Genomic DNA, 143870 nt, shown 5'->3' on the forward strand with positions numbered 1-143870 from the left:
AGTTCGATTAAAGCTTTAGTTAATATCCCCGTGGCAAAACTTGACGCATAACAAAGACTAAATTTCTTTAAAAAATTATGTTTCGGTAACGTCATTAGAATATCCTTAAAATTTGTCTTTGGTAAAATTATCTTAGTTTCTAAGGAGAAATGTAATTAATAACAAAAATAACAAATGTTATTTCATTTCATGCCAAAAGGCCTTGTTTAATACTTGCAATGCTTTAGGCCTACGTGTTCAAGAATTTGAGAAAGGTTATATATACCTATTTAAAAATGTTTTCCACATATGGCTTAAAATGAGTAATAGATATATAAACTGTTGCTACCAGGCATGGTAATATAAATCAAAGAACAGCTCTCTGGTAAGTGTAATTGTTAACCAACGTTTTCTGCTTTTTTCCTTTTTTTCCTTTCCATTTATTGTACGAGCGTTCAGTGTCAATCACCCTGACGAAGGCGGCTTGTATAGGTTGCCGAAACGTTGGTTAACAATTACACTTACCAGAGGAGCTGTTTTTTGATTTATATGAGTAATAGATGATGAGTTTTAAGTACATATCACGTTGTTCAAACTTACATTTATAACCAGTTAACAAACCAGCGCGACACCAACTGGTTAAGAACTTTAGGTAACCATGAGCAATCAAACGTAATATTTTATATTTTAGAAAACGAAAAAGAGTCATAAACAATCTAAAAACCTCTACAAATTTGTTATCTTCATAATTCGTAACATAAATAGTATACTTTTTTTAAGCAGTGGTATCTAACCTTTTTGTTCTCGCGACCCCTTTTAATTTTTGATAGCTTGCGCGACCCTCCTAATTAATGTGTATGATACATAAACCAGAGTCAATAAAAAAAACATTTCAAAATTGGCCAATTTCAAATAGGGAAAAAATCTAGGCGGATTGCAAGAAAATTTGGCTGGAAATACGCACATCAAGCTAAAGTTAAGGTTTGAGGGATTATTCATTTTTATTATACATATATTTGCGGTTGCTTAGATCAGGTGTTCACTGGGGTCCACGAACCTTGGGGGTCCGTGAAAGCCTAATTGAAAATTAGTGTATATTTAAAAAGTAATAATTTTATTAAGGAAAACAGTTTAATTAAAAATAAAACGGCTTTGCACTGAATGCATTTAGACTCCATTTCACTTTCACATTTTTGGACCGAAACAGAAAATTTATGAAGTCAATTCGTTTTGTGAAGGCAATTTATGACTTCATTTTAGGAATGTCGAACAAGTGCGAGCCGCGGTAAAAATGTTAAATAACCCCTGTTAGCTCCTTCTATGCTGCTTACTTTAAGTTCATATTGCTTATTTCTAACGAGGTTTCCTTTATCAAATACTACACGGCGACCCACCAGACAACCCCTTGCGACCCCTGGGTCGCAACCCCCGGTTGGGAACCACTGTTTTAAAGCGAGAGTTACTAAAATCATAGGACTGATCGCTAACAACGCCCACTTAGGCGTTGAATTCCAGCAAAAATGACTTTCTTGCCAAAATTTTGAAGCTCGACCGTATGCGGGCACTGTTCAACTTGGCCTGACACTGATCACTTTATCGCTCTGAGTTTATTAAATCGATAACTCTCGCCGCTCACCCAACCACTTTTGACCGCCATCGTATCGCTTTTTCCGTTACAGTTGTTGTTGCTAGTGCTTGATTGTTCCCGCGCAGTAAGCATGTCACACGTCGCGATGCCGACTGTCTCTGCGCCGAACAAAAAAGCATGTTTTCGAGATTAATCCGATGCTAAAATTCTGGCACCGGGGAATATGTTTTTAAGTTGCCTGAATAGGCTTAAATTTAACAACAATCAACTCGCAAAGCTGCTAGTACTTATATAAAAGTCTTATCTTACCCTAAATAAGCTTGGTATTCAACAAAAGCGTGCCTTCAGGTGCAGAAATTTGTCCCGTTTTGATCCTTTAAATTAAAGACAATTCTGGCAGCAACAAAATATCTTTGAGTTACAATGTTTGTAGTTAAATTTGTGCGAATATATCCGCTGACGTCTGTAAACAAAACGGCTATAACAATGACTCTTACTAAAGTATAGTTCTCAACTGTGGTCTTGTTTTTCAAAAGTAAAACAAGCTATTTACGCACATTTTAATACTGTCTTTACAGCGATACCTTATTAAATTTTGACGCTCAGAAAAAGCTAACGCTTGGGATTTGCGAGGTGCCCCCTAGTGTTGTAATTAAGTCATTTCAAAATGACTTAGGTCCAAGTCTAAGTCATCGGTTGCCCAAGTCAAGTCCCAGTCAAGTCATTATGGGAGCAAGTCAATTTCAAGTCACTTTATTGACATAAAAGTAAACTGTTAATCGATTAAAATTACTAAACACGTCTGAATGTAAGCAACAATTTAACTAACAAAATAACACAAACGCAATATACAGCAATAAAAGTGTTTAAAGTGCAAAATTTTAATGAAAAACACTTAATTTAATCCCAAGTAATTTGATAAAATAAGTTAAGTCCAAGTCAAGTCATTTGTCCAAAAGACTTGAGTCAAGTCAAGTCATTTAGGTTGAAGGACTTAAGTCAAATCAAGTCATTCGAAAACAGTGACTTAAGTGCGCTCAAGTCAAGGTATTACTTGAGTCATTACAACACCGGCGCCTACACACTGAAAACATTATAGTTTTGTTGTTCGATGGAAATATTCTAGCCCAGCACATTTTTCTTCATCGTCGGGTTTTGGCGGTTCACGTACACGTAGCAATCTCACTGCCACAGAAACTTTAAACAGTCCGTTTCGAGCCCTTGTAAACAACACAGGAAACGACAAAAATGCAAGAAGCAGCAGCGCGCGAAAACACAACGCTTAAACCAGTCGGTGAATTATCACGCGCCCGTCGCCCTCCCGTCTCAAAGCATCGCAGATCGGCGGGCCGTTGTGTTGACGGAAGGCCTGTTATAGTGCACCTGGAGCGCACACCATATCGATCGCGACCGCTAATTGTGAAACGAAAACACTCTCGCCGACTGCGCCCAAAGCCGGCCGTCGGATTTCACCACCCGCGACGCCGCCGATGCAATGCAGCGCTGTAGAGCTCCTCCCATGTCGGTGTGTGTCTTTCCGTGCGTCACCTTGGTTGTGTGAAAACAAAGTGACGGTTTCTTTTTCCTCTCTATATCATCGAGTTGGCATCGCCGTGAAAGAATGTTGAGGGGGGGCTTTGCACATTGTCTGGTACGCGTTGTTATAAGTTCAGGTTATATTGTTTCGCGGGAAAAGGCAATTCCTTGAATATGTTGACTAATCCCGTTAATTTGTGCACCACTCCATTTAAGCCCTCAACTATAATATTTCCAAACAAAGTTCTAGTAGTTATGTTTATTTGTAGCACAACATTTGTCACAACAAAGCCAAGTTTTATTACTGAATTTGCAAAGAAACACACAACGGATATTTTCACTGTTCTAATATTTTCTTAATGGTCACCACTCAACCGTTTTGTTAGACCATTATTTCTACCAGAGATCAACTGTGCTTTGGCAAATTCTGCGAAAAATATATGCATTTCGACACTTGCGTTCAAAAAAAATTGGATAAAAATAAGCCTCCCCTTGGTTATATAGGCATCGTAAAAGCATAATCAGTGCTTACTTAATCGTTTTTGACGCTTGTTCCTGCAATGTAATGGGAATGGACTATCACTGCAACTGAGTTTAAGTAGACCCTGGCACTAATATTTCGATCTAAGAAACTTGACCCTGACTAAGTGTTTTTCACAAATTAACTCAAAATAAACTATACGCCTTCGTCTGTCATTGCACACTACTACAGGGTCCACACATTAGCCTTTTCAATTGAATATATGCCATAAGAAAACTGTGATTTAGTTTAACTCAAACGAAGTCATTTCACAACTTTCATAAAATATGTTTAGGATACAGTGGCATACTTAGCACAACGCCGTTCTGGAAAAAAGTGTCGCTATATAGTCACTCCTTGCATAGAGCTTGCAAAATATAACCGCTGCCGGCAATTTTAGACTAATCGACTAGATTGTAACCAGATTCCTGGGCTAAGTTATCGTCTCTGTGCATCTTTTCTTTCCTTTCCCTATTTAAAAGAGTTCAATTTTGGATCAAGAACTTACCAGGACGAAGAAAAGGGTAAACATATTTTACCCTGATGAAGCTCGGCTGTGCGAAAGCTTGTCGAGAATCCAATACAATTATTTTTTATACGGTGTCACCTGATTCCAATATTTTATAAGTATATGCTCTGAATGCCGAACTCTATCGATGATATCACGTATATGAGGGACTAAAAATAATTAATATTTATAAGGTATAGGCAATTAGGCATTTGGGCTTTGTCCCGACCATGTATGTCTTTAACGTTTTTTTTTTACTTTTCACTTGTTAAGTATCTCAAAAAATGCTTTACAAAACGTGGCGAAAGGTATAGAACACGTTAACAACATAGTGCAATAGCGTAAGCGCGTATTTACAAGTATTACTTTAATCTACTGTGTTGCTGAAATGTGGCTTCAAAAACGTTGTATTTTTTTTTAGATTTCTGGCGTTATTAGAAAAATGATCTTAGCTAAGAAATAATTTTGAAAAATTGATTACCTTAATAAAATATGGTGTCCTAAATGTATCGACCGAATGTTCCCATAAAGCGCTTATCAGACCCATTGTTGTTCGCCGCTAATTTCGTCAAGCTAATTGATGAAATCGTCCCAGCAAAATATTGTGTGACCTCACTGAGATTTAGTTGATTCAAAGGGTGATGCTTCAACAGGGAACTGTATTTTCCCCCTAGTTTTACGACACGCCTTTATTGGGTTGTTGGACCAGCGATACTTCGTCGAATGTCGAATGTGAAGCATATAACTATTGTTGCCAGTCCTTTCGGGTGTTCTACTTCGCCGAAGCCTTTGATTACTAGAACTAGGACTGTGCCTTAACCTTTTTCAGTTATAAATGATTTACAGTGAGTTTCTTGAGTTCGATCTACACCCTTTTTTTACAATGACATGTTTACAACTCAGCTATGGCCCAACATTATGTAACTTGTATACTCTTCTATTATGATTTTAACAGATGATAAACTATAATGTAACAAAAGCCTGGCTTTTTATTTATCAAAAGCCTGGCTTTTATTTATCCCCGATTAAACACGGAGCATCCCTATACATTATCCCGCTTGTGTAGAGGTGTCGAAAGGGCACTTCCACCCGGATTCGAAATCGATTTGCGTTCCAATTGCTATTGATTACCGCAACACTCGTTCAGTAGTCCGATCACTTTTAACCCTATTAACTCTGACGTAATCAGGTGTATTACACTCACCTGCCCGATGACGTTTGCTTTAACTAAATATTTTGGTCTGTATATAGGATTCACCCATTGATCCATTGGAGAGTCTAATTTCCTTGTGTGTTCACTTGCCTGTCATGTAACCTTTGGTGAAGCATATATAATCTTGGCGCTGGTCTATAATAACCCGAAGAAACAAAACAAAAATATTTATACATACAGAAAATAGTATAATTTGCTTCTAGTGACACCCAAGAGAACGCTCAAAAGGTGTCTCTATAAAGCAGGTGTGGCCAACTTAAGCTTAATGGCGATCGACTGAAATTTTGTTTAAAGCATGGGTGTCCAACAAGCGACACGCGTGCCAAATGTGGCACGCGACCTAATAAAAAATGGCACGCAAGCCCTCCCCAAAAAATACTAAAATTGTTAGTTAGCCAATTGCCAAAAAAGCTCAATTTGTCATTCAGCCAATTGTCAGAAAATACTAAGTTTGTTATACAGCTAATTGCCATTGTTTGTTCACAATATAAAACAATCGCAGCAATCACGACAACCAACAATTACTTTTGATGTAGTGACATTATACTGCGTGGAGGCTAACATTCACATAATATTATATAGCTTGGTGTGAAGAAACAAAAGTCAGCTCACCGACAGACACTTTGATGTAGTAATGCGCATTTCTACTAGACAATAAACGTTCTTATTTTTGGTAAAAAAACGCTTTTATGGTTAAAAAGAATTGGTTCGGTTACGAAACTTTGGCACGGGAAGAAGTTATAAGATAAAAATTGGCACGCCGGCATGTTTGAGTTGGACACTCCTGGTTTAAAGACTTACGATCGACCAGTTTGATAATAAAGTCGCAGGAAAATACGTCACAATGCCCTGTTATCCGTGACTCTTGATGAGCAGTAAGACAATTTATATTTCCACTTATTAAACATTGTGAAAGGTAATTTCAAGGATTGAAGTAAAAACAATATTAACGTCGGAATAAAACTCAGTTCGGAAAAAGACCAAATTAGGACTATAATATACCTAATTGTCGTAATAACGTCTAAATCGGAATAAGTGCTAAAGCTAAATCCATCAAAGTAAGACCTAAAAGTCCTATATGCAACCCTTTACTTAACCCTAAATGCCACCGTCCCCTAAGTATACATCATTAACTCCCCCAATAATTTTAACCTTTGACAATTTTCTAACCCAGCCCATTACCCAACAATAACCCCAAACAGGGGCAAAAATCCGGTGCCAAAACAGCGGCGCCATTCAAACTAGGGGGCCCAAACGTCGAAACCAAAGCGGCCGATGCCAGACCCATGGCCCCGATCGTCTCATACCCTCTCCCTAAAGTTTCAGGCGTTATTTTGACAGTTTGGGGTTTAGGCCTTTTTTCGACTGATGTATGTCTTATTTAGATGGTTGAGTTATTATTCTGTCGTGGATATTACTGCACATTTGGCTTGATTATGTCGTTGGTCTTAATATGGTTTTATAGATTTTTCTGCTTTAGGTATTGTGGCTTTTCAGGGGTTCTTGTGTTAATCCAATTTCAAGTAGAGTTAATTTTAAACCTTAAAAAATATCAAAAAGGAATGTTCTATCATTTACTTATTATTTCGTAAAACGACAAACTTCTGTTGCATATGGCTATCCAAGCTGCGTCATAATGAATAAGAACTACAACCCAATAATATATGTAAAGCAGGATAATAAATATTATTACGAACAACGACATAATAAATCCAAATTCAAATAGTAATATTCATGACAAAACGAGTTCTAAATCGTCTTAATAGGGCTTGAATCGTTACCTAAAACTGTAGGGAACGGGTATAGGACGATTGGAGCCCTTCGAATTGTTTGCCTCTGTTGAGGATAGTGGTGGGTAATGGGTGGGGCTAGGGTGAATATAATTAGGGGAGTTAGTGACTTCAGAGTGGGGTTGGGGTTAGGTAAAATGTTGTAGAAGCATGATTCTGACTCTTTAGGATTTATTCCGATTTAGACGTTATTACCACCAATAGGTGTAGTTAAGTATTATTTTGGTCTTATTCTGAACTATGTTCTATTTTGACGTTGACTAAAATAACAGACCTTGAAAATAACCCAGCAGCCACAGTAACTTACGCTTTTATTACAAGTACACATAAATTTATAATTAAATCATAACTTTAACGAGTGTCCTTATACTGAAATTTTTGAGCCCAAGGTACAAAAAAGTTGTGTCACTATTATCAAAGTCTTCTCATACACGAAGTCAATATAGGCGAAGTCATTTCTATTCAAACACGTGTAATCAAACAGGACTATGCAACAGATGTCACTTGTATAATTATGAAATGTCACAACAGCCAAAGTAACTGTAGGCAAATTCTACTGAATTTTTTTGGTAAAAGTTACAGTAACAAGAGGGCAACAGATTTTAAGAATTGTCCCGTGTCCTCAGTCCTCACATTTTGCTAAAATCGCGGTGTTTTACTAATTTCCCAATATATAGACCTATTATTTTGACCTATTTGTCTTTGGTTAACGACACATTGTGTTAATTTATTGTATACCGGTGCTCTCAATTAGAGATGTCAGCCGCGTAACCACGCAGCGTTTGCGGCCGCTTGCGCGGTTTGGCCAAATAACCGCGCAGCGCCGCGTAAAAAAATCTGAATATTTTGCCGCGCCATGCCGCATACCGCTCGTGTGTGAGAAATGACGGAATTTGTGAACATTTCCGTAAACAGTAGGCCTACCATATGTCCTCTTTTCTCAAGAAAAGTGAATGGTCCTCCGAAGACGCTCAAAAATGCCCAAATGTCCTCTTTTTTCGAGTGAGTTGCTAATACTTTTAACAAGACTTTTAGGCGAAACGTTTATTTCTAAAAATTACAGTAGCCATGAAACATGCTAAATTGCTGGTTTAGAAAAGGTTTTCCAACAAATTGCCCTGCCAGACCTGGGAAACATACGGCCTGCCAAGCAATTTAATCCGGCCCGTGGCTTGTTTCCTTAAAATACATAGGCTAAGCGAAAACAAGGACAAGTTTCTACACATTTGGTTGTATCGTAAACACTTTTTTTTCAGAAACAAATCTAGTCATGACCCCGCCAACCTCTATTGTAAACCTGTTTTAAATACTTAAACGGAAACTGTTTACGCCATTTGCGGAAGCTCTTCTGTCTTTGATGTATGTTCCACGCGATTTTTCGGCATCTTTACAGACAAATTCAGTGTGGCACTATTTACAACAAAAGTTTAACAAACTTAGTCCAATATTTATATATCTTTTGCGCTTCTGTCGAAAGTATTTCCATCTTTAAAATATGAACGAAATACCGAATGTTTTCCAAACTCTGAAATACTATACCGATTCACATTTTTTCGACCTAATTTAGTTAATACCGTACCATGTTGTGTGTTTATCCCCATATTTTCTCCCCCGTTGTAGCCTACCATAAGTAACACATCGGTAACTTAAAGCCTTAAAAAGCTCAAAAAAAACATTTTATTTTTTAATCTATTTTAATCTTAAATTTTGTGTCAAGGCGCCCCACAACTTGATAAACACCAATATAGCCTATTAAACAATGTTTATTTTTTATCTGTGCTCAATGCGTCATGCCCCCTCTAATTCTAAATTAAACTTTACATTTACAAACCAATATAGTCGCAATTTTTTCGCGATTTGCGCGACGCATTGTGACTTTCTTTAATTTTGACTTAAATTGCACATTTTCGCACAAGTTATTTTTTTATAGCGTCAGAGCATGAAGTCATATTGCGTGTATTTGAGATCATATTTTTGACCTGGCCCACCACAACATTTTAAGTTTCTCGTGCGGCCCGCGGTTAAAAATAATTGCCCATCCCTGTTCTTGATTTTTATTGCAAACATTACGGTAGAAATTTTCCAACCGAACCTCTCATGTAAAGAGGCCCATTAAAAAGGCAAAGGTGTGTGATTATTCACTTTAAAACGCAGGATTTTAAATCGTCATTTATAACTCTCTTCGTAGCCGCCAACAGCCAAATTCGCAAAAAATATATGAATATTTGCGCTGGAGTCGGCCAGTAGGCCTAGCACCAAATTTCCTATCGAAAACTAACCCGAGAATCCCAAAACAACCAAACATCCCTAAAATCAGAATAAAACATCATTAAACTCAAAAGTAACAATTCTACTTTCGTTTTACTTGCCGGCAAAAAAATGTCCTCTTTTTGGGTACTGAAAATATGGTAGCTCTAGTCCTAGACCCTCTAGTCCTAGAAGAAAAGTAAAGTTGCAGATTTAACAAGGATTGGATGCCCAAGAAGCCTACTTTTTCACTCAAGTCGGAAAGAAAGCAATATGTTTGCTGTGAAATGAAAGTGTTGCCGTGTTTAAAGAGTACAACATTAGCCGCAATTATGCGAAAAAACATATAGGCTATGGCAGTACAATTAATATATCGATCAGGAATCCGTCCCGCCTAGTACTTCATTTCCCATATTAGGCCCGCCGACTGGAGAAGTTGCCCGCCGCTTCTATAGGCCTACGTAGGATTTATCAATAAACTAGTTCTATAGAATCGTAGCAAAAACAACCTGGTTTAAAACTTTAACAACTAATACCTACATAAATTTGCGACTATGAGCTATATAAGTTCCGATGTTACTTTGGATATAACCTAAATTTAAAATGTATTTTTCTAATAAAATTGCTGAGTTGTGTTATTTTCTGTACATACTTCATACTCTCTGTTTCGATTTTATAGTATACAAGTGTAGTGACGTGTCTAAACCGCTACACAAGTTCGGTTAATTGTTTTTTTTGCTTATGTTTCCAGATGCTTGAAATTTTGCTCCAATTCCAACTGTAAATCAAATACAATGCTATATACTCGTCACGGTTCATACTTTTTGGAAAAACATTGTCACGCTCAAGTAACCAAGTTACGTCATTGCCTCTTCAGTTAATATTTTGCTGCAATTGCAAGAAGGATTAATTAAGGACTGCGTAGACCAGGGGTGTCCAACTCAAACATGCCGGCGTGTCAATTTTTATCCTATAACTCCTTCCCGTGCCAAAGTTTAGTAACTAATTCTTTCTAATAACAAAAGCGCATTTTTAAAAACAATAAAAACGTATAGCAGTGCGCATTACTGCACCTAACTGTCCGGACCGTCGGTGAGCTGAATTTTGCTTCTTGTTTTCTCACACCAAACTTTATAGTTATGTGAATGCTAGCCTCCACTACAATATAATGTTATAGTATTAGAAGTATTTTACTGTATAAAAATTAGCAATTTACTGTAAAAAATAAAGTATTTTTTGACAATTGGGTGAAAAATTAAGTAGCCTATTTTAGGAGGGCTTGCATGCCATTTATTATTAGGTCGCATGCCACATTTGGCATGCGTGCCGCTTGTTGGACACCCCTGGCGTAGACGCATAGTCTGTATATGTGTAGTGTAATTGAATTCTAAAAGTTCTTTAACAACATTATTTTGCGTATAGTTAAATATTTAAAGTCGGCGCTGGTCTAGAATCCTACCATAATTATTAAATCAACGCACAATATTTGGGTTAGGGTGCGGGTTAATGTTTGGGTAAAGGTGGGTCAACCCAAAACGCTAACCCTAACCCAAATAATGTGCGTTGTGGTAGGCATAGGCGCCGAACATGGGTGTGCAGAGCGTTTTTAGACGCCCTATATTTCTCGTAGGGCGTCAAAACGCTTTGGAATTGACCAAGTTTTCAATAAATGTGCAAATGAATTTCTTTTGAACAGTCTTAGTTAACCAAAAGTTATTCAAATTTTCCTGAATTACCACAAATAGACACGAGGCCATAGAATCCCCCAAACTATGTTTTTTATGTTTTATGCAACTTTTTTTACAAATTATTGTTACGATTTGCCCATTTCAAAGAAAAATTTGCAGTGTCTAGAAAATAACGCCCTGAAATTTCAAAAGTTCGGCGCCTATGGTGGTAGGATTCTAGACCAGCGCCTTAAATTCGAAAATCTAGGAATTACTCTGAAAATATAGGACCACGACAACAACAAGTATATAAAAAAATAACCTTTAAGGTAATTCCTGCGAAATTATATTAAGTTAAGGTTAACTCAAGTAATTTATTTTGATTCACCTTAAATTGTAATAATAATATCTTTGTAGCACAGGCAGAGGCGTAGCCGCGTGGCCAGGGTATTTTGCGCCCGGGGGTAAATTATAAAATTGACGCCCCTCCTCCATGTTTAATCACATTTTCTATTACAATAACATAATATACCTTACTTTATACAAAAAAAAAAACGATTCAAATTTGAATACAACATTGTATTTTAAGAAGAATCAGCCTCATTTTGGCTTTCGAAAGCCTCATTTTGGCCCCCCTGTACTTTGGCGTTGGGGATATATGTATACCCCACCGCACCCCCCTAGCTACGCCTCTGAGCACAGGTAGTCCTGTCTGCACACTATGTATATGGCACTGGCCGATAAACAGCATAGATTTTTTTTAGACAATTAGTGTACTCAACTAGAACTTAGTAATTTAAATTTGGAAAAAAAGTTGAGTTATTGTTGAATTGTGAACATCAAGTGCCCATAAAACATAGGGCGCACATAAACATGGATTATTGCACACCTAGAAATTTTATTTTTGTGCTGTACACCAAATCACTGCTAAATGTGCCATAATATGCAAACTGGCATGCAGCCATAGCCAAGGCTGCAAAATATGGCAGATCTAGTCAAGATCTCAGGGGTGCCTGGCCGAAAAAACGGCATGACTGGGTGCAACAAAGGCCAAAAAATTGCACCTCAGATGCACTTTCAAATATGATTTTCTGATGAACTTAGTATTTCATGTATTGCACTGTAAACATATGCCACACAAGCGTTTTACATATTTGGGGTGCAATTTTGAAAGGTTGAAAAAAATTGTGGGTGCACTTGCCCTACTTTCCACAGTGGCCCATAGCCTAGATTCTTGATTCTAAATTTTAGATTTTGTGCCAGATAGGTGTCAATTGCTAAAATTTGCAGAGGTTGACACAGGTTATTTTAAAATGTTCTGCAGCAGCAAATAATCCTGAAAAGTGAAAGTGACTGCTAGAGTTGTGAGCCAGCAGTACAGTAATTTCATTCATTAATATGTACAAATGGCAACTTTGGCTTCAGATAAAACCCTAAAAACAAGTTGGCCTAGATCAAAATTAATATTTATTTGGCAGCTAAAGACTTTGAGGTAAAAAGCAAATTTTTGGCATTTAGTTATCACATAAATCATATATATGTCTTTTTTGAAGATTCGGGTGAGCAATTACTATTTTATTTTGGGTGCGCATACAAGTTTCTTTAACATTTGGCCCATATTAGTGAATTAGTTAAACATTGTTGTCATGATTCAACAAAGCTGATGTAGTATGAAAAAATGCTTTATAAACGGATTTAATTGGGCAAGAATCGAAAAATGAGTTTGCCACCTTTTTCCATCCCCAATGCAACAATTGAAACAACAACAGGTAATTTATACTTTGTGGTTATTGCCAAGACCATAGATAAATGTTTGTATGTTTGTTTTTCTACTAGGTTGGTACTGTACCTTAATCAGTATAGTGGTTAATGGTAATAATTCAACAGTTTGTAAGTGTTTGTCATGCTTTAAATGTTAAGACTTTTCAAAGTTAAAACTTGGTTAACTGCAAAATTGTCGTATATATATACCAAAAGTGCCCTTAATTGCTGTACCATGCTCATATTTATTTTTTGTGGCTTGATCCCAACTGAATGACAGACAAATCTTGTCATATTAAGATTAATATAATTGGTTCCAATATCCAGTAGTAATATTTTACTGGAGTATTTTACTAGACAAACCTTCGATTTCTTTTCATAAGAAAGCATTTGCTAATGTAGCGAAGAGATGGTGCTTAGCTAGGAGTAAGTAGACGCTGTCCCTAAAGACGAGGGCCGACGGCTGCCTATGGTCTCTTACACATCCTTAATCTGACTTTAAAGGAACAGGCCGCTAAAATACCTGTCCTTAACTTCTTGAACTCTAGGCAAAGTCAATCCACTCAGTAGATAATTGCCCGTTGAGTATATTCACAAATCTCAGAAACACAGCGATGTAACAAACAGTGATTCAAGCCGCAATTAGTAAGACGTATAAAATAGAATGAATGCAAAATGTTGAAAGCGCGCAATTCGACGTTAGGTCACGCGTCAGTGAGCAACAGCCACGTGTATAGTGACATCGAATTAGGCAATATCGAGTAATATGGCAGTTAAATGCTACAGCTAACAATTGTGTTTTAGTTTTTATTTTCTTGTTATACAGGTTTGTCCCCTTTAGTATGCAGAATATATGTGTGAAAAAATTTGTGGTTCATTATGCAAATATTTATTATTTTTCCCATATGGCAAGTAATTACATAGTTTAACAGTAGATTACTGACTTATGTTTTGCTTTTTCTAGCTTTTGGTGATGGTCTCACGCCATCTGAGCATTACAAAATTGGAATAAGCTTGGCAGTAATCGGAAATTTTCTTATTGCAGTATCACTTAACGTACAGGTATTATGTTTTATAAATCATTCTGTACCTAATCTAATTTTCTTTGCTAACAATATAACAGAATGTATGTTTTGTTCAAGTTGATTTAATTTTAACTTTCATCAGATTTATATTGCATATAAGACCAGGGGTATTGTATTAAACACATGAAAGATACAAATAGCATTTTTGTTTGACATCTGACCTCCCATAAAATACAAATGTACAAGTAGTGTTTGGTATTTGTTTGCAGAAATATGCGCATAGGAAGAGATACCAACACTTGCAAATCCAGTTAGAAGAAGAGAGCAGAAACGATTCCTTGTGTGCTCCTGGCAGTTACATGCGTTCCTGTACTTGGTGGGTTGGAATCATTTTGATGGTTTTTGGCGAAGTAGGAAACTTTATTGCCTATGGTTTTGCCCCTGCCTCTGTGGTAGCTCCTTTAGGTAAGAAAATATTTCTTGTTTTACAGACTTTTTTTGTTGGCCTGGTTCTTTTAAAAACTAATAATGTGTGATGATGAACCTAATTGTTTTAATAAAATGGTTATGCTTGTAAATGTCAAAACCTAAGTAGATAACATTGTTTGACTGGTAGATAGTGGTGTGTTGCATTTGAATGGTTTATTATGTCACAGAGAAATATTTTGGTTAAATGTTTTTTTTTTCAAATAAACAATAATAATTCGCATTAACTTTTTGAGATCTCTTATGTCTAGTTTAGCCCTAAAAAACAGAATAAGGAGTCCTAAAGTGGTGTGTTGCATTTGTATGGTTTATTATGTCACAGAGGAATATTTTGTGACATTTTGGTTAAATGTTTTTTTTTTAAATAAACAATAATAATTCGCATTAACTTTTTGAGATCTCTTATGTCTAGTTTAGCCCTAAAAAACAGAATAATGAGTCCTAATGACATTTATAGTTTGCACATGAAATGGTAAAATTTGCTTAACTTCTCACATTTTTATTTTGTAGGTTGTGTGGCTGTGATAGCTAATGGCATCATTGCTGTTTTGTTTAACAATGAGTCTCTGCGACTGCAAGACATAGTTGGTGCTAGTTTTGCCCTAGTCGGAAGTTTTCTTATAGTAGAATTTTCTGTGCATAGCAATTCCATTTTAAGTGCCCCACAAATTACATCAAATTTAGGCAACTGGCAGTTTGTCATTTACGTGCTGATTGAGGTAATTATTTAAAAAATAGTATTTAAGAATTAATATTAAATAAGATTAATTCATCTGTGCTGGATAATATTAGTTGTAATTAAAATAGAATGTAAAAAAACACTGTTGTTAGGTTATTAATTGTATAAAACAGAATCTCTCCTATTGGAGCAATTAACACATATTTTATTTTTAAACACACGTTTGTTTGTTTTGCTACATTTAGCTCATAATCCTTGGAATTGTTATGGTGATTCGCTCCAGGAAAAGTCGAGCTAAGCCAAGCGTTATGCTGCACCTTGTCGTGGTTGCTATACTCGGATCTTTTACTGTTATATCTGCAAAAGCTGTTTCTGGAATGTTAAATTTAACAATAGAAGGTTTTAGCTGATTTTTTAATTGCATTTGTTAGTGTGGACCACCACATTATAAACAATATAATTTTTTTTCTCTTTTTTTAACATTAACAATAAGAATTTTATGTATATTTTCTTCTAATGTAAAATTCATTGGTAAACAGTTGTGTGCGTACTAAAATAAAAAAAATCTGTAATATGTTCATTCCTAAATCTTATAAATGTTATGATAACAATATTTTTAGGTGAAACCCAGTTGGTATACTTCATTTTCTACTTTATGCTTTTTGTCATGGCAATTACCACCATCATACAAGTAAGTGATTAATCAAACTCCCTACAAGTTGCATTATATTGCCTTAGGCAATTTGTCTAACCATCTCTGATGCTACTTTTTAGAATTGCTGTACTACCAACACCTTTTAGGGATACACTTGCAACTATTTATATTAAGTGCCTTCTAGTGTTTACTTCGTACAAACATTATTGCCACTATTTAGTGCCTTAATAACCAGTTACTATATAAATCTTGAAATAAAATATATTGTTTTCTCGCTTTAAGCATTTATGTGTTTTTATCCTTAGAGTGTTTTTTTCTTTCTAAATTTGATGTATATTTAAGTTGTTTGTTTGTTAGTAAACCATTAGTTTTTAATTTTTCACGTTTTATTCTTAAAGTATAGTATATATTATATATATTTATGTATTACAGCAACTGTTTTTTTTTTTCAGGTGAAATACCTTAACGAAGCCATGGCAAATTACGATATTGCTGTTGTGGTCCCTATCAACTTTGTACTGTTCACTATCAGTGCAATTCTTGCAGGAGCTATATTTTATCAGGTTTAAGCTTAATCTTCTGTTTTTATTGGTTTCACTGCACCAGGCCTCCAAAACATACGCTGTTTTATAATTGGCGAAAACGGAAAAGCGCATAGTAGTCATGCATATAATAGTTAAAGTGCATGCCAGCGTATATTAATTTAGCGATGACCAATTCAGGGTTGAGCAACTATTCGTGCTCACATTTCAAATTCAGTAGTAATAAATCATACAGCGAAAATATTAACATTTGGAAAATTAGGAAGAACCAGATTTTTTGAAGTATTCTGTTGTGAGGGCTACAACACAGTGAGTTTGTAAGAACATGATGACAAACAGGGGCAGATCAAAATTTAAATAGCTGTCAGGTTTAACGAAATCTAGTCAGCCTAAAAGCGCTATACATTCTATGTCATATTGCATCGTTAGAATCATGAAGTCAACTAAGTATTATAAAGTAGTATATTTTATGGCTAACATCATTTGCGGAATCGCAAAACGTGTAGGAAAACGTGGCTGGCGGAGATTAGAATGTGTCCACATGCACAGCACTTTATGACGTTTTACAATGGCGTGAGAAATGGGCTATATTTTAACTGAATTCCATTTTACAATGTAGTGTTATTAATGCTGAAAAATATGCTACAATGGTATTACTACAAGTTTGTTTAAATACCAAATATTTGTGACCTGATAAGAAGCTTTTATTTGGTTGTCTTCTGTATCCATAACAATCAGTAAAAAAGCCTCTTATGTACTGACAGGAGTGTAAAGCCAATGTGCATTTTATTAATAAATACCTTAACAAAAGTCGTAGGATTAAATGATGAGATTTGGTTGTAAAATTTTCCGTGAAAGTTTAATATTTTAGTGCAGCTAATTATGTTTAGACTAAGTAATAATGTAATCTGACAGAACTTGAAGTTGTAGCCTAAACCAGGGGCGTATCCTGGAATCCAAAAGGGGGGTCCCGAATTTTCAAATTAGGAACCCCGTTTTTCCGTCTGACGTTAATGTGTCATAGAATGGTGACAGATATGACATGATAAAATAGAGATTGTATTGACGTTATAAATAATAACAAAATCATCACAAACAGCCAATTAACGTCCAGCAAAAGCAAATTTTTAGACGTAAAACGTACACGTGCGTCGCCAACACTCCTGCCAAGCGCCAGCTGCAAAACCGCTTGGTATGCAATTGTCAACTTCAGGAGAAAAACGAAAAAACAAGACCGTGAAATATATGTGATTGATTTTGGTAGATCCATGTACGGGACTATGCTAAATCCCCCCTGCCACTCGCCTCAACCATAAACTACAAGTTATCAACACCTTATTTGCTAAACATTGTATTTCCCTTGTTTTGTGTTGTTTCGGTAAATATAAGCTCCGGGAGACAATTCTGGGATTGTTAAAATCACAATTATTTTTTTATGCTTGACTATCAGAACACAATCTTGCTGGATTTATTTGAGATACCTAAAACTAATGCTTTTTTTCAGGAATTTTTCCACCAGACTGGTGTCTATATCCTAATGTTCCTCTTCGGTTGTATCCTCTCCTTCCTAGGAGTGCTTTTCATCACTGGAAGAAATGCCAATGGGGATGAGGTGGAAGAGGGGGCGCTCCATCTGGACATGATGCCAGCTTTTATCCGATCCCTGGCACTTTCTTTCAGAGTAAAAAACATACAACCAAAGACTAATGACAAGCAGGTGAGGACAGGAAACTCGAAGTAATAAAGTTTTGTGGTGAATAGTGGAGCCTATTTGGCTACATGTTTATGCCAGGGGTCGGGCATCTTGCAAGCCATGTATGGCTGGCTCTTTTGATAAAGGAATCTTGCTTGCAGATAAATCTAAGCTACCACTTAGCATAAATTGAACAAAACTGCATGCGGTCTTGACTCCTTTCCAAACTGTAATTTTCACTTGTTTAAAACACACATAGAAGTTTTTCCACACTTAGTGCTAATTCTATTTCTTTTTTGTGGCTGTTAGCTCGCTTGAGGGAATCACATTTTATCCTAACTACATGCCACTTCATAAAATATATATTCGACTTTCATGGCTCTCTTTTCCAAAAAGATTCTTACCCCTTAATGAGCCGTCGCCTTTAATTTATACTGAATATTCATCAAACTTTATCAGAGCCAGGGCCATTTAAAAAAGGCTATTTTAAATTTTTTTTAAAGCTGGAACTGGGGTCATTTTAAAAAATTGTAGATCTAAAGCTACAAAGCTTTAATCTGCCAATAACAAACTTTTATAACTTCCAGCCATGAAAAATCCTGTACAGCATTGTTTTATAGAAATGATTGTTATTAGTGATTTTACCGCAAAACACATTGAAGCCTACATTTTCAATTCTCAATAGATTTCTTTTTTGTGTACATTCTTGTTGGTATTTGTGCAGGTATAACAGTTCATAATTTCTTGGTTTTGTTCTTTGTTAGATTGTAAATAACAAAAAGACGACTGAATGACTTCTCTTGTTTTTTATTAGCGCGATGCAAAATAATTTTAACTGCCTCAATGAAAACTAAATTCTTTGGTCAACCATTATGCATATGGTGGCTCCGGAGCTGGAGCCGGACTCAGGGTATGCAACCTTTTTAGTGTGGCTTTGATTGAACAACATTTTTGGTTTATTACAGTTCTTTTAAGTGCGTTTTGTTTGCATATCATGCTATCACATAACAATTGCTGTAATGATTGTTGAAAATATTAGTTATGCATGTATTAGTCCAGCGTGGTCCAACTTCTTTTCATCACAGGCCAAAAACAATTTTGTTTTTATATTGCGGGCCAATGTTTTTAAATAGCGATTCTTAGGCTTATTGCTGCCAAATCTATTTGCTGGCAAATCTTAGCCAATGGCATATATACTCTACCTTTATGAAATGTTCACCTACGTTCAACTACAGTAGGTATGAAAATAATTTCAACACCAAAATTTTGCAAATTTGCCTCATAATTTATTGATCAATGGGTCGTCTGAGGTCGATGTTCTATTTTTGGACAAAGTTGTATTGTTATACATCTCAAATGATCATTCACAATTTTTTTGTCATTTAAAATAACAAAAAAAACAAAAATTAAAGTGAAATTGCTAGATTGAAACAAAGCTGACTATCAGTTCGCGGGCCAAATAAACGGAACTTGCGGGCCAACTTTGGCCTGCGGGCCTGCAGCTGGACCACACTGTATTAGTTGAAGTCACTTTAAGTCAGGGGTCGGCAACCTTTTTTTATTTGCGGGCCAAAACCAAATTTAGAAAGTTCTCTGGGCGCCGCACAAAGTAATAACTGTAAGAATTGTGTTATTTTCATGTTAGAACAAAAGTGAATCAGCCGGGCCTCGGATTGTTTTTGCACTTAAATATGTGTTTAATTACGTTTAAGGAGGCAGTAAGGTGTTTGTTTGGTGTAAAATTCGAGTTCACACGCCGTCACTAATGAAAAGTGTAATAAAACTACTTGAGGGACGTGATAACATTTAAAGATAATCTAGCTGAGTGTTTGTTAACCTTTAAAGTCAAGGCACACCTGGCAAGCAAAGGCATTTTTTTGAATTTTTTACAAGTTTTTATTACATTGCCAAAAAATATAAAAAAAATGTTAAAAAAATATACGTTCAATATTTTTAATACGTTTTCCGTTTGTCCGTGACGCACTTGGCTGCTCTGGCCTAAAGTCGAACCACACTATAATATTGCCGTGTTTTATTACGTATATTTTCACTTGCAAACTTCTTTTGTCTGGTATGGACTTTAGCTTAATTGAAAAAATCTGTTTTGTTTTAGTCAGCATGTTACCCAGATGAAGAAACTCATCTTGTAGGATCGAGTGCAAGCCCCTCTTGTTCGGGCACATCTTCTTACGTTTCTACAAATGCAGGCCCTATATATCTGCCATCAGAATCTCAAGAATCACAGATTTTATTTGATGAGCCATAGCATAATCAGATGTAACAAGGAAGGATGCCAAGTCCTCTTTAATATTCAATTTAGTTAAAGCAACCCCTTACTTTTTGTAATTACCGTTTAATATTGTCAAGTGTATAATAATGCTTACAAGGCAGTGGTATCACAAGTGTCTTTTTAAGTTAAGTTGCAAACATTACAACTGCCCTTTAGGCAGAAAAAAGGATTCTATTTTGCTGGTTATTTTACAAAATAAAGTTACTGTACATTTCGGTCAGGTTATCTCAAAAATTACTCATCATTTAAAAAACACAATTCTTGTGTAAAAGGTTTTAATTGTGGTAAAATTATTGCATAATCAATTTCAAGTTTAATCAATCAATTTTAATTGTTTATTTTGTTGTATTCTTGCATGAAAACTAGTGTATACAATTTTAAGTTAACCCAACTTCTGTTGCAATTCAGCCATTCGTTGCCCTCGATATTTTCATGTTTTTAGTGTATTATGTGCCTTTTGTACTGTTTGACCTAAGGTATTCACTATTTGGTACTACTTTTGTTGCATGATGAGATTTTGATGTATTTTTTCTGTAAGATTGCATTCTATATTGCTGTTTATAACAGCCAAGCATAAAAATAAGTTTACCTAAAATAGCGTTACTATGACTCAAACATTCATATACACAATGTGTATTCTGTAATCAAGCCCCTCTGGATTCATACCAGCCAAAGATAACATCACACATTATAAACTACTACCGCTGCCTTCAGACTGGCTAATCGGCATTTATTGAAATTATTGTAATTTTTGTTTTGTGTGAAAGGTATTTTTATTTTCTTTAGCACCGAGATTGTTGTTTATCAATTTTTTTTATAAATTGTGCAATTCACTGTTTAAATTCAATTGAAATGTATTTTTTTAATATTGTGACTATTTGATTTTTTCTTTATTGGGAAGTGCTTCTTAATTATGACAACAAATTACAATCAATGTCGCATGAAACTAGTGTATACTTATTCAAGTTAACTATACTGTTGCAATCCAGCCATTCGGTGCCCTTGATATTTCTCCTTTTTTAGTGTATTATGTGCCTTTTGTACTGTATGACCAAAGCTATTTACTATTTAGTACTACTTTTGTTGCATGATGAGATTTTTCTATTGCGAACTAATTTTGCATATTTAAGTAAGTCAATTTTAGCTTTAGGTTTAGCATTATTAAAAATAAATCCAGTAATATATATATTGTGTGTTTTAGTTGCCTCTATTCGTTTTGCCTTTGAACTATAGTGTAAAGTGCGTTTTTTGTCTAAATTAATCATACATATATTGCACTTTTATGTGGTTTGTGTTGGTGCCTTTACTAAAGTAATTAGTTGTCTTCTTGTCTTAATGCTTTGTTGAGTATTCCTTGAGATTTTCCTTTTACCTATATTGCCTTTTTGTTAATATTAATATGGTACTATAAGAGCCTCCTGTTTTGTATAATTTTTATTGAATGTTAACAAAAATTATAATCCATTTATATTTTAAACATTTTTTTAATAATAAATAAATACAATTGCCATAACCAACAGTAACAATTTTACTCTTTTTAGGATACATGATAATCAAACACAGAATTATATTGGTTTTAAAATGTCCAAGAACTTAATTAGTGTTATGTAACACTATGTTTTATTATTTCTATCATTTTTTCATTCTTGATCTTTCTCATTTGATAGTGTTATACTAATAAAATAAACCGGTGCTGCATTTTATGTTTGTTTTAGGTGTTAGCATGTTTTACTAAAAAAATTGAAATTATGCTCCATATGAAACTCATAAATAGAAGAACATAACAAAAAACTATTTAAAGGTAAGATCGATAAATTTATAAGCAAATTTAAATTCTAATTTTTTATTATTAATATACAGATAGCTAGCTAATGTTTGTTTCTATTTGGAAAATATAGTTTTTTAATAAAAAATTAAATAGTTTTTCTTAAAGGGCAGCACCAAAAATAAATTGTGGACTGTTTTTTTAAATGTATTTCCTAGGTGATAATGACAGATCTTGATGTCTCTGCGATAAATGTAACCGTTGCTGTAAAAACTTGTTCAGTTGAGCACATCATTCATCCACTACTAAAACGATACGTTGCTGCAGAGTACACAGACCTAATTGTAGTCCGAGACGTTGCTGGAATTGTAACTGAAGGTGCAGTGTTCAAACCTTTATGTATTAAATTGTAATTGATAGATTATAATTTAGTGTCGTGTTTTTCTAAATGCCCATGCCCTGGAAGGATTTGGTACACATTAAGATCAACTAAAAATAAGTCTAGTCTAGGGCTGTGGTTGGCTAACTGCCAGCATTAATATTTTGGTAATGATCTGTATAACTTTAATTAAAACTTATTCACTCCCTTGTTGTCTCCATCTAGTTATTTTAAACTTTCTGTAAAATTTGTCAACTGCTACCCTAAATATATGTTTTAAAGAAATCTATACCACAAATAAGTGTTTGATTATGATATGTAGTTGTTTTTGTTAGTTGGATCAGATGTGAAAAGATTCAAGCCTGGTGATGAAGTCATAGGTTTGCTTCCTGTCAGTCAATATTATGATGTTACACATTCTGAATGTACTCTGCTGGAATATTATCTGGGTATGTATATTTAAATGTACCCTGTAATATATGTAGTTAGATTTTTGCATCAACTCACAAAAGATTCTTCAATATGTTTATATCGTGTTGTCATGGCTAGTAATAGGGTAGGTAAAGCACCCTTAAGAAACGAGATAGATTTCCCCAGGGCTGCGGAGTTGGATAAAATGAACCTGAGTCCGACTCCTGCAAAAAAATGAACCCAAGTCTACCCCCTGTCAAATGTGCGATTTCATCGAGTCCAGAATCCGGCTCCGACTCCCCAACATGTATTTTACCCATTTATGTAACTAAATTAAGGTATCTATTCATAGTGGTGTCATATAGGCATAATTCGTTAGTGGTTTGAATAATATTCCACCATGTTCTATTTCACTTTACAGTTTACAGTTTGTAGCGATATCAGTTTCGAAATTTGGTATTGCACATGCGCACGTCCAAACCGGACTCCCAACACAACAAACTGTATCCATGGAGTCTCGAGTACGACTCTTGACTCTGCAGTGTGACTCTGACTCCCTTGCAGATTATTTTCTTCTTTAAGGTGTATTATCTGTCTACAATCGAATACAGCATTTAAGTATTTTATTCCACATGTTTGTGGACCTGTCTAAAAATATTTTTTATTAAACAAGATATTAATCCTTGTTGATTTCCTTTAACAATAAATAAAATAAAAAATTTACATTTATTTTTTTCTCTTTCGGTTTGTAGTAAAGAAGCCCGCTTCACTTGCATGGGAAGTAGCATCATGCTGTTTAATGGATGGGATTCGGGCTTACAATGCACTACATTACCTCGGAAGACTTATACCCCAAGAGACACTTCTAATATGCAATGCTGCATCGGTAAGTCACACTAGGTTCAACTTTTTTATAATATGATGCATTTTTTTATAATTTGTTTTGGTGTATGGATTTAAGTGGTTTCCTTTAGGAATCAGTTTTGCTGCAGTTTTGCACCAAACCATACTTAAATGTTTAACAAATTTGAGTGAACAGGAATTCTTGATTTACCACCGAAGACCTCCAGACCTGGATTTACTATGACGCAAAAAAATGTGCCCAAGTCAAATGTCCAACCTGCGGCCCGCGTAATACTTTATGTGCGGCACCACTTAATGTAGTCTTTTTTAGAAAATTTGTTACATTTTTATCAAAACGTATGGAAAGCGCAATATGTCTCTATCTCATAATAATTTTCTGAGATTAATCAAATCTAATGCCGCATCTCAACCGCCATCGTACACTGTAAGTGTATATGCACTACTGAATGGAGAGTTGTTAATGCTTGGGTTTTGGAGCTCTGTGATTTGTTAACTCTCTCACATTTTAGTTTACTAATACACACTTATGAATTTCATTGTGGAACTATGTTTGTTGCTGAAACGAAGGGATAAGTGTTTTTTTTATAAAATCACTAAAATAAGATTTAAAACTGATTTGTTAAAGATTTATAACGTTTTTGTAATTTCACATTTTTAATCACAGTTAAATCCTGATTTCTTTCCTGCTTGTATGTTGGCATTCTTCATGAGTTTAATTTGATAGGTTCTGCGGCCTGTTGGATTTTTTTTTAATTTTGTTTTTCGGCACACTTCTTAAATAATCGTTATATAGGTTATTGACATTTTTAGGCGAAATGAATACAAAACTAAGCTGCATTTTGACAAAACGAGCTTAACGACAATTTTATAAAGCTCAGTGTGGAAAAATACCTTATTAAATAGTTTAAATAAATGATTTTAGCCATTTGGAGTGCTGACGATTCAGCTGGCCAGAAACTGGAACATCAAAGTTTTTATGACAACGGCCAATGAGGACGAGGCGCAATTGATGAGGACTCTTTCGCTGGATGTCGAGCGCATGTTTTCTGGGCACCAGTTCCTGAAAACCAGCATTCTGGACGAAAGTGGTGGACTTGGAATTGACTGCATTGTTGATAATGGAGGTTCGTCATACACGTGGTTACATATTAAAATATAAAGAAGTTTGGTACTTGTGAAGACCAAAGGTAAACCGCTTGTGAAGACCAAAGGTAAAAGTTTTTTTGGGTTAATTTCGATTTTCTATGGTCCACCGGTTCGCAAAATTTGTTTTGAAATTTTACCGGTCCGTAAGCTAAAAAGGTTTAGAACCGCTGTGTCTAAGGATTGAAGTAGAACAGCGAATTTGTAAAGGCACCGAGAAAATAATATTAGAAAAGCTACGTACAAATTTATTTGCATTTTTTTTATTAGTTCTGCTTAATCCCAAAACGCCTGAAGATTGTGATTGGACGAAGCCAACTAAACACGATATCATTTCTTGCCTGGCGATGTCTGGAAGATGGGTTACGCACCAGCAAGATTTACAGGTTTGCACATTACCGACTTTTATTACATTATTTTGGAGCTAGATTTGTCCTCGTATATCAAATATATATAAAACTATTAGCGCATAACACCTGGAAAAATGCGGAATTTCTTCTATTTAAAAACAAATTATTTCCGCATAGCTCCAGGAGTTTTTTTCTGGAATCTGATGATGCCTTATTTTGTGGCGAAATATATTTCTCTTTTAAATGACGACTCAGACAGGAAAGTCTAAAGCATATTTGCTGCAGGACTATTTAAAGTCAGTCATTATATTGGATATTTGGGAGAAATATAGTTCGCTAATGATTGCAACATCAGACTTTCCACCCGAAAAGTCCAGATCCTATTTGCTAAAACATTGACACATAATCAGGCCTGTTTCTTAATGCCCAGTTAGACAGGTTTCTCGTATTGCAGATTGATCCTCCTGATTCGGAAGTTCTTCACTATAAAAATGCGAGTCTAGCGCAAGCCTTTCCCGACGCTTACCTCTTATCGGCATACCGACAGAACAGGGTTCTTCATGTTTTGGACGATGTTCTTGCCAAGGCCGACGCGGGGATTTTAAAGTAAGTTCGTTTTGTAATATTTAAGTTGGGCAAAATACGTTGTCAAGTATGTTCGTTCTCCGCGAGGCTCCTTTTTTATCACAACCCAATGTTTTTTTCTATTTTCACGATCGAATAAATTGAGGTTTTCATTGCAAAGTAAAAATTTGTCATTCTTTCAATTAAATCGTCATCATAGAGCAATTTTAAAAAGTTCTGCAACTTGTCGATTGATATGTTGTTTTATGCTTTACCCGACATTTTTTATCAAATGTGTAGTGATGAATTATGTGATCTAAAACTTGTACCGAATACACAAATGTAACGTTTAACCTTCTGTTCAGGCCATGCTCCCTTTTTTGTTATACCAATACAAATATGTTTTAACAGAAAAATGTTTTTGTACCATTTAGACCACACCTCATGAGCGTTTTGCCTGCGAGTGAAAAGAGTTCAAGTCTCTTTCCAACAAACAAACGGATTGTTTTGAAGCTATAAAGATTAGCACTGGAACAGTTGAAGAATGTTGATTAGTCTTTTGCCAGAAAGATTACTTGTGATCATGTCATACTCACCAAGTTATTGCTCAGATGTAGGCGACCCAATCGTTTTCGCAACGAGCAAAGGAAAACATTGTAAATCTAGCATCTCTACTATCTATCTATCGTTATAAGTTCATAGTAGGCTACAATATATTTTCCTTTTAGCATTATCATTTCCCTAAAAACACCAAGGCCTTAAAAAAGTAAAGTATTTCGATCCGCATGTAAAACCACATCATTTGGTAATTGCGGTAGGTCTACTTAAATATTTATTCACGTAGCAAAATTATAACATCCTAATGTTTACTGATAGAAAAAGGGATCTGTAACAACCGTAAAGACAAAAACACCGCTGAGTTTGGTGGCTAGCTGGCTAAAAGGTTAAATTTATAAAAAATAAATATTTTTCTATACGATTTGTTGTGCAATATCTTACAATTTGTTGTCTGGTCTACATCTTGTGTGTGGGACACATAACTAAAACATTCAAGCCGTTTATTTACAGTTGTCAGCGAGACCGAAAACCCTTAAATCTGTCTTGCCTACAGCCGTATGGTTATGTGACAGTGATACATTAGTACTATTTAGGCAACTGGGGTATCAGCTTTTAGGTGAACAATACGTCAGCAGTCCAAAAACTTCACAGTAGCCTATTTGCAAATTTGAATTACCCTGTACAAGCGGCCCCCTCCCCACAGACCCCAGTTTAATCAACACTGTTTTTAATATATCACGTTTTTAGTTATTACCCCAACACCTATGAATTAACGGCAAAATAAAATCTTATTATGCTAGTAGAATAGATTAATGTATATTTTAGAAGTTTTATAATAATCGAAAGTGATTGTTGACTAATAGTAAATTGTTATATATATTTATTGTCTTGGTCTTCAATTGTACTGCTTTCATCGTATAATGCTCAATGACTAAAACATGAACACTATGCAATTATACCGAAATATTTCTTTGCTTAAAGCTGCTAATCAACATATGAAGTTTGCTAATACATAGTCGTTACTAATCAGCACACACAGTTGGCATTGTATTAGACAACTAAGATTCAATAACAATAAATAGAGCAAGATAGGAAAAAGGGCAGTTGTAGAAAGAGCTTGTGGTGTTAACTGATGTTTATGTCGAAGGCCAGATGCGATTTAATCTAATAATTCTTCCAAATCATAAAACTAAATAAAAGTTTATGCAAATAAAAACAAATGTTAAAAAAGGAACGCATTATTGTGTTATTTAACAATCTTCATTTGCTTTTGACCCCAAAAATCCTCCAAATCGAATGGTTGAAAGTCTGAAATAATAAATAAACATAAAACAACCATTTTTCAGCATATAAAATACTGTTACTTACTTTCCAATTTTCCATTGGGATTTCTCTCAACATATTGCATCACGCCACACATTTCATCTGAAAAAACATAAATAGCTGTTGTTTATTGTCTGGTGTAAGGAACCAATACAGCTAGTGTTTTAGAACTAAAACTACAGACAAATTTAGCCTGAAATACCCACTTCCCGCCAAGCTTAGCAAAGAAGGCAAAATATAATTTTTACACTTTTCAAACAACTATTTACCTGGACTTTGGCGTGCAAGCTCAATCCTTACTTTTTCCCACTCTATAAAAAGAACATAGCCATTGATCTTTAGTACAACAAATAAAATTGTAAAGTTATAACACATTGAATAACTTCAGTATTCATAAATTAATTTAATTATAGTTTCCCTGATTGAAAATTGTTTTAGAAGGTATTTTCATTGTCGAGTTTGGAAACAGTTAAAAAAATTACCATCAAATAAAACACCAATGTTGTCATCATGTTGGGGAGTTATTGCATCACCAGAGATACTGCCTGTTGTGTTGCGGTTGATTCTTTTGTTTGAGTTGAAGTGGACTTTTTGTGATCTGTTGAAAAGTTTAGGTCACCAATTGTTATAGATCTAAATATTTAATGAATTTTGTCAGTTAAACTTGAACACATGCAAAAATATCAAATAATAATGGTCATATTGGCACAAGCTCGTTTAATGTTTCTTACCCCATGTTGGCTTGTGACCAAGCTGGATCTTTTTCAAGCACTGGACTTATTTTTTCTGCAGACATAAACATAGATTGTGTTATAACTAACTTAATATAATATAAGAGTGGTTATTTACACTGTTGCCTTGGTTATGCCTTCACCCACTGGTGATTAATGATTATACTTGAGTTTGAGGTGGTGATTTATTTTAAACAGTTTTGCATTATTTCAAGGATTTATTCCATAATCTATTTAAATTACCTTATTAGCCGGGTAAGAAGCAGCGGAAAAGTGCTAATTGGCTACTTTCCTGCCTTTTAGTAATTATACATTGATTTATTCTGCTTTGTTAGATAAGTACAAAGTCTGCTAAAGTATTCTGAAGGTATTACAACAACAAAATCTACAACCCATAAAGTTCCCATCCTACGATTTTCATATATCATAAATCCCAACTGCATAATATAATCCAAAGTTGCCAAAGATTAGTGCAAACAATTTTTTTAGATAAAATTCTACGCCCAAAATAAATGTCTGATTTTTTTAAATTGTTTAGACCAGCTATATTTCAGGCCAAATGACATGACTGGATAGGTTTTGGACAAGCATTCCACACCAAAGATCTTTGATGAAAATACAGTAAAGTGCAATTGGACATAAATGAAGTTTCCACATCTCAATACAATCACCTCGGAGTCGTGGTGTTGAAGGGTTTGGGTTAATCTTGGTTGATTGTTTAAGCCTTGATAACATGATCACCAAACAACATTGTTGAAATAAAATTTCTTGTTGCTTCGCTTGTGTGGTGCAAATTAAATTTTTAGATTAGTACAGATATCTTGTTTTTTATATTATAAATTTAAATGGTGTAATATATAAGTTGGCTTCAAAAGACAAGAATGAGGTATACATTTAATAGCAGTTGACTGTTGACCAGTCTACATTCATGGAAGGTGCATAACAGTGCACACGCGTTTTTTTTTTTCTTTCTAAAAATAGGTGTGCATCTGTGAACTAGTCAATTGACCCCCAAATTTAACTTTGGTAAGATTTAAAAACTTAAGATGTACGAAAAACATTTGTTGCACACTTTAAAATTTGTAGATGCATACCTGCATCCAGTCTGCATTTCATGGCACTTCACGCCGTGTGCAGGTGTGGATTTGTTTTTTGCACACCTTAGGATGGAAATTTTGCAATTTAGTCTTTTTATGAAATTCAAGTGCGAAATATATTAATATAGGAGTGCAAACAAATTTCTTTAAAAAATATCGGGTGTCCACCTGCCACAGAATGGGTAATACTAATTTACAGAATGATGAATGGTCGGAACGCTCACTAATTTTAAGTGTTACCCCGTTAAAACAATTATGAAACCAACGCACAATATTTGGGTTAGGGTGGGGGTTAGCGTTTGGGTGAAGGTGGGTCAAGTGTTATTATCTTTGATAATATTACTGTGAGCATTCCGACCATTCATCATTCCGTAAATTAGTGTTACCCCACAGAATGCAGACTGGACTGAGCGTAAAATCCAAGAAAAGTGGGCGCTCTTTTACTATTGTACGTAAAAATTAATAAAAAAAAAATTTTCTTCAAATGCCGCTTACCATAACGCATTTTGTTTGGGTTAGCGTTTGGTTGAGGGTGGGTGAAGTTATTATTAATAATAAACATAATATTACTTGACCCACACTCACCCAAACGCTAACCCGCACCCTAACCCAAACAATATGCGTTGTGGTATGCGGTATTATTATTTTTTTTTTTTTGCATAACTTTTTACGTACAATAGTGAAAGAGCGCCGAAAGGTGCAATCGAATGCGGACTGGTCAGCGCAGTCAAACACAGCGCTTATTATATTTTTACGTTAAACATTATAGCTTATGCCACGACAGCACATTTAACCAGGTTCAAGCGTCTCATTAAAAATTGGTCGAATAAATAAGCGTCACTGCGTTATGTAATCGAAGCAGCTGCGTGTTAATCCACGCTTACCTCCTTGCAATGCTTACGTGCTACACATGTGAATATTACGCAGAGAGTAAGGACGTTTAAAATTATTCAGGCGTATTAATAGTTGCCAGTCGCTTTTTTTTCCCTTTGCTTTTCCAAAAAACATGGAACTAAAAACTAGAAAAACAATACTCTTGGCAGGATAAACGAATTACCAGGCCTTTTGCAGGTCAAATAGGAATTTAGATGTAAAATTGCTTTGCAGCTATTTGTGATAAAGGCGATATTTTGCGTACAATGCAACGAATTTGCGTTATCAAAAATATATGAATTCGTCATGCTGTTGCCTATTTAGCGCCATCGCGTATTACGTTGTACGATTCCCGTGTAAGTGTGCCGATACCTCGTGTTATAGTTGACGATTAAAAAAATGATGTGTAATTTGACATGTAGACCCTATTTGAAAAGTTATGTTCCGTGTTGTGTCTAAAATGTTCCGAATATATACTTTATCAAATTGAAGCCCTTGTGAAAGCAGTAGGCCAGCACTATTAGGTCCCAAATATTAGAAAAGGTGCTGGTCGTCCATACGAAATGCGTATTCCCGGTTCCAAATCATTCTCGAGGAGTAAAAACGCATCAAGTATCTCTTTTTACCAAGTTGGCAAAACACGACAATCCCAACAAGTTAATCCGTGTAAGACATGGCAAATATTGACTGACTAAAAAGCGGTACTTTCTGTCTAACTAATCGGGTCGTGACACCGCCCTAAAAATTAGGATTGCCCGCCTGGTAAGCCAAATCCACTGGCAGTGGTTTTAGATTAATTGAAACATCGAACAGACACTGCAAAGATTTGCTTAAATGTAAAACTTGCAAATTACGCAAATTTGTTGTCAAAAGGAAAAAATAAATAAAACATGTATTTTTTACTTTCCTATTAAGCTTAGCTCATTGATTCCACAGAACTTTCAAATGGAAAACACAATAAGACCTATACAAAGCAACAAAGTCTAAATCAGATAATCCATAATACCATACTAAGACCACCGACATAATAACGCCAAATTCGCAGTAATGACCACGACAGAATAAGATCTAACATAGTCTAGATAAGACCAACCATGTCGAATCAAGCCCAAAATTAATCGAAATAAGACTTAAATGGACAAAATTACGCCCAAGACTGTAGGGAAAGAGTATGGGATGATTGGGGGACACCTGTTTGGCATTGGCCAATTGTGCTTTCAACATTTGGGCGCGGCTGTTTTGGCCCCGGATTGTTTGCCCTTGTTGGTCTTACGGGCGGTTAATAGTTAATGGTGTTAACAATTGTGTTAGGGTTGAAAATATTCGGGGAGTTTGATAGTTAAGGATGGTAGTGGGGGTTAGATAAAAGGTTATATATGCCTTATTTTGGCCATTTATGTCTGATTCCGATTTCGTCATTGTTACGACTATTAGATGTAGTGTGGGGCATGAGATTTATAGTCCTACTTACGCCTTATTCCAACTGTCTTTTATTCCGAAGTTAATGTTGTTAATTCTTATTTCGGTCTCAAGGCTAGAGTCTGTGTAAATATATGCCATTAAAAAGCCTATTTAATAAAAAATTGCAAGCATATTAAGAGAAATTTCAGGTACACCTAAACGATTTCGCGATCGCTTCGCTCGCAAAGTGCGCCGCCAGGTTTTCAAATGTCTCTAGGTGCGCCCCAAAGTAAAAAAGTTTAAGAAACACTGAGCTAAATGTTAGTTTAAAAATGTAATTAGGTAAATCCGCATCTGTAGCACATCAAACATGTTTGTTGTGTCACAATTTCAAATCCAATAAGTTACAAGCAAATTATTATGCAAAATAAAAATAAAAATAGGTGAAAAATTGTAAATTTTGCCAGGTGGGTTATATCGCAGTGCTGCCATTTGTACTGCTATGTTTTACCAGAGTGGTAGGCTATTATGTAGTTGCACGACATTCTTCCAGCGGTTATTTTTTTGTCAGTGTCCATATTCTCCCGATCTTGTTTTCCGTTTCAGTGCTTTACTAGGCAAAAGCGAATGTGGCCCGAAGTTGTGTGCCATTAGGCATGGTGCGTTTATTTCGGGCCACAAGTAATAATTCGGACAAAAACAACATGTGTCCATTTTTTGTTTCGGGCCACATAATATATAGTCCAGCATGTTGAGTAGGTGGGTCAGGACGGCCGAGGTGGGTCAGGGCGGCAAAACGTCAATTTTAAGGACATGGCCTTGCGTCCCTTTCTGTAACCGCCCCTTGTCCATCCGACAACACTGTACTGAATGTTAATAAAGTAGGGTAAATATCCTGCCACATAAAGGTCAATGTAGCCTATACTGAATATATCAAAAAAAGGGAAAAACAAGTCTTATGTCTCTGAGGAGTGATCGGCATAAACTAATGCGTGTCGGTAACGGTGAAAAGTATATATTTTAATATATTCGAGTTGGTAAACCTTGATATTAAATAAATAAATAAACAAAAAATTCTTAGGGATTCTTTTGAGCCCCCTTGCCAACCCTTTACACCGCAAACTAAAATTCAATAACCCTTGGTGTAAAGAGTTGCAGCCACATATTGAATGCGTTTTGCTTTTAAGAAACTGTGGCGCCCTAGAATATAACTGCGTTGTCATTTTGCTTAGTTCAAGTCAAGCTCTGATTCGGAAGCCTTCTTGGCTTAAGAAATCCCGTACGCTAAAATGATAAGCATTGATTAACATTAACTTACAAAAGGCCCCTCAAACGTTTAGGATCTAACGCAGTGTATAGGCATGTGACACGAAAGAACTGTTTCTTGCTCTGTTTTGTGGTATGTATCAAACTGTTTCTAAATCGACATATCCTCGCAACATATTTTACTTTTCGAACATGAGACACATGAAAAATACCTTATTTTGCCTTTATTCACTTTTACATTCCTAAAAATATTACTAAACTGTTTTTTCTTCACTTGTATTTAGAGTAGGTGTATCAAACGTGTATAAACAGTGAGATTAATTTTACATTATTGTTGTTGGGTGATATACTTTTTATACACTTTAGCTGGTAAACGCATAACTTTCATTTACAAACCTGAGAAATAAATGCCTATAACTGCAAAATAGTAAAATATAGACACAATGCTACATGGCAGAGAAATGGCAATGCAATAAGAAACATATGGTTGAGAACATGTAACTTACAAAGAAAATTGATAAAATGCTAATATATATTTCTGCTGTACAGCTTTCAAAGTTTGGACTTCAATCATACGTAAAGGGCCACTATAAGAAGACAGACTGCAAACTAAACTCAAGTATTACTTACCATTTGCAACATGCACTCACGTACGTCAGTAAAATTGGGTAAAAGCATTAAATGTGAGGGTCGAAAATCTATGGTTAAAATAATGGGTTTTACGTTTTTGTCTTATATCGTATCTTTTACAATATAAGGACAATTTCATGCAAATAACAATTATATCAATTACAGAGTAAGTTGTTTTTAACGAGGCTTTGTTTTAAAATGAACGATGTAGTTTAAATATAATTTGAACAACCGAATTTGCAGCAAAAACTATACGTTTCCTGTGCATATATTTGTTGAGTGATCCGTGATATAACTGTACTATGTTTCTGTTATTCCTGATAAAAAAAAACATTAGATTAACTCATTAATTATTTTTGCTTTTGTTTTTATACTGATAGAAAAAGGTTTGTAACTCTATACAGTGTCAGTAAAATGGAGGATTGCCGTTTACTTGTGTCATATACCGTTCACGTACAGATGAAAAATTTCACTACTGCATTGTAAAAGGCAGCCAATTTAAAGTTTATATATTTTCTTTTTAGTTTTCCGTACTCAATAGCGCGTCCTCTCTTGGACAAAGTTCGTAATCTTGGCATTTTTCTTCGTCTTTCATTTTCTCGTCTTCACTATGAACTTTGGCAAGAGGCGGAACTCCGAAACGGAAAAAGGTTCGAACTTTTTGGGGGAGAAGTTTGTTGTCAATAAATGGCAAGAATAGCTTTGGGTCGGTCTTTGCGGGGCTGTTCGGGCCTAAAAATTGCAGTTACATTTATTAATTAGATTTTGAGCAAACTTGAGGTATTTTCCAGAAACAAACGATTAATCAGATCGACTGATTTATATCACATCTAATGAAGTAAAACTTGTGTTATTCAACGTCGGTAACACGCAAATTATCTTTCGTGAAGAGTATACCAATAGAAACTCTCACTGTGGAAACAACCTGTCACACAACAACACAACTGTACCTGAAATAAAGGAGACGATTATTCCCACGACAATAGTCACAGCCATGGAAAATATTGTGTAGTAGAGATGAGATACCGCAAACAGGCCGCTAACTCCGGTGCTTTCACTTACACTGTTTGAGTAAAAAACACACGATCGTTGTTAAAATAAACTTTTGTCACTGTAAAAAACACTAACAATTGAAACAAACAGAAAAAAGATTAGCGTTAAAGTATGGCGTTTTCAAGGTCTTGCAACAACACAACATTGCAATGTGAAGAAATCCTAAAACAATCTTCTCATTCAAAGAACTAGGTTATGTTTTGTTCTATTTGAAGTTAAGCATTGCCTAATTACTTAAACAGGACTGATTTAGCCTACCGAGCCCATCTTTTTCTGGACCGAGTCAACCATGTAAAGTTGTCGGTTGTTTATTTGAAAGACATCTGTTAATCCCTTTTTAGTGCATCGTGTGAAAAATTACCCATTAAACACTATCCGCTTTATAAACATTTTTACGGTAAAGTTAGCAATACCTTTCAGTAGTGTAAGCCACCGTACTTCCGTTGATAAGTGTCGTGCTGTATTCCCATGTTGTTGCATTTGGTTGATATGCTACATCGCATTGGTCTGTTGTAGTGGGTAGGAAGGAATAGCGGTCCTTTGGTTTTCCGTATATTAGGGCAATCGCTCCTACCCACAGCATAAACGCCATGCCCACGAACTGACCGATCAGGGCTCCCTTTAATAGACAGAAAATATGAACCCTTGTATTTGGATTTTCTGCTATTTTTTTATGAAACTTAGACCTTTGTTAACTGAACTTGTTAAATTCTTAATTGCCACTCAGCCTAGGATAGAAATAACAAACTGGAAAACGCTAATTTCGAAGTTTGCTTACTGACACAAATTTAGTTGCACGCTACGTACAGGAGTAAATTACTTTTTTATGATGATATTCTGCTTAAAAAAAAAATTAATTTCATCTTCACTGTGAAAGAAAAATCTTAACTTTTTCTATTAGGGTATTGGATAAAATGATTTAAATATTGTGTGAAACGATTTTCGCCCTGAAATTTGTCTAGCGTTTACACTTGCAATCACGCGATTGATTAATTACAGCACCCACAAACGCTGCGTAGGCAATCAAGCGCGGAGTTTTGTGCTAGCACAGAAGTCAGAAGGGTACTTTGAAACTAGAGCATCGTTATGTACATAACGGTCTTTCATAAAAATTGCTAGAAAACTATTTCAGTGGCTTACCAGGCTGTTGCACCAAGGGAAGAATAGGCCCAACGTGAATACGCCAAACAAGGGACCCCCTATGGATCCGAATATGGTGAAACTCAGCTGTATGACCGTCGAATTTATGTGCTCTATGCATAGAGACCAAGCCATCACAAGAATTCCAAAGGTAAGTACTGGGACACAAAAAACATTCGTTATATTGTTATGCAAATCGAAAACTAAAGTTAATTTATTTCATGTGAAGCAATGTTTTGTTCATCTCATTGTCATTAAGAACCCATATGATTTCTGCCTACAGTTGTTTGTTTTATAAAAGTTGGACTTAAAACATTGACAAATAAGGCAAACAGAACAGTCTAGAGCAGGGGTCGGCAACCTTTTTGGCACTGCGGACCGGTTTAAAACTAAAAATTTGTCACGGACCGGCCTTAAAAAACAACAAATTTTCAGGAAAGGAATTTATTACAACTTTCAGTGCGAACTTTATGCTTGTTTTGCCGCAAAGAGATGCTCCCACCTAGGAATTAATAAACTAACGGAAACCCGCGGGCGGCATCCGGCCCGCCAAGCAATTTATTCTAACCCCGAAAAAAATAAAACTTTTAGGCCATAACGTTTTTTTCTTAAACTACACTTGTATACCATTATTACCAATTCCTATACTCTTACCAGCTTGTCAAACTAAGGATATTTAACGCATTCTTTGAAAAGAAGTCACACTTTTGTATAACATATAATAATGTATGATTCCATTTCCAGGTCCTACACGACACTTTCAATAGTTAGCCTACGTAATATAAACACGAAAAAAGGGCACTATGAAAAAGTACGAACCACAGACCGACACCTGAAAAGTATAGGATAGACATACGTACATGGCTTGCCAGAATGGCTTTTTTGAAAACAAAAATCTTTTTTTAACGTGGTTGATGTCAGAAAAATCGTTAAGCTTTTTTGTCATTTTTATAAAGTCTAAAACTAATTAATATACATACGTTTTTTCGAACCCTTTCCTGCCTAAATATCAAAATAATAAATTATTTCATTATGGGACATAGTTTATAAACATTGTTTGCATGAAATTCTATTGCACTTTAAGGTGAGCACGCTTAAAATTAAAACACGTGATATTTTAGCCTATTTTTCGATATATTGTAAGTACTAGAAGGTAGATTTTGTAATAAAAATATGCAATATGGATGTTGTGAACGTGCTATGTAACTCATATGGCCACAACACACTAGTTGTTTTGAACCTCACGAGAGATTGATACTATAATTGAGATTTATTATCATACCAATCAACCATGGAGTAGTAGGCTATATTGAAACGAAAGTGAATGTGTTTTAAATATAAAAATACAATTAATTATTTTTGACTTTTTATCAGGTTTTTACGTACAGTTCGTGTTTAAACAAAATTTTGGACCGGGACCGGTCCGCGGACCGGCGTTTGCCGACCACTGGTCTAGACAACCTAATTTAGACATGTTTACGTTTTCTTTATGTGTGAATTTATGAAGTGAACTTTATATATTTTATAATCCCCACATTACTGAAACGTCACAGCAGTTGCTCTATACTGGAGGCGAGAAATAGTACAATGTTTGCGCCACATCATCTATATAGTATACTGATACATAAGTCTTGTTGATAAACCAAATACAAATAAAAAGCCAAGGTTGCACATTTGCGCACATGAATGTTTGGTTGAGGCCAACAGGTTCTTGTAATTATTTGCAAAATGTTTTTCCTTTTAAAAAATAAATGCTTGCAAGCTTTACCAATTTTTAAGGATGTTTAATTGACAAAACAGTTTCAATTTTGCTATATGATACATCTGAAGTGGCCAACATACAGGATCTTTACAAAATGATGTTACGAACCTCTCGTACAGTATACCCTAATCTTGATTATAGGCGACTGTTTTTACAATACTGCATTTACTGGCCATGTGGTTCATTTGGGAATTATGCTTCGTCTCATTCATTTTTTAACGGATCGGCTTATAGCTTGTGGTAAACTGTTAGTTTATATCATTGTTTCCGGGGGACTTTTAAACCATTTATACTTGTGCGATTATCTACCCAACTCTAGCATTCGCAAAATATGTTAAAAAATTTGGCGCTGGTCTAGAATCCTACCACAACGCACATTATTTGGGTTAGCGTTAGGGTGAATCAAGTATTATATTAAACAATAAATATAAAAATAATTGCCCCACCCACATCCAAACGCTGACTCGCACCCTAACCCCAACAATGTGCGTTGATTTAATAACTGTGATAGGATTCTAGACCAGCGCCAAAATTTTCCCTTTTAGAGAAGGGTTTCAATTTGCTTACCCAGTCCCTTGCTAATTGATAGTCTTGTCATCTCTGACATATTCGGTCGCCAAGGAATGATAAAATCCTGTAGAATGAGAGCTCCCGAAGCGTTGATTCCGGACGAAACCGTGCTATAAAACAAACAAATCTTTAATGATGCGAATAGCATATTTTTGCAAGAGGGAATAGTGTATTATTTTTTTCTTCTGGGATGAAGCATTGGCGAACTTAACGTGGTGAAAATAACACTTACCTCAGAGTGGCGCTAAATGCGGCTGACACAAAAAGTCCGGCCATCCCTGGCATGTTGTGGAAAACCCTGACTGCCATGTAGGGCATCAGTTGGTCGGCTTTCTCAATCTTTCCCGCCTTAAGCGGGTCACAGCCCTCGAAGTAGGCGTACATCACGCAGCCGCACATTGATGACATTAGAAAAAACGTACAGGAAGGAACCACGGACACCAAGGCCGCTCTGTAAGTTAATTTAGGTTTAAACGTTTAATTTGACATGTCTTCACAAACCAATAAAAGTGGTTTCAGCTTGTCTATTAATGTTCTGCCAATGTGTTATAGGAAGGTAAAACTTTTCAATGAAAATCAGAGTTCTTCAATATATTTAAAAATTATTAAGAAAATTAATCAAGCAATGGTTGTAATGGAGTTTCTACATTTGTGAAATGGCAACACGATAATAAAAAAGTCTCTTGATTGTCATTGTTTTGCACACAACTAGTATAGGCTTACATTCTTGCATGTTTGGGTGATTTGCACGTCAAGTAACGTTGACTGATGGCCTGATTAGTTCCCAACGAAGCCCAGCCGATTCCTTGACCGATCAAAATTGTCCAAAATGTATATGGGTACGTGGGATCCAGTGAAAAACTGTAAACAAGAAACATTGTCTATAGCGCAGTGGTTCTTAAACTACGGTCCGCGAACTATTGCCGACATGTGATATTTTTTCAGCAGTTTGTCAAAATGTTGGTTTGATTTGTGCTTTTGGCAATCTATGTTTTTAGCTACGTAAATGCAAAAAAAATCGCTTTCTTCTTTAGTATATGCTAAGACTTAATCAGGAAAGACTGTTTGGCACAAAAGTACCGTCTTTTATTGCAAAAGTCTTAAAAAGCGCAAATAACGCAAAATTTAAAATGCAGTTTTTGCCATCAGGCTTATTTACGACAAATGCAGGTTCCTTAAGTATAATTATAACTTAGCTTTGATATACTTTTTTATAACAAGTTGTCTTGGAACTTCCCTCGATTCTATGGCAGATAATGTCTGTTGAAGGCTTTTAAACGCCAATAAGGAAACGAGATTTTAAATTTGTATTTTGTGCTGGAATTGTCTTTATACCAACCTAAATAAAAATAAACTACAGTAGCAACCGACCGTATTATATGGATGAAAAGCTTTGCATAACTTGACATTTGAGCGTATAATTATCCGCTTCTGGTACACACCTTGGAAACTGTTGTTGTATAAATGTATAGTGGCGACCCGCTAATACCTTTTAAAATTACTAAAAACACACGCGATTGTGTGATTCAGCCTTTTATGGCTTACGGCACCCTTCAAAAATAATAAATAGAATTTCGGCACCCCGACTGCAATTTTCGTTGGGTATTATGTTACTATAAATGGAACTGGAACAACAGAACAAGTTAAAACATGTAGGAAATGTCATTTGATATAGTAGTCTCTAATTGTATAGAAGCTTACCAATTGAGCAAAAATTAGATTCTTAAAATTCTTTAAATACCTATCGGCACACTTAAAAAAAATGACACATTACGGCGCCGCGGCGCCTCGGTTAAGAACCATTGCTGTAAAGTTAGGATACCAGTAGTACGCCTGACAAGGGTCTCGTGGCTCACCGGCCGCAGAGCATTGCTCTGCAATAAAATAACCTAATAATACGTATTAAGCGTTCCACTTACTTCAGTGCTGTGTTTCTGTTGCCTCTTTCAAGAGCGGCCCATACGTTACCAAAACCACCGACTTCAATCAAGCCTTTGACCAAGGCGGCGAACACACCTCCGAACATAATAAAAGCTTGCAGAGTGTCGGTCCATATCACGGCCTTCATGCCGCCCTGGTGTGAAAAAAATTAGGAAAAGCAAGGTGATTAAGTAGTCTGGTTAAAAATTAGGTTAGTATAGTATTATAGCGTACATAATTGTTTTCTTTACTTACAATATAAAAGTCCAAAAGGCATAATAAAATGTATTTCTAGAAATTTTTTTTAGATATTTGCCTTGTTATGTTGTCCTATGAATTACATAAAACAATCCATATAATCTTATTTTGTTCAATTTATGAATTAGCATTTCAATATGACATTGCGTGTGCTTTGTTAGGATCATAACATCACTTTTTAATAAACACTTTTCACTTTTTATGAAAACGAAAAGTTAAGGCTATATAATGAGTGAGTTCAGTTGATGTTTTAAATAAATTAATTCTTAGTTATATGCATCATTATTTTTTTCTTAAACCGCTTACCAGGGTCGTGTAAACTGTGCAGAGTAAAGAAGTAAGAGCGATGTTGAGATTTAAGCTCAATGGAGTCACCGCGTTTAGAGCAAGGGCGGGTAGATAGGTGGTCATTCCCATGTAAAAGATCTGTCGTAGTAAAGTTTTGTTGTTTTTTAATTCTATTTGTCGAACACAGTTTAAAACACGGTCATTTAGATGTTGGATTAAATAGCTTAAAGTCATCTAAATTATATTTAAATATTCTGTTTAAACCTCTAGTAACTATAGTTTATAACCGGCTGCACAGAGGAAACGTATTTCGGCGCAATCCAACCATATAACTTCTTGGATATATTCCAATTGCGATTTATCCATAAATTAATATACTCCATTCTCCAAGCACATGTTTGTAAACAATGCTAGCCTATTCTTTTTTTTTTGAACAGCCGTAAACAAAAAAATATTAGCAATTTGCTGGAAAATGGAAACTCTTGCAACTGACACCAATCTTTTTTGTAAATTATTGTTGCGTACAATACTTACATTTGTAAGATTAATGATCACTGATTCAACTGCTCGGACTTTTCTGCTAAACCGGATTTCCAGATACTAAAAACACAAGATTAAATAGTTTTTGTATAGAAACGTGTATATTTGGCAAGCTATATAAAGATACGAAATATTTGACTTAATGCACCGCGTAAAAACAAAATGAGTAACAAAAAAATACTTTTTAAAGATTGATGTGTTTTACAATTTAACAAACTAATACTGTTTCATGTTTTTTGGGCAACGTCATTAGCGCTAAGTGATTGAAAAAATGTAAATCATGGTTTCAGCAAGATATAGTTTTACTGTTGATTCGTTTATCTTGCAGTAAACGAGAGAGTGTGTGTTTAATATAATCATAATAGAATTGTACACCTGTATTTTCGGTATTGGGTCACACGTTTGGATAATTACTAAAGAATTTCGACGTTTTTGTCATTAAAGTTAGTCCTATTTATTTCTTAAAGGATTACAGCAATTAAAAATACTGGAGACAAAATAAACGACTTGGGTTATTCTTATAATAGCTTACCTCGTAAATCGAAGACAGGCCAAGTCTATGTATCAAAGGTACGTAATAGATGCAGCAAATGGCGTTGCCAATAACTCCGGCAAGGCAGTACCATAATGTTGCCGTCCCATAGCCGTACGCTTCAGTTGGAAAACCAATCACAGTAAGGGCGGATATAAATGAAACCGAAATCGACAGCCCCACTGGAATCTAATAACAAAGCTAGTCTTAGTTATTTGTAGCCTATAACAGAATGTTCAACTTAGCTCACTCGTCTACTATAGGTTTAAAAGCATACTCGTCTTCATGAAAATATGTTCCTTTATGTGTTGCAAGATTTTGCAGGTTATTCCATTTCTTTTGCGGTTGCACAAATAAACGCAGGGTAAGTATAGAGTATAGGTTGCCTGCGAAAAAAACTAGCCTATTTACTATTTTTTTGCCATGCAGGTGATGGGCATATACCTCAGAAATCAATTACTAAATTAATCTTGGTAAATGTATTTTTTTTGAGAAGTATGCTATCTTTTTTCATGGTGCAAATGCGTTAAGTCTCCAACGCAAAATGCGTCGAGTCACCAATTTAACCAAATAAACACAAAAAAGTCCAGTTTTATTGTCAAACGATTATGCCCGAGGCAGGAGGTTTCTTATATTACTTGTTTTATTACCTCACATAATGACTTCACTTTGTGACGTCATTTAAATTTCCATGACCCATTAAGCAAAACAAAAAAGGATCCGCCAAATGTAAAAATACAAACAACTAAAAATTGGTTCAGCTCTATAGGGATCGCATCTTTATTTTTGTTTAAAGCGAAATATTTTGCTCTGGCGGTTGCCTCATAAAGGTATTTGCTGATCTGACGTTTATGCCTCCTCGGGGATTTGTTTGTGAAAAGGTTTTTAAAGAGGTCCTTTAAAAAATCAGCAGAATATCTTGGTAAACTCGCCCTTTGCACAAACATCGAAGAATGGATTGTTTGTAATTCGCAGATTAACTATATTAAAGCAAACCCCAAATTTCTCTCTCCCGTGACCACACCTGCTATGACGTATGTTTTGATGTCATATCTAAGAAAATTTCTATGTTTTCTCATAAGAGCTCCTAATTTAAATACTATAAACCATATTTTGCAACATATTAGAACATTTTTTCACGATTTGTTTAGCGACTAAGATTTCTTAATGATTTTACGATAAATACAGAGTAACAAACAACTTTTCATGGACAATTTTTCATTAAATTTCAGTGACTACAAAACATGTTGATAACAATGTATGACTAATAGGTAATAACGTTATTTACCGGCGACATTGCTCGATTTCCAAAGTAGTAATTCTCCGTAGTTTTCTTCATTCGATCTGTGATGGCATAATAAAAGCCCACGAATAGAGAAACGCAAAGCAAGCCTAAAACATAAAAATAAATCAAGTTGGGCTTGGGTATTACTAAAAAGAAAAATGTACAAACTATAAGTAATGTTTTGGGAAATCAAGGTAACCTAGACACTTTGCATAAAATCTCCGAAATAATTAAACATAAATTCTGTAATAACATTGTTCGAAAAGTGTGATTTCCGCTTTTGTTAAAAACACGAAGTTATACAATGTTTCAATTATAAAAGTAAAGCAATTAGTTTATACCAAAAAAAGTGTTTTTCCAAATAAAAACAAATTCATTCGTTCTGTAAATCCACGACGACATTAATTTAAAATACAAAATACATGCTTTAAACTTACCAATGAAAACCACCAAATCAACCACCCCGAAATACTCTGATTCTGACATTTTTACTTTGCACTAAAAATTACCCTTTTTAACTTTTGCTTCTGTACGTCTGAGGTTGCACTGGCCAGAATGATCGTTTACTGGGCAACGCCGGTGTCTTTAAGAGAAAGGGCAATAAAGTTCGTTCTGTAAATCTTTATTAGCAGAGATGCGGACAGCTCCATTTTGCAGCGATTTGGCAAACAAACAGTTTGTTTGTTGATTACATTCTCAAACAGAATTATGCGTTACCCCAAAACAGCCGCAAACTTCAAAATATTTAATAGTTCGCTTTTCAGGCGGACTTTGAACTAACAAAATAACTTCAAATTTTATAAGTCACAAAATCATAAAATCATTGCAGAGAAAAACATTTTAAAACTCGTGAGTAAAACATATTAGGCAATTTCCATTCAAGACGTATAGAATACTTTTTGTTATTATGTATCATTCTTAGCTGGTGCTGTAAGATGAAATTTGAAATCAACATCCTAACGTATAAGTTAGTGTTTCTTAACCGAGTCGACGTTTGATTTGGATCGGTTCCCAACTGGAGTGTTTTTTTATTGTTAAATTTATTGACATTGTTTCTCAGCAAGATTTCCAAAATTTACGAAAATTGCAGATGCAATACGAAGACACGTTTAATAGAATTGGCTTTATTAATGCTACTGTCTTATTTGTTCTTTGTTCACTTTGAGCTTGAAAAACGTTTTAGTGGAGACTGATTTTTCAGATTTTCGTAATTAGTTCGAATAAAAACACCGAATACACAAAAAACTAAGTTATATAAATATTCGAATAAAAATTACTTTTAGTCAATTTACAATTAAATTTGATAAATTCACATTTTTTCCCGTCGGAATGGGTAGCAACAATAGTAAAACAAGTTTGTCACTTTTCAGGCCGAAAATTTACCTGATCACTGAAACTTTGTTCCGGACGTAAAACTGAAAAACGCCGTTGGGAAACCATATTTGGCATAAACGGAAATATAAAAATTGGGGAGCTATAGCAATCCACTAGAAACAGATTTACCAACATATCGGTCTATTTTGTGGAATAGGCAACTAAAACATGTTTTAGTTGGCCAGGTCTGTGCACGACCTTCCGCATTATTTAGGATGTGAACAGGCATCCTTAGTGGTTTATTCATATTTTGCGTGCTTTTGTCTTACGAATTGCGAACGTGCCACGTATACGAGATATTGTCGCACATCGATAGGTATAAAATTCACTAAATTTACTTCCCATAACATTAATATGGCCGGCAATTACAGTTTTTATGTTTTGTGTCCGTCACTGAGAACTGTTGCACGGCACACACTGATTTACGACCTGCTACTCTAACCTAAGCCTCGTTTTTGCGAGGTAATTTCGCCCACGAAATGTTTTATTAACTTAGTTTGGTGTCCATGTTCTCTTACTTCAACCGAAACAAACACATACATTAAACAAAGCTGAAAATGAAAATGTTTCTTGGTGATTTACTAGGTCTATTATATCGAACTAAATAAAAACCGAAATTTCCTACTGGTCGTAAAATTATTTCATTTTTCAATGTAAAATGCAATAATTGTTGCGATTTAGGCGATTTTGGTCGCAGCTGTACAACCAAAAACTATGTGTTTTATTTTTAACAGAATGTATAGTATGCAAAAGTTGCTCTGAAATACTGGTTTCAAGCCCTGTGCGTTTGAACCCCTGTAATCGGAAGAAGTGGGTTATGTTATACATCGGATTAAACACTGACGCTGGCCCAAATTGCGATTAGTGGTGTTGGTATGGCGTCACTACGCGATAAGGCAGTGTCGGAACACGAGTTAAACGATTGTCAACAAAGTGGCAGCAAGCCTGTTCGTCTGGTGGAATTTCTGTTTGCCGATCTGACAGCGCTATAACCTGGAGATTGCGACAGGGCTGTAACGCCGAACACTTCATAGACTTATCTTCCTAAATGCAACACAAACTAGCCAATGATCACAAAGGTATAACCTGGCAGCAATACATTGTATAGAATATTTTAATTTAGTGGATAAAAGGCGTTTTAATTTATGCAATGTCTTCGGAGATTTTTCGCTGGTGTAAGGGTCGGATCCAGGTGGTAAAAGCAATGTACCCCACAATTTTTTGTTGATTTTTAACTTCGTAAATGCATTTGATTTCTTAAACTGTTTTTCTTTTTTGTTCTAGCCCATTTGTTATACTAGATAAATTCTTCTACAAGACCAAAAGCCTACGCCTACACTTTTCAAAAAGCAATAACGGTCAAATTTTTTTCTGTTACAGTGATTTGTACGTGCTTTGCGTGAATCGATAATTAATATCTTTGTGTTGTAGCTTTTGTGGTGTAGGCCAGCGATGGAGGTTAATTTTTAAGTCAAAGAACGCTTTAATAGGCTTGTCCAGACAACAATTGGTCCTTTTAATGTTCCGAAAAAAAAAACGCCCTAGCTGGTCCATTTCAATTTGACCTTGTAATGACGTTCTTAAAAACTGCATCGTACAACTGATTTGCGAAGTGTACCGGCCCAATTAAAGGATTTTTTAGAAAATTGTGCTCATCGTTAGTTGATTTAAAAAAAAGTTTGATAGTTTTGACCCGAATTTTCTCATAAGCCTAAGCGATTTTGGTAACCTAAAATGGCTTGCTACATGCAACTAGGCAAGCAACAATTTCAGTGACGTAGGCTACGATGACTCGTCAAAATATCAATAAAGACATGGGATACGCTCGTGTGTCAGCACATTTAGACCACAATCTAAATACGTTGAAACCTTCTTCAAAAATCGTTTCAGTCGTAACATTTTTCCAAATGTAATTTCGGAATGTCGATTCGTTTAATTGAAAAAAGTTAAATAAAAAAAATATTACGACCTTAATTTTTAAAACATTTTTACACGATACCCATGTAAACGCACCGAATAATACTACATCCTTGTTGTGTTCAACAAGCAGTCAAAATAGGTTTTTGTTTGTAAACAATATAAAATCTGCAAAATTTTTAAAAACATGTAAACAGGCCATTTAGATAAAACTAGTAACGTCGGAACACGTTATAACCCACAATATCTAAACGCGTTAGCGTATACCTACCACACCAATCGCTTAATAACATCAGACTATATATATTTGCCCTGGTTTAAAATCATCAAAATCTTTGAATATCATATCGATTGTTTATTTTTTATGGGAGTTTGTTCTTAATTGGCCATTTAGAGAAGATGTGACCAAACAAAAGTCACGTTTCTTTGTTGGTGAGTCTTGTTTATTTTTGTGAACCAAAATTGGAAACAACTAAGGTTTGAATGTATAAAGTTGGGTTCTCTGCTATAAATAATTTGAGGACCTTGATTTACCGAAGCGGTGACAGTAAAATTATTTTCTTCTTGTAATAATGAAATTTTGTTGTATCGGAAAGCATGGATAATTTTAGCAAGTAGCCTATGCCATTAAAATGTTATAAGTACATTCCAGATGGATGCAAAAAAAACAAAAACAGTTAGCAACAAACTCAATAAACTGGTAGCAAAATAATTATAAGAAGACCTAAAAAGAAGTTTTTTAATTTTTTTATCCGGCTTAATGTCGAGATCTATGAATCACGCTAAAATTGTAGTCCAAATTCTTACATCTAAATTTTACAATTCCAAACCAAAAGTTTATTGGCAGAATAAAATAGAAATACTGTCGCAAAGCAAACTCATGGCTGCCACTACCTCAAATATGTCCTTGAGAGTAAACTTCTTAAAGGTGAAAGGCCATAAAGTATGAATCCAGCCTTATAGGCAACGCAGAAACTGTAATGATTAGCAGGTTGTAGCATTTTTAAATCCTTAACAAATATTGTGTCACTCCAATCTAAAAGGTCAGAAAAAATATTTTGAACGACAAACTTGCATCACAATTTTGCGTATACGCAAATCACACGGTCTATCACAATATATATAAAAGAGAAGATTTGTGAGATGTCTGTCTGTAAGATGTTCGCCCGGTCTGTCGCTGGCAGAGCAACGTCGTCGTCGACCAACAAAAGGAGCGGCGACTCCCCGTCGTGTGCTCGCTTCTCCCCGGGCGCGCGCGCGACAAATCGTTAACCTCTTAGCGTAACCGCGCACAACTTTTTTTAAGCGCAATTACCCGCGTGGACGTACAAAATCAAATTAGGTATATTGCCCTTATAAAAATAATTTTTTGATGCTTTCAACTTAAAATATGTTTGACGTGCTTAGCCGTTGTGTAATTAGCCCTTGCAGCGGTTTTAATAGTAACCAATTTGCAGTTGCAAGCGAGATTTTACTTACGTTCGAAGAAGTATGGTACCGGAATTACGTAAAAAGCACATCACATGTTATAATTCATGTTAACGAACGTGTGCAACGTCCCAAGTAAAGACTTAAGTTTAACAATGGCATAGTTCGCCTTTCCAACAATATTGTGTCAGTGAGTGAGGCCTAAGCCTAATGGCTTCTTACAATGTGTTTATCCACGCAATGCTTGGCAGAGTTCGCAAAATATTGCGTTTTTGCAGCAGTTTAACAGTAAGCATTTTTTTTTATTTTCAATGGGGATTTTTCTCACGTTTGACGCAGTTTAGCACAGGGATCACGTATTTGCCTAAATATCAAGCAGGTCTAAACAATTGCTGCTACAACCTAAGGTTTTACATCTGAGAGTTATTCCCAATTGGTAAATGATACGGGGTTTCGTTACTTAAAAGATGTGTGACATGCTTAGCCAAGTGACCTGTGATATAGTCACTTAGTCGTACTATTTCAAATACATCAAGCAGCATTGTAGTTTGTTTGCATGTTAAAACTGAAGGGCGCGCGTGCGACTTCTCATTTATAGGGCAATAACCTGCGTGAGTGTAAAAATCATGTCAAGTACATTGCCTTGGTAAAAATAAAATTTCATGTTGCAAAAGGTAAATGGAGCCTAAGTTCGCAAAATATTGCGTTTATTGTAGCGTTTTCCTTAACATTCTTTTATGAGGCATTAGGACGCTTACACAGACAACGTACAGCAACCCTAACCGAGTATAAACTACGCAACATTTGGACTGAGTTTGCAAAATATCGCGTTTATTGCAGCGGTTTGAACACTAACAAATTTACTTTCCAAACGGGACTTTTTATTCGTTGGATGCAGTATGCTACCTACCGGGATTACGTATTTGCTTGAATTTCGCGCAATTTGAACAATTGGTGCTACCGTGCTACGACTTTTTACGTTTGTTAGTAATTTTTGATCGACCTATGTCACGGGTTTTCGTTACGTAAAATATGCGAGACATCTTTAGCCAAGGTTGTGTGTTTAGTAGCTCCATTTTAAAAAAACACATAACGTTGCAATTTAGTTTAATGTTAAATACATTTTTTAAATTATCGGCTATAACATGTGGCTCCAGGAAGAACATTATACAATGCTGGTAACACGTGATTAGTAATTAAATGATCAGAGCGCGTTCGCGCCTTTCCATTAGTGACCTATTTCAGACATAAAACTGCTTTTTATACGTAAATTTTACACTGTTTTAACAAAATGCAAAAATGAATGGCAATTTACGGACACCAAGAATTAAATCTTTAGAGCCACGCAAGTCCACATTATGTTGGATTGTTTCATTTTGTTTAACCAGACAAAATTCAGGTAGGCTTCGTACATTATGGTGATTGTTGTGGTGTAATTAACTTTGAACTAGTTATAATAACTGGTAAATATTCTATTTAACCTGGGCAACGCCGGGTATTTCGTCTAGTTATTGTAGATGAAACCAGTTAATGAAATATATTTTGAGTTTTCTTTCTTTTTAAGGATATATTTGTGCTATAACACTTAATACAAAAATTCTTAGGTTTATACATTGTGGTCTTTCTTACCATTGGAAATAGCTCGTTGCAGCTAAATTTACACATTAAACAATTGAACAGAGTTCTATTCGCCTCTAAAAGAGTTAAGAAGAGTTAACATTTTTTATCATGCATTGATACAATGACAGTTAACAGCAGCTCAAGTTTATGAACTTTCCGTCGAATTTTCTTCATTTAACGGCGCACTCTCTGTTGAACAAAGATCATAATCTTTGCACTTTTCTTCTTCTTTTGTCTTTTCCTTGTCAATTGAAACCTTGCTAAGAGGCGGAACTCCGAAACGGAAAAATTTTCGAACTTTTTTCGGAAGAATCTTGTTGTCGAACAATGGCAAGAAAAGCTTTGGATCAGACTTGGCAGGATCGTTTGGGCCTAGAATGGAAATACGTTAGGCTGAATAACGGATTAATTCTAGTTGGTAAACAAAATAAAACAAGTAATGCGATTTGTTAAACAGCAAACCTTAATTTCTACAGTCACAGTCAATGGGCAAAACAGAAAAAGGCATTTATAAAATAATTTGGCCGAATTTGCACTTTTTAAGGTTTATGAGTTCACATAACGCAACATATCATGATGTGCACACCGACTTCAAACGAAATAATTTCCCTAAAACGGCGAAAGACATGCTTAAAAATAGGATAAAACAATTTGCATCAGATAATACGAATAGGACAATGTATTGTTTGGAGTCATGGCCTGGTACCCCCCTAAAAAACCTACACTCCGGGTCCGGTCCTGCTAATCATCTCAAAGTTTTTTAATACCCTTGTATCAATAGTAGGCTATCCTTTTAGAAATGGGGCTTTAATTTTACATGATTTAATTCGAACGTGTTGATTCTCGCAAACTGAATGTGTAAAATGATCTGGCCCTTACACGTAAAATTTCGAAAATAGCTTCAAATGGGAGAAGGCATCATCAGTCTTTATAATGCATCACCAGTCCCTTATTCAACTTGTTTGAATAAGAGATTGATGATGCCTTCTTTTGGGGCGAAATTTTTTAAAATGACTTGAACTTAATAATGACTGACTTTGACCAAGCCAGGAGAGTCTAAAAAAATATTGTGTTAACTATCGCATACAGCTACCTGTAATGAAGGACACGACCATTGCAACGGTTACAGTCACAATTAGGGCCATCAACGTGTAGTAGAGATGTGAAATGGCAAATAGGCCACCAACTTCACTGCTTGTAGTCTCGCTGACAAAGTAAAAACAACACAAGTTGATAATTCAATTTTCAAATCATAAAATAAATAAATATTTTCTTATAGAGACAGGATAGCCAGAATTGCCGTAAATACCTTTCCGTGGTATAAGACACCGTGCTTGCGTTGTAAAGTGTGCTGCTGTGTTCCCATGTGGCTGTTGTTGTTGCGTTTGGTTGATAGGCTATATCGCATTGGTCTGTTGTAGTGGGTAAGAAGGAATAGCGGTCCTTGGGTTTTCCGTATATTAAGGCGGTTACTCCTACCCACAGCGTGAACGTCGTGCCCACGAATTGGCCGACCATGGCACCCTTTGATAAAGAAGATAGAGAAATTGTCAGTGTTTCGAAGCTTAAATCAATGTGTTAATAGTTTTTATATATGATTTAATCACAGTTTTTCAATATGACCTTTCCTCGAGTCATTTGTACTTCTAATACACTTTTTTACCTACTGAGTAATGTGAACAAAGAGCAGACTCCGGCATAAGACCGAGATAAGAACAACACCAACGTCCGAATAAAACACTATTCGGAATAAGGCCAAAATAGGACTAATAGGTAATGGTATTAGTACCATCTAAATCGGAATAAGTCCTAAATTCGTCGGAATAAGACCTAAAAGGTCAGGCCTAAACAACACTTTAACTACCCCCAAACCCCACCCCTAAGTACATAACTAACTCCCCTAACAATTTCAACACTAACCCATTTTCTAACCCACCAATTACTCACCAATAACACCCAACAGGACCAAAAATCCGGTGCCAAAACAGCACAGCCCTGACGGCGCCGGTCAGACTAGGGCGTCAAAATAGTCACCAAAACGGCTGATGGCAGATCAATGGCCCCCGATCGTCCCATACCCTCTACCGACAGGTTCGGGCGTTATTTTGGCCATTTAGGCCTTATTCCGATTAATTTGAGACTTATTCCGGTGAATTTAGGACTTATTCCGATGAATTTAGGCCTTATTCAGACAGATTTAGGTCTTATTCAGACGATTTTGATCTTATGCAGTACTGGATATTACTTGGCTGTATTATGTCGTTGGTCTTAATCCTTTGGTTTTATAGATTTTTCTGCTTTAGGTATTGTTGCTTTTTAGGTCTAAATGTGTGTTCCCCAAATACCATGTTTCTCGCGGTAATTCATGCCAAGTGTCCGAAATCAAGCCCGGTTTTACGCTAAATGCTTTTGAAAAAAATACTATATTGACTACTGACTCTTTTTTCATCAAGCCTTAAACCACTGTTTACAGTTAATACAACTATTGGAAATGTATAGGTCACGTCAATAGGATTCATGAGCAAGCTACTAAAAGGTTACAGAGCAACCAATGCCTGGTTTCAAAATATCAGATAAACAGTGCTTTTTTGCTTGAGATTAGACACTTTTTTCGTTTGATTACTTTAACGCTTTTCGTGTTCGAGCGCACTGTTCAGCAAACTGCCACCAATGTTTTTTTAATTTTGAAGATACACCTTGAAATATATGTTACGTGGTAATATGATTCATTTCAGGGCGTTCGTATTCCAAAGTTATTCTGAAGAGGTTTATTTTCCTTACACCTCTGTCACGCGCTTGCAATTTTTCTCTCTTGATCGTGTTTATTTTTGGGTTGATGTTTTTATGCAGTCGGACAGATATTGGAGGATTTTTGTTGGTAACGGACAATATAATTTCCAGGGATTTTAAAAACTAAAACGAGTAGCCTTATTGCTTGTTTCTGTTGATTTTTTGTAGTCGACCAAGCTTACATCATGTAGCTATAGGATTTTTCTTTCCAGATTTTTAATCAGTGTTTACAGTTCTACTCATTTCCACGTAGAGTTAGACAATACATTTCGATCTTACCGTAGTGTTACACCAGGGAAGGAATAAGCCCAGGGTAAATACACCGAACAAGGGACCCCCTACGGATCCGAATATGGTGAAACTCAGCTGTATGATTGTCGAATTTATATATTCGATGCAAAGAGCCCAAGTCATCACTAGAATTCCGCAGAATAGCACTGAAACGAACACAATTGGTTATCGGGCGATTATGTTCTTGAAAATTAAAATTAAAAAGTTCCTTCGTGGATTGTGTTATATCCCATTAAGATTGGAACTCGTTGTCCTAGTTATTGACAAATAGTTGCATTCTTTTATTTGTATTACTTATATTTGCGCTTATTTAATCAACTCTCATTCCGGCTTACCTTAGCCCCCCTTCCAACCCAAAAAAGTAATTCCCTTACCAAGTCCCTTGCTGATTGATAGTCTTGTCAACTCTGACATTTTTGGTCGCCAAGGAATAATGAAATCCTGCAGAACAAGCGCTCCCGACGCGTTGATTCCGGATGATACGGTGCTTCACGTAACAAAAAACGAAATGTAACAATTGTAGGGTCACGTCGTTAATAAGACTATTGTGAGCGGCGACTTGTTTTTCTATTTAAAATGTGAAGCATTGGCTCAAGTGGTCACGTGCCTGTTTTGTTTTAACAAAAACGTAGTTAACCTAATGATTGTTAGCTGCAAAAAGTATTATCGTCAAAGAAAAAGGAACAGCGATACGTGTTGATTACTGAACAATATAAAACTAAATTAGATTATTAATGCTAATAAATGCTGATTGCGTGATTTATGGGGCTAACGAAACGCCAAGCCTTGTATTGCTTACAGTGTAAAAGAGTGTTTTATTTTTAACTAAATATGTTTTTTAAGGATCGTGAATTAACATTTGTTTTGTTAAAGTACTGTCGGGCACTTATCTATGACTCAAGCAACAAAACTCACAAAATATTTCTATTTTTACCATTAATTTTTTTAGAATTTTCACAATATCTATATCCTAACCTAATATTAATAACTTTTTTGATCACCTTAAATCTTCATATGCTGTTTTACGCGACTTGACAACAGCTTCTCTGAGCTTGGTGTACTACAATCGCGTTTTTTTTTAACTTTAAACGGGATTTCAAAATTGAGCGGGTTTTCGATTGGGTTTATATCAGACGGGGCGGAAAATGTTTTTTCCTTGGACGTATCGTGTGGCGCAAATTCGTACTGAAATATTCCTTAATAAATCGCATTTTAATCCTACGTAAAAACACCCTCAAGACTATGAAACAAACATCGAAAAACAAACATACTTGAGTCGTAAATGTTATCATTGAGCAAAACGCTTGTTTTCCTGGACATCTTATAAGTAATCGGTTGGACATAGTGTTTTCCCGTAGCCCGTTTTAACCTTGTCAACTAATTTATTTCTTCTCACCTTAAAGTTGCGCTGAATGCGGCCGACACAAAAAGTCCGGCCATCCCTGGCATGTTGTGGAAAACCAGTACTGCCATATAAGGCATCAACTGGTCGGCTTTAGTTATTTTTCCCGCCTTGAGCGGGTCGCAGCCCTCGAAGTAAGCGAACATCACACAGCCACATATCGACGCCATAAGTAAGAATATGCAGGATGGGACCATAGATACCAAGGACGCTCTGCCGATGAGTTGAAACAAAGATGAGCCTAGCGCTAAATCTAACAAAATTTTATTGTATTTTGGAGAAGAATGGAAACTTAGTTGCTTTGTAGCGCTGATTTGTGAACCCAGTTTGCATATGTACCGCGTTGTTGAAACAACCAATTCTATTTGCGATCTGTGGCGCTTTGTTCATCCAAAAACTTAAGTAAAAACAGCTACAAATAGTTTAAGCCAGATTGTCCTTCCTAAAATTACACTGCAGATAGAAGTCCTCTTACTGGCATACTGTTAAACAATAAACTAGCGCAGTGGGTCTATTACAGGGGTCGGAAACCTTTTTCTGGTCGCGGGCCAAAACCAAAATCAGAAAGGTCTCCGCGGGCGGCACAAAATGATAACTAAAAATTGTGTTATTAATATGTTAGAACTGTTAATCAGGCAGGGCTCGGATTGTTTTTGCACTTAAAAACGTGTATTTAAGGAGGCAGTTATAAAGTGTTGACGCAAAGCGAAAAAAAAACAGTTTGGTTTAAAATTCGAGTTCACACATCGTCATCCATACTATTAATGAAAGTGTAATAAAACTACTTTGAGGGAAAGCGATAACATTTGAAGTTACTCTAGCTCAGTATTTGTTAACCTTTTTAAGTCAAGGCACACCTGACGAGCAGAGCGAGCGCAATATTTTTTGGTCTACGGGTATTTCTTTTAAATTTTTTGCAAGTTTTTATTACATTGCTGAAAATCAAAAATATATGTCCAATATTGTACAATACGTTTTCCGTTTTTCCGCGACGCACTTGGCACCCTTCGCAACGGTAAAGAAGACCTGGTCTATATTTCAAGAGACAGCATCAAAACAAACAAGACGCGAAATGATCATTCGCGCGAAGCGCGAAAACTTTATGCACTTACGTAGTAAAAAAAAAAAAAAAAAAAAAAAAAGTATGTGAAATCGACTAGTGTCTGATTCCCGCGGGCCGTAGGTTGCCGACCCCTGGTCTTTTATAAACCCAGGCCCGCGGTTAACATGTGATCTTCCAAATTCGACTCCGGCAAAAAAATAAGGTCGAGAACCGAATCCTGAGTCGGACTCTAGCAAATGTTTCGGCTTCCGTGAGTGCCGTGTCCGCATCAGACTGTACAGCCATGTTTTTCGCCTTTCCCCGTAAACATGAACTTGTTAAAACACAGTAAGTTACGAACTTGCTTCAGCGAAAAAAACACGTAAAACTCGGTACTCGGGAAATCTTACGGAGTCTTACTACATCAAAATAGAGGAATCAGGTGGCACTGTATAAAGACAAAAGTATATCTATACTTTGACCTGATGAAGCACGGTTGTGCGAAAGCTTGTCGAGAATCAAATACAATTTGTCTTTATACAGTGCCACCTGATTCCTCTAATTAGAATTAGACAAATACGGCCATATACAAAGATTACCACATCAAGTAAACTTACATCCTTGCATCTCTTGGTGATTTACACGTCAAGTAACGTTGGCTGATGGCCTGGTTTGATCCCAACGATGCCCAGGCTATTCCTTGACCGATTACAACAGACCATAACGTATATGGATAGGTGGGGTCCAGTGACAAGCTATACATAAGCGAAAACAATTGAAAAAATAAATTTACTGTACTTCGCACAACCAACAAAGTACGATTAATCTTGCTTAAAATATAAGATCGTTCAATAGGTTATAAACTAAAAAACATATTGTCAGAAAGCGAGTGTGTTCAAGTTTTTCTTTTACATTTCATATAATCACCTCTGGTTTTCTGTCAAAACTTGAATAGTGTTTTTTATTATTGTTTATCAGTTATGCATTTCACTTACTTCATTGCTGTGTTTCTGTTGCCTCTTTCAAGAGCAGCCAATACGTTCCCAAAACCACCGACTTCAATGAAGCCCTTCACCACGACAGCCAACATACCGACCAACATTATAAAAGCTTGCACCGTGTCTGTCCATATCACGGCCTTCATGCCGCCCTGAAAGAGATAGAATTGCGAAAATGTGAAATGAATTAATCAGGCATCACTTTGATCACGTACAATTCTGAGCAATATATCGCACAGTTAACATTAAAAATAAACCAAATGCAAGTTTTAAGTTGAAATAATGTAATTGATAGATTAACGTAAATAACCCACTTTTACTTAAATGCATTCAATTAAAGCTGTTAAATTTAAGTCGTAATTTGCCTAAATCTTTCAAGCCTGTAAGCCAGGTCATTTACCCACTTTACTTAAGTTAAGCAGTTGTCCCGATATGCCTAAGCCAAGTTAAGTCATTTCAAAATAGTGACTTGATAATTGTACTTAAATAAGGTCGTTCAGCACTGGGAGGTAGATAAAATAAAAATTAATATAACTTTTGTGTGACTTTTATCAACGCTTACCAGGGTCGTGTAAACTGTGCAGAGCACAGAAGTAAGGACGATGTTGAGTTTTAAGCTCAAGGGAGTTACCGCGTTTAAGGCGAGGGCGGGAAGATAAGTTGCCATTCCCAAGTAAAACACCTGTTCATAAAAATGTACCCGTTATATTTTTTGAATTGTTTTTGTTTAATCTAAAACAACCCAAAACAACAACTTCCATTTTATAGCGATGATAAAAAAGGTATTTTGTTGCAGTTACCCCACTGAAGTATAACATCTAAATTTATATATTGCAAGTGTGTAATTGTGTACAGCAATTTTTGTTTTATACTTATGTCTAAAACCAATACATTAAGCAAGTATAGCCTAACGTTGTAAACAACAGTCTCGCTTTCCACATACAGGTAATATATTACGCCTGAATTTTGGAACACTATATACGGATCTGTTCATAAGTTTAATGGTGAAAATAACGGCCCAAATAGACGTTAAAAGCGACATGCTATATTTTCAAACGTTTCGGCAAATGCTCATGCCATCATCAGTGATATAAAGGCCACATCAGTTACACCCGTTTATATACACTTTATAGTCGCACAAAGGAATGATAAAAAGGTGCGAAACAAACGCCTGAATTTATTTGAGTTTTTATTGTTTTCCCGATTTAAACATAGTTTTCACGATCACGAACATAATCATTTTGACAACACACGATTTGTGACGTCTGATACCTGATATTTTATTCCGATACCAAGACCCGATATTTTGGACATATCACGATCCGACCCATACCAAATGACGTTTACATGCTCCAATCCAGATGAAAAAAAGCAGATGAAATTCAAACATTCGAAGGCATTATTTTGCTATTTTGGCCAGGTATTACTTGGTCAGATTGTTGGGCCATTATTTGCTTTAGTGAAGATAAGTTTAGTTCCTAATCTGTTTTTAACATATTATTTTCTGATAATTTTACCTTTCAAGGTAAAATCACTGTGTTAGATCAAAAACCATGGCCGAAATTGATATATCAATTTAGTATCTGATCTGCACCGGTACCAATGATCTAGTATCGGATGAGTACCTATACTAACACTCTGCATCGGGTATCGACTCCGATCCGATATTATGGGACATCCTTGCACATGGTGGATATTAGACCAATTAAATTACTTGGAAGATGTTGCCGGTTATAGGAAGTAAACAACGCTATATTTTTAGAAACACGTTGATAAATTGTGTCCTAGCTAACATTGGAGAAATGATTAATTCTGACGAAATTAGATTGGTTTCTAAAGAAAAAATAATTTTTGTAATCACCCTTGTACAATAGAGTTGATCACAAATAAAAGTTTTTGGCATCTATCTTTATTTAGCAATTAACGCACGTTGGTTTGGTTATTTAGGAATAAGTCCTAGGATTGCTAGTGCTATTATATGCCGGCACAAAATTCAGGACGCATAAAATGGTTTATACCTCTTTAGAAAAAAGACGGGTATGCGGAAATATATCTTGGTTTTCTAGAACAATGGTTCTTAAATTTTGCTAACCTACCGAACCTTGCCTCATTCTGCAAGCTTAGTGAACTCCAAATTTTTACTTAGTTACAAACAAAGATTATTATATTTATTGCTACTACATATTCGTAAAATATTATGTATGAATGCGACTATTGTGTTTTTGGTTACCAAGTGTAAGAATCGAGCCCTTAATTGCACAAGACAATATTAAAAGTACCGTATACCTACGGTCACTTTAAGATATTTGATTTTATTTATTGTTTCTGATGACAACTAATTTTAGGACGGAAAATAATACCTTTAAGAAGGTAGTTTGATAATATTTCAGAGGACGTTTCGCATCTTGAAACAGTTTCTTTAAGCCCCTGGGGCTCGATCGAACCCTACTTAAGAAACACTGTTATAAAATAGTTGAAACATAGAACTCACAATTTTAAGATTGACGATCACCGATTCCACAGCACGAACTTTTCGGCAAAAACGGATTTCCAGAAACTAAAAAGTACAATCATTCTTAGATAAGGCAAATTTATCTAACAATGTCTCGACAAATTTGGGGAAATTTAAATAATCTATTCGACCTTTTTTACCCTTGAATCGATAATGATAATACTCCGTTGGATACATTATTTTACGCTGTTTTGTAAGAAAAAATATTTTAATGCACCAAAGTTAATGGTGCTTAAAACGGGCCTCAATCTCACTTTTATATCTTATAACAAGGCTTCTTAACTTAGAGTTCATGAACGACAATGAATTTGTCTTCTTGTAATAGATGATTATCTTTCAAGGGTATCCGCAAAATGTAGTTATGTAGTAGTACTTTCGTTGCCCAGTGGAGATAATGTTTACATTATTCAAAGCAATATTTCTTTAACTTTTTAGTGTAACACCGATTAGACCGGTAACAACTCTACATGCTTATGATAGACACTTGTTGGTTCACCCTTGCAAAAAATTATTTACCCTTAGATAAACCACTCACCAGTGAAAAAACACTGCTTTAAAGAATTCACATAAACGTGACTAACTAATTCGTTCTCGGACAATCAAGTATGCTGTTAGGGCTTTCGCTTTTCAGAGCTACACAACCAACATAGTCAATTCGATGTATGGTTATGGGTTCAATTCCATTGGGCAACACTTAATTTGTGAATGAAGATATGCTGATTATTGGCTTCTCCAATTCAAAATTTATCAAACTGAAATCTTGATAAATGTATTTTGCGCCATAAACATTATTAATTTGCACAGCACGGTCATAACATCAACAAAATTGTTCTCTTTGAATTGATAGATTCTCTACTTAAAAAATTTCAATGAATCTTTGCCCACGTGATTTTAGCAGAGCCCGACCATTTTGCACCTTAAGAAACACACTAGTGGTGAGATGTCCTAAGTGCTTTTATGACAGCTAAAAATAATAGTAGTAAAAATAACAGAGAAAATCACTAATTAATGCCGAATGTTTGTTTAAATTAATATTTTATAACAATAGTAACGCCACTATATGTCCATACAAAACAAACAACAACCTGTGACCGATGCTACATTCAAACCATGTCTATTTATTGCCAAAAAGGGTTTCACATACGTTTTTTCGATACAGTTTATCGAGGATACTGTAATCAAATGCTATATAGGTTGAGAGTGTAACTGTTTATTTAAAATGCCATGAAAGTTTCAAAATGTTACACTTTTGAAATAATTAGAAACATGCTTACCTCGTAAATTGAAGAAAGTCCGAGCCTATGTATCAGCGGTACATAATAAACGCACAAAATGACGTTGCCGATAATTCCAGAAATGCAGTACCATAATGTTGCCGTCCCATAGCCGTACGCTTCAGTTGGAAAACCAATCACAGTAAGGGCTGATATAAATGAAACCGAAATCGACAGCCCCACTGGAATCTAATAACAAAATTAACAGAATATTAGCTCACTCGGCTGTTATAGGTTTAAAAGCATAGACGTCGTCATGCGTGCCCTTTATATTGTTCGGTAGGCATAATGTAGCCCTTACGTTTAAAAGATGGGTGACACAAATGACACATGTATAAGATCAAGGATATCCTAGCAAGTTTTAGTGTGTGTAATCTTACTGTAGAAAACACTTTTTTACAAGATTATCAGTATTGTAGTGGTTAAAAATCAAACAATTTACTGGCGACATTGCTCGATTTCCAAAATAATAATTCTCCGTTGTTTTCTTCATTCGATCGGTGATTGCATAATAGAATCCCACGAAAAGAGAAATGCACAACAATCCTGCAACGGAACACCGAATTTGTAACTACTATTATATAACATCAAGCAAAAAAATATTAAAAATTTAGGTTCAACGCTAGGTTACCAATTGTCAAAAGTCAACGATAGATTACTAATTGGGTAATTTCTTTGAAGTATACAAAAATTTACATTAAATTAACTTTTCTCACCGATGAAAACCACCAAATCAACTGTTCCGAAATATGTCGGTTCCGACATTTTGCTTTGAAAAAATATATTTACTGTAAATCAATCTCTATTACTGTATATAATTATAAGGGGTCGCTGGCGCAAATAAGACTTTATTTAGCAACGGAGGCGTCTTATGTACGAAAGCCAAGACCGCACTCAGATCTGCGGTTATGTTAGACAGGTTTATTGGAAGAGCTGCGGTAAGCAATATTTTACGGACAACTTTTCAAGGGCAATGTATACACCTAAACTATTTTTTCCCAGGTGAAAGTTGGTGTCAGGAAAATTGTTTTGCGATATATGCTTTTGTTTTAGACATGGTTGATTTTTATTTTTACATAAACAAGTGTTTAAGTAGTATAACGCAACATTTTGCATTTAATGATCTACTGAGCCGCAGACACACATCTGCACACACCGACCCACGTAGCGATAAAAATATAAAAAGGTTTAATATTTTGCTATTTATAAGACTCCATTATTCTATCGTTGGATACATTTTGCGATTGCCACCAATTATGCCAAAAATTGATGTTAAACAAAATTTGAAGATCTTAATTAGAGATGTAAGTTAATAGCGACTCGATCCCAAACCCAATAGAAGTAGCCCACCTGTTCAATACTACGGTGGTATCAATACCAGTCTGATATCAATTTATCTGGGGCTAAGCCTTTTAAAAATGGTCTGTTGGCGAACGCACCAAATTTTACCTCAAATGTAGAAAAAACATTTTTACACAAACGGACATACCTAATCTAAATTTCTCAACGGCTATATCGCTGCCGTGGACTGCTCATTCGAGCCTTGAGCACTAATCCCGGGAAATGATGGGTATGTCAAACATGGGTTTAAATGCTGGATTATGCAATCAGCTGTGTTGGCAAGGCGTCAAAGGCTGTGTTGGCAAAGCGATAAGACAGTGTAAAAACATGATTTCCGTGACTTTAACATAATGGCGGGAATAGTGCTCATCAGCAATTTTCTCAACGGGTGAATGTGGTGGACAGCAATAGCCTGCGTTGTAAACAAGTCATTTTAAAATAAATCAAGCCGAGTCAAGTCATTTTAAAATTACATAAAGTCGCAGATCATTTACAAAAATTTTAAAAGAAAGTCATTTAAAGTCCAAGAAGTCATTTAAACAAACAGAAAGTCAAGGCCAACTATGGTTGAAGTCAGTACCAAAGTAGGCCATGTCAAATCCAAGTTAAAGCATTGGCAGAAAAAAACTATTGAAGTTATAATGAATTGATAAACGATCGATATTTTGCAAAACAAACACGAAAAACGAAACAAATAGAAAGCTGACATTCAGCTTAAATAAAGCTATTTAAATAAAGTGAATTCAATTAAAACACTTTGATTTTGATGGAGTAATTGCCCACACAGCTATAAAAGTGTGCTGTCAGGTAGTGTTGTTGCCTTACAGATATGGTATGTTGTAGAACCACTTTTACCATTGCAATTTTTTTATTATTGCCACCGACTGCTTACACAACTGTCAAACACATTGTCTGGATAAATAGTTTCCTTTTCGATGCCTGCATTGCGGGGTATTACAGCATAGTTGGCTTCACAAACTGCATTTATTAAGCGAGTTGTAGCCTAAGTAAAGTCGCTTTAAATTAATAACAAGTCAAAATTAGAGCAAGTCAACTCCAAGTCAGTGTCATAAAAAAAACGTTCAACTATTACAAAGGCAAGCCAAGTCATTCTTTCGAAAGGGTGAATTTTATGCCTGCTTTTAACACGAGGCATTTTGTTTGAGGTTACATGCTCGTAGACGGCAAATCTATGCAAACTTATATCACAAAAGCAAGCAACGACAAAGGCGTAACGAAAAACACGACAGAGAATTGGCCAGGACATGTTCGTGGTGCGCATTTCACAGTCTAAATTTTTGGGGGTTACCGTAGAAGTCACGCTTGTTCAGAGTGTCCAAGGGATGGACACGATGCTTCAGTGCGGACTTCATTCCTTGCAAAACTGTTTTGCTTTCTCGATGTGCAGCCAGTGGCGGCCGTGCGAGGCCTCGTTTTAGCGCCATTGGAATACGCGACCTTGGATTGTACCTCATTTCAATAGAAAGCTGTATTTTTTTTCTTCTTCTTCCTGCTGTTGTTCGTTTAACTTTTTTCCTCCGCCTTCTGGCATAAAAAAGGTCCCACAATACTGGGTTCGTTTATAAGGCATAGTACTTACTTCATCCAGTTTTACTTCAATACAAATTTAAACCAATCTCCTATGTTAAAATATTACCCACATTAAGTAATGTTCAACTATTATTTTAAAGCTATGTTACCACAAACAGAATAGTGCCCTAATTAGATTAATTTGAGTTACAGACAAACAATCAAGTATTAAATTTGCGTATTGAAGTTATGTATAAATAAAATTGTACTCAAATCTGTTTTAGAGCTTTGCCTTCCGTAGGAATACTCAGTTGATGCTTTTGTTTTTGAGTAATGTATGTCAATTTTAGGGGAAGAATCCTAAAAAAAACTGGTACAATTTTTTCCAAACCTATGAGTGTCATGAAATCAAATACTATAAAAACCAGGCTTTAAAAAAAAGTAGCTAACATATATAACTTATTGTATTACATACGGTGCCTGATTTTTATAGTATTTGATTTCATGTACATACAACTTATTAATTTCTCCGCTAAATTTTAAGCACGAACCAGTATGAAACTTATTTAACTGGGACACAGCCGTTATGCGATTACTTCTAAAATTTGTACAGCTGTCAACCGTAAACATAAATTTAGGTGTGAGTTCTACAAGCTTAGAAAAAAATGTTTAAACGACAAAATTGCATCCAAATTTTTCGTTTACGCAAATCACACGGTTACTTTTTTGGGTATTGTAGAATGTAGATCAGTGGTGTTCAACCAGGGTTTAGCGGAACCTAAGGGTTCCGCTAGTACAGGCCAGGGGTTCCGCAATTTATAAATTGTGTAGCTAATTGAAATGTGTTTATTACACTGGGGTTCCTCGAGCCAGTGGAATTATTTTTTATTCTGCATTGATACAATGAAAGTTTACAGCAGTGCAGGTTTATAAACTTTCCGTCGAATTTTCTTCATTTAACGGCGCACTCTCTGTTGAACAAAGATCATAATCTTTGCACTTTTCTTCTTCTTTTGTCTTTTCCTTTTTAATTAAAACCTTGCTAAAAGGCGGAACTCCGAAACGGAAAAATTTTCGAACTTTTTTCGGAAGAATCTTGTTGTCGAACAATGGCAAGAAAAGCTTGGGATCAGACTTAGCAGGATCGTTTGGGCCTAGAATGGAAAACACGTTGGACTCATATCTAAACAATCAAGGCAGTAAATTAAACTTGCTAAATCGCAGGATTTAAGTGAGATTATTTGGTACACCGCCTTTTGCAACACCTAAAAGTAATTAATTCTAGTTGAACAACAAAATAGAAAAGTAATGTGATTTGTTAAACAGCAAACCTTTATTATACAGTCACAGTCAATCGATAAAATAAAAAAAGCATTTATAAAATAATTTGGCCGAATTTGCACTTTGTAAAGTTTATGAGTTCGCACAGCGCAACATATCATGATATGCACATCGACTTGAAACCGAAATAATTTACTTAAAACGGCGAAAGACATATTTGGAAATAAAATAGGATAAAAAACGCTTGCATTACATAATAAGAAAAGGACAATGTATAATAGTTTGGGGGACATATGATGCCTCCCTAAATAAACCTCCACCCCGGGTCCCCCCCTGCAAATTATCTCAAAATGAGTTTCGTTTCGACCTTACACACAAATGACGATCATGACTGCAAATGGGAGCAAATATTCTTTAGACTTTCCTGTCTTGGTCAAAGCCAGTCATTAATAAGTTCTGGTCATTGAAAGAGTACAAATCTATTTGAAAAAAGAGACTGATGATGCCTTATTTGTGGCGAAATGTATTTTATGACTGACTTTTGACCTTTTTTGACTAGAATTAATGACTAAATTTAACCAAGGCAGGAAAGTCTAAAAAATTTAGAATATTGTGTTAATTACCGTATACAGTTTACCTGAAATGAAGGAGACGACCATGGCAACGCTTATAGTTACAATTAAGGACATTAGCACGTAGTAGAGAGGAGAAATGGCAAAGAGGCCACTGACTTCACTGCTTGAAGTTTCGCTGCTAAAGCAAAACAAACACAAGTTAATACAAACTGTATAAAAATAGGAAAGACATAGCATTAGTAATAATCAAACATTGCCGGCGTTCTAGAATTGTCCTTTATGGCAGTGCTTTTCCACCGGGTGTATTGTACACCCCAGTTTATACCAGAATTGTTAAAGGGTGTACCAGTATTGTAAAAGGGTGTACCACATTTGTGGGGTGTACTGTGGTGTACAAGATATCGCATTGCAATAAATCCTATGATCAGGTATCATTACAAATAAGCAGGTTAATTACCAGACTGACTGGAGTGCACAATACATGGCACTACATGTATTTAAACGTACGTAGCTTCTCAGATACTGTACTCTATTTGTGTAATCATAACCAAATATTTCACTTGATAATCGTTATTGTAAGGTAGGCCTGCCATGCCAAAATTGGTCCGGCCTTATAACTGAAAATAAATTTCCAACTATTAAAAAACATTTTCTTATAGTAGCACGATAACCAGAATTGCCGTTTATACCTTTCTGTGGTATAAGACACCGTGCTTCCGCTGATAAGTATCGTGCTGTATTCCCATGTTGTTGCGTTTGGTAGATAGGCTACATCGCATTGATCTGTTGTGGTGGGAAGGAAGGAATAGCGGTCCTTGGGTTTTCCATATATCAAGGCAGTCAATCCCACCCACAGCGTGAACGTTGTGCCCACTAATTGGCCGACCATAGCACCCTTTGATAAAGTATATAAAGAAAGTTTCAGTGTTTTAAACCTTAAACCAATGAATTTACAAAAGTGCAGTTTATATAATCACAGGTTTTCAATATTGCTTTTACTCGGATCATTTGGACTTTTCTTCCAAGTGTTTCACCAACTGAGTTCTGAGAACATGCGCATGTTTCTCTGGGTAATTCACGCCAAGTGTTCGAAATCAACCCTTGGTTAAGCGCTTAATGCTTTTTTAAAACAAATAATATATATTTGTATAAAGGCTAAAGACTCTTTTTGCATTTAAGCTTCTAACAACTGTATTTACAGCCACGTCAATAAGAGGTATGAGCAAGCTTAAAGGTTACAGAGGAACCGTCAAAACCTCGGTGTAAAATATCCGGTAAAAATAGCGCTTTGAAGCTTGAGATTAAATACTTTTGTCGTTTGATCACTTTGACGCTTTTCTTGCCACCAAAGGCTTTCAACAGTATAACTTTGATGAATTTTAAAAAATGAGTAGCCTTAATACGTGTTTCTGTTGATCTTTTGCAGTCGACTAAGCTTACATCATGTAGCTATAGGGATTGCCTTTCCAGCTTTTTAATTGTTGTTTACGGTACGCATTTTCAATTAGAGTTAGACAATAGATTTCGACCTTACCATAGTGTTACACCAAGGAAGGAATAAGCCCAGCGTAAATACTCCGAACAAGGGACCCCCTATGGATCCGAAGATAATGAAACTCAGCTGTAATATTGTCGAATTTATGTATTCGATACAAAGAGCCCAAGCCATCACTAGAACTCCACAGAATAGCACTGAAAGGAATGCAAATGTTTATAGGACGATTATTTTTTAAAGTCAAAGTTCCTTCGTGGATAGTGTTTTATCCCATAAAGATTAGAACTTCTCGTCTTAGGTATTGACAAACAGTTGTATTCGTCTTTTTAATTACTTCTAAACATGTGCGCTCTTTTAATAAACTCTCATTCTGAATTTTCTTACCCCTCTCCCATCCCAAAAAGTAGTTCTCTTACCAAGTCCCTTGCTGATTGATAGTCTTGTCAACTCTGACATTTTTGGTCGCCAAGGAATAATGAAATCCTGAAGAACAAGCGCTCCCGACGCGTTGATTCCAGACGATACGGTGCTTTACCGTAAAAAAAACGAAATGTTAAAATATTGCTGATTATTGCTGATTGCGTGGTTTTATGGGGCTAACGAGACACAAAGCTCTATTGTGCTTACAGTGAATACATTTAAAAAATACGTTTCATAAGGATCGTGCATATATGTAGATCATAAACTGGTTATATAATGTCCAAATACCATGATTTTTATGGATTGCAATTTGTTTTATTAAAGTACAGTTTACAATCATACTTAAATCTTAAAATGAAAGTAAAGGAAACAGTAAGGTGCCATTTCAGCCCATTGACTTGTGGGATCTAAACTCGCTATAGGTTAACGAAAAATCACCATCAAGCTGAGTCCCACTTTTGATGCCAACATCAGAAAATAAGTTGTACATGGTTGCTTTTATAAGCCAAAAAGCTTGCTTCTATGTAATCATTGAGCGAAAGCTGCTAGCCCATTTCTTTGATATCTGATAAGTTAAAGGTAATCGGCAAGACATAGTGTTTTCCTTCAACCTGTTTTAACTTTGTCAACTAATTTATTTCTTCTCACCTTAAAGTTGCGCTGAATGCGGCTGACACAAAAAGTCCGGCCATCCCTGGCATGTTGTGGAAAACCCGAACTGCCATATAAGGCATCAACTGGTCAGCTTTAGTTATTTTTCCCGCCTTGAGCGGGTCGCAGCCCTCGAAGTAAGCGAACATCACACAGCCACATATCGACGCCATAAGCAAGAACAAGCAGGACGGGACCATAGATACCAAGGATGCTCTGCCGTTAAGTTGGAAAAAAGTAAAGCTATAGTTGAATCTAACATAATTTTGTTGTATTTTTGGCCAAGAATCGAAACATAGTTGCTTTGTAGAGCTGATTTGTTGACCCAATTTGCCTTTTCAATATGCATATGTACCGAATTGTTGAAACATCCAATTCTATTTACCAGCCATGAACGGTGCTTTGTTCATCCAAAAATATAGGTAAAAACAGGTAAAAAAAGTTTAGCCAGATTGTCTTGGCTAAAATTACCGTGGACACGCAACGTCTTCTCTCACTATATAGCTTACTGTTAATAAACTAGGACAGGTTGGTCTAAACTTCTAAAGTATCCATAGCCCTGCGGTCACACCAAATCTTACTCCGACAAAAAAATAGCATCGAGACCCTAATTCCGAGTCCGACTCTAGCCAAATTTTCCAACTACCTCGAGTGCCGTGTCTGGCTCAGACTGTACAGCCATGTTTTCCACCCTTCCCCGTAACCATAAACTTGTGGAAATGCAGCAAGTTACGAACTTGCTTCAGTATACAAGAGCACGTCACGTCAAACTTGATACTCAGAAAATCTTAGGAGTCTTACTAAATGAAGTAGACTTACATTCTTGCATGTTTTGCTGATTTACACGTCAAGTAACGTTGGCTGATGGCCTGGTTTGATCCCAACGATGCCCAGGCTATTCCTCGACCAATCAAAATGGACCCTAACGTATATGGGTAGGTGGGGTCCATTGAAAAGCTATGCATAAACGAAAACGATTAAATGTTAAATTTACTGTACTTCGCACAACCAACAAAATATGATAAAAATTTCATTCGGTAAGATAAAAACTAAACAACATATTGTCAGAAAGCGTTTTTTAGTTTCTTTTATATAATCACCTGTTGTTGTCTGTCAGAACTTGATGAGTGATTGACTAACTAAATGATCAAGCGGCCTACAATAAACTATACCCAAAATCCAAAATATTAGACCTCCTATTATTGTTTATCAGTTATGCGTTTCACTTACTTCATTCCTGTGTTTCTGTTGCCTCTTTCAAGAGCAGCCACTACGTTCCCAAATCCACCGACTTCAATCAAGCCCTTCACCACGACAGCCAACACACCGACGAACATTATAAAAGCTTGTACCGTGTCTGTCCATATTACGGCCTTCATGCCGCCCTGAAAGAGATAAAATTAGGAAAAAGTCAAAATAAATTAATCACGCATCACTTTGATCGCGTACAATTATAAGCAATTGCATAGTGAACATTAAAAACAAACCAATAACAAGTTTTAACATTAAATATTATAATTAATATATTAACATTAATAACCAAATTTTACTTAAAAGCATTCAATTAAAGCAGTTAAATTTAAATCGTAATTTGCTTAAATCTTTTAAGCCTATAAGTCAGGTCATTTGCTCAATTTAATTAAGTCAAGCTTTTTTTTTACTTGATACACTTAAGTCACGTTAAGGTATTTAAAAACAGCGACTAATTAAGTGTACTTAAATGGAGCCTGAATCATTGGGAGGTATATGCAGAATAAATCTTTTGTGAAACCTTAATCCACGCTTACCAAAACCGTGTAAACTGTGCAGAGCAAAGAAGTAAGGACGATGTTGAGTTTTAAGCTCAAGGGAGTCACCGCGTTTAAGGCGAGGGCGGGAAGATAAGTTGCCATTCCCAAGTAAAACACCTGTTCATAAAAATATATCCGTAAACTTTCGTTGTTTAAGCTGAAACAACTCAACACAACGACTTCCATGTTATAGCGATAATAAAAATCAGATTCGTACGGTAACATAAAAGTCATTTTATTGCAGTTACGCCATTGAATTATAACACCTCAGTTTATATTGCTAGCGTATAATTGTGTAGGCTACAACAAATATGTTGATACATATGTCTGATACCAATATATTAAGCATTAGTATAATGTTGTAAACAACGGCAGCGCTTTCCACCTGCAGGTGTTATATGGCGCTTGAATTAGTTTGAGTTCTTGGTATCGTTCTCCCAATTTACAAATATTTGTTTTTACGATCACAGTGATAAATAAGAGCCCTCAATTGCACGAGACAATAGCAACACTTACCAGTACCAGTCGAACGGTCACCGTCACATATTTTATTTTATTTTTTGTTTCTGTTGACATATAACTTTAGGCAGAAAAATAATACCTTTAAGAATGTAGTTTGTTAATATTTTAGAAGACGTTCGCGCTAAACCTTTATAAAGTTTCGTCGGGCACTTTTGCTAGTTATAAAACACTGTTACAAAATAGTTGAAACATAGCACTCACGATTTTAATATTGACGATGACCGATTCCACAGCACGAACTTTTCGGCAAAAACGGATTTCCAGAAACTAAAAAGTACAATGATTGTTAGATGGGATTTCCTATCTCGGCAAATTTTAGGGAATTAAAGACAATTTCTTTATCGAACCGACAATGATATTACTCCGTTGAATAGTATCATTTACTAAAAAAATATTTATTTAACCCTTATTTACCATCTCGGTTGGTTGACCCTTACAAAAACATAATTACCCCTTGGGTAAACCATTTCCCAGTTTGAGAACACAGGTTTAAAGAATTCACACAAAACGGTGACTAATCAATTCTTTCTCTGACAATCAAGAATACTGTTGGGGCTTTTGTCTTTTTTTGAGGTATTCAACCAACATAGTCAGTTCGATGTATGGTAAGAGGTTCAATTCCCAAACAGTTTATTGGGCAACACTTATTTTGTGAATGCAGATATGCTGGCTACTAGCTTCACAACTTGAAAAATAACAAACTTAAATCCTAATAAATTTATTTCGCGCCATTAATAATTTGTACAGAACGGACATTACATCTTCACCATTCTCTAATCTCTACTTATTAATTTTAATAAATCTTTGCGCTCGTGATTTCACCTGAGCCCGACCATCTTGAACCTTAGAAACACACATGTGTGATACATCCGGAGTGATTTTATTACAGCCAAAAAATAAGTAGTAATTATGACAGTCAAGATCACTAATTAATGGCGAGTGTTTGTTTAAAATAATATTATATAACAATAATAACGCCACTATATATCTATAGAAAACTTACAACCCTTTTATTGCCTCAAAGTGCTTCGCATACATTTTCCAAAACGATTTATCGGTATACAGTAACGAATGATATATTGGTTCAAGAGTGTAAATGTTTGCTTAAAATACCACGAAAATTAAAAACGTTGCACTCTTAAAAAAACAAAAACCAGCTTACCTCGTAAATTGAAGAAAGGCCAAGCCTGTGTATCAACGGTACGTAGTAAACGCACAAAATGGCGTTGCCAATAACTCCGGCAACGCAGTACCATAATGTTGCCGTCCCATAGCCGTACGCTTCAGTTGGAAAACCAATCACAGTGAGGGCTGATACAAATGAAACGGATATGGAAAGACCGACTGGAATCTGATTAAAAAGTAAACGCAGGTTATTTGCATATTTCAAACTGCTTTTAAAAATGTGTTCACTTTTTGTCAAAATGTGTGCACATTTAAAAAAAAAAGTGAATGCGGGCACCATGTAGTGCCTCTTCTTCTATCTGTTTTCCTCTTGCTCTTTGTCCTTTAACTCTAACTCTTCTCCACTAACTCACCAACTTTTCTACCAGTTCTGACTCCAACTATATCCCTTAAACTTTTCCTCCTATACTCTTTCTCCAAGTCTCCTTTAAACTCTTTCCCCTACTCTTCCCCCAACTCTAACTCAACTCTAAAATCTTCGCACTTATTAAAGCCTTTTTATAATGTTCGCACATTCTCAAAAAAAAATCCGCACTTAATTTGGTGATTCATGTAGTAGATCAAAGATATCCCAGCAAGCTTTTTTTTTTTCGAGTTATTAACAACCGGTTAAGATTATGTAGCCTATATAAAAAAAGGAATACCGGTAGCCTAAATAAAACCTCGAACAGAAGCAGTATTTTATAACGTACCTCTAAGTTATATCTTAGCAACATCATACCTAACGTATGCCTGGCTCTGCCGACAAATATAGTCTTATAGATCCATCGCATATGGCCAGCAGAGCTACCCGTGTACAGTTGATACATTTAGTGTAATTGGAACTTAAATATCCAATATAAACAAACATGGAACAACATTAAGCTTTTTAACCAACCTCACTGAATTTAAACTACTGGCTGAAAAACAGTTTTTACAAGATTATCAGTATTGTGGTGATTAAAAATCAAACAATTTACTGGCGACATTGCTCGATTTCCAAAGTAATAATTCTCCGTTGTTTTCTTCATTCGATCGGTGATTGCATAATAGAATCCCACGAATAGAGAAATGCACAACAATCCTGTAGCGGAATACCAAAAGTTGTAACTACTAATAAATAACGTAAAGCGAAAGGTATTTTTTTACAAATTGCAAACTGTAGCACAAACGTCGAACGTCTTAAAGATTTTGAAACAAAGCATAACAGCCCACGTAAAACTTATGTTCAAAGCAACTTATGTTCAAAGCTGTTCAAAGCTACCAATTGGACAAAATTCAATGATAGACTACTAATTTGATAACTTCTTTAAAGTATACAAAAATGTATTTTAAGTGAACTTTGCTCACCGATGAAAACCACCAAATCGACTGTTCCGAAATATGTCGGTTCCGACATTTTGCTTTGAAAAAATATGTTTACTGTAAATCAATCTTCATTACTGCATATCATTGATAGGGGTCGCTGACGCAAATAAGGTTTAATTTAAAAGCGGAGACGTCTTATGTACGAAGGCAAAGACCGAACTCGGTTCTTCGGTTGTGTTAGACAGGTTTATTGGAAGAGCTGCGGTAAGCAATATTTTACGGACAGATTTTTAAAGGCAATGGTACGCCAGGAAAATTATATTGCAATATATGTTTTGGTTTCATACATGTTTTGTTCCATACAAGTGTTTTTTTTTATATACGGTACGGTATGTATTGACAAGTCTTTAAGTACCGTAGTATAACGCCCTACAACATTTTGCATTTAATGATCTACTGAGATGCATACACATATGTGCACATAGCCTACTAACCAACACAGCGATAAATAGATAAAATGGTTTAATATTTTGCTATAATAAGACTCCATTCTTCTATCGTTGGGAAATTTTAGTGATTGTAATTTCCACCAATATGCCCAAAATCAATGTTAAACAATATTTGAAGATTTTAATTACGGGTGTCCGTTCATATCGACTCGATACCCAATACTAAGTGGGATACTTGTCCAATACTACAGTGATATGCATCCCACTCTGATATCTATTTATCTAGGCTTTTGAAATGTCGTCTGTGGGCCAAGACGCCGATTTTCACCTTAAATGTAAATTTAAAAAAATATGTTATACAATCAAAGACTTAATTTTAATTAATTCATGACTTAATTTCATGACGCTGAAAAAAAAGTTGAAGGTTTTAATCGTTTCTTTTTTGTTGTTTGTTAATAGTAATGGCTTCATACGGTATAGGGTCGGGTTACGGTAGTTTTCCTAAAACGATTGGATATTGATATCGGAATAAAATGTCAAGTATCGAACATATCTAGTCTTAATTCGTCAACGGCTATATCGCTGCCGTGGACTGCTCATTCGAGCCTTGAGCACTAATCCCGGGAAATGATGGGAATGTTAAGCATCGGTTTAAATGCTGAACTATGCAATCAGCTATGTTGGCAAGGCGTCAAAGGCTGTGTTGGCAAACCGATAAGACAGTGTAAAAACATGATTTTCGCAGCTTTAACATAATGGCGGGAATAGTGCTCGTCAGCAAATTTCAAACTTTGTAGATGCGATGCCAGTAATACCCAGCGTTGTAAACCATTGCTGTTCAACCTTTCTTAGATTGGTGAACCGTTAAAGTTGTTGTGACGAACCCATGCACCCTGTTTACCTCAAATGTAAACTGAGGTAAAACGCGAGATTAAAAATCATTATACATAGGCCTACTGCCGAAGTTTTACACACTGTCGGTGAGAGTTCAATTATGGCTGCAGCCTGCTTGTAAGTACTAATACTGTCAAAAAACAACATTCAATGTCAAATATTAATGGTTCATTAAAAGTTTGTAACGCACCCTTGTGTACCTTTTCGTACTGGTGCACCCCATGCATATTTTGCACTGCTGGAAACAAGTCGTTTCAAAATAAATTAAGCCTAGTCAAGTTATTTTAAAATTATATAAGTCGCGGGCAAGTCATTTACAAAAGTGTCATTTGCTTATAAATGACTTTAAATCCAAGTGTATTTATAGCAATTAATATGCGCCCACACAGCTAAAATTGATCTGTCAGTTAGTATTGCTGCCTTACAAAAATGTTATGTTATACACTTTTACCAGTACAACGTGTTTTTCATTGCCACCGACAGAATACATAACTGTGAAAAACATTGTCTGGATTAGTAGGTTTTTGTGCCTGCAAGTAAAGTCCCAATCACATATTTATCCAAAATACTTCAAGTCGTTTAAACATAGAGACTTGCGTGCACGTAAGTACTGTCAGTGAGTTAAGTTATTACAACACTATACAAGAGTATTCCCAATCAAAATTATTACTATACAGTTTTATTATAATATAATATAGGGTTGTTTGTGGCGAACACGCTAATTTACGCCAGATTGTTGTACCAAACATTTTGTTAAAAGAGCTTATCTTAAAACAGACAACATTAAAACTTGCATAACATAAAAAGATGCCCAGAAGTTGGGACCCCGGGAAATCGCTTGTGCACACCTAACCAACACACGCTAAAATATATGACTCTGTACCTTTGATATAATGCGTTAGTAACATTTGTTTTGAGGATTCAAGACATATTATACCACTGCAGAAGTCAAAATGTAGGCCAAAATAATGTCCACTGTAAGGGTTTTTCTGTAACAGTACAAAAGTAAAGTGACACAAGTAATATTTAATAAAATAAAAAATCACGGTTGTCGCGATTGAAAAAAGCGAAACATACAATAAAGGCGAAACGCTGATCCCATGTTACCCCTTTAAGTAAGTTATTGGCGAAAAAGGTGGGACTACAGAAGCTCTAAGCAAAGTATATACGTAAACGTTTAAAGTGGCGAATGTAACAAATCCAAACGCTTACTTCTTCTACCACAGTAATCCACATTTGCGCCTTAGCAATGCAGGGTACGAACATGTTAAAGGGTGAATATAAAAGTCTGGTTTAAAAAAAAGACGCATTTTGTTTAAGGTAACATGTTCGTAAAGTGCAAATCTACGCAAACTTATATCACAAAAGCACGCAACGACAAAGGCGCAACGAAAAACACGACAAAGCAATGACTAGGACAAGGACATGTTTTTGCTGCGCAGTTCACAGTCTAAATTTCGGAAATGGGTTACCGTAAAAGTCACGCTTGTTCAGAGTGTCCAATAGATGGGCACGATGCTTCAGTGCGGACTCAATTCCTTGCATAACTGTTTAGCTTTCTTGATGTGCAGCCAGTGGCGGCCGTGCGATGCCTCGTTTTAGCGCCATTGGAATACGCGACCTTACCATTTGTAAGTGACCATTGCTCCCATACACTAATGTTCACTGCACTTGACTCATCTATGAAAGTCGAATGTTTTCCTTTTGTGTTTGTTGGAGGTTTATATCTTTACAGCTTTGAATTCCGTAGAAATACTTAGTTGAAGCTTTTGTTTAAGTAATATATGTAAGTTTTGGTTCAAGAATCCTAAAGAGAGTTGATACAGTTTTTCCAAACTTATTAGTGCCATGAAATCAAACACTATGAAAATCAGACTTTAAAAAAGAAGTAACCTATATATATAACTTATCGTACTACATATAGTGCCCTACACTGACAGTACTATGAAAAAATCGTACTCAAATAAGATTTGGATTTGAATAACATGCTGGTTCTGCAAAATAAATGAAAAATCTTTGACATAGAAAAGAGTTATTAATTTCTCCCTTAAATTTCAAGTACGAACCAGCATAAAACTGATTTAGCTGGGACACAGCCGTGATGAGATTACTTCTAAAATTTGTGCAGTTGTCAACCGTAAACCTAAATTTAGGTGTGAGTTCTAAAAGCTTGGAAACAAAAAATTTAAACGACAAAATTGCATCCGAATTTTTCGTTTACTCAAATCAAACGGTCTAATTTTTTTGGTATTGTAAAGGAAACCAATTATTAAAATATATTTTGGTGTTTTCTTTTTTCAAATGTTATATTTGTGGTATAACACTTGGGTTTATACATTCTTGTCTTCCTTGTCATTAGCAACAGCTCTTCACAGCTAAATTTACACTATATAGACAAGTATGCAGAGTTCTGTTCGTCTCGAAAACAGTCGAGAAGAGTTGACGTTTTTTATTCTGCATTGATAGTTTACAGCAGCGCAAGTTTATAAACTTTCCGTCAAATTTTCTTCATTTAACGTCGCATCCTCAGTTGAACAAAGTTCACAATCTAGGCACTTTTCTTCCTCTTTCGTCGTTACCTCTTCAGTTGGAATTTTGCTAAGAGGCGGAACTCCAAACCGGAAAAATTTTCGAACTTTTTTTGGAAGAAGCTTGTTGTCAAACAATGGCAAGAAAAGCTTGGGATCAGACTTGGCAGGATCGTTTGGGCCTAGAATGGAAAACACGTTGGACTCATATCTAAACAATCAAGGCAGTAAGTTAAACTTGCTTAGTCGCAGCATTTTAGTGAGATTATTTGATACACTGCCTTTTGCAACAACTATAAGTTATTGTAGTGAGACAACAAAATAAAACATGTATTGTGATTTGGTAAACAGCAAACTTTTATTTCAGTCGGTAGAACCAAACAAAGGGCATTTATACAATAATTTGGCCGAATTGGCAATTTTTAAAGTTTTTAAGTTCTCACAGCGCAACATATCATGATGAGCACATCGACTTAAAACCGAAATAATTTCCTTAAAACGGCAGAAGACATACTTGAAAAGAAAATAGGATAAAAAACGTTTGCATTACATAATTAAAATAGGGCAATATATACTTTGGAGGACATGGTGCCTCCTTAAACAACCTCCACCCAGTGGCGTAGCCAGCCGAAAATTTTTTGGGGGGGCCAAAAAGTTGAACTTTTTTTGTTTAGCCTTTGTCATTGTATGAACTGCCGTATCTAACAAAAATAAATATGCTAGCAAACCGTTTTGATCGGCAACTGACTGAGTTTTAACGCAATCCTCAAAATCCGTTCAAAGAGCAAAAACAAAATTACTAAAAATAGTAAAACTACGTTATTATGTTTAGCAAACGTAAAACTACATCGCTTGTGACGCAACAATTGAAGGCGTGACATGCCTGTAATCGACTGATGTAGTACTGCACATAAATGCTTCAAAACAAATTATTAAGAGTAAAATATTTACAAATTTGGGGGGCATGACCCCTGTAGCCCCCCCTGGCTACGCCTATGTTTCCACCCCGGGTCCGCCCCTGCTAATCATCCCAATATTTTTTAATACAAGTGTATCAATAGTATCCTTATAGAAATGGTGCTTCAATTTTTAATGATTTAATTCGAACGTATTGATTACCGCAAACTGAATTTTTAAAATATGTGTTTCTCCTCGCCCTTCCACACAAATGACGACAATGGCTGAAAATAGGAGCAAATATTCTTTAGTCGTTCCTGTCTTTGTCAAAGTGAGTCATTAATAAGTTCTAGTCATTTAAAATAGTAGAAATCGTTCTATTTAAATAAGAGACTGATAATGCCTTATTTGTGGCGAAATGTAATTTTGTTTTAAATGACTAGAACTTATACCTGACTTTTGACCTTTTTTGACTAGAATTAATGACTAAATTTAACCAAGGCAGGAAAGTCTAAAAAATTTAGAATTTTGTGTTAATTACCGTATGCAGTTTACCTGAAATGAAGGAGACGACCATGGCAACGCTTATAGTTACAATTAAGGACATTAGCACGTAGTAGAGAGGAGAAATGGCAAAGAGGCCACTGACTTCACTACTTGTAGTTTCGCTGCTAAAGTAAAACGAACACGAGTTAATACAAACTGTATTAAAAAAGGAAAGATATAGCATTAGTGCTAATCAAACATTGCCGGCGTTCTAGAATTGTCCTTTATGGCAGTGCTTTTCCACCGGGTGTATTGTACACCCCAGTTTATACCAGAATTGTTAAAAGGTGTACCAGTATTGTAAAAGGGTGTACCACATTTGTGGGGTGTGCTGTGGTGTACAAGATATCGCATTGAAATTAATTCTATGATCAGGTATCATTACAAATAAGCAGGTTAATTACCAGATTGACTGGATTGTACAATACATGGCACTACATGTATTTAAACGTACGTAGCTTGTAAACTACTGTAATCTATTCGTGTACCAAATATTTCACTTGGTAATTGTTATTGTAAGGTACTAACTAGAGTTGTTCATAACGGTTAATAGTTATTTATGCAGTAGGGGAAGTGCGGGCCCACCCATGGGGACCAATAAAACACTTGCATATTGCGCCCCCTGTTGGCGGAACTAAATAAAATTTTGGTTGTGGGAATAATATTTTGTGTGCAGAACTTTGGCCACAAAGTTCTACAGCATGCTTTTGGAAATAGTTCATTTATTTCAATTTTTCACTTTTCTAGGTGAAAAATTTACCTTTTAGCGTGATATTAGTAAGGTGTTTTGATAGTCTTTAGGTAATCGTAAAGCAGTGAATACTTTTTTTGTGGAGAGAGAGAGGATATCTAGGTACATGTTCAAAGTTAGTTTGATTAATTTGGTTGAGACTACTGGCTAGCCATGGGTGTTTTTATTAAAAATGGTGATTAGAGGACCTTTGGAACAGTCTGTTCCATTAGTGTCTCAATCATTTCGTGATCATATTCTTAGATTTTAAGGATATTAGTATGCCAACTTTTAAGACAAGAACATCTAATAAGGGGTTGCTGGTCACTGGTGGCTAGGGCTGCGGAGTCGGAGTCGCACTCGGGACTCAAAGGAGTCGGACTCGAGTAAGACTACATAAAACTACCAGAGTCCCGAGTCTGAATGCGTATGCGCATTTCCTAAAACTGATATTGCCGTCAATTGCAGTTTGTAATAGCGAAATAGCATATGGTGGATATTTTCGAACTATTTATTGTGAGGGGATGAATTATATGACATCCGTATGAGTCAATTGCTGAATATCCACCATATTTAGTTACGTATGGCTCTAGAGTCAGAGTCGGACTCGGGACTAGACGAAATCGCACATTAAACTATTATTATATTTGCAGATATTTTCTTCTAAAAAGAAAAACAGTTGATATCATAAACCTCAGTTGCAAATTATAACAGAAATAAAAAAAATCATTTTCCATGTGTTTTTATTTTATTTCTGAAAATACGCTTTCTTGTGCCACTATTTCTACACCATTAACGAACCAGTTGTGCACTTCAGGAATACTTAGCGCAGTGTTTTTAGGTGCAGTCGTGCTCTGTTCCATAGGTCCCATAGGTCCTGTGGGGTGTGACCGATGGAACAAAAAGTTACGTTTTTTATATTTAAAATAAAACTTAGAAGGATATGTCAGATTTTCAATTATTTTCTTCATGTAGGTACCCATAGCTGTAAGCTTTCCAAAGAAAATAACCGCGAGTGTTTTTGAGTTGTAATTCGAAAGATATTATCGAAAAATAAATCCGTTTCATTGGTCCCGCACCTCCCCTACTTAAGTTCAGTGCCTTGCGTGGACTGGAGTGTACAAGTACTTCAGTAAACTTAAAAGTGTGTAGGCTACTGTTCCAAAACAGGTTGAAAAGCACTGCTTTATGGCACCTGAATTTAATAATAATAGTTTAACACTTATAACTGAAAATAAATTTCCAACTAATAAAATCAGTCAACGTTTTCTTACAGTAGCACGATAACCAGAATGGCGGTTTATACCTTTCCGTGGTATAAGACACCGTGCTTGCGCTGATAAGTGTGCTGCTGTATTCCCATGTTGTTGCGTTTGGTAGATAGGCTACATCGCATTGATCTGTTGTGGTGGGAAGGAAGGAATAGCGGTCCTTGGGTTTTCCATATATCAAGGCAGTCAATCCCACCCACAGCGTGAACGTTGTGCCCACTAATTGGCCGACCATAGCACCCTTTGATAAAGAATATAACGAAATTGTCAGTGTTTTAAAACTTAAATCAATGACTTCTTCAAAATATTATCAATGACAAAAGTGAAGTTTATATAATTACAGGTTTTCAATATTACTTTTTCTCGGGCCCTTTGGACTTTTTATCCAAGTGTTTTACCAACTGAGTAATGTGAACATGCGCATGTTTATCTGATGGGTAATTCATGCCAAGTGTTCATAATCAACCCTTGGTTTTACGCTTAGTGCTTTTTTTAAACAAATACTATATAGGCTAAAGACTCATTTTGCATTAAGCCTCTAACAACTGTGTTTACAGTCACGTTAATGAAAGGTATGAGCAAAGTAGTAATATGTTACAGAAAAACCACGTTTGAAAATATCCGGTAAAAATAGCGTTTCAACACTATTATCCTTTAATCACTTTGACGCTTTTCTTGCCACCAATGGTTTTCAACAATATAATTTCCATGGATTTTAAAAAATAAAACGAGTAGCCTTATTGCTTGTTTCTGTTAATGTTTTCAGTCGACCAAGCTTACATCATGTAGCTATAGGATTTTTCTTTCCAGCTTTTTAATCAGTGTTTACAATTCTACTCATTTCCACGTAGAGTTAGACAATATATTTCGACCTTACCATAGTGTTACACCAAGGAAGGAATAAGCCCAGGGTAAATACACCGAACAAGGGACCCCCTACGGATCCGAATATGGTGAAACTCAGCTGTAATATTGTCGAATTTATGTATTCGATACAAAGAGCCCAAGCCATCACTAGAACTCCACAGAATAGCACTGAAAGGAATGCAAATGTTTATAGGACGATTATTTTTTAAGGTCAAAGTTCCTTCGTGGATTGTGTTTTATACCATAAAGATTTGAAACTTTTCGTCTTAGTTATTGACAAACGGTTGTGTTGCGGATTTCAAAATGAGTTAATGCTGCAATTTTCCTAAATTATTAATTCAACTTCCGCCTTTTACAATTAAACTTGAGGAATTCCATTTAACATTAATAATATATAAACAGGTTAAAATTGCCATCTCGTTGGAAAATATTGTCTTGTTTGCATTTCCAAATCACGATTTTACACCGGCTTTTTACGTTGTTTTAACCGGGTCAGACTTAATTACTACTGTTTTCCTAAATTACCGCCTGTCAGATTAACATGTCGACCGCGACTTGGGCTGTGGCGGCTCAAAGCAAAAGTTCGGCAGCAAAAGGGTATTTTGTTCAAAGTAAAAAAAGAAGGTTTAGCTCTGTTAGTGATTCCCGATCGACATACATATCCCGAATTTTCGCTACGTTGGAGCCGATTGGGTTAGCGCTTATTTACTAAACCACCCCGAGAATGATGTGGCGCTGGAAATACGTATTTGTTAGGGCAACCCATCGCCTTCGCTAAATCGCAATGGTGTTACCACTACAACACTGGCCGTATCCTAAAAGGTTTTATTTTAAATGTGTATTTTCGACGACCTATTTTAGACACAATAAAAAACATTACATTTCGGTTACATGTGAAATTGCCACAAGTATTTTTTAAACCATCGGTTATAAAGCGAGATATGAGCACACTAACACGTTACGGGCCAACATAATATGTAATGATGTTTAACAGGGAACAACTTGATGGCCACCGATAACGATTTGGCAACGGGATTACATATTCATTTTAAATATGACGCCAATCGATTAATTGCCGCTTTTACACAGGCCGTTTTCATATAAGGTTTTACTGATATTGTAAGAAAAATTTTTTTCATTTAACACATATTCAGCGGCTAAAAGCATAGGGACGACCAGCTGCCAGTGTCATTGTTGTTTCACTATTATAAGCTATTAAATCATTGCGAAATACCAAAAAAACAAATAAATGAAATTTCTTTTACCAAACGTGTAGCTCCACGTAGTGCAACACTCAGGTACTTACTCGACCGATTTTATGCACAATACGGGACATTACTTTCGGTTACATGTTAAATTACACGTTCATTTACACCAGGGGTTCTTAAACTGGGATCCATGGACCCCTTGGGGGTCCGTGAACTGATATTAGGGGGTCCATGAAGGCATAATTAAAGAACTAGTGTAAACTTAAGGTAAAGATTTTTTAAAAGAAAACAATTTAATTCAAAATTAAACGGTTTTGCACTGAATGTATAGTTAGACTCCATTTAACTTTCACATTTTTCGGACCGAAATAACAGAGTCATGAAGTCTATTTGTATTGTGACGTCAATTTATAACGTCATTTTGGAGCATTGCTTGTCTACCGGGGTCCATGCAAAGCAAAAAAAATTTAGGGGTCCGCGGTAAAAAAAGTTTAAGAACCCCTGATTTACACTTACACGGAAATGATACACCATAATATGCGGTCAACAATCAACAGCTTGATGGCTTTATACATTTTTAACCACGCAAAATCGGGGCATTGCCCGAATGCACATAATAGATCGCGCTTATTGCAAAAGCCTACATCCTATTGTTTGAATTAAATACCCTATTTAACCTGGGCAATGCCGGGTATTTTATTTCGTCTAGTAACTAGTTACTTTTAAAATGTGTGCGCTCATTTAATAAACTCTCATTCTGGATTATCTTACCAACTTCCCATCCTAAAAAATTAGTTCTCTTACCAAGTCCCTTGCTGACTGATAGTCTTGTCAACTCTGACATTTTCGGTCGCCAAGGAATAATAAAATCCTGAAGAACAAGCGCTCCCGACGCGTTGATTCCGGACGATACGGTGCTTCGCCGTACAAAAAACGAAATTTAAAAATATTGCTGATTATTGCTGATTGCGTGGTTTTATGGGGCTACGAGACACAAAGCTCTGTTGTGCACAGTGAATACATTTAAAAAATACGTTTTGTAAGGATCGTGCATATATGTAATCATAAGCTGGTAATATAATGTCAAAATACCATGATTTTTATGGATTGCCATTTGTTTTGTTAAAGTACAGTCGGGTACTAATGTATGACTTAAACAGCAAAAATCACTAAGATAATCCTACTTCTATTTAAATCACCTACTTCTATTTCTACTATTATTTTTCTGTTTTTTTTAACAATATCTACCCAAACCCAATATTGATAACTCGTGTGATCACCTCCTTCAGAAGTTGTTTTAACGTGATTTAGCACTGATTGGACATAAGTTTTGTATTAATTTCGAACTACAAGGTCTCTGTTTCAAACTTGAAAACGGCCTCTTTGAGCTTATTATGTGTTATACAATCGCGATTATTTCAAACGGAATTTAACAATCGTCGATTGGGTTCGAAGTTCCTGCCCAATAAAAACATTTATTTCAACTTAGTGGAAAATGTTCTTAGTTGCTTGGATGTATCTTGAGGCGCAAAATCGTACTGGAATGTTCCTTAATAAGTCGCATTTTAATCATACATAAAACACCCTAAAAAAAACAATATGGGGTTGTTTAGGCTTTTTTGGTGTTGGAACTTGCAGTTTAAGAAATCATACATGCGGTTCGCGACTCCGACATAACCCAAAAAACGTTCACTCGACATGCAAAGGGCTTTAGTCAAGGGGATGGCATTCTAGCAAGATTTTGCGCCACGCGATACGTCCAACCAAGTAAAAACGTTTTGCCAAGAAGTTGAAATAAATCTTTAGATTGGGCTAGAAACCTTGTCTGACCTGAAACGAATCGAAAATACTTCAACAAGTTAAAAAAACGTTTACAGAAACGCGATTTAAAAGCCAAACTCATGAAGGCCATTTTGTGTTTCCACATGTTATTGAAATCTAGTTTTGAGACATGTTGTAGAAAATAAATAAAACATAATAATAAACAAACAAAATGTTTTCGCCGCTTGAGTCAATTAATTTGCATATGTGTTACAGCTTAAACACGTGTGCTTTGAATAACTATGCAACAAACATCAAAATACAATCATACTTAAATCTTAAAATGAAAGTAAAGGAAACAGTAAGGTGCCATTTCAACCCATTGTGTCAATATCTGACAATAAGTTGTACATGGTTGTTTTTATAAGCCAAAAAGTTTGCTTCTATGTAATCATTGAGCGAAAGCTGCTGGCCCATTTCTTTGATATCTGATAAGCTATAAGCAAACGGTAAGACATAGTGTTTTCCGTCAACCTGTTTTAACTTTGTCAACTAATTTATTTCTTCAGACCTTAAAGTTGCGCTGAATGCGGCTGACACAAAAAGGCCGGCCATCCCTGGTGTGTTGTGGAAAACCCGGACTGCCATATAAGGCATCAACTGGTCAGCTTTGACTATTTTTCCCGCCTTGAGCGGGTCGCAGCCCTCGAAGTAAGCGAACATCACACAGCCACATATCGACGCCATGAGCAAGAACAAGCAGGACGGGACCATAGATACCAAGGATGCTCTGCCGTTAAGTTGTAAAAAGTAAAGCTTAGCGTTAAATCTAACAAAATTTTGTTGTATTTTTGGAGAAGAATTGAAACATATAGTTGCTTTGTAGCGCTGATTTGTCTTGCCTAAAATTACCCTGCAAATGGAACGTCTCCTCTTATTTGCCTACTGTTAATAAATTAGCGCAACTTGGTCTAAATTTAAACCCAGGCGCGCGGGTCACATGTGATCTTCCAAGTCTGAATCCGGCGAAAAATTAAAACGAGAACCGAATCCCAAATCCGAATCTAGCCAAATTTTCTGACAACGTCGAGTGCTGTGTCCGGCTCAGACTGAACAGCCGTATCCCACCCTTCCCGTAACCATAAACTTGTGAAAATACAGCAAGTTACGAATTTTCTTTGGCGAAAAAAAACACGTAAAACTCGGGACTCGGGAAATCTTACGGAGTCTTACTTCATCAAGTAAACTTACATCCTTGCATCTCTTGGTGATTTACACGCCAAGTAACGTTGACTGATGGCCTGGTTTGATCCCAACGAAGCCCAGCCTATTCCTTGACCAATCAAAATGGACCCTAACGTATATGGGTAGGTGGGGTCCATTGAAAAGCTATGCATAAACGAAAACGATTAAATGTTAAATTTACTGTACTTCGCACAACCAACAAAATAGGATAAATATTTCATTCGGTAAAATAAAAAACTAAAAAACACTGTCAGAAACCGTTTTTTAGTTTTGTTTTATATAATCACCTGTTGTTTTCTGTCAGAACTTTATGAGTAATTAACTAACTAAATGACCAAGCGGCCTACAATAAACTATAACCAAAATCCAAAATATTAGACCTCCTATTATTGTTTATCAGTTATGCGTTTCACTTACTTCATTGCTGTGTTTCTGTTGCCTCTTTCAAGAGCAGCCAATACGTTCCCAAAACCACCGACTTCAATCAAGCCCTTCACCACGACAGCCAACACACCGACGAACATTATAAAAGCTTGCACCGTGTCTGTCCATACCACGGCCTTCATGCCGCCCTTGCAGAGAATTAGGAGAAAGTACAAATAAATTAACCAGGCATAATTTTGATCGCATTCGACTCTGAGCAATATTATGCATAGGGAACATTAAAAACAAACCAATAGCAAGTTTTAGTATTAAATAATTAATAGATTGGCGTAAAAACCCAATTTCACTTAGACACATTCAATTAAAACATTTAAATGTAAGTCGTCATTTGCTTAAATATCTTAAGCCCATAAATCAGGTCATTTGCCCACTTTAATCAAATCAACGATTTTACCCGATACACCTAATTGTCAAGTTAAGTTATTTAAAAACAGCGACTAATTAGGTGTACTTAAAAGAAGCCTACATCACTGGGAGCTGTATGCAGAATAAAAATGTAACTTTGACATTAATAAACGCTTACCAAGGCCGTATAAATTGTGCAGAGCACAGAAGTAAGGACGATGTTGAGTTTTAAGCTCAAGGGAGTCACCGCGTTTAAGGCGAGGGCGGGAAGATAAGTTGCCATTCCCAAGTAAAACACCTGTTCATAAAAATATATTCTTAGCATTTTGTTGTTTAAGATGAAACAACCCATAACAAGAACTTCTATTTTACAGTGATAATAAAAAATCAGATTTGTAACATAAAAGTCATATTATATTGCAGTTACGCCATTGAAGTATAACATCTCAGTTTATATATGGCGAGTGTGTAATTGTGTATAGGCTACAACAAATTTGTTGATACATATGTCTGATACCAATAGATTAAGCATTAGTATAATGTTGTAAACAACGGCAGCGCTTTCCACATGCAGGTGCTATATGGCGCTGGAATTTATTTGAATTCTTGGTATTGTTTTCACAATTTACAAATATTTGTTTTTGCGATCACGACGATAAACAAGAGCCCTCAATTGCACGAGACAATAGTAATACCTACCAGTCGAACGGTCACCGTCAGACAATTTATTTTCTTTATTGTTTCTGATGACATATAACTTTACGCAGGAAAATACTACCTTTAAGAAGGTAGTTTGTTAATATTTTAGAGGACGTTCGCGCTAAACCTTTAAAAAGTTTCGTCGAGCATTTTTGCTAGTTATAAAACACGGTTAAAAAATAGTTAAAACATTTAGCACTCACGATTTTAATATTGACGATGACCGATTCCACAGCACGAACTTTTCTGCAAAAACGGATTTCCAGAAACTAAAAAGTACAATCATTATTAGATAAGGGATTTCGTAATCTCGGTATATTTATTGCCTGAAAGTGTTTTACAAACCTTTGTTTAATCGGTTTATCGGCATATACAGTAACGAATGGTATATTGGTTTTGGAGTGTAAATGTTTACTTAAAATACCTCGTAAATTGAAGAAAGACCGAGCCTGTGTATCAACGGTACGTAGTAAAAGCACAAAATGGCATTGCCGATAACTCCGGCAACGCAGAGCCATAATGTCGCCGTCCCATAGCCGTACGCTTCAGTTGGAAAACCAATCACAGTAAGGGCTGATACAAATGAAACGGATATCGAAAGACCGACTGGAATCTGATTAAAAATTAAACGCAGGTTATTTGCATATTTTAAACTGCTTTCAAAAATGTGTCCACTTTTTTGTCAGAATGTGTGCACATTTTTAAAAGAAAAACATGCGCACATTTTGAAAAAAAGTGCATGCGGAAACAATTTAATGCCTCTTCTACTATTTGTTTTCCTCTTGCTCTTTTCACTTTAACTCTACCCGTCTAACTCTACTTCTCTAGCTCTTCATATCTAAATCTTCTTCTCTAAATCTCTACCCTTACTATTCTCCTCTGCCGTTGTCTTCTAACTTTTCTCCGACTCTTCAATCTGCTGTTCTTTCAACTTGGACTCCAAATCTTAAACCAACTCTTTCTTCGACTCTTCCTTCGAGTGTTTCTCCAATCCTTGCTACAACTTTTCTCCAACTGCCACTCCGATCCTTCTTTAGCTTTTTTTTTTCTCTAACTCTTCTTAAACTCTTTCCCCAACTCTTCCACCAACTCTGACTCCAAATCTTCCACCAACTTTTTCTCTGACTCTTATTTCGACTGTTTCTCAGACTCTTACTCCAAATCTCTCTCAAACTTTTCCTCCCATACTCTGTCTCCAAGGCTCACGTAAACTCTTTCTCCTACCTACTCTTCCCCAAACTCTAAGTCAAATCTAAATGAAAGACACACACAAACATATGTGTATATTAACATCTGTGATCTAGCCCCTCGGAAGTTGCTTTATGACCAACGATTACGGTTTCCGTATCAATAGTACACCGAAAAGCCATCGCAGACTCGCCGAATCTGTCGATCTACGATGCAAGCAGAGCAAGCTAGAAAAACAACTGGCCTGCAGTGAGGTTCGAACTCACGACCTCCGGTCAAGCCGGGACCGTCGCTCTACCAACTGAGCTATGCGGGCTCAGAGAGGAGCGAGTCGAGAAACAACCATGCGCCAATACTTGCACATTTTGTTAGTACAAGCAACTTCACACTGGGGGATCATCAGTCCGTTTCAATCAATGAAAGACACACACAAACATATGTGTAATAACATCTGTGATCTAGCCCCTCGGAAGTTGCTTTATGACCAACGATTACGGCTTCCGTATCAATAGTACACCGAAAAGCCATCGCAGACTCGCCGAATCTTTCGATCTATGTATGATGCAAGCAGAGCAAGCCAGAAAGCAACTGGCCTGCAGTGAGGTTCGAACTCACGATATCCGGTCAAGCCGGGACCGTCGCTCTACCAACTGAGCTATGCAGGCTCAGAGAGGAGCGAGTCGAGAAACAACCATGCGCCAATACTTGCACATTTTGTTAGTACAAGCAACTTTACACTGGGGGATCATCAGTCCGTATCCATCAATGAAAGACACACACAAACATATGTGTTTAATAACATCTGTGTTCTAGCCCCTCGGAAGTTGCTTTATGACCAACGATTACGGCTTCCGTATCAATAGTACACCGAAAAGCCATCGCAGACTCGCCGAATCTGTCGATCTATGATGCAAGCAGAGCAAGCCAGAAAAACAACTGGCCTGCAGTGAGGTTCGAACTCACGACCTCCGATCAAGCCGGGACCGTCGCTCTACCAACTGAGCTATGCGGGCTCAGAGAGGAGCGAGTCGAGAAACAACCATGCGCCAATACTTGCACATTTTGTTAGTACAAGCAACTTCACACTGGGGGATCATCAGTCCGTATCAATCAATGAAAGACACACACAAACATATGTGTTTAATAACATCTGTGTTCTAGCCCCTCGGAAGTTGCTTTATGACCAACGATTACGGCTTCCGTATCAACAGTACACCGAAAAGCCATCGCAGACTCGCCGAATCTGTCGATCTATGATGCAAGCAGAGCAAGCCAGAAATACAACTGGCCTGCAGTGAGGTTCGAACTCACGACCTCCGATCAAGCCGGGACCGTCGCTCTACCAACTGAGCCAATACTTGCGCATGGTTGTTTCTCGACTCGTTCCTCTCTGAGCCTGCATAGCTCAGTTGGTAGAGCGACTTAAATATCATATATAATTGGAACTTAAATATCATATATAAACAAACATGGAACAACATTAAGCTTTTTAAACAACCTCAACTAAATTTAAACTAATTGCAGAAAAACACTTTTGTGGTGGTTAAAAATTAAACTATTTACTGGCGACATAGCTCGATTTCCAAAGTAATAATTTTCCGTTGTTTTCTTCATTCGATCGGTGATTGCATAATAGAATCCCACGAATAGAGAAATGCACAACAATCCTGTAGCGGAATACCAAAAGTTGTAACTACTAATAAATAACGTAAAGCGAAAGGTATTTTTTTACAAATTGCAAACTGTAGCACAAACGTCGAACGTCTTAAAGATTTTGAAACAAAGCATTACAGCCCACGTAAAACTTATGTTCAAAGCAACTTATGTTCAGAGCTGTTCAAAGCTACCAATTGGACAAAATTCGATGATAGACTACTAATTTGGTAACTTCTTTAAAGTATACAAAAATGTATTTTAAGTGAACTTTGCTCACCGATGAAAACCACCAAATCGACTGTTCCGAAATATGTCGGTTCCGACATTTTGCTTTGAAAAAATATGTTTACTGTAAATCAATCTTCATTGCTGTATATCATTGATAGGGGTCGCTGACGCAAATAAGGTTTAATTTAAAAGCGGAGGCGTCTTATGTACGAAGGCAAAGACCGAACTCGGTTCTTCGGTTGTGTTAGACAGGTTTATTGGAAGAGCTGCGGTAAGCAATATATTGCGGACAGCTTTTTAAAGGCAATGGTACGCCCGAAAAATTATATTGCAATATATGTTTTGGTTTCATACATGTTTTGTTCCATACAAGTGTTTTTTTTATATACGGTACGGTATGTATTGACAAGTCTTTAAGTACCGTAGTATAACGCCCTACAACATTTTGCATTTAATGATCTACTGAGATGCATACACATATGTGCACATAGCCTACTAACCAACACAGCGATAAATAGATAAAATGGTTTAATATTTTGCTATAATAAGACTCCATTCTTCTATCGTTCGGAGATTTTAGTGATTGTAATTTCCACCAATATGCCCAAAATCAATGTTAAACAATATTTGAAGATTTTAATTACGGGTGTCCGTTCATATCGACTCGATACCCAATACTAAGTGGGATACTTGTCCAATACTACAGTGATATGCATGCCACTCTGATATCTATTTATCTAGGCATTTGAAATGTCGTCTGTGGGCCAAGACGCCGATTTTCACCTTAAATGTAAATTTAAAAAAATATGTTATACCATCAAAGTTAATTTTAATTAATTCATGACTTAATTTCATGACGCTGAAAAAAATTTGAAGGTTTTAATACTTTCTTTTTTGTTGTTTGTTAATAGTACCTAATGGCTATTCATACGGTATAGGGTCGGGTTACGGTAGTTTTCCTAAAACGATTGGATATTGATATCGGAATAAAATGTCAAGTATCGAACATATCTAGTTAATTCGTCAACGGCTATATCGCTGCCGTGGACTGCTCATTCGAGCCTTGAGCACTAATCCCGGGAAATGATGGGAATGTTAAGCATCGGTTTAAATGCTGAACTATGCAATCAGCTGTGTTGGCAAGGCGTCAAGGCTGTGTTGGCAAACCGATAAGACAGTGTAAAAACATGATTTTCGCAGCTTTAACATAATGGCGGGAATGGTGCTCGTCAGCAAATTTCACAACTTGTAGATGCGATGCCAGTAATACCCAGCGTTGTAAATCATTGCCCTCTCTTAGATTGAAGAACCGTTAAAGTTGTTGTGACAAACCCATGCACCCTGTTTACCTCAAATGTAAACTGAGGTAAAACGCGAGATTAAAAATCATTATACATAGGCCTACAGCCGAAGTTTTACACACTGTCGGTAAGAGTTCGATTATGGCTGCAGCCTGCTTTTAAATACTAATACTGTCAAAGCACAACATTCAATGTCAAATATTAATAGTTCATTAAAAGTTTGTAACGCACCCTTGTGTACCTTTTCGTACTGGTGCACCCCGTGCATATTTTGCACTGCTGGAAATAAGTCGTTTCAAAATAAATTAAGCCTAGTCAAGTTATTTTAAAATTATATAAGTCGCGGGCAAGTCATTTACAAAAGTGTCATTTGCTTATAAATGACTTTAAATCCAAGTGTATTTATAGCAATTAATATGCGCCCACACAGCTAAAATTGTGCTGTCAGTTAGTATTGCTGCCTCAAAAAAATGTTATGTTATACACTTATACCAGTACAACGTGTTTTTCATTGCCACCGACTGAATACATAACTGTTAAAACATTGTGCCTGCATTGCGCGGCATTACAGCATAGCAAACTGCATTTATTAAGTCAGCCTCATCTTTTTAAATAAATAATAAGTCAAGTCCCAATCACATATTTATCCAAAATACTTCAAGTCGTTTAAACATAGAGACTTGAGTTCACGTAAGTACTGTCAGTGAGTTAAGTTATTACAACACTATACAAGAGTATTCCCAATCAAAATTATGAGTATACAATTTTATTATAATATAATATAGGGTTGTTTGTGGTGAAACTCGCTAATTTACGCCAACTTACGCCAGATCGTTGTGCCAAATATTTTGTTAAAAAGGCTTATCTTAAAACAGACAACATTAAAAATTGCATAACATAAAAAAAAATGCCCAGAAGTTGGGACCCCGGGAAATCGCTTGTGCACACCTAACCTACACACGCTAATATATATGACTCTGTACCTTTGATATACTGCGTTAGTAACATATGTTTTGAGGATTCAAGACATATTATACCACTGCAGAAGTCAAAATGTAGGCCAAAATAATGTCCACTGTAAGGGTTTTTCTGTAACAGCACAAAAGTAAAGTGACACAAGTAATATTAAATAAAATAATAAATCACGGTTGTCGCGATTAAAACAAGCGAAATATACAATAAAGGCGAAACGCTGATCCCATGTTACCCCTTTAAGTAAGTTATTGGCGAAAAAGGTGGGACTACAGAAGCTCTAAGCAAAGTATATACGTAAACGTTTAAAGTGGCGAATGTAACAAATCCAAACGCTTACTTCTTCTACCACAGTAATCCACATTTGTGCCTTAGCAATGCAGGGTACGAACATGTTAAAGGGTGAATATAAAAGTCTGGTTTTAAAAAAAGACGCATTTTGTTTAAGGTAACATGTTCGTAAAGTGCAAATCTACGCAAACTTATATCACAAAAGCACGCAACGACAAAGGCGTAACGAAAAACACGACAAAGCAATGACCAGGACAAGGACATGTTTTTGCTGCGCAGTTCACAGTCTAAATTTCGGAAATGGGTTACCGTAAAAGTCACGCTTGTTCAGAGTGTCCAATAGATGGGCACGATGCTTCAGTGCGGACTCAATTCCTTGCATAACTGTTTAGCTTTCTTGATGTGCAGCCAGTGGCGGCCGTGCGATGCCTCGTTTTAGCGCCATTGGAATACGCGACCTTACCATTTGTAAGTGACCATTGCTCCCATACACTAATGTTCATTGCACTTGACTCATCTATGAAAGTCGAATGTTTTCCTTTTGTGTTTGTTGGAGGTTTATATCTTTACAGCTTTGAATTCCGTAGAAATACTTAGTTGAAGCTTTTGTTTAAGTAATATATGTAAGTTTTGGTTCAAGAATCCTAAAAAGAGTTGATACAATTTTTCCAAACTTATTAGTGCCATGAAATCAAACACTATGAAAAGCAGACTTTAAAAAAGAAGTAACCTATATATATATAACTTATCGTACTACATATAGTGCCCTATACTGACAGTACTATGAAAAAATCGTACTCAAATAAGATTTGGATTTGAATAACATGCTGGTTCTGCAAAATAAATGAAAAATCTTTGACATAGAAAAGAGTTATTAATTTCTCCCTTAAATTTCAAGTACGAACCAGCATAAAACAGATTTAGCTGGGACACAGCCGTGATGAGATTACTTCTAAAATTTGTGCAGTTGTCAACCGTAAACCTAAATTTAGGTGTGAGTTCTAAAAGCTTGGAAACAAAAAATTTAAACGACAAAATTGCATCCGAATTTTTCGTTTACTCAAATCAAACGGTCTAATTTTTTTGGTATTGTAAAGGAAACCAATTATTAAAATATATTTTGGTGTTTTCTTTTTTCAAATGATATATTTGTGGTATAACACTTGGGTTTATACATTCTTGTCTTCCTTGTCATTAGCAACAGCTCTTCACAGCTAAATTTACACTATATAGACAAGTATGCAGAGTTCTGTTCGTCTCGAAAACAGTCGAGAAGAGTTGACGTTTTTTATTCTGCATTGATAGTTTACAGCAGCGCAAGTTTATAAACTTTCCGTCAAATTTTCTTCATTTAACGTCGCATCCTCAGTTGAACAAAGTTCACAATCTAGGCACTTTTCTTCCTCTTTCGTCGTTACCTCTTCAGTTGGAATTTTGCTAAGAGGCGGAACTCCAAACCGGAAAAATTTTCGAACTTTTTTTGGAAGAAGCTTGTTGTCAAACAATGGCAAGAAAAGCTTGGGATCAGACTTGGCAGGATCGTTTGGGCCTAGAATGGAAAACACGTTGGGCTCATAACTAAACAATCAAGGCAGTAAGTTAAACTTGCTTAGTCGCAGCATTTTAGTGAGATTATTTGATACACTGCCTTTTGCAACAACTATAAGTAATTGTAGTTAGACAACAAAATAAAACATGTATTGTAATTTGGTAAACAGCAAACTTTTATTTCAGTCGGTAGAACCAAACAAAAGGCATTTATACAATAATTTGGCCGAATTAGCAATTTTTAAAGTTTTTAAGTTCTCACAGCGCAACATATCATGATGAACACTTCGACTTAAAACCGAAATAATTTCCTTAAAACGGCAGAAGACATACTTGAAAAGAAAATAGGATAAAAAACGTTTGCATTACATAATAAAAATAGAGCAATATATAGTTTGGAGGACATGGTGCCTCCTTAAAAAACCTCCACCCAGTGGCGTAGCCAGCCGAAAATTTTTTTGGGGGGCCAAAAAGTTGAACTTTTTTTGTTTAACTTTTTTAATTGTATGAACAGCCGTATCTAACAAAAATATATATGCTAGCAAACCGTTTTGATCGACAACTGACTGAGTTTTAACGCAATACTCAAAATCCGTTCAAAGAGCAAAAACAAAATTACTAAAAATAGTAAAACTACGTTATTATGTTTAGCAAATGTAAAACTACATCGCTTGTGACGCAACAATTGAAGGCGTGACATGCCTGTAATCGACTGATGTAGTACTGCACATAAATGCTTCAAAACAAATTATTAAGAGTAAAATATTTATAAATTTGGGGGGCATGACCCCTGTAGCCCCCCTGGCTACGCCTATGTTTCCACTCCGGGTCCGCCCCTGCTAATCATCTCAATATTTTTTATTTAAGTGTATCAATAGTATCCTTATAGAAATGGTGCTTTTCGAACGTATTGATTACCGCAAACTAAATATGTAAAATATGTGTTTCTCCTCGCCCTTACACACAAATGACGACAATGGCTGCAAAAAGGAGCAAATATTCTTTAGTCTTTCCTGTCCTGGTCAAAGCCAGTCATTAATAAGTTCCAGTCATTTAAAAGAGTAGAAGTTGTTCAATTTAAATAAGAGACTGAAAATGCCTTATTTGTGGCGAAATGTATTTTTGTTTTAAATGACTAGAATTTATAACTGACTTTTGACCTTTTTTGACTAGAATTAATGACTAAATTTAACCAAGGCAGAAAAGTCTAAAAACTTTAGAATTTTGTGTTATTTACCGTATACAGTTTACCTGAAATGAAGGAGACGACCATGGCAACGCTTATAGTTACAATTAAGGACATTAGCACGTAGTAGAGAGGAGAAATGGCAAAGAGGCCACTGACTTCACTACTTGTAGTTTCGCTGCTAAAGTAAAACGAACACGAGTTAATACAAACTGTATTAAAAAAGGAAAGACATAGTATTAGTGCTAAGCAAACATTGCCGGCGTTTTAGAATTGTCCTTTATGGCAGTGCTTTTCCACCGGGTGTATTGTACAGTTGTACACCCCAGTTTATACCAGAATTCTTAAAAGGTGTACCAGTATTGTAAAAGGGTGTACCACATTTGTGGGGTGTACTGTGGTGTACAAGATATCGCATTGAAATAAATCCTATGATCAGGTATGATTACAAATAAGCAGGTTAATTACCAGACTGGCTGGAGTGCACAATACATGGCACTACATGTATTTAAACGTACGTAGCTTGTAAAATACTGTAATCTATTTGTGTAATCATAACCAAATATTTCACTTGATAATTGTTATTGTAAGGTACTAACTAGAGTTGTTCATAACGGTTAATAGTTCTTTATGCAGTAGGGGAAGTGCGGGACCCATGGAACATGGGGACCAATAAAACACTTGCATATTGCGCCCCCTGTTGGCGGAACTAAATAAAATTTCGGTTGTGGGAATAATATTTTGTGTGCAGAACTTTGGCCACAAAGTTCTACAGCATGATTTTGGAAATAGTTCATTTATTTCAATTTTTCACTTTTCTAGGTAAAAAATTTACCTTTTAGCGTGATATTAGTAAGGTGTTTTGATAGTCTTTAGGTAATCGTAAAGCAGTGAATACTTTTTTTGTGGAGAGAGAGAGGATATCTAGGTACATGTTCAAAGTTAGTTTGATTAATTTGGTTGAGACTACTGGCTAGCCATGAGTGTTTTTATTAAAAATGGTGATTAGAGGACCTTTGGAACAGTCTGTTCCATTAGTGTCTCGATCATTTCGTGATCATATTCTTAGATTTTAAGGATATTAGTATGCCAACTTTTAAGACAAGAACATCTAATAAGGGGTTGGTCACTGGTGGCTAGGGCTGCGGAGTCGGAGTCGCACTCGGGACTCAAAGGAGTCGGACTCGAGTAAGACTACATAAAACTACCAGAATCCCGAGTCTGAATGCGTATGCGCATTTCCTAAAACTGATATTGCCGTCAATTGCAGTTTGTAATAGCGAAATAGCATATGGTGGATATTTTCGAACTATTTATTGTAAGGGGATGAATTATATGACATCCGTATGAGTGAATTGCTGAATATCCACCATATTTAGTTACGTAAATTGGCGGAATACAGGCTCTAGGGTCAGAGTCGGACTCGGGACTAGACGAAATCGCACATTAAACTATTATTATATTTGCAGATATTTTCTTCTAAAAAGAAAAACAGTTGATATCATAAACCTCAGTTGCAAATTATAACAGAAATAAAAAAAAATCATTTTCCATGTGTTTTTATTTTATTTCTGAAAATACGCTTTCTTGTGCCACTATTTCTACACCATTAACTAAGCAGTTGTGCACTTCAGGAATACTTAGCGCAGTGTTTTTTTTATGCAGTCGTGCTCTGTTCCATAGGTCCCATAGGTCCTGTGGGGTGTGACCGATGGAACAAAAAGTTACGTTTTTTATATTTCAAATCAAACTTAGAAGGATATGTCAGATTTTCAATTATTTTCTTCATGTAGGTACCCATAGCTGTAAGCTTTCCAAAGAAAATGACCGCGAGTGTTTTTGAGTTGTAATTCGAAAGATATTATCGAAACATAAGTCCGTTCCATGGGTCCCGCACCTCCCCTATACTTAAGTTCAGTGCCTTGCGTGGACTGGAGTGTACAAGTACTTCAGTAAACTTAAAAGTGTGTAGGCTACTGTTCCAAAACAGGTTGACAAGCACTGCTTTATGGCACCTGAATTTAATAATAATAGTTTAATACTTATAACTGAAAATAAATTTCCAACTATTAAAATCAGTCAACGTTTTCTTACAGCAGCACGATAACCAGAATTGCGGTTTATACCTTTCCGTGGTATAAGACACCGTGCTTGCGCTGATAAGTGTGCTGCTGTATTCCCATGTTGTTGCGTTTGGTAGATAGGCTACATCGCATTGATCTGTTGTGGTGGGAAGGAAGGAATAGCGGTCCTTGGGTTTTCCATATATCAAGGCAGTCAATCCCACCCACAGCGTGAACGTTGTGCCCACTAATTGGCCGACCATAGCACCCTTTGATAAAGAATATAACGAAATTGTCAGTGTTTTAAAACTTAAATCAATGACTTCTTAAAAATATTATCAATGACAAAAGTGCAGTTTATATAATTACAGGTTTTCAATATTACTTTTTCTCGGGCCCTCTGATGGGTAATTCATGCCAAGTGTTCATAATCAACCCTTGGTTTTGCGCTTAGTGCTTTTTTCAAACAAATACTATATAGGCTAAAGACTCATTTTGCATTAAGCTTCTAACAACTGTGTTTACAGTCACGTTAATGAAAGGTATGAGCAAAGTAGTAATATGTTACAGAGAAACCGTCAAAACCTCGTTTGAAAATATCCGGTAAAAATAGCGCTTCAACACTATTATCCTTTAATCACTTTGACGCTTTTCTTGCCACCAATGGTTTTCAACAATATAATTTCCATGGATTTAAAAAAATAAAACGAGTAGCCTTATTGCTTGTTTCTGTTAATGTTTTCAGTCGACCAAGCTTACATCATGTAGCTATAGGATTTTTCTTTCCAGCTTTTTAATCAGTGTTTACAATTCTACTCATTTCCACGTAGAGTTAGACAATATATTTCGACCTTACCATAGTGTTACACCAAGGAAGGAATAAGCCCAGAGTAAATACACCGAACAAGGGACCCCCTACGGATCCGAATATGGTGAAACTCAGCTGTAATATTGTCGAATTTATGTATTCGATACAAAGAGCCCAAGCCATCACTAGAACTCCACAGAATAGCACTGAAAGGAATGCAAATGTTTATAGGACGATTATTTTTTAAAGTTAAAGTTCCTTCGTGGATTGTGTTTTATACCATAAAGATTTGAAACGTTTCGTCTTAGTTATTGACAAACAGTTGTGTTGCGGATTTCAAAATGAGTTAATGCTGCAATTTTCCTAAATTATTAATTCAACTTTCGCCTTTTACAATTAAACTTAAGGAATTCCATTTAACATAAATAACATTTAAACAGGTTAAAATTGCCTTCTCGTTGGAAAATATTGTCTTGTTTGCATTTCCAAATCACGGTTTTTCCGCCGGCTTTTTACGTTGTTTTAACCCGGTCAGACTTAATTACTACTGTTTTCCTAAATTACCGCCTGTCAGATTAACATGTCGACCGCGACTTGGGCTGTGGCGGCTCAAAGCAAAAGTTCGGCACCAAAACTCTATAAATTTAAATGTGATTTCACATTAAAATACGGTTCTAAGTAGAAACCATATGCTGAAATGTTGAGGTCTAAATTAAGTTGTAGGCTTTTAACGTTTCAAACTTAAGACTTTTATCTTTAAGAACTTCTTGAAGTATGTTACCGCGCATAATTTAGGTAGAGTTCGCAAAATATCGCATTTAATGCAACGATTTTAATAGTAACCAATTTTCGGATTTATACGAGATTTTACACTTTGGACGAGATTTTGCGTTGGACACAGTATGGTTCCGGGATTATGTATTTGCTTAAATTTCATGCAGTGCGAACAATGGTTGCTACAACTAAGGTTTTACGTTTGTGAGTGGTTCCATATTGATATATGTCACGATTGTCACGGGTTTTCGTTACGTAAAATATGTTTGACGTGCTGAGCTGTTGGGTATTTTGTTCAAAGTAAAAAAATAAGGTTTAGGTCTGTTAGTTATTCCCGATCGATATACATATCACGAATTTTCGTTACGTTAGAGCCGATTGGGTAAGCGCTTATTTACTAAACCACCCCGAGAATGATGTGACGCCGGAAATACGTATTTGTTAGGGCAACCCATCGCCTTCGCTAAATCACAATGGTGTTACCACTACAACACTGGCCGTATCCTAAAAGGTTTTATTTTAAATGTGTATTTTCGACGACCTATTTTAGACACAATAAAAAACATTACATTTCGGTTACATGTGAAATTGCTACAAGTATTTTTTAAACCATCGGTTATAAAGCGAGATATGAGCACACTAACACGTTACGGGCCAACATAATATGTAATGATGTTTAACAGGGAACAACTTGATGGCCACCGATAACGATTTGGCAACGGGATTACATATTCGTTTTAAATATGACGCCAATCGATTAATTGCCGCTTTTACACAGGCCGTTTTCATATAAGGTTTTACTGATATTGTAAGAAATATTTTTTCATTTTACACATATTCAGCGGCTAAAAGCATAGGGACGACCAGCTGCCAGTGTCATTGTTGTTTCACTATTATAACCTATTAAATCATTGCGAAATACCAAAAAAACAAATAAATGAAATTTCTTTTAGCAAACGTGTAGCTCCACGTAGTGCAACACTCAGGTACTTACTCGACCGATTTTATGCACAATACGGGACATTACTTTCGGTTACATGTTAAATTACACGTTCATTTACACCAGGGGTTCTTAAACTGGGGTCCATGGACCCCTTGGGGGTCCGTGAACTGATATTAGGGGGTCCATGAAGGCATAATTAAAGAACTAGTGTATACTTAAGGTAAAGATTTTTTAAAAGAAAACAATTTAATTCAAAATTAAACGGTTTTGCACTGAATGTATAGTTAGACTCCATTTAACTTTCACATTTTTCGGACCGAAATAACAGAGTCATGAAGTCTATTTGTATTGTGACGTCAATTTATAACGTCATTTTGGAGCATTGCTTGTCTACCGGGGTCCATACAAAGCAAAAAAATTTTAGGGGTCCGCGGTAAAAAAAGTTTAAGAACCCCTGATTTACACTTACACGGAAATGATACACCATAATATGCGGTCAACAATCAACAGCTTGATGGCTTTATACATTTTTAACCACGCAAAATCTCATTTAATACACTCTCATTCTGGATTATCTTACCACCTTCCCATCCTAAAAAATTAGTTCTCTTACCAAGTCCCTTGCTGACTGATAGTCTTGTCAACTCTGACATTTTCGGTCGCCAAGGAATAATAAAATCCTGCAGAACAAGCGCTCCCGAAGCGTTGATTCCAGACGATACGGTGCTTCGCCGTACAAAAAAACGAAATGTAAAAATATTGCTGATTATTGCTGATTGCGTGGTTTTACGGGGCTAACGAGACACAAAGCTTTGTTGGTTGCTTACAGCGAATACATTTAAAAAATACGTTTTGTAAGGATCGTGCATATATGTAATCATAAGCTGGTTATATAATGTCCAAATACCATGATTTTTATGGATTGCCATTTGCTTTTGTTAAAGTACAGTCGGGTGCTAATGTATGAACAGCAGAAATCACTAAGATAATCCTACTTCTATTTAAATCACCTACTTCTATTTCTACTATTATTTTTCTGTTTTTTTCACAATATCTACCAAAACCCAATATTGATAACTCGTGTGATCACCTCCTTCAGAAGTTGTTTTAACGTGATTTAGCATTGATTGGACATAAGTTTTGTATTAATTTCGAACTACAAGGTATCTGTTTCAAACTTGAAAACGGCCTCTTTGAGCTTATTATGTGTACTACAATCGCGATTATTTCAAACGGAATTTAACAATCGTCGATTGGGTTCGAAGTTCCTGCCCAATAAAAACATTGATTTCAACTTAGTGGAAAATGTTCTTAGTTGCTTGGATGTATCTTGAGGCGCAAAATCGTGGTGGAATGTTCCTTAATAAGTCGCATTTTAATCATACATAAAACACCCTAAAAAAACAATATGGGGTTGTTTAGGCTTTTTTGGTGTTGGAACTTGCAGTTTAAGAAATCATACATGCGGTTCGCGACTCCGACATAACCCAAAGAACGTTCACTCGACTTGCAAAGGGCTTTAGTCAAGGGGATGGCATTCTAGCAAGATTTTGCGCCACGCGATACGTCCAACCAAGTAAAAACGTTTTTTTTGCCAAGAAGTTGAAATAAATCTTTAGATTGGGCTAGAAACCTTGTCTGACCTGAAACTAATTGAAAATACTTCGACAAGTTAAAAAAAGTTTACAAAAACGCGATTTAAAAGCCAAACTCATGAAGGCCATTTTGTGTTTCCACATGTTATTGAAATCTAGTTTTGAGACATTTTGTAGAAAATAAATAAAACATAGGATAATAAACAAACAAAATGTTTTCGCCGCTTAAGTCAATTAATTTGCATATGTGTTACAGCTTAAACACGTGTGCTTTGTATAACTATGCAACAAACATCGAAATACAATCATACTTAAATCTTAAAATGAAACTAAAGGAAACAGTAAGGTGCCATTTCAATCCATTGTGTCAATATCTGACAATAAGTTGTACATGGTTGTTTTTATAAGCCAAAAAGTTTGCCTTTGTAATCATTAAGCGAAAGCTGCTAGCCCATTTCTTTGATATCTGATAAGCTATAAGCAAACGGTAAGACATAGTGTTTTCCGTCAACCTGTTTTAACTTTGTCAACTAATTTATTTCTTCTGACCTTAAAGTTGCGCTGAATGCGGCTGACACAAAAAGGCCGGCCATCCCTGGTGTGTTGTGGAAAACCCGGACTGCCATATAAGGCATCAACTGGTCAGCTTTCACTATTTTTCCCGCCTTGAGCGGGTCGCAGCCCTCGAAGTAAGCGAACATCACACAGCCACATATCGACGCCATGAGCAAGAACAAGCAGGACGGGACCATAGATACCAAGGACGCTCTGCCGTTAAGTTGTAAAAAGTAAAGCTTAGCGTTAAATCTAACAAAATTTTGTTGTATTTTTGGAGAAGAATTGAAACATATAGTTGCTTTGTAGCGCTGATTTGTCTTGCCTAAAATTACCCTGCCAATGGAACGTCTCCTCTTATTTGCCTACTGTTAATAAATTAGCGCAAGTTGGTCTAAATTTAAACCCAGGCGCGCGGGTCACATGTGATCTTCCAAATCTGAATCCGGCGAAAAATTAAAACGAGAACCGAATCCCAAATCCGAATCTAGCCAAATTTTGTGACAACGTCGAGTGCTGTGTCCGGCTCAGACTGAACAGCCGTATCCCACCCTTCCAGTAACCATAAACTTGTGAAAATACAGCAAGTTACGAATTTTCTTTGCCGAAAAAAAACACGTCAAAATCGGAACTCGGGAAATCTTAAGGAGTTTCACAACATTAAGTAAACTTACATCCTTGCATCTCTTGGTGATTTACACGCCAAGTAACGTTGGCTGATGGCCTGGTTTGATCCCAACGAAGCCCAGCCTATACCTTGACCAATCAAAATGGACCCTAACGTATATGGGTAGGTGGGGTCCATTGAAAAGCTATGCATAAACGAAAACGATTAAATGTTAAATTTACTGTACTTCGCACAACCAACAAAATAGCCTACGATAAATTTTGCTTAAAATCTACGATCATTCGGTAAAATAAAAAACTAAAAAACACTGTCAGAAACCGTTTTTTAGTTTTGTTTTATATAATCACCTGTTGTTTTCTGTCAGAACTTTATGAGTAATTAACTAACTAAATGACCAAGCGGCCTACAATAAACTATAACCAAAATCCAAAATATTAGACCTCCTATTATTGTTTATCAGTTATGCGTTCCACTTACTTCATTGCTGTGTTTCTGTTGCCTCTTTCAAGAGCAGCTAATACGTTCCCAAAACCACCGACTTCAATCAAGCCCTTCACCACGACAGCCAACACACCGACGAACATTATAAAAGCTTGCACCGTGTCTGTCCATACCACGGCCTTCATGCCGCCCTTGCAGAGAATTAGGAGAAAGTACAAATAAATTAACCAGGCATCATTTCGATCGCATTCGACTCTGAGCAATATTATGCATAAGGAACATTAAAAACAAACCAATAGCAAGTTTTAGTATTAAATAATTAATAGATTGACGTAAAAAACCCAATTTTACTTAGACACATTCAATTAAAACATTTAAATGTAAGTCGTCATTTGCTTAAATATCTTAAGCCCATAAATCAGGTCATTTGCCCACTTTAATCAAATCAACGATTTTACCCGATACACCTAATTGTCAAGTTAAGTTATTTAAAAACAGCGACTAATTAGGTGTACTTAAAAGAAGCCTACATCACTGGGAGCTGTATGCAGAATAAAAATGTAACTTTGACATTAATCAACGCTTACCAGGGCCGTGTAAATTGTGCAGAGCACAGAAGTAAGGACGATGTTGAGTTTTAAGCTCAAGGGAGTCACCGCGTTTAAGGCGAGGGCGGGAAGATAAGTTGCCATTCCCAAGTAAAACACCTGTTCATAAAAATGTATCCGTAACATTTTGTTTTAAGATGAAACAACCCAAAAGTTTTTAAGATGAAACAACCCAAAACAACGACTTCTATTTTACAGCGATAATAAAAAATCAGATTTGTAACATAAAAGTCATATTTTATTGCAGTTACGCCACTGAAGTATAACATCTCAGTTTACATATGGCGAGTGTGTAATTGTGTATAGGCTACAACAAATATGTTGATACATATGTCTGATACCAATAGATTAAGCATTAGTATAATGTTGTAAACAACGGCAGCGCTTTCCACATGCAGGTGTTATATGGCGCTTGAATTTATTTAAATTCTTGGTATTGTTTTCACAATTTACAAATATTTCTTTTTACGATCACGACGATAAATAAGAGCCCTCAATTGCACGAGACAATAGTAATACCTACCAGTCGAACGGTCACCGTCAGACAATTTATTTTCTTTATTGTTTCTGATGACATATAACTTTACGCAGGAAAATACTACCTTTAAGAAGGTAGTTTGTTAATATTTTAGAGGACGTTCGCGCTAAACCTTTAAAAAGTTTCGTCGAGCATTTTTGCTAGTTATAAAACACGGTTAAAAAATAGTTAAAACATTTAGCACTCACGATTTTAATATTGACGATGACCGATTCCACAGCACGAACTTTTCTGCAAAAACGGATTTCCAGAAACTAAAAAGTACAATCATTATTAGATAAGGGATTTCGTAATCTCGGTATATTTATTGCCTCAAAGTGTTTTACAAACCTTTTTTTAATCGGTTTATCGGTATATACAGTTACGAATGGTATATTGGTTTTGGAGTGTAAATGTTTACTTACAATACCTCGTAAATTGAAGAAAGGCCGAGCCTGTGTATCAACGGTACGTAGTAAAAGCACAAAATGGCGTTGCCGATAACTCCGGCAACGCAGAGCCATAATGTTGCCGTCCCATAGCCGTACGCTTCGGTTGGAAAACCAATCACAGTGAGGGCTGATACAAATGAAACGGATATCGAAAGACCGACTGGAATCTGATTAAAAAGTAAACGCAGGTTATTTGCACATTCTAAACTGCTTTCAAAAATGTGTTCACTTTTTTGTTAGAATGTGTGCACATTTTTAAAAGAAAAACGTGCGCACATTTTGAAAAAAAGTGAATGCGGAAACAATTTGATGCCTCTTCTTCTATTTGTTTTCCTCTTGCTCTTTTCCCTTTAACTCTACCCGTCTAACTCTACTTCTCTAGCTCTTCTTCTCTAAATCTTCTTCTCTAAATCTCTACCCTTACTCTTTTGCTCTACCGTTGTCTTCTTACTTTTCTACGACTCTTTAATCTGCTCTTCTTCCAACTCGGATTCCAAATCTTCAACCAACTCTTTCTTTGACTCTTCCTTCGAGTGTTTCTCCAATTCTTGCTCCAACTTTTCTCCAACTGTCACTCCGATCCTTCCCCAGCTTTTTCCTCTAACTCTTCTTAAACTCTTTCACCAACTCTTCCACCAACTGTGACTCCAAATCTTCCACCAACTTTTCTCTGACTCTTATTTCGACTGTTTCTCAGACTCTTACTCCAACTCTCTCTCAAACTTTTCCTCCTATACTCTGTATCCAAGGCACACGTAAATTCTTCCTCCTACCTACTCTTCCCCCAACTCTAAGTCAAATCTAAATGTGCGCACATTTCTAAAGCCTGTTTAAAATTTGCGCACATTCTCAAAAAAAGTGCGCACTTTTTTGGGTGATACATGTATTAGATCAAGTATATCCTAGCAAGCATTTTTGTGTGTGTGCTACCGAGTTATTATCAACAGCTTAAAAATATGTATATTTAAAACACTAAGAATAGCCTAAACGAAACCCCAAACGAAAACGTATTTTTTAACGTACTTCTATGTCATATCTTAGCAACGTCAAACCTAAAGTATGCCTGGCTCTGCTGACAAATGTAGTTTTAGATCCGCCGTATATGGCCAGCAGAGCTACCCGACCCGTGTACAGTTGTTACATTTAGTGTAACTGGAACTTAAATATCCAATATAAACAAACATGGAACAACATTAAGATTTTTAACCAACCTCAACTAAATTTAAACTAGTATACTTGCAGAAAAACACTTTTTACAAGATTGTGGTGGTTATAAATCAAACTATTTACTGGCGACATTGCTCGATTTCCAAAATAATAATTTTCCGTTGTTTTCTTCATTCGATCGGTGATTGCATAATAGAATCCCACGAATAGAGAAATGCACAACAATCCTGTAACGGAATACCGAAAGTTGTAACTACTAATAAAAAAAAAAAAGTTTATAAAATTATCACTTTTTTACAAATTGCAAACTGTAAAGATTTTTAAAACAAAGCATACCAGCCCACGTAAATAATAATCTCAACGCTAGGTTACTATTTGGACAAAAGTCAAAGTTAATTGGGTAAATTCTTTAACTTCAAAATAAACAAAAATGTATTTTAAGTGAACTTTGCTCACCGATGAAAACCACCAAATCGACTGTTCCGAAATATGTCGGTTCCGACATTTTGCTTTGAAAAAATATGTTTACTGTAAATCAGTCTTCATTACTGCATATCATTGATAGGGGTTGCTGACTCAAATAAGATTTTATTTAGCGAAGGAGGCGTCTTATGTACGAAGGCAAAGGCCACACTCGGATCTGCGATTGTGTTAGACAGGTTTATTGGAAGAGCTGCTGTAAGCAATATATTGCGGACAGCTTTTTAAAGGCAATGTTACGCCAGAACAATTACTTTGCAATATATGTTTTTGTTTCATACACCGTTTTTTTTAAATAGGTAAGTTATGTATTGACAAGTATTTAAGTAGTATAACGCCCTACAACATTTTGCATTTAATGAACTACTGAGATGCAGACACATATGCGCAGACTGCACATCCTAACCCAGTGATTTCCAACCTGTGAGTCGCGACCCTATGTGGGGTCGTCTAAACCTATTCTGGGGTCGTCATCACCCACCAATTCATGCAGTTTAGTGGTTTCATTGTGCTCGGGGTTTAAACGATTAAAAAAAAGTTAAAGAAAATTTAAAAATCGTCTTTCGTGTGTTAACTTTAATTCCATGTGTTAATTTGCACTTCTCATTTCATTACACACGTGTAGCCACAATTCTCGGAAATTGTAGCCTACATGTCTTAAGTGTAATATTTAATCGCTTGTTTAATAAGATAAACAATTACTTATCAAAGTACAAACTCGAGTCGCATGTAAATTATGATATCATTTTATGTGTAATTTTGGGTCGGTTAATAAAAAGGTTGTAGACCACTGCCCTAACCAACGAAGCGATAAATAGATAAGAATATTTAATAGTTTGCTATTTATAGGTCTCCATTATTCTATCGTTGGGAGATTTTAGCGATTGTGATTGCCACTAATTATGCGAAAAATCAATGTTAAACAAAATTTGAAAATCCTAATTACGGATGTCCGTTAATATCGACTCGATACCCTATACTAAGTCCAGGGATACTTGTCCACTACTACGGTGATATGCATGTCACTCAGATATCTATTTATCTAGGCATTTGAAATATCGTCTGTGGGCCAAGACACCGATTTTTACCTTAAATGTAAATTTTGAAAAATATGTTATACTATCAAAGTAACTTAATTTCATGACGCTGAAAAAGAATTTGAAGGTTTTAATACCTTCTTTTTTGTTGTTTGTTAATAGTACCTAATGGCTATTCATACGGTATAGGGTCGGGTTACGGTAGTTTTTTAAAAAAAGTTTGGATATTGATGTCGGAATAAAATGTCAAGTATCGAACATCTCTAGTCTTAATTCGTCAACGGCTATATCTCCGCCGTGGACTGCTCATTCGAGCCATGAGCACCAATCACCGGAAAATGATGGGAATGTTAAGCATCGGTTTAAATGCTGAACTATGCAATCAGCTGTGTTGGCAAGGCGTCAAGGCTGTGTTGGCAAACCGATTAGACAGTGTAAAAACATGATTTTCGCAGCTTTAACATAATGGCGGGAATGGTGCTCGTCAGCAAATTTTAAACTTTGTAGATGCGATGCCAGTAATACCCAGCGTTGTAAACCATTGCTGTTCAACCTTTCTTAGATTGGTGAACCGTTAAAGTTGTTGTGACGAACCCATGCACCCTGTTGACCTCAAATGTAAACTGAGGTAAAACGCGAGATTAAAAATCATTATACATAGGCCTACAGCCGAAGTTTTACACACTGTCGGTGAGAGTTCGATTATGGCTGCGGCCTGCTTGTAAGTACTAATACTGTCAAAAAACAACATTCAATGTCAAATATTAATAGTTCATTAAAAGTTTGTAATGCACCCTTGACCCCTTGTTTACCTTTTCGTACTGGTGCACTCCATGCGTATTTTGCACTGCTGGAAACAAGTCATTTCAAAATAAATTAAACCCAGTCAAGTTATTTTAAAATTATATAAGTCGCGGGCAAGTCATTTACAAAAGTGTCATTTGCTTATAAATGACTTTAAATCCAAGTGTATTTATAGCAATTAATATGCGCCCACACAGCTAAAATTGCACTGTCAGTTAGTATTGCTGCCTTACAAAAATGTTATGTTATACACTTATACCAGTACAACGTGTTTTTCATTGCCACCGACTGAATACATAACTGTTAAAAACATTGTCTGGATTAGTAGGTTTTTGTGCCTGCAAGTAAAGTCCCAATCACATATTTATCCAAAATACTTCAAGTCGTTTAAACATAGAGACTTGAGTGCACGTAAGTACTGTCAGTGAGTTAAGTTATTACAACACTATACAAGAGTATTCCCAATCAAAATTATTACTATACAGTTTTATTATAATATAATATAGGGTTGTTTGTGGTGAAACTCGCTATTTTACGCCAACTTACGCCAGATCGTTGTGCCAAATATTTTGTTAAAAAGGCTTATCTTAAAACAGACAACATTAAAAATTGCATAACATAAAAAAAAATGCCCAGAAGTTGGGACCCCGGGAAATCGCTTGTGCACACCTAACCTACACACGCTAATATATATGACTCTGTACCTTTGATATACTGCGTTAGTAACATATGTTTTGAGGATTCAAGACATATTATACCACTGCAGAAGTCAAAATGTAGGCCAAAATAATGTCCACTGTAAGGGTTTTTCTGTAACAGCACAAAAGTAAAGTGACACAAGTAATATTTAATAAAATAAAAAATCACGGTTGTCGTGATTGAAAAAAGCGAAACATACAATAAAGGCGAAACGCTGATCCCATGTTACCCCTTTAAGTAAGTTATTGGCGAAAAAGGTGGGACTACAGAAGCTCTAAGCAAAGTATATACGTAAACGTTTAAAGTGGCGAATGTAACACATCCAAACGCTTACTTCTTCTACCACAGTAATCCACATTTGCGCCTTAGCAATGCAGGGTACGAACATGTTAAAGGGTGAATATAAAAGTCTGGTTTTAAAAAAAGACGCATTTTGTTTAAGGTAACATGTTCGTAAAGTGCAAATCTACGCAAACTTATATCACAAAAGCACGCAACGACAAAGGCGTAACGAAAAACACAACAAAGCAATGACCAGGACAAGGACATGTTTTTGCTGCGCAGTTCACAGTCTAAATTTCAGAAATGGGTTACCGTAAAAGTCACGCTTGTTCAGAGTGTCCAATAGATGGACACGATGCTTCAGTGCGGACTCAATTCCTTGCATAACTGTTTAGCTTTCTTGATGTGCAGCCAGTGGCGGCCGTGCGATGCCTCGTTTTAGCGGCATTGGAATACGCGACCTTACCATTTGTAAGTTACCATTGCTCCCATACACTAATGTTCACTGCACTTGACTCATCTATGAAAGTGAAATGTTTTCCTTTTGTGTTTGTTGGAGGTATATATCTTTACAGCTTTGAATTCCGTAGAAATACTTAGTTGAAGCTTTTGTTTAAGTAATATATGTAAGTTTTGGTTCAAGAATCCTAAAAAGAGTTGATACAATTTTTCCAAAGTTATTAGTGCCATGAAATCAAACACTATGAAAATCAGACTTTGCAAAAGAAGTAACCTATATATATAACTTATCGTACTACATATAGTGCCCTATACTGACAGTACTATGAAAAAATCGTACTCAAATAAAAATCGTACTCAAATATTGGATTTGAATAACATGCTGGTTCTGCAAAATAAATGAAAAATCTTTGACATAGAAAAGAGTTATTAATTTCTCCCTTAAATTTCAAGTACGAACCAGCATAAAACTTATTTAGCTGGGACACAGCCGTGATGAGATTACTTCTAAAATGTGTGCAGTTGTCAACCGTAAACATAAATTTAGGTGTGATTTCTAAAAGCTTGGAAACAAAAAATTTAAACGACAAAATTGCATCCGAATTTTTCGTTTACTCAAATCACACGGTCTAATTTTTTTGGTATTGTAAAGGAAACCAATTATTAAAATATATTTTGGTGTTTTCTTTTTTCAAATGTTATATTTGTGGTATAACACTTGGGTTTATACATTCTTGTCTTCCTTGTCATTAGCAACAGCTCTTCACAGCTAAATTTACACTATATAGACAAGTATACAGAGTTCTGTTCGTCTCGAAAACAGTCGAGAAGAGTTGACGTTTTTTATTCTGCATTGATCAGTGGCAGTTTACAGCAGCGCAAGTTTATAAACTTTCCGTCAAATTTTCTTCATTTAAGGTCGCATCCTCAGTTGGACAAAGTTCACAATCTAGGCACTTTTCTTCTTCTTTCGTCGTTACCTCATCAGTTGGAATTTTGCTAAGAGGCGGAACTCCAAACCGGAAAAATTTTTGAACTTTTTTTGGAAGAAGCTTGTTGTCAAACAATGGCAAGAAAAGCTTGGGATCAGACTTGGCAGGATCGTTTGGGCCTAGAATGGAAAACACGTTGGACTCATATCTAAACAATCAAGGCAGTAAGTTAAACTTGCTTAGTCGCAGCATTTTAGTGAGATTATTTGATACACTGCCTTTTGCAACAATTATAAGTAATTGTAGTTAGACAACAAAATAAAACATTTATTGTGATTTGGTAAACAGCAAACTTTTTATCAGTCGGTAGAACCAAACAAAGGGCATTTATACAATAATTTGGCCGAATTAGCAATTTTTAAAGTTTTTAAGTTCTCACAGCGCAACATATCATGATGAGCACATCAACTTAAAACCGAAATAATTTCCTTAAAACGGCAGAAGACAAACTTGAAAAGAAAATAGGATAAAAAACGTTTGCATTACATAATAAAAAATAGTAAAATATATAGTTTAGAGGACATGGTCCCTCCTTAAAAAACCTCCACCCAGTGGCGTAGCCAGCCGAAAATTTTTTTGGGGGGCCAAAAAGTTGAACTTTTTTGTTTAGCTTTTGTCATTGTATGAACTGCCGTATCTAACAAAAATAAATATGCTAGCAAGCCGTTTTGATCGGCAACTGACTGAGTTTTAACGCAATACTCAAAATCCGTTCAAAGAGCAAAAACAAAAATACTAAAAATAGTAAAACTACGTTATTATGTTTAGCAAACGTAAAACTATATCGCTTGTGACGCAACAATTGAAGGCGTGACATGCCTGTAATCGACTGATGTAGTACTGCACATAAATGCTTCAAAACAAATTATTAAGAGTAAAATATTTATAAATTTGGGGGGGCATGACCCCTGTAGCCCCCCTGGCTACGCCTATGTTTCCACACCCGGGTCCGCCCCTGCTAATCATCCCAATATTTTTTAATACAAGTGTATCAATAGGATCCTTATAGAAATGGTGCTTCAATTTATTGATTACCGCAAACTGAATGTTTAAAATACGTGTTTCTCCTCGCCCTTACACACAAATGACGACAATGGCTGCAAATAGGAGCAAATATTCTTTAGTCTTTCCTGTTTTGGTCAAAGTGAGTCATTAATAAGTTCTAGTCATTTAAAATAGTAGAAATCGTTCTATTTAAATAAGAGACTGATAATGCCTTATTTGTGGCGAAATGTATTTTTGTTTTAAATGACTAGAACTTATAACTGACTGTTGACCTTTTTGACTAGAATTAATGACTAAATTTAACAAAGGCAGGAAAGTCTAAAAAATTTAGAATATTGTGTTAATTACCGTATACAGTTTACCTGAAATGAAGGAGACGACCATGGCAACGCTTATAGTTACAATTAAGGACATTAGCACGTAGTAGAGAGGAGAAATGGCAAAGAGGCCACTGACTTCACTACTTGTAGTTTCGCTGCCAAAGTAAAACGAACACGAGTTAATACAAACTGTATTAAAAAAGGAAAGACATAGCATTAGTGCTAATCAAACATTGCCGGCGTTCTAGAATTGTCCTTTATGGCAGTTCTTTTCCACCGGGTGTATTGTACACCCCAGTTTATACCAGAATTGTTAAAAGGTGTACCAGTATTGTAAAAGGGTGTACCACATTTGTGGGGTGTACTGTGGTGTACAAGATATCGCATTGAAATTAATTCTATGATCAGGTATGATTACAAATAAGCAGGTTAATTACCAGACTGACTGGAGTGCACAATACATGGCACTACATGTATTTAAACGTACGTAGCTTCTCAGATACTGTAATCTATTTGTGTAATCATAACCAAATATTTCACTTGATAATCGTTATTGTAAGGTAGGCCTGCCATGCCAAAATTGGTCCGGCCTTATAACTGAAAATAAATTTCCAACTATTAAAAAACATTTTCTTATAGTAGCACGATAACCAGAATTGCCGTTTATACCTTTCCGTGGTATAAGACACCGTGCTTGCGCTGATAAGTGTGCTGCTGTATTCCCATGTTGTTGCGTTTGGTAGATAGGCTACATCGCATTGATCTGTTGTGGTGGGAAGGAAGGAATAGCGGTCCTTGGGTTTTCCATATATCAAGGCAGTCAATCCCACCCACAGCGTGAACGTTGTGCCCACCAATTGGCCGACCATAGCACCCTTTGATAAAGAATATAACGAAATTGTCAGTGTTTTAAACCTTAAACCAATGACTTTACAAAACTGCTGTTTATATAATCACAGGTTTTCAATATTGCTTTTACTCGGATCATTTGGACTTTTCTTCCAAGTGTTTCACCAACTGAGTTCTGAGAACATGCGCAATGCGCATGTTTCTCTGGGTAATTCACGCCAAGTGTTCGAAATCAACCCTTGGTTTAGCGCTTAATGCTTTTTTAAAACAAACAATATATTTTTTATAAAGGCTAAAGACTCTTTTTGCATTTAAGCTTCTAACAACTGTATTTACAGCCACGTCAATAAGAGGTATGAGCAAGCTTAAAGGTTACAGAGGAACCGTCAAAACCTCGGTGTAAAATATCCGGTAAAAATAGCGCTTTGAAGCTTGATATTAAATACTTTTGTCGTTTGATAACTTTGACGCTTTTCTTGCCACCAAAGGCTTTCAACAGTATAACTTTGATAAATTAAAAAAAAAAATGAGTAGCCTTAATACGTGTTTCTGTTGATGTTTTGCAGTCGACTAAGCTACATCATGTAGCTATAGGGATTGTGTTTCCAGCTTATTAATCGTTGTTTACGGTACGCATTTCCAATTAGAGTTAGACAATAGATTTCGACCTTACCATAGTGTTACACCAAGGAAGGAATAAGCCCAGGGTAAATACACCGAACAAGGGACCCCCTACGGATCCGAAGATAATGAAACTCAGCTGTAATATTGTCGAATTTATGTATTCGATACAAAGAGCCCAAGCCATCACTAGAACTCCGCAGAATAGCACTGAAAGGAACACAAATGGTTATAAGGCAATTGAGTTTTGAAAGTCAAAGTTCCTTCGTGGATTGTTTTATCCCATAAAGATTAGAACTGCTCGTCTTAGGTATTGACAAACAGTTGTATTCGTTTTTTTAATTACTTCTAAACATGTGCGCTCTTTTAATAAACTCTCATTCTGAATTTTCTTAACCCTCTCCCATCCCAAAAAGTAGTTCTCTTACCAAGTCCCTTGCTGATTGATAGTCTTGTCAACTCTGACATTTTTGGTCGCCAAGGAATAATGAAATCCTGCAGAACAAGCGCTCCCGAAGCGTTGATTCCAGACGATACGGTGCTTCGCCGTACAAAAAACGAAATGTAAAAATATTGCTGATTATTGCTGATTGCGTGGTTTTATGGGGCTAACGAGACACAAAGCTCTGTTGTGCTTACAGTGAATACATTTAAAAACTACGTTTTGTAAGGATCGCGAATTTATGTAAATCATAAACTGGTTATATAATGTCCAAATACCATGATTTTTATGGATTGCCATTTGTTTTGTTAAAGTACAGTCGGGTACTAATGTATGAACAGCAAAAATCACTAAGCAGGCCTACTTCTATTTCTACTATTATTTTTCTGGCTTTTTTCACAATATCTACCCAAACCCAATATTGATAACTCGTGCGATCACCTCCTTCAGAAGTTGTTTTAACGTGATTTAGCATTGATTGGACATAAGTTTTGTATTAATTTCAAACTGCAAGGTATCTGTTTCAAACTTGAAAACGGCCTCTTTGAGCTTATTATGTGTTCTACAATAATAAACAAACAAAATGTTTTCGCCGCTTAAGTCAATTAATTTGCATATGTGCTTAAACACGTGTGCTTTGTATAACTATGCAACAAACATCGAAATACAATCATACTTAAATCTTAAAATGAAAGTAAAGGAAACAGTAAGGTGCCATTTCAACCCATTGTGTCAATATTTGACAATAAGTTGTACATGGTTGTTTTTATAAGCCAAAAAGCTTTCTTCTATGTAATCATTGAACGAAAGCTGCTAGCCCATTTCTTTGATATCTGATAAGTTAAAGGCAATCGGCAAGACATAGTGTTTTCCTTCAAACTGTTTTAACTTTGTCAACTAATTTATTTCTTCTCACCTTAAAGTTGCGCTGAATGCGGCTGACACAAAAAGTCCGGCCATCCCTGGCATGTTGTGGAAAACCCGGACTGCCATATAAGGCATCAACTGGTCGGCTTTAGTTATTTTTCCCGCCTTGAGCGGGTCGCAGCCCTCGAAGTAAGCGAACATCACACAGCCACATATCGACGCCATAAGCAAGAACAAGCAGGACGGGACCATAGATACCAAGGATGCTCTGCCGTTAAGTTGGAAAAAAAGTAAAGCTATAGTTGAATCTAACATAATTTTGTTGTATTTTTGGCCAAGAATGGAAACATAGTTGCTTTGTAGCGCTGATTTGTTGACCCAATTTGCCTTTTCAATATGCATATGTACCGAATTGTTGAAACATCCAATTCTATTTACCAGCCATGAACGGTGCTTTGTTCATCCAAAAATATAGGTAAAAACAGGTAAAAAAAGTTTAGCCAGATTGTCTTGGCTAAAATTACCGTGGACACGCAACGTCTTCTCTCACTATATAGCTTTTACTGTTAATAAACTAGGACAGGTTGGTCTAAACTTCTAAAGTATCCATAGCCCTGCGGTCACACCAAATCTTACTCCGACAAAAAATAGCATCGAGACCCTAATTCCGAGTCCGACTCTAGCCAAATTTTCCAACTACCTCGAGTGCCGTGTCTGGCTCAGACTGTACAGCCATGTTTTCCACCCTTCCCCGTAACCATGAACTTGTGGAAATGCAGCAAGTTACGAACTTGCTTCAGTATACAAGAGCACGTCACGTTAAACTTGATACTCAGAAAATCTTAGGAGTCTTACTAAATGAAGTAGACTTACATTCTTGCATGTTTTGCTGATTTACACGTCAAGTAACGTTGGCTGATGGCCTGGTTTGATCCCAACGATGCCCAGGCTATTCCTCGACCAATCAAAATGGACCCTAACGTATATGGGTAGGTGGGGTCCATAGAGAAGCTATGCATAAACGAAAACAATTAAATGTTAAATTTACTGTACTTCGGACAAGCAACAAAATATGATAAATATTTCATTCGGTATAAGATAAAAACTAAACAACATATTGTCAGAAAGCGTTTTTTAGTTTCTTTTATATAATCACCTGTTGTTGTCTGTCAGAACTTAATGAGTGATTGACTAACTAAATGATCAAGCGGCCTACAATAAACTATACCCAAAATCCAAAATATTAGACCTCCTATTATTGTTTATCAGTTATGCGTTTCACTTACTTCATTGCTGTGTTTCTGTTGCCTCTTTCAAGAGCAGCCACTACGTTCCCAAAACCACCGACTTCAATCAAGCCCTTCACCACGACAGCCAACACACCGACGAACATTATAAAAGCTTGCACCGTGTCTGTCCATATCACGGCCTTCATGCCGCCCTGAAAGAGATAGAATTAGGAAAAAGTCAAAATAAATTAATCAGGCATCACTTTGATCGCGTACAATTCTAAGCAATATATTGCATAGTGAACATTAAAAACAAACCAATAGCAAGTTTCAACATTAAATATTATAATTAATATATTAACGTTAATAACCAAATTTTTCTTAAAAGCATTCAATTAAAGCAGTTAAATTTAAGTCGTAATTTGCTTAAATCTTTTAAGCCTATAAGTCAGGTCTTTTGCTCACTTTAATTAAGTCAAGCTTTTTTTTTACTTGGTACACTTGAGTCACGTTAAGGCATTTAAAAACAGCGACTAATTAAGTGTACTTAAATGAAGCCTGAATCACTGGGAGGTATATGCAGAATAAACCTTTTGCGAAACCTTAATCAACGCTTACCAAGGCCGTGTAAACTGTGCAGAGCACAGAAGTAAGGACGATGTTGAGTTTTAAACTCAAGGGAGTCACCGCGTTTAAGGCGAGGGCGGGAAGATAAGTTGCCATTCCCAAGTAAAACACCTGTTCATAAAAATATATCCGTAAACTTTCGTTGTTTAAGCTGAAACAACTCAACACAACGACTTCCATGTTATAGCGATAATAAAAATCAGATTCGTACGGTAACATAAAAGTCATTTTATTGCAGTTACGCCATTGAATTATAACACCTCAGTTTATATTGCTAGCGTATAATTGTGTAGGCTACAACAAATATGTTGATACATATGTCTGATACCAATATATTAAGCATTAGTATAATGTTGTAAACAACGGCAGCGCTTTCCACCTGCAGGTGTTATATGGCGCTTGAATTAGTTTGAGTTCTTGGTATCGTTTTCCCAATTTACAAATATTTGTTTTTACGATCACAGCGATAAATAAGAGCCCTTAATTGCACGAGACAATAGTAACACTTACCAGTCGAACGGTCACCGTCACATAATTTATTTTCTTTATTGTTTCTGATGACATATAACTTTAGGCAGAAAAATAATACCTTTAAGAATGTAGTTTGTTAATATTTTAGAGAACGTTCGCGCTAAACCTTTATAAAGTTTCGTCGAGCACTTTTGCTAGTTATAAAACACTGTTACAAAATAGTTGAAACATAGCACTCACGATTTTAATATTGACGATGACCGATTCCACAGCACGAACTTTTCGGCAAAATCGGATTTCCAGAAACTAAAAAGTACAATGATTGTTAGATAAGGGATCTCGGCAAGATTTTTATCTCGGCAAATTTTAGGGAATTAAAGACAGTTTCTTTATCGAACCGACAATGATATTACTCCGTTGAATAGTATCATTCACTAAAAAATATTTATTTAACCCTTATTTACCATCTCGGTTGGTTGACCCTTACAAAAAAATAATTACCCCTTGGGTAAACCATTTCCCAGTTTGAGAACACAGGTTTAAAGAATTCACACAAAACGGTGACTAATCAATTCTTTCTCTGACAATCAAGAATACTGTTGGGCTTTTGGCTTTTTTTGAGGTATACAACCAACGTAGTCAGTTCGATGTATGGTAAGAGGTTCAATTCTCAAACAGTTTATTGGGCAACACTTATTTTGTGAATGCAGATATGCTGGCTACTAGCTTCACAACTTGAAAATTAAAAACTTAAATCCTAATAAATTTATTTCGCGCCATTAATAATTTGTACAGAACGGACATAACATCTTCACCATTCTCCAATCTTTACTTATTAATCTTAATAAATCTTTGCGCTCGTGATTTCACCTGAGCCCGACTATCTTGAACCTTAGAAACACACATGTGTGATACGTCCGGAGTGATTTTATTACAGCCAAAAAATAAGTAGTAATTATGACAATCAAGATCACTAATTAATGGCGAGTGTTTGTTTAAAATAATATTATATAACAATAATAACGCCACTATATATCTATAGAAAACTTACAACCCTTTTATTGCCTCAAAGTGCTTCGCATACATTTTTCAAAATGATTTATCGGTATACAGTAACGAATGATATATTGGTTCAAGAGTGTAAATGTTTGCTTTAAATCTCACGAAAATTAAAAATGTTGCACTCTTAAAAAAACAAAAACCAGCTTACCTCGTAAATTGAAGAAAGGCCAAGCCTGTGTATCAACGGTACGTAGTAAACGCACAAAATGGCGTTGCCAATAACTCCGGCAACGCAGTACCATAATGTTGCCGTCCCATAACCGTACGCTTCAGTTGGAAAACCAATCACAGTGAGGGCTGATACAAATGAAACGGATATGGAAAGACCGACTGGAATCTGATTAAAAAGTAAACGCAGGTTATTTGCATATTTCAAACTGCTTTTAAAAATGTGTTCACTTTTTGTCAAAATGTTTTGAATGCGGGCACCATGTAGTGCCTCTTCTTCTATCTGTTTTCCTCTTGCTCTTTGTCCTTTAACTCAACTCTTCTCCACTAACTCACCAACTTTTCTACCAGTTCTGACTCCAACTATATCCCTTAAACTTTTCCTCCTATACTCTTTCTCCAAGTCTCCTTTAAACTCTTTCCCCTACTCTTCCCCCAACTCTAACTCAACTCTAAAATGTTCGCACTTATTAAAGCCTTTTTATAATGTTCGCACATTCTCAAAAAAAATCCGCACTTAATTTGGTGATTCATGTAGTAGATCAAAGATATCCCAGCAAGCTTTTTTTTTCGAGTTATTAACAACCGGTTAAGATTATGTAGCCTATATAAAAAAAGGAATACCGGTAGCCTAAATAAAACCTCGAACAGAAGCAGTATTTTATAACGTACCTCTAAGTTATATCTTAGCAACATCATACCTAACGTATGCCTGGCTCTGCCGACAAATATAGTCTTATAGATCCACCGCATATGGCCAGCAGAGCTACCCGTGTACAGTTGATACATTTAGTGTAATTGGAACCTAAATATCCAATATAAACAAACATGGAACAACATTAAGCTTTTTAACCAACCTCACTGAATTAACACTACTTGCTGAAAAACAGTTTTTACAAGATTATCAGTATTGTGGTGATTAAAAATCAAACAATTTACTGGCGACATTGCTCGATTTCCAAAGTAATAATTCTCCGTTGTTTTCTTCATTCGATCGGTGATTGCATAATAGAATCCCACGAATAGAGAAATGCACAACAATCCTGTAGCGGAATACCAAAAGTTGTAACTACTAATAAATAACGTAAAGCGAAAGGTATTTTTTTACAAATTGCAAACTGTAGCACAAACGTCGAACGTCTTAAAGATTTTGAAACAAAGCATAACAGCCCACGTAAAACTTATGTTCAAAGCAACTTATGTTCAAAGCTGTTCAAAGCTACCAAATGGACAAAATTCAATGATAGACTACTAATTTGGTAACTTCTTTAAAGTATACAAAAATGTATTTTAAGTGAACTTTGCTCACCGATGAAAACCACCAAATCGACTGTTCCGAAATATGTCGGTTCCGACATTTTGCTTTGAAAAAATATGTTTACTGTAAATCAATCTTCATTGCTGTATATCATTGAGAGGGGTCGCTGACGCAAATAAGGTTTTATTTAAAAGCGGAGGCGTCTTATGTACGAAGGCAAAGACCGAACTCGGTTCTTCGGTTGTGTTAGACAGGTTTATTGGAAGAGCTGCGGTAAGCAATATATTGCGGACAGCTTTTTAAAGGCAATGGTACGCCAGAAAAATTATATTGCAATATATGTTTTGGTTTCAAACATGTTTTGTTTCATACAAGTGTTTTTTTTTATATACGGTACGGTATGTATTGACAAGTCTTTGAGTACCGTAGTATAACGCCCTACAACATTTTGCATTTAATGATCTACTGAGATGCATACACATATGTGCACATAGCCTACTAACCAACACAGCGATAAATAGATAAAATGGTTTAATATTTTGCTATAATAAGACTCCATTCTTCTATCGTTCGGAGATTTTAGTGATTGTAATTTCCACCAATATGCCCAAAATCAATGTTAAACAATATTTGAAGATTTTAATTACGGGTGTCCGTTCATATCGACTCGATACCCAATACTAAGCGGGATACTTGTCCAATACTACAGTGATATGCATGCCACTCTGATATCTATTTATCTAAGCATTTGAAATGTCGTCTGTGGGCCAAGACACCGATTTTCACCTTAAATGTAAATTTTAAAAAATATGTTATACCATCAAAGACTTAATTTTAATTAATTCATGACTTAATTTCATGACGCTGAAAAAGAATTTGAAGGTTTTAATACTTTATTTTTTGTTGTTTGTTAATAGTACCTAATGGCTATTCATACGGTATAGGGTCGGGTTACGGTAGTTTTCCTAAAACGATTGGATATTGATAACGGAATAAAATGTCAAGTATCGAACATATCTAGTCTTAATTCGTCAACGGCTATATCTCCGCCGTGGACTGCTCATTCGAGCCTTGAGCACCAATCACCCGAAAATGATGGGAGTGTTAAGCAGAATGCTGGATTATGCAATCAGCTGTGTTGGCAAGGCGTCAAAGGCTGTGTTGGCAAACCGATAAGACAGTGTAAAAACATGATTTCCGTGACTTTAACATAATGGCGGGAATGGTGCTCGTCAGCAAATTTCACAACTTGTAGATGCGATGCCATTAATACCCAGCGTTGTAAATCATTGCTGTTCAACCTTTCTTAGATTGGTGAACCGTTAAAGTTGGTGTGACAAACCCATGCACCCTGTTTACCTCAAATGTAAACTGAGGTAAAACGCGAGATTAAAAATCATTATACATAGGCCTACTGCCGAAGTTTTACACATTGTCGGTGAGAGTTCGATTATGGCTGCAGCCTGCTTTTAAATACTAATACTGTCAAAGCACAACATTCAATGTCAAATATTAATAGTTCATTAAAAGTTTGTAACGCACCCTTGTGTACCTTTTCGTACTGGTGCATCCCGTGCATATTTTGCACTGCTGGAAATAAGTCGTTTCAAAATAAATTAGGCCTAGTCAAGTTATTTTAAAATTATATAAGTCGCGGGCAAGTCATTTACAAAAGTGTCATTTGCTTATAAATCACTTTAAATCCAAGTGTAGTTATAGCAATTAATATGCGCCCACACAGCTAAAATTGTGCTGTCAGTTAGTATTGCTGCCTTACAAAAATGTTATGTTACACACTTTTACCAGTACAACGTGTTTTTCATTACCACCGACTGAATACATAACTGTGAAAAACATTGTCTGGATTAGTAGGTTTTTGTGCCTACAAGTAAAGTCCCAATCACATATTTATCCAAAATACTTCAAGTCGTTTAAACATAGAGACTTGCGTGCACGTAAGTACTGTCAGTGAGTTAAGTTATTACAACACTATACAAGAGTATTCCCAATCAAAATGATTACTATACAGTTTTATTGTAATATAATATAGGGTTGTTTGTGGCGAAACTCGCTAATTTACGCCAACTTACGCCAGATCGTTGTGCCAAATATTTTGTTAAAAAGGCTTATCTTAAAACAGACAACATTAAAAATTGCATAACATAAAAAAAATGCCCAGAAGTTGTGACCCCGGGAAATCGCTTGTGCACACCTAACCTACACACGCTAATATATATGACTCTGTACCTTTGATATACTGCGTTAGTAACATATGTTTTGAGGATTCAAGACATATTATACCACTGCAGAAGTCAAAATGTAGGCCAAAATAATATCCACTGTAAGGGTTTTTCTGTAACAGCACAAAAGTAAAGTGGCACAAGTAATATTTAATAAAATAAAAAATCACGGTTGTCGCGATTGAAAAAAGCGAAACATACAATAAAGGCGAAACGCTGATCCCATGTTACCCCTTTAAGTAAGTTATTGGCGAAAAAGGTGGGACTACAGAAGCTCTAAGCAAAGTATATACGTAAACGTTTAAAGTGGCGAATGTAACACATCCAAACGCTTACTTCTTCTACCACAGTAATCCACATTTGCGCCTTAGCAATGCAGGGTACGAACATGTTAATGGGTGAATATAAAAGTCTGGTTTTAAAAAAGACGCATTTTGTTTAAGGTAACATGTTCGTAAAGTGCAAATCTACGCAAACTTATACCACAAACGCACGCAAGGACAAAGGCGTAACGAAAAACACGACAAACACCAGGACAAGGACATGTTTTTGCTGCGCAGTTCACAGTCTAAATTTCAGAAATGGGTTACCGTAAAAGTCACGCTTGTTCAGAGTGTCCAATAGATGGACACGATGCTTCAGTGCGGACTCAATTCCTTGCATAACTGTTTAGCTTTCTCGATGTGCAGCCAGTGGCGGCCGTGCGATGCCTCGTTTTAGCGGCATTGGAATACGCGACCTTACCATTTGTAAGTTACCATTGCTCCCATACACTAATGTTCACTGCACTTGACTCATCTATGAAAGTGGAATGTTTTCCTTTTGTGTTTGTTGGAGGTATATATCTTTACAGCTTTGAATTCCGTAGAAATACTTAGTTGAAGCTTTTGTTTAAGTAATATATGTAAGTTTTGGTTCAAGAATCCTAAAAAGAGTTGATACAATTTTTCCAAACTTATTAGTGCCATGAAATCAAACACTATGAAAATCAGACTTTAAAAAAGAAGTAACCTATATATATAACTTATCGTACTACATATAGTGCCCTATACTGACAGTACTATGAAAAAATCGTACTAAAATAAGATTTGGATTTGAATAACATGCTGGTTCTGCAAAATAAATGAAAAATCTTTGACATAGAAAAGAGTTATTAATTTCTCCCTTAAATTTCAAGTACGAACCAGCATAAAACTTATTTAGCTGGGACACAGCCGTGATGAGATTACTTCTAAAATGTGTGCAGTTGTCAACCGTAAACATAAATTTAGGTGTGAGTTCTAAAAGCTTGGAAACAAAAAATTTAAACGACAAAATTGCATCCGAATTTTTTGTTTACTCAAATCACACGGTCTAATTTTTTTGGTATTGTAAAGGAAACCAATTATTAAAATATATTGTGGTGTTTTCTTTTTTCAAATGTTATATTTGTGGTATAACACTTGGGTTTATACATTCTTGTCTTCCTTGTCATTAGCAACAGCTCTTCACAGCTAAATTTACACTATATAGACAAGTATACAGAGTTCTGTTCGTCTCGAAAACAGTCGAGAAGAGTTGACGTTTTTTATTCTGCATTGATCAGTGGCAGTTTACAGCAGCGCAAGTTTATAAACTTTCCGTCAAATTTTCTTCATTTAAGGTCGCATCCTCAGTTGAACAAAGTTCACAATCTAGGCACTTTTCTTCTTCTTTCGTCGTTACCTCATCAGTTGGAATTTTGCTAAGAGGCGGAACTCCAAACCGGAAAAATTTTTGAACTTTTTTTGGAAGAAGCTTGTTGTCAAACAATGGCAAGAAAAGCTTGGGATCAGACTTGGCAGGATCGTTTGGGCCTAGAATGGAAAACACGTTGTGCTCATATCTAAACAATCAAGGCAGTAAGTTAAACTTGCTTAGTCGCAGCATTTTAGTGAGATTATTTGATACACTGCCTTTTGCAACAACTATAAGTAATTGTAGTTAGACAACAAAATAAAACATTTATTGTGATTTGGTAAACAGCAAACTTTTATTTCAGTCGGTAGAACCAAACAAAGGGCATTTATACAATAATTTGGCCGAATTAGCAATTTTTAAATTTTTTAAGTTCTCTCAGCGCAACATATCATGATGAGCACATCGACTTAAAACCGAAATAATTTCCTTAAAACGGCAGAAGACATACTTGAAAAGAAAAAAAGGATAAAAAACGTTTGCATTACATAATGAAAATAGGGCAATATATACTTTGGAGGACATGGTGCCTCCTTAAACAACCTCCACCCAGTGGCGTAGCCAGCCGAAAATTTTTGGGGGGGGCCAAAAAGTTGAACTTTTTTTGTTTAGCTTTTGTCATTGTATGAACTGCCGTATCTAACAAAAATAAATATGCTAGCAAACCGTTTTGATCGGCAACTGACTGAGTTTTAACGCAATACTCAAAATCCGTTCAAAAAGCAAAAACAAAATTACTAAAAATATTAAAACTACGTTATTATGTTTAGCAAACGTAAAACTACATCGCTTGTGACGCAACAATTGAAGGCGTGACATGCCTGTAATCGACTGATGTAGTACTGCACATAAATGCTTCAAAACAAATTATTAAGAGTAAAATATTTATAAATTTGGGAGGCATGACCCCTGTAGCCCCCCTGGCTACGCCTATGTTTCCACCCCGGGTCCGCCCCTGCTAATCATCCCAATATTTTTTAATACAAGTGTATCAATAGTATCCTTATAGAAATGGTGCTTCAATTTATTGATTACCGCAAACTGAATGTTTAAAATACGTGTTTCTCCTCGCCCTTACACACAAATGACGACAATGGCTGCAAATAGGAGCAAATATTCTTTAGTCTTTCCTGTTTTGGTCAAAGTGAGTCATTAATAAGTTCTAGTCATTTAAAATAGTAGAAATCGTTCTATTTAAATAAGAGACTGATAATGCCTTATTTGTGGCGAAATGTATTTTTGTTTTAAATGACTAGAACTTATAACTGACTGTTGACCTTTTTGACTAGAATTAATGACTAAATTTAACAAAGGCAGGAAAGTCTAAAAAATTTAGAATATTGTGTTAATTACCGTATACAGTTTACCTGAAATGAAGGAGACGACCATGGCAACGCTTATAGTTACAATTAAGGACATTAGCACGTAGTAGAGAGGAGAAATGGCAAAGAGGCCACTGACTTCACTACTTGTAGTTTCGCTGCTAAAGTAAAACGAACACGAGTTAATACAAACTGTATTAAAAAAGGAAAGACATAGCATTAGTGCTAAGCAAACATTGCCGGCGTTCTAGAATTGTCCTTTATGGCAGTTCTTTTCCACCGGGTGTATTGTACACCCCAGTTTATACCAGAATTGTTAAAAGGTGTACCAGTATTGTAAAAGGGTGTACCACATTTGTGGGGTGTACTGTGGTGTACAAGATATCGCATTGCAATAAATCCTATGATCAGGTATCATTACAAATAAGCAGGTTAATTACCAGATTGACTGGAGTGCACAATACATGGCACTACATGAATTTAAACGTACGTAGCTTGTAAACTACTGTAATCTATTTGTGTAATCATAACCAAATATTTCACTTAATAATTGTTATTTTAAGGTACTAACTACAGTTGTTCATAACGGTTAATAGTTCTTTATGCAGTAGGGGAAGTGCGGGACCCATGGAACATGGGGACCAATAAAACACTTGCATATTGCGCCCCCTGTTGGCGGAACTAAATAAAATTTTGGTTGTGGGAATAATATTTTGTGTGCAGAACTTTGGCCACAAAGTTCTACAGCATGCTTTTGGAAATAGTTCATTTATTTCAATTTTTCACTTTTCTAGGTGAAAAATTTGCCTTTTAGCGTGATATTAGTAAGGTGTTTTGATAGTCTTTAGGTAATCGTAAAGCAGTGAATACTTTTTTTGTGGAGAGAGAGAGGATATCTAGGTACATGTTCAAAGTTAGTTTGATTAATTTGGTTGAGACTACTGGCTAGCCATGAGTGTTTTTATTAAAAATGGTGATTAGAGGACCTTTGGAACAGTCTGTTCCATTAGTGTCTCGATCATTTCGTGATCATATTCTTAGATTTTAAGGATATTAGTATGCCAACTTTTAAGACAAGAAAAATCTGAATGCGAATGCGCATTTCCTAAAACTGATATTGCCGTCAATTGCAGTTTGTAATAGCGAAATAGCATATGGCGGATATTTTCGAACTATTTATTGTGAGGGGATGAATTATATGACATCCGTATGAGTGAATTGCTGAATATCCACCATATTTAGTTACGTAAATTGGCGGAATACAGGCTCTAGAGTCAGAGTCGGACTCGGGACTAGACGAAATCGCACATTAAACTATTATTATATTTGCAGATATTTTATTCTAAAAAGAAAAACAGTTGATATCATAAACCTCAGTTGCAAATTATAACAGAAATAAAAAAAATCATTTTCCATGTGTTTTTATTTTATTTCTGAAAATACGCTTTCTTGTGCCACTATTTCTACACCATTAACGAAGCAGTTGTGCACTTCAGGAATACTTAGCGCAGTGTTTTTTGATGCAGTCGTGCTCTGTTCCATAGGTCCCATAGGTTCTGTGGGGTGTGACCGATGGAACAAAAAGTTACGTTTTTTATATTTAAAATAAAACTTAGAAGGATATGTCAGATTTTCAATTATTTTCTTCATGTAGGTACCCATAGCTGTAAGCTTTCCAAAGAAAATGACCGCGAGTGTTTTTGAGTTGTAATTCGAAAGATATTATCGAAACATAAATCCGTTCCATGGGTCCCGCACCTCCCCTACTTAAGTTCAGTGCATTGCGTGGACTGGAGTGTACAAGTACTTCAGTAAACTTAAAAGTGTGTAGGCTACTGTTCCAAAACAGGTTGACAAGCACTGCTTTATGGCACCTGAATTTAATAATAATAGTTTAACACTTATAACTGAAAATAAATTTCCAACTAATAAAATCAGTCAACGTTTTCTTATAGTAGCACGATACCAGAATTGCGGTTTATACCTTTCCGTGGTATAAGACACCGTGCTTGCGCTGATAAGTGTGCTGCTGTATTCCCATGTTGTTGCGTTTGGTAGATAGGCTACATCGCATTGATCTGTTGTGGTGGGAAGGAAGGAATAGCGGTCCTTGGGTTTTCCATATATCAAGGCAGTCAATCCCACCCACAGCGTGAACGTTGTGCCCACTAATTGGCCGACCATAGCACCCTTTGATAAAGAATATAACGAAATTGTCAGTGTTTTAAAACTTAAATCAATGACTTCTTAAAAATATTATCAATGACAAAAGTGCAGTTTATATAATTACAGGTTTTCAATATTACTTTTTCTAGGGCCCTTTGGACTTTTGATCCAAGTGTTTTACCAACTGAGTAATGTGAACATGCGCATGTTTATCTGATGGGTAATTTATGCCAAGTGTTCATAATCAACCCTTGGTTTTACGCTTAGTGCTTTTTTTAAACAAATACTATATTGGCTAAAGACTCATTTTGCATTAAGCCTCTAACAACTGTGTTTACAGTCACGTTAATAAAAGGTATGAGCAAAGTAGTAATATGTTACAGAAAAACCGTCAAAACCACGTTTGAAAATATCCGGTAAAAATAGCGCTTCAACACTATTATCCTTTAATCACTTTGACGCTTTTCTTGCCACCAATGGTTTTCAACAATATAATTTCCAGGGATTTTAAAAAATAAAACGAGTAGCCTTATTGCTTGTTTCTGTTAATGTTTTCAGTCGACCAAGCTTACATCATGTAGCTATAGGATTTTTCTTTCCAGCTTTTTAATCAGTGTTTACAATTCTACTCATTTCCACGTAGAGTTAGACAATATATTTCGACCTTACCATAGTGTTACACCAAGGAAGGAATAAGCCCAGGGTAAATACACCGAACAAGGGACCCCCTACGGATCCGAATATGGTGAAACTCAGCTGTAATATTGTCGAATTTATGTATTCGATACAAAGAGCCCAAGCCATCACTAGAACTCCACAGAATAGCACTGAAAGGAATGCAAATGTTTATAGGACGATTATTTTTTAAGGTCAAAGTTCCTTCGGGGATTGTGTTTTATATCATAAAGATTTGAAACTTTTCGTCTTAGTTATTGACAAACGGTTGTGCAATTTTCCTAAATTATAAATTCAACTTTCGCCTTTTACAATTAAACTTAAGGAATTCCATTTAACATTAATAATATTTATACAGGTTAAAATTGCCATCTCGTTGGAAAATATTGTCTTGTTTGCATTTCCAAATCACGATTTTTTCGCCGGCTTTTTACGTTGTTTTAACCGGGTCAGACTTAATTACTACTGTTTTCCTAAATTACCGCCTGTCAGATTAACATGTCGACCGCGACTTGGGCTGTGGCGGCTCAAAGCAAAAGTTCGGCACCAAAACTCTATAAATTTAAATGTGATTTCACATTAAAATACGGTTCTAAGTAGAAACCATATGCTGAAATGTTGAGGTCTGAATTAAATTGTAGGCTTTTAACGTTTCAAACTTAAGACTTTTATCTTTAAGAACTTCTTGAAGTATGTTACCGCGCATAATTTAGGTAGAGTTCGCAAAATATCGCATTTAATGCAACGATTTTAATAGTACCAATTTTCGGATTTATACGAGATTTTACTCTTTGGACGAGATTTTGCGTTGTACACAGTGGTTCCGGGATTACATATTTGCTTAAATTTCATGCAGTGCGAACAATGGCTGCTATAACTAAGGTTTTACGTTTGTGAGTGGTTCCATGTCGATATATGTCACGATTGTCACGGGTTTCCGTTACGTAAAATATGTTTGACGTGCTTAGCTGTTGGGTATTTTGTTCAAAGTAAAAAAATAAGGTTTAGGTCTGTTAGTGATTCCCAATCGACATACATATCTCGAATTTTCGTTACGTTGGAGCCGATTGGGTTAGCGCTTATTTACTAAACCACCCCGAGAATGATGTGACGCCGGAAATACGTATTTGTTAGGGCAACCCATCGCCTTCGCTAAATCACAATGGTGTTACCACTACAACACTGGCCGTATCCTAAAAGGTTTTATTTTAAATGTGTATTTTCGACGACCTATTTTAGACACAATAAAAAACATTACATTTCGGTTACATGTGAAATTGCCACAAGTATTTTTTAAACCATCGGTTATAAAGCGAGATATGAGCACACTAACACGTTACGGGCCAACATAATATGTAATGATGTTTAACAGGGAACAACTTGATGGCCACCGATAACGATTTGGCAACGGGATTACATATTCGTTTTAAATATGACGCCAATCGATTAATTGCCGCTTTTACACAGGCCGTTTTCATATAAGGTTTTACTGATATTCTAAGAAAATATTTTTTCATTTTACACATATTCAGCGGCTAAAAGCATAGGGACGACCAGCTGCCAGTGTCATTGTTGTTTCACTATTATAAGCTATTAAATCATTGCGAAATACCAAAAAAACAAATAAATGAAATTTATTTTACCAAACGTGTAGCTCCACGTAGTGCAACACTGGAAATTAAAATGTTTTACCACTTTACGCACTATATTTAGCATCCCACTTTAATTGTGAGAAAGTACTTACTCGACCGATTTTATGCACAATACGGGACATTACTTTCGGTTACATGTTAATTACATGTTACACGTTCATTTACACCAGGGGTTCTTAAACTGGTGTCCATGGACCCCTTGGGGGTCCGTGAACTGATATTAGAGGGTCCATGAAGGCATAATTAAAGAACTAATCTTAAAGTAAAGATTTTTTAAAAGAAAACAATTTAATTCAAAATTAAACGGTTTTGCACTGAACGGACCGAAATAACAGAGTCATGAAGTCTATTCGATTGTGACGTCAATTTATGACGTCATTTTGGAGCATTTCTTGTCTACCGGGGTCCATGCAAAGCAAAAAAATTTTAGGGGTCCGCGGTAAAAAAAGTTTAAGAATCCCTGATTTACACTTACACGGAAATGATACACCATAATATGCGGTCAACAATCAACAGCTTGATGGCTTTATACATTTTTAACCACGCAAAATCGGGGCATTGCCCGAATGCACATAATAGATCGCGCTTATTGCAAAAGCTGGCATCTTATTGTTTGAATTAAATACCCTATTTAACCTGGGCAATGCCGGGTATTTTATTTCGTCTAGTAACTAGTTACTTTTAAAATGTGTGCGCTCATTTAATACACTCTCATTCTGGATTATCTTACCACCTTCCCATCCTAAAAAAGTAGTTGTCTTACCAAGTCCCTTGCTGACTGATAGTCTTGTCAACTCTGACATTTTTGGTCGCCAAGGAATAATGAAATCCTGCAGAACAAGCGCTCCCGAAGCGTTGATTCCGGACGATACGGTGCTTCGCCGTACAAAAAACGAAATGTGAAAATATTGCTTATTATTGCTGATTGCGTGGTTTTATGGGGCTAACGAGACACAAAGCTCTGTTGTGCTTACAGTGAATACATTTAAAAAATACGTTTTATAAGGATCGTGCATATATGTAATCATAAGCTGGTTATATAATGTCCAAATACCATGATTTTAATGGATTGCCATTTGCTTTTGTTAAAGTACAGTCGGGTACTAATGTATGACTTAAACAGCAAAAATTACTAAGATAATCCTACTTCTATTTAAATCTTCTATTTCTACTATTATTTTTCTGTTTTTTTAACAATATCTACCCAAATCCAATATTGATAACTCGTGTGATCACCTCCTTCAGAAGTTGTTTTAACGTGATTTAGCATTGATTGGACATAAGTTTTGTATTAATTTCGAACTACAAGGTATCTGTTCCAAACTTGAAAACGGCCTCTTTGAGCTTATTATGTGTACTACAATCGCGATTATTTCAAACGGAATTTAACAATCGTCGATTGGGTTCGAAGTTCCTGCCCAATAAAAACATTGATTTCAACTTAGTGGAAAATGTTCTTAGTTGCTTGGATGTATCTTGAGGCGCAAAATCGTACTGGAATGTTCCTTAATAAGTCGCATTTTAATCATACATAAAACACCCTAAAAAAACAATATGGGGTTGTTTAGGCTTTTTTGGTGTTGGAACTTGCAGTTTAAGAAATCATACATGCGGTTCGCGACTCCGACATAACCCAAAAAACGTTCACTCGACATGCAAAGGGCTTTAGTCAAGGGGATGGCATTCTAGCAAGATTTTGCGCCACGCGATACGTCCAACCAAGTAAAAACGTTTTGCCAAGAAGTTGAAATAAATCTTTAGATTGGGCTAGAAACCTTGTCTGGCCTGAAACGAATCGAAAATACTTCGACAAGTTAAAAAAAACGTTTACAGAAACGCGATTTAAAAGCCAAACTCATGAAGGCCATTTTGTGTTTCCTCATGTTATTGAAATCGAGTTTTGAGACATGTTGTAGAAAATAAATAAAACATAATAATAAACAAACAAAATGTTTTCGCCGCTTGAGTCAATTAATTTGCATATGTGTTACAGCTTAAACACGTGTGCTTTGAATAACTATGCAACAAACATCGAAATACAATCATACTTAAATCTTAAAATGAAAGTAAAGGAAACAGTAAGGTGCCATTTCAACCCATTGTGTCAATATCTGACAATAAGTTGTACATGGTTGTTTTTATAAGCCAAAAATTTTGCTTCTATGTAATCATTGAGCGAAAGCTGCTGGCCCATTTCTTTGATATCTGATAAGCTATAAGCAAACGGTAAGACATAGTGTTTTCCGTCAACCTGTTTTAACTTTGTCAACTAATTTATTTCTTCTGACCTTAAAGTTGCGCTGAATGCGGCTGACACAAAAAGGCCGGCCATCCCTGGTGTGTTGTGGAAAACCCGGACTGCCATATAAGGCATCAACTGGTCAGCTTTGACTATTTTTCCCGCCTTGAGCGGGTCGCAGCCCTCGAAGTAAGCGAACATCACACAGCCACATATCGACGCCATGAGCAAGAACAAGCAGGACGGGACCATAGATACCAAGGACGCTCTGCCGATAAGTTGTAAAAAGTAAAGCTTAGCGTTAAATCTAACAAAATTTTGTTGTATTTTTGGAGAAGAATTGAAATGATTTGTCTTGCCTAAAATTACCCTGCAAATGGAACGTCTCCTCTTATTTGCCTACTGTTAATAAATTAGCGCAAGTTGGTCTAAATTTAAACCCAGGCGCGCGGGTCATATGTGATCTTCCAAATCTGAATCCGGCGAAAAAATAAAAACGAGAACCGAATCCCAAATCCGAATCTAGCCAAATTTTCTGACAACGTCGAGTGCTGTGTCCGGCTCAGATGAACAGCCGTATCCCACCCTTCCCGTAACCATAAACTTGTGAAAATACAGCAAGTTACGAATTTTCTTTGGCGAAAAAAACACGTCAAACTCGGGACTCTTACGGAGTCTTACTTCATCAAGTAAAAAAAATCTTACGGAGTCTTACTTCATCAAGTAAACTTACATCCTTGCATCTCTTGGTGATTTACACGCCAAGTAACGTTGACTGATGGCCTGGTTTGATCCCAACGAAGCCCAGCCTATTCCTTGACCAATCAAAATGGACCCTAACGTATATGGGTAGGTGGGGTCCATTGAAAAGCTATGCATAAACGAAAACGATTAAATGTTAAATTTACTGTACTTCGCACAACCAACAAAATAGCCTACGATAAATCTTGCTTCAAATCTACGATCATTCGGTAAAATAAAAAACTAAAAAACACTGTCAGAAACCGTTTTTTAGTTTTGTTTTATATAATCACCTGTTGTTTTCTGTCAGAACTTTATGAGTAATTAACTAACTAAATGACCAAGCGGCCTACAATAAACTATACCCAAAATCCAAAATATTAGACCTCCTATTATTGTTTATCAGTTATGCGTTTCACTTACTTCATTGCTGTGTTTCTGTTGCCTCTTTCAAGAGCAGCCAATACGTTCCCAAATCCACCGACTTCAATCAAGCCCTTCACCACGACAGCCAACACACCGACGAACATTATAAAAGCTTGCACCGTGTCTGTCCATACCACGGCCTTCATGCCGCCCTTGCAGAGAATTAGGAGAAAGTACAAATAAATTAACCAGGCATCATTTTGATCGCATTCGACTCTGAGCAATATTATGCATAGGGAACATTAAAAACAAACCAATAGCAAGTTTCAGTATTAAATAATTAATAGATTGACGTAAAAAACCCAATTTTACTTAGACACATTCAATTAAAACATTTAAATTTAAGTCGTCATTTGCTTAAATATCTTAAGCCCATAAATCAGGTCATTTGCCCACTTTAATCAAATCAACGATTTTACCCGATACACATAATTGTCAAGTTAAGTTATTTAAAAACAGCGACTAATTAAGTGTACTTAAAAGAAGCCTACATCACTGGGAGCTGTATGCAGAATAAAAATGTAACTTTGACATTAATCAACGCTTACCAGGGCCGTGTAAATTGTGCAGAGCACAGAAGTAAGGACGATGTTGAGTTTTAAGCTCAAGGGAGTCACCGCGTTTAAGGCGAGGGCGGGAAGATAAGTTGCCATTCCCAAGTAAAACACCTGTTCATAAAAATGTTCCCGTAACATTTTGTTGTTTAAGATGAAACAATCCAAAACAACGACTTCTATTTTACAGCGATAATAAAAAATCAGATTTGTAACATAAAAGTCATATTATATTGCAGTTACGCCATTGAAGTATAACATCTCAGTTTATATATGGCGAGTGTGTAATTGTGTATAGGCTACAACAAATATGTGGATACCTATGTCTGATACCAATAGATTAAGCATTAGTATAATGTTGTAAACAACGGCAGCGCTTTCCACATGCAGGTATTATATGGCGCTGGAATTTATTTGAATTCTTGGTATTGTTTTCACAATTTACAAATATTTGTTTTTACGATCACGACGATAAACAAGAGCCCTCAATTGCACGAGACAATAGTAATACCTACCAGTCGAACGGTCACCGTCAGACAATTTATTTTCTTTATTGTTTCTGATGACATATAACTTTACGCAGGAAAATACTACCTTTAAGAAGGTAGTTTGTTAATATTTTAGAGGACGTTCGCGCTAAACCTTTAAAAAGTTTCGTCGAGCATTTTTGCTAGTTATAAACACGGTTAAAAAATAGTTAAAACATTTAGCACTCACGATTTTAATATTGACGATGACCGATTCCACAGCACGAACTTTTCTGCAAAAACGGATTTCCAGAAACTAAAAAGTACAATCATTATTAGATAAGGGATTTCGTAATCTCGGTATATTTATTGCCTGAAAGTGTTTTACAAACCTTTGTTTAATCGGTTTATCGGCATGTACAGTAACGAATGGTATATTGATTTTGGAGTGTAAATGTTTACTTAAAATACCTCGTAAATTGAAGAAAGACCGAGCCTGTGTATCAACGGTACGTAGTAAAAGCACAAAATGGCATTGCCGATAACTCCGGCAACGCAGAGCCATAATGTTGCCGTCCCATAGCCGTACGCTTCAGTTGGAAAACCAATCACAGTAAGGGCTGATACAAATGAAACGGATATCGAAAGACCGACTGGAATCTGATTAAAAATTAAACGCAGGTTATTTGCATATTTTAAACTGCTTTCAAAAATGTGTCCACTTTTTTGTCAGAATGTGTGCACATTTTTAAAAGAAAAACATGCGCACATTTTGAAAAAAAGTGAATGCGGAAACAATTTAATGCCTCTTCTACTATTTGTTTTCCTCTTGCTCTTTTCACTTTAACTCTACCCGTCTAACTCTACTGCTCTAGCTCTTCATATCTAAATCTTCTTCTCTAAATCTCTACCCTTACTATTCTCCTCTACCGTTGTCTTCTAACTTTTCTCCGACTCTTCAATCTGCTGTTCTTTCAACTCGGACTCCAAATCTTCAACCAACTCTTTCTTCGACTCTTCCTTCGAGTGTTTCTCCAATCCTTGCTACAACTTTTCTCCAACTGCCACTCCGATCCTTCTTTAGCTTTTTTTTTCTCTAACTCTTCTTAAACTCTTTCCCCAACTCTTCCACCAACTGTGACTCCAAATCTTCCACCAACTTTTCTCTGACTCTTATTTCGACTGTTTCTCAGACTCTTACTCCAACTCTCTCTCAAACTTTTCCTCCTATACTCTGTATCCAAGGCTCACGTGAACTCTTTCTCCTACCTACTCTTCCCCAAACTCTAAGTCAAATCTAAATGTGCGCACATTTCTAAAGCCTGTTTAAAATTTGCGCACATTCTCAAAAAAAGTGCGCACTTTTTTGGGTGATACATGTATTAGATCAAGTATATCCTAGCAAGCATTTTTGTGTGTGTGCTACCGAGTTATTATCAATAGCTTAAAAATATGTATATTTAAAACACTAAGAATAGCCTAAACGAAACCCCAAACGAAAACGTATTTTTTAACGTACTTCTATGTCATATCTTAGCAACGTCAAACCTAAAGTATGCCTGGCTCTGCTGACAAATATAGTTTTAGATCCGCCGTATATGGCCAGCAAAGCTACCCGACCCGTGTACAGTTGATACATTTAGTGTAATTGGAACTTAAATATCCAATAAAAACAAACATGGAACAACATTAACCTTTTGTCCAACCTCAATAAATTTAAACTATACTTGTAGAAAAACACTTTTTACAAGATTATCAGTATTGTGGTGATTAAAAATCAAACAATTTACTGGCGACATAGCTCGATTTCCAAAATAATAATTCTCCGTTGTTTTCTTCATTCTATCTGTGATTGCATAATAGAATCCCACGAAAAGAGAAATGCACAACAATCCTGCAACGGAACACCAAAAGTTGTAACTACTAATAAATAACGTAAAGCGTAAGTTGTAAAATTATCACTTTTTTACAAATTGCAAACTGTAAAGATTTTTAAAACAAAGCATGCCGGCCCACGTAAATATTAATCTCAACGCTAGGTTACTATTTGGACAAAAGTCAAAGTTAATTGGGTAAATTCTTTAACTTCAAAATAAACAAGAATGTATTTTAAGTGAACTTCGCTCACCGATGAAAACCACCAAATCAACTGTTCCGAAATATGTCGGTTCCGACATTTTGCTTTGAAAAAATATGTTTACTGTAAATCAATCTTCATTACTGCATATCATTGATAGGGGTTGCTGACGCAAATAAGATTTTATTTAGCGAAGGAGGCGTCTTATGTACGAAGGCAAAGGCCACACTCGGATCTGCGGTTGTGTTAGACAGGTTTACTGGAAGAGCTGCTGTAAGCAATATATTGTGGACAGCTTTTTAAGGGCAATGTTACGCCAGAAAAATTACTTTGCAATATATGTTTTTGTTTCATACACCGTTTTTTTTAAATAGGTAAGTTATGTATTAACAAGTATTTAACTAATATAACGCCCTACAACATTTTGCATTTAATGAACTACTGAGATGCAGACACATATGTGCAACTGCACATCCTAACCCAGTGATTTCCAACCTGTGAGTCGCGACCCTATGTGGGGTCGTCTAAACCTATTCTGGGGTCGTCATCACCCACCAATTCATGCAGTTTAGTGGTTTCATTGCGCTAGGGGTTTAAACGATTAAAAAAAAGCTAAAGAAAATTTAAAATTCATCTTTCATGTGTTAACTTTAATTTCATGTGTTAATTTGCACTTCTCATTTCATTACACACGTGTAGCCACAATTCTCGGACATTAAAGCCTACATATCTTAAGTGTAATATTTAATCGCTCGTGTAATATTATAAACAATTACTTATCAAAGTACAAACTCGAGTCGCATGTAAATTCTGATTTCATTTTATGTGTAATTTTGGGTCGGTTAATAAAAAGGTTGTAGACCACTGCCCTAACCAACGAAGCGATAAATAGATAAGAATATTTAATAGTTTGCTATTTATAGGACTCCATTATTCCATCGTTGGGAGATTTTAGCAATTGTGATTGCCACTAATTATGCGAAAAATTAATGTTAAACAAAATTTGAAAATCCTAATTACGGATGTCCGTTAATATCGACTCGATACCCTATACTAAGTCCAGGGATACTTGTCCAATACTACGCTGATATGCATGTCACTCTGATATCTATTTATCTAGGCATTTGAAATATCGTCTGTGGGCCAAGACACCGATTTTTTACCTTAAATGTAAATTTTGAAAAATATGTTATACCATCAAAGTAACTTAATTTCATGACGCTGAAAAAAATTTGAAGGTTTTAATACTTTCTTTTTTGTTGTTTGTTAATAGTACCTAATGGCTATTCATACGGTAGCCTATAGGGTCGGATTACGGTAGTTTTTTTAAAAAAGATTGGATATTGATATCGGAATAAAATGTCAAGTATCGAACATCTCTAGTATTAATTCGTCAACGGCTATATCTCCGCCGTGGACTGCTCATTCGAGCCTTGAGCACCAATCACCGGAAAATGATGGGAATGTTAAGCATCGGTTTAAATGTTGGATTATGCAATCAGCTGTGTTGGCAAGGCGTCAAGGCTGCGTTGGCAAAGCGATAAGACAGTGTAAAAACATGATTTTCGCAGCTTTAACATAATGGCGGAAATGGTGCTCGTCAGCAAATTTCAAACTTTGTAGATGCGATGCCAGTAATACCCAGCGTTGTAAACCATTGCTGCTCAACCTTTCTTAGATTGGTGAACCGTTAAAGTTGTTGTGACGAACCCATGCACCCTGTTGACCTCAAATGTAAACTGAGGTAAAACGCGAGATTAAAAGCCATTATACATAGGCCTACTGCCGAAGTTTTACACATTGTCGGTGAGAGTTCGATTATGGCTGCAGCCTGCTTGTAAGAACTAATACTGTCAAAAAACAACATTCAATGTCAAATATTAATAGTTCATTAAAAGTTTGTAATGCACCCTTGACCCCTTGTATACCTTTTCGTACTGGTGCACCCCATGCATATTTTGCACTGCTGGAAACAAGTCGTTTCAAAATAAATTAAACCCAGTCAAGTTATTTTAAAATTATATGCAGCCAAGTCTTTTCATTGCCACCGACAGAATACATAACTGTGAAGACATTGTGCCTGCATTGCGCGGCATTACAGCATAGCAAACTGCATTTATTAAGTCAGCCTCATCTTTTAAAAAAATAATAAGTCAAGTCCCAATCGGAAACAATTAGAGAAAGTCAACTCCCAAGTCAATGTCATAAAAAAACTGTTTAACTATTACAAAAACAAGTCAATTTATTCGTCTGAAAAAGTTAAGTTTATCATTTCATTTTATCCAATAACTTCAATTCGTTTAAACATAGTGACTTAGTGAACGTAAGGTTAGGTCATTACAACACTATATAAGAGTATTCCCAATCAAAATTATGAGTATACAATTTTATTATAATATAATACAGGGTTGTTTGTGGCGAAACTCGCTAATTTACGCCAAATTGCGCCAGATGGTTGTACCAAACATTTTGTTAAAAAGGCTTATTTAAAACAGACAACATTAAAACTTGCATAACATAAAAAAATGCCCAGAAGTTGGGACCCCGGGAAATCGCTTGTGCACACCTAACCTACACACGCTAATATATATGACTCTGTACCTTTGATATAATGCGTTAGTAACATATGTTTTTGGGATTTAAGACATATATACAACTGCAGAAGTCAAAATGTAGGCGAAAATAATGTCGCCTGTAAGTGTTTTATGTAACAGCACAACAGTAAAGTGACACAAGTAATATTTTAATCAAATAAAATAATCACGGCTGTCGTGATTGAAAAAGCGAAATACACAATAAAGGCGAAACGCTTATCTCATGTTACCCCTTTAAGTAAAGGTATTGGCGAAAAATGTTGGACTACAGAAGCTCTAAGGAGTCTAAGCGAAGTTTCTGCGTAATAATTTGGGCCTCAGCATGTAACGTTTTATTTGCTAAGTTTCATAACAACTTCAAATATTTACTTTTTCCACCACAGTAATCCACATACGCGACTTAGCAATGCAAGAAAACGAGGTACGAACAAGGGTGAATGTAAAAGTCTGACGCATTTTGCATTTTGTTCAAGGTGACATGCTCGTAAAGTGCAAATCTATGCAAACATATATCACAAAAGCACGCAACGACAAAGGCGCAACGAAAAAGACGACAAAGCAATGGCCAGAACATGTTCTTGGTGCTCATTTCACAGTCTAAAATTTCGGGAAGGAGTTCCCGTAAAAGTCACGCTTGTACAGAGTGTATGCAGTCCAAATCGCAAAGGGACGGGCGTGATGCTACAGTGCGAACTCAATTCCTTGCATAAGTGTTTTGCTTTCTCGATGTGCAGCCAGTGGCGGCCGTGCGAGGCCTCGTTTTAGCGGCATTGGAATGGTTGACCTTGGACCGTACCCCAGCGAAGCGCAGAGGCGTGCAGGTTCGCACCAAGCCGCTTTGAGTGCCTCTTAACGGGACACGTGGTCCACCTAAACGCATGGGCGAGTGGGTTTCGGGTTTTCGGGAGTGTCGCGTCGGGCGGTTTTCAGTTCGCTCTCGCACTGTAGGTGCTTTTTGGGGCTCGGCCTGCAGGCAGGGCTGCCAAGGGGTAGGATTCACGTATGAAGGAGTTGCGCTGTTCGGTCGTTGCATTTCTGAAAAAGGGAGATAAAATTGGTTCTTGAATCGTGATTTGTGTTTTGTTAAAAACGATACCAATTGGGGATGTTCAGTACTTAGGTACCGCCGTCTGATCCTATACCACATGACGTTATTACCATGGTAAAATAAGTATATGATCAAATCGAAACGAGCAATAGTTAAGTTTTTCAGGGTATAGGGTCAATATTTTATTTTCGTTAGATTGCTTGTTTAGGGATTTTACAAAAGAAAACTAAAAACAAGGCTGACAAACAAAAATGAATGGTTATGGACAAGTATCAATACCATTAATTGCTTGCACTGCAATCCTGATTATACCAACTGATTGGTATTTCCGATTAATTGGCATTAAAGAACAGCTCCAAACCGATATTATCTAAATCTTTATCAGCAAGTAAAACTTGAAGCTAAGTTTTATTTTTAATTATGCGAGTGAAGTGATCAAACAAAAATTTATTAGGGAAACTCTTTTAAACTTTGTTACAAAATACGGTATACGCTATGCTACTTAGGAATGTAGATATAAAAAGGAGCAAGATGACGTTCTTTACGTCTTCAGCACCGTTTTTGTTGCTGGTTGGTGCGTTACGTTGCAAGTGTTTGCTTAAAATAACGGGAGTAAAAAGTTTTTTTAGATTTTAACCCACTTGAAAATCTTTGTTTATTCTTCTCAAGCCAGCTTTGAAAATGTTCCTCATTTATTTGCTTTTTCTCTTCTTTTATTCTCTCTTCATTTTCTTTTTCCTGTTTTTCCTGAAAGTTAAACGTAAAAACGTATAATACTGAAGATTTATCCTAATTTACTTGCAAATTAACGTAAAAATATGCAAAATTATGCTGTAAAAAATACCTCTGCGACAAAAACTTTTGATCTGATTTTTTGCTTTCTGACCAAGTTACCTTTTCTCTTTTCTTTTTTTCATCTTGGTCATGTTTGAGTTTCCACTGTTTGTATCGCTCCCTTGACTCTTCCTCGATTCTCTTCTTCTTGGATTCCTCCAGCTCACCTGAGATCTTCTTTTGCCGCCGCTCCGATGAGTTTTTTAAATGTAACTGCAAATATGAGAAGCACATCTAGAGTTTAAATATTGCTCAAAATAAAATTATACCATTTCCTAATTTTGATTTATTTTAAGCAATCTAAGATTCTATTACAACAAAAAGCGATTTTTTTATTTGTCCATCAGCCATACCAGCGTGGTCCAACTTATTTTCATTGCGGGCCAAAAACAATTTTTTTTTTATCTTGCGGGCCAATGTTTTTAAATAGCGATTCTAGGCTTATTGCTGGCAAATTATACATAGCCCATGGCAGTGGTTCTTAACCTTTATTCAGCCGCGCCCCACTTTGGTAATTTTCATATGCCTTTCGCCCCCTACGAAAAGCAATTCGGCATTTTCCACTAAATATTGCTAAGACAACTTGAAAATAGTAAAGTTGTTGGCGGTTGCGCGAAGCATGAAAAAAAAGAGTTTAATTGGTTGAATTGGCGCTAAACTGTAAATTCAGGAGGCTTTTTGCATTGGGCATGCAATAAATTGCTCGTGCTCGACACATTGATTTAAACAGTACGTTATCTTGTTTCAAAAGATGTGACGACACACAATACAACATCCATATTGCAAAAACATTATAGATTCGCGCAAAAAAGTTTGAGTCCCCCTGTTGCAAGCCTGTTGTCATATATAAAATATGGATAAAACATAGTTTGGCGAGGACTTTTATCCTTTATTTATAAGTTAACGGGGGAGGACTTTTATCGTTTATTTATAAGTTAGAAAAATTGTAATTAAATAGGGCCGTTATACATTCGATGATATGAAAACATGCCATGGCACTCAAAGAGATTTTGGACTAAAACATAGTTAAGAAAAGTAGAAAAACAAGATTCGCGTGAAGCGCGAAAATTTTTTGCAGTTTCAATGTTAAATATGGCAAAAACAGAGTTTGTAGACTACAGCGCTGTAGGAGTGGAGTAAAAACAAAACGAAACCATTAAAATCATTGCAAAAAAGGCGGCCCCTAAGAATTGCTTTGACGCCCCCAGGTTAAGAACCGCTGGCCTATGGCATATATACGAACTTTGAAATCTACACCTTTGTTCAGCTACGATAGTTTTTAAATCACAAAGGATCATTTACGAAGTTTTTTTGTCCATTACAATAACAACGAACAAACAAAGGAAGTGATATTGTTAGATTGCAGCAAAGCTGACGACCAGTTCGCGGGCCAAAAAAGGGGAACGGGCCTGCAGTTGGACCACGCTGAGCCATACTATGCCAACTTTTGTTTTTCACAGCGGTTCTCAATTTTCTACTTAATATGCAAAGTGACCAATGAATCACTGATATAGTGATTTTTATATGAACTACAACAAAGTACTTTTGGTATTCAACACTTGCAATCCTTAATAAAAGCGACACTTTTTGCAATTTGGGGAATGCTACCTCATTGTCCAATTACTTTCAGTTAAACAAATACTGCTATTTATGATAGCATTTGGTTATCTCTGCAAACTTAAGTAAGTAGTTGCTATTGGGCACTTGCCCTTGGTCAAACCATTGCACAGCTTTACTGCCATTCATATATTTAAAAAAATGGACATGATATTCTCAAAGCAAAACAGTAATGTTTATTTGTTACGTTGCATGAACCATGTTTTTCGAACCAGACTTAACAATTTCATAAATCATTATTTTTCGGTAAAGAAATATTTTCTCTGTGGAATAGCGCTAACCAATAATCTTCACTGCTCGCAAAAAATTGTAATATTTAAAGCAAGAGAGCAGATTTTCAACCAGAAAAGCTTCAGTGTGGCAGTTATGGCCACCAAGTTATGGCCACCACGCTGAATAACATGAGAGGGTTGGGATTAACAATTCATGAAATTGGTTGGCCAATTCTCTTACAATTTTTGCGAAAATAGAGGCCTGAATGGTACAAATTAAAACAAACATTATAGTATCTTACTGGTAAATTTATCATTTCCACATGGTACAGTTGAGCACCATAAGTGTTACACATGCCATTAGCAACCTTTATTATTTTAATTTTTGTTAAAAAATAAAGTTATTGTATATTTTAGGTTAACAACAAACTTTAAGAAGTTTTTCCTCCACCCACTGCTTGTGACGATCTTCTGCCATTTCAATACGAAGCTGTTTTTTCATTTCTTCTTCTTTCTGCTGTTGTTCTTTTAATTTTTCCTCTGCCTTCTGGCATAAAAAAATCCCACAATACAGGGCTGGTTGAATAAAGGCTTATTAAAACTTTCATTAGGTTTTACTTCTGTACAAATTTAAACCAATCTACTTGGTTAAAACTTGCCCAAATTAGTATTTTTAAGTAATGTTTGAAATAAGTACCTATTTGAGCAATCCTTGAACAAAAAGTACCAAAGTTAGTTTATTCAAAGTTACAGGCAAATAAGAAATGGCCCAAACTATTATTTTAAGGATATGCTACAACTAGGGATGTTCAAAGTAGAATATCGAATCCAATTCTGCCGTTTATTTCGGGTAATTGGAACCGATATAATTTAATGTTTTACTGCTGATTGTTGCGCCTAATTGTGACAACGCGTGTGGTAAGTTGGCCTGTCGCTGCGGCAACCAATTTATAGTGCTTGCTTTAAATGTTACCTGGGAGAGCAGTGTCAGCGTTATTTTCGGGCGACCAATTACTTCGCATCTCGCGATAACGTGCGTCTAATAATTAGGTGTCAATCAAGCGTTATTGGGCGAGCGACTAACGTGTAATGTCAGGTGCGGAGTTCGCAATTTCCCTAAATGCGTTAAGTTGCAATAGTAACATTACATTGTAAAACGTGCTGGCCGTTCACAAAATGCGCTATAGGGTTACTTGTCAACTTTAGGCCAATATTCAGAGAGGTTATGCAGTTATGCACAGCGTAATTGTCAAGTATTCATTATGTCAATAGTAACTTTATATTCTTTGCAGTACAGTATTTGACTGCATAACAGATCATGTCAGTCAAAAAAGAAGCACTAAAACCCAACAATGTTTTAAAAAAACATGACTGAATTGCTAAAGAGTTCTGTGTGCAGTGTTGCATTGTACTCACTATTGGCATAAATATAAGTTTTGGCAACAACCTGGACAGATTATTTTATTATAATGTACACATGTTAGCAAATTGTTTGGGCGATTTATTGCTGTGATTGTGGGCCCTGTAGGATACATTAAGATTAATCCCTTCCCCAAACAAAATCGAGGTTAAATAATTTAATAAAAATATACTAGGATTCGCTATTCTAGATTCGTTATTCTAGATTCGAAACCTATTATTCTAGAATACCTTGGGATTCTACTTTGAACATCCCTAGCTACAACAATCAAAAAGTGCTTTAATTAGATTTATTTGAGATGCAGACAAACAATAAAGTAAATGGAGCTATGTATAAACATGTACCCAAATAAGTTTTATTTGAGCTAATGCTAGAATTTATCCAGCTTTGTGAAATGAAAACAATTTATTTTTTCGTAATTCTGGCAAAAATTCAATAAAAAAAGAGTCTGGATTTTTTCGCTGACAACGTTGTAACTTGTAATTAAAAGTGATGACTTTTATAGTATTTGCAAAATCTCATAACATTTAAGAAAATACATAAGTCATGTCTAAATATATTTATTAAGTGAAGCTAGGTTATCTTAGGCTGTAAACAGGCTAAAAGAAAGATACTATATTTAGTTAAAACTTCTTGGGAACTTTTACGTTTGATATTTTAGGTTTTTTGCATACTGTTGTTCAGCTCATTTTTCGGGCACATGGTGAAAAATATTGAGAGAACGCTGGTCCATATCAAAGACCTGACAGAATAAATTACCTTGATTTTGTTTTTCTCTCTTTCTGTTTGGAGTTTGTGAATCAACCATTGCTCCCATACACTAATATTCTCTGCATTTGACTCATCTATGAAAGTCGAGTGTTTGCCTTTTGTATTTGTAGAGGTATATCTCTTTACAGCTTTGCCTTTCGTAGGAATTCTTAGTTGATGATTTTGTTTATGAATAATAGATGTCAACTTTGGTGGAAGAATCCTAAAAAGAATTGTACAAATCTTTCCAACCTTAGTAGTGCCATAAAATGAAATATTGTGAAAGTTAGGCTTTAGAATAAGTATATACATAGCTAATTCTAGTATATACAGTACCCTGCTGACAGTACTGTGAAAAAATGCACTTATAATAGATTTGAATTTGAATAACATATATACAATGCTGATTTTGTAAAATAAATAAAATCACCATTGTTAAAATAGAAGAAAATTATTTAATGTTTTACAGTAGATAACTAAATAATTCAAACCTGGGAGAATAAATGAATTATTTGAGCCCTTGGGATTGTGGCCAAACTCAGTCAGCATAAATAGAAATACTTTGAAATATGACCTTAAACTGTTGGAATAAGTTCATCGGAAATAAGACCTAAATAAGATCACCTAAAACAGTAGGGAGAGGGTATGGGATGATCTGTCTGACATTGGCAGTTTTAGTATGTTTGGACACCCTAGTTTTAATGACAATTTTCTGTTTGTTTTTGTTTGGAGTTAGGTGCGTGTAGGTAGTAGCTGGGTAAAAAAATTGGTTAGAATGCGGGTTAGCATTGGGTTTGGGGGATTTGTGTATTATAAAATTTATTCTTAGGGATGTTAGTGTAAAGTTTGGGGTGGGTTTGTCATTATTCTGGCCATTTAAGTCTTATTCTGACAGGTTAAGGTCACATTCAAATCTTGACCTTATTTCGCGTATTTGGTATTCATCATATTGGAAACCCAGGTTGGAAAGTAAGGCTTGACCCCTCAGCCACAGTCATAGCAGCGCATTTCCAGTAAAATCAACGTTAAATGCGGT

The 143870-nt window shown here is 36.0% G+C and overlaps 11 protein-coding genes across 11 annotated transcripts in view; 2 read left to right on the top strand and 9 right to left on the bottom strand.

The window, feature by feature from the left end:
• The first annotated feature begins 11878 nt into the window (after positions 1-11878).
• Positions 11879-21352, top strand: LOC146136066 (NIPA-like protein 2). The gene is made up of 9 exons (XM_083395392.1): positions 11879-12817; positions 13774-13871; positions 14104-14299; positions 14831-15039; positions 15245-15398; positions 15620-15690; positions 16107-16217; positions 17701-17913; positions 20003-21352. Exons 1-9 carry the CDS (start codon positions 12766-12768, stop codon positions 20153-20155), a joined length of 1257 nt encoding a protein of 418 aa, XP_083251518.1. The 5' UTR covers positions 11879-12765; the 3' UTR covers positions 20156-21352.
• Positions 21353-21892: 540 nt separating this feature from the next.
• LOC146136067 (ferry endosomal RAB5 effector complex subunit 4-like) lies at positions 21893-26951 on the top strand. Its single transcript, XM_083395570.1, has 8 exons — positions 21893-21980; positions 22163-22322; positions 22659-22772; positions 23487-23620; positions 24521-24722; positions 25012-25127; positions 25546-25697; positions 26090-26951. The coding sequence occupies exons 2-8, from the start codon at positions 22169-22171 to the stop codon at positions 26172-26174; spliced, it is 957 nt and encodes a 318-aa protein (XP_083251696.1). The 5' UTR covers positions 21893-21980; positions 22163-22168; the 3' UTR covers positions 26175-26951.
• A 285-nt stretch (positions 26952-27236) lies between these two features.
• Positions 27237-29153, bottom strand: LOC146136068 (mapk-regulated corepressor-interacting protein 1-like). The gene is made up of 6 exons (XM_083395839.1): positions 28939-29153; positions 28268-28322; positions 28019-28134; positions 27806-27847; positions 27582-27638; positions 27237-27521 (listed from the first exon to the last, which is right to left on the bottom strand). The coding sequence occupies exons 1-6, from the start codon at positions 29000-29002 to the stop codon at positions 27460-27462; spliced, it is 396 nt and encodes a 131-aa protein (XP_083251965.1). The 5' UTR covers positions 29003-29153; the 3' UTR covers positions 27237-27459.
• Positions 29154-34054: 4901 nt separating this feature from the next.
• On the bottom strand, positions 34055-43368 carry LOC146136069 (sodium/iodide cotransporter-like). The gene is made up of 13 exons (XM_083396148.1): positions 43320-43368; positions 42886-42989; positions 41598-41786; positions 41078-41125; positions 40544-40681; positions 39979-40133; positions 38783-38920; positions 38292-38510; positions 38057-38169; positions 35728-35885; positions 35001-35206; positions 34485-34597; positions 34055-34266 (listed from the first exon to the last, which is right to left on the bottom strand). Exons 1-13 carry the CDS (start codon positions 43366-43368, stop codon positions 34055-34057), a joined length of 1842 nt encoding a protein of 613 aa, XP_083252274.1.
• Positions 43369-49366: 5998 nt separating this feature from the next.
• LOC146136070 (sodium/iodide cotransporter-like) lies at positions 49367-60295 on the bottom strand. Its single transcript, XM_083396149.1, has 13 exons — positions 60247-60295; positions 59973-60076; positions 59531-59719; positions 58236-58301; positions 56307-56426; positions 55742-55896; positions 55364-55501; positions 53699-53917; positions 52677-52789; positions 52291-52448; positions 50531-50745; positions 50315-50427; positions 49367-49593 (listed from the first exon to the last, which is right to left on the bottom strand). Exons 1-13 carry the CDS (start codon positions 60293-60295, stop codon positions 49367-49369), a joined length of 1866 nt encoding a protein of 621 aa, XP_083252275.1.
• Positions 60296-63328: 3033 nt separating this feature from the next.
• On the bottom strand, positions 63329-71698 carry LOC146136071 (sodium/iodide cotransporter-like). Its single transcript, XM_083396150.1, has 13 exons — positions 71650-71698; positions 71280-71383; positions 70298-70486; positions 69337-69402; positions 68611-68730; positions 68054-68208; positions 67643-67780; positions 66821-67039; positions 66169-66281; positions 65792-65949; positions 64947-65152; positions 64320-64435; positions 63329-63555 (listed from the first exon to the last, which is right to left on the bottom strand). Exons 1-13 carry the CDS (start codon positions 71696-71698, stop codon positions 63329-63331), a joined length of 1860 nt encoding a protein of 619 aa, XP_083252276.1.
• A 3735-nt stretch (positions 71699-75433) lies between these two features.
• LOC146136072 (sodium/iodide cotransporter-like) lies at positions 75434-88661 on the bottom strand. The gene is made up of 13 exons (XM_083396151.1): positions 88613-88661; positions 88243-88346; positions 85916-86104; positions 85695-85760; positions 84971-85090; positions 84421-84575; positions 84010-84147; positions 83330-83548; positions 81802-81914; positions 79800-79957; positions 78958-79163; positions 76931-77046; positions 75434-75660 (listed from the first exon to the last, which is right to left on the bottom strand). Exons 1-13 carry the CDS (start codon positions 88659-88661, stop codon positions 75434-75436), a joined length of 1860 nt encoding a protein of 619 aa, XP_083252277.1.
• A 3788-nt stretch (positions 88662-92449) lies between these two features.
• LOC146136073 (sodium/iodide cotransporter-like) lies at positions 92450-104917 on the bottom strand. The gene is made up of 13 exons (XM_083396152.1): positions 104869-104917; positions 104536-104639; positions 103224-103412; positions 103003-103068; positions 102256-102375; positions 101705-101859; positions 101274-101411; positions 100594-100812; positions 99063-99175; positions 96781-96938; positions 95988-96193; positions 93927-94042; positions 92450-92676 (listed from the first exon to the last, which is right to left on the bottom strand). The coding sequence occupies exons 1-13, from the start codon at positions 104915-104917 to the stop codon at positions 92450-92452; spliced, it is 1860 nt and encodes a 619-aa protein (XP_083252278.1).
• Positions 104918-109057: 4140 nt separating this feature from the next.
• On the bottom strand, positions 109058-118184 carry LOC146136074 (sodium/iodide cotransporter-like). The gene is made up of 13 exons (XM_083396153.1): positions 118136-118184; positions 117766-117869; positions 116807-116995; positions 115837-115902; positions 115117-115236; positions 114556-114710; positions 114143-114280; positions 113319-113537; positions 112389-112501; positions 112013-112170; positions 111160-111365; positions 110533-110645; positions 109058-109284 (listed from the first exon to the last, which is right to left on the bottom strand). Exons 1-13 carry the CDS (start codon positions 118182-118184, stop codon positions 109058-109060), a joined length of 1857 nt encoding a protein of 618 aa, XP_083252279.1.
• Positions 118185-121932: 3748 nt separating this feature from the next.
• Positions 121933-134459, bottom strand: LOC146136075 (sodium/iodide cotransporter-like). Its single transcript, XM_083396154.1, has 13 exons — positions 134411-134459; positions 134073-134176; positions 132754-132942; positions 132533-132598; positions 131810-131929; positions 131259-131413; positions 130828-130965; positions 130144-130362; positions 128619-128731; positions 126198-126355; positions 125347-125552; positions 123408-123523; positions 121933-122159 (listed from the first exon to the last, which is right to left on the bottom strand). Exons 1-13 carry the CDS (start codon positions 134457-134459, stop codon positions 121933-121935), a joined length of 1860 nt encoding a protein of 619 aa, XP_083252280.1.
• A 2949-nt stretch (positions 134460-137408) lies between these two features.
• Positions 137409-143870, bottom strand: part of LOC146136076 (uncharacterized) — a 7181-nt gene continuing 719 nt past the window's right edge. The window contains exons 2-6 of the mRNA XM_083395807.1: positions 142844-143057; positions 141095-141211; positions 138896-139048; positions 138643-138748; positions 137409-137988 (exon numbers count right to left, since the gene is read on the bottom strand). Coding sequence (XP_083251933.1) covers positions 137648-137988; positions 138643-138748; positions 138896-139048; positions 141095-141211; positions 142844-143057 — 931 coding nt within the window. The 3' untranslated portion in view covers positions 137409-137647. The remainder of the gene's footprint in view (positions 137989-138642; positions 138749-138895; positions 139049-141094; positions 141212-142843; positions 143058-143870) is intronic.

Source organism: Ascidiella aspersa, chromosome 8, assembly GCF_963924565.1.
Source record: "Ascidiella aspersa chromosome 8, kaAscAspe10.2, whole genome shotgun sequence".
Lineage (NCBI taxonomy): Eukaryota > Metazoa > Chordata > Ascidiacea > Phlebobranchia > Ascidiidae > Ascidiella > Ascidiella aspersa.

Excerpts from the sequence above, each read along its gene's own strand:
- LOC146136067 (XM_083395570.1), top strand. The coding sequence starts at position 22,169 with ATGACAGATCTTGATGTCTCTGCGATAAATGTAACCGTTGCTGTAAAA. Across the intron at positions 22,323-22,658 it reads TGCTGGAATTGTAACTGAAG|TTGGATCAGATGTGAAAAGA; the intron begins GTGCAGTGTTCA and ends TGTTTTTGTTAG. Across the intron at positions 25,698-26,089 it reads GCCGACGCGGGGATTTTAAA|ACCACACCTCATGAGCGTTT; the intron begins GTAAGTTCGTTT and ends TGTACCATTTAG.
- LOC146136068 (XM_083395839.1), bottom strand. The coding sequence starts at position 29,002 with ATGTTATCAAGGCTTAAACAATCAACCAAGATTAACCCAAACCCTTCA. Across the intron at positions 28,135-28,267 it reads TGGTCACAAGCCAACATGGG|ATCACAAAAAGTCCACTTCA; the intron begins GTAAGAAACATT and ends ACTTTTCAACAG. Across the intron at positions 27,848-28,018 it reads CATTGGTGTTTTATTTGATG|AGTGGGAAAAAGTAAGGATT; the intron begins GTAATTTTTTTA and ends TTCTTTTTATAG.
- LOC146136071 (XM_083396150.1), bottom strand. The coding sequence starts at position 71,698 with ATGTCGGAACCGACATATTTCGGAACAGTCGATTTGGTGGTTTTCATC. Across the intron at positions 67,040-67,642 it reads TCAGCAAAACATGCAAGAAT|AGCATCCTTGGTATCTATGG; the intron begins GTAAGTCTACTT and ends ACTTAACGGCAG. Across the intron at positions 66,282-66,820 it reads GCATTCAGCGCAACTTTAAG|CACCGTATCGTCTGGAATCA; the intron begins GTGAGAAGAAAT and ends TTTACGGTAAAG.
- LOC146136069 (XM_083396148.1), bottom strand. The coding sequence starts at position 43,368 with ATGTCAGAATCAGAGTATTTCGGGGTGGTTGATTTGGTGGTTTTCATT. Across the intron at positions 41,787-42,885 it reads GAAATCGAGCAATGTCGCCG|ATTCCAGTGGGGCTGTCGAT; the intron begins GTAAATAACGTT and ends CTTTGTTATTAG. Across the intron at positions 35,207-35,727 it reads TCCCTTGGTGCAACAGCCTG|GGAGCCCTGATCGGTCAGTT; the intron begins GTAAGCCACTGA and ends TGTCTATTAAAG.
- LOC146136066 (XM_083395392.1), top strand. The coding sequence starts at position 12,766 with ATGAGTTTGCCACCTTTTTCCATCCCCAATGCAACAATTGAAACAACA. Across the intron at positions 13,872-14,103 it reads CAGTATCACTTAACGTACAG|AAATATGCGCATAGGAAGAG; the intron begins GTATTATGTTTT and ends ATTTGTTTGCAG. Across the intron at positions 15,040-15,244 it reads TCATTTACGTGCTGATTGAG|CTCATAATCCTTGGAATTGT; the intron begins GTAATTATTTAA and ends TGCTACATTTAG.
- LOC146136074 (XM_083396153.1), bottom strand. The coding sequence starts at position 118,184 with ATGTCGGAACCGACATATTTCGGAACAGTCGATTTGGTGGTTTTCATC. Across the intron at positions 117,870-118,135 it reads CGATTTGGTGGTTTTCATCG|GATTGTTGTGCATTTCTCTA; the intron begins GTGAGCAAAGTT and ends ATTCCGCTACAG. Across the intron at positions 111,366-112,012 it reads TTCCTTGGTGTAACACTATG|GGTGCTATGGTCGGCCAATT; the intron begins GTAAGGTCGAAA and ends TCTTTATCAAAG.
- LOC146136073 (XM_083396152.1), bottom strand. The coding sequence starts at position 104,917 with ATGTCGGAACCGACATATTTCGGAACAGTCGATTTGGTGGTTTTCATC. Across the intron at positions 100,813-101,273 it reads TCACCAAGAGATGCAAGGAT|AGCGTCCTTGGTATCTATGG; the intron begins GTAAGTTTACTT and ends ACTTAACGGCAG. Across the intron at positions 96,194-96,780 it reads TTCCTTGGTGTAACACTATG|GGTGCTATGGTCGGCCAATT; the intron begins GTAAGGTCGAAA and ends TCTTTATCAAAG.
- LOC146136070 (XM_083396149.1), bottom strand. The coding sequence starts at position 60,295 with ATGTCGGAACCGACATATTTCGGAACAGTTGATTTGGTGGTTTTCATC. Across the intron at positions 55,897-56,306 it reads GCACAGTTTACACGACCCTG|GGCGGCATGAAGGCCGTGAT; the intron begins GTAAGCGTTGAT and ends TATCTCTTTCAG. Across the intron at positions 50,428-50,530 it reads GTGTCTTATACCACGGAAAG|CGAGACTACAAGCAGTGAAG; the intron begins GTATTTACGGCA and ends TTACTTTGTCAG.
- LOC146136075 (XM_083396154.1), bottom strand. The coding sequence starts at position 134,459 with ATGTCGGAACCGACATATTTCGGAACAGTTGATTTGGTGGTTTTCATC. Across the intron at positions 131,930-132,532 it reads TCATCGTCAATATTAAAATC|GTGTTTTACTTGGGAATGGC; the intron begins GTGAGTGCTAAA and ends TTTTATGAACAG. Across the intron at positions 131,414-131,809 it reads GCACAATTTACACGGCCCTG|GGCGGCATGAAGGCCGTGGT; the intron begins GTAAGCGTTGAT and ends ATTCTCTGCAAG.
- LOC146136072 (XM_083396151.1), bottom strand. The coding sequence starts at position 88,661 with ATGTCGGAACCGACATATTTCGGAACAGTCGATTTGGTGGTTTTCATC. Across the intron at positions 84,576-84,970 it reads GCACAATTTATACGGCCTTG|GGCGGCATGAAGGCCGTGGT; the intron begins GTAAGCGTTTAT and ends ATTCTCTGCAAG. Across the intron at positions 81,915-83,329 it reads GCATTCAGCGCAACTTTAAG|CACCGTATCGTCCGGAATCA; the intron begins GTCTGAAGAAAT and ends TGTACGGCGAAG.